Below are 143,616 nucleotides of genomic sequence, written 5' to 3' on the forward strand. Positions count from 1 at the left end.
GCACGTGCCCTTGCGGGTGGAGCATGACTCTTCAAGGGTTGTTCTGTTGATAGTGGAAAGATGAAACTGGGTAGAACAGACTATGTCGCAGAACGGAAAAGTGAAGGAACGACACAGACAGCTAAGGGACCGCGCGGGTGCCAGGTGCGTCACGTAAGGCACGTGCCCTTGCGGGTGGAGCATGACTCCTCAAGGGTTGTTCTGTTGATAGTGGAAAGATGAAACTGGGTAGAACAGACTATGTCGCAGAACGGAAAAGTGAAGGAACGACACAGACAGCTAAGGGACCGCGCGGGTGCCAGGTGCGTCACGTAAGGCACGTGCCCTTGCGGGTGGAGCATGACTCTTCAAGGGTTGTTCTGTTGATAGTGGAAAGATGAAACTGGGTAGAACAGACTATGTCGCAGAACGGAAAAGTGAAGGAACGACACAGACAGCTAAGGGACCGCGCGGGTGCCAGGTGCGTCACGTAAGGCACGTGCCCTTGCGGGTGGAGCATGACTCTTCAAGGGTTGTTCTGTTGATAGTGGAAAGATGAAACTGGGTAGAACAGACTATGTCGCAGAACGGAAAAGTGAAGGAACGACACAGACAGCTAAGGGACCGCGCGGGTGCCAGGTGCGTCACGTAAGGCACGTGCCCTTGCGGGTGGAGCATGACTCCTCAAGAGTTGTTCTGTTGATAGTGGAAAGATGAAACTGGGTAGAACAGACTATGTCGCAGAACGGAAAAGTGAAGGAACGACACAGACAGCTAAGGGACCGCGCGGGTGCCAGGTGCGTCACGTAAGGCACGTGCCCTTGCGGGTGGAGCATGACTCCTCAAGGGTTGTTCTGTTGATAGTGGAAAGATGAAACTGGGTAGAACAGACTATGTCGCAGAACGGAAAAGTGAAGGAACGACACAGACAGCTAAGGGACCGCGCGGGTGCCAGGTGCGTCACGTAAGGCACGTGCCCTTGCGGGTGGAGCATGACTCCTCAAGGGTTGTTCTGTTGATAGTGGAAAGATGAAACTGGGTAGAACAGACTATGTCGCAGAAGGGAAAAGTGAAGGAACGACACAGACAGCTAAGGGATCGCGCGGGTGCCAGGTGCGTCACGTAAGGCACGTGCCCTTGCGGGTGGAGCATGACTCTTCAAGGGTTGTTCTGTTGATAGTGGAAAGATGAAACTGGGTAGAACAGACTATGTCGCAGAACGGAAAAGTGAAGGAACGACACAGACAGCTAAGGGACCGCGCGGGTGCCAGGTGCGTCACGTAAGGCACGTGCCCTTGCGGGTGGAGCATGACTCTTCAAGGGTTGTTCTGTTGATAGTGGAAAGATGAAACTGGGTAGAACAGACTATGTCGCAGAACGGAAAAGTGAAGGAACGACACAGACAGCTAAGGGACCGCGCGGGTGCCAGGTGCGTCACGTAAGGCACGTGCCCTTGCGGGTGGAGCATGACTCTTCAAGGGTTGTTCTGTTGATAGTGGAAAGATGAAACTGGGTAGAACAGACTATGTCGCAGAACGGAAAAGTGAAGGAACGACACAGACAGCTAAGGGACCGCGCGGGTGCCAGGTGCGTCACGTAAGGCACGTGCCCTTGCGGGTGGAGCATGACTCTTCAAGGGTTGTTCTGTTGATAGTGGAAAGATGAAACTGGGTAGAACAGACTATGTCGCAGAACGGAAAAGTGAAGGAACGACACAGACAGCTAAGGGACCGCGCGGGTGCCAGGTGCGTCACGTAAGGCACGTGCCCTTGCGGGTGGAGCATGACTCTTCAAGGGTTGTTCTGTTGATAGTGGAAAGATGAAACTGGGTAGAACAGACTATGTCGCAGAACGGAAAAGTGAAGGAACGACACAGACAGCTAAGGGACCGCGCGGGTGCCAGCCGCGTCACGTAAGGTACGTGCCCTTGTGGGTTGTACATGACTTTTCAAGTGTTGTTCTGTTGTTAGTAGAAAGACGAAAGTGGGTAGGTAGGACTATGTCGCGAAACTGAAAAGTGAAGAAACGACACAGACAGCTAAGGGACCGCGCGGGTGCCAGGTGCGTCACGTAAGGCACGTGCCCTTGCGGGTGGAGCATGACTCCTCAAGAGTTGTTCTGTTGATAGTGGAAAGATGAAACTGGGTAGAACAGACTATGTCGCAGAACGGAAAAGTGAAGGAACGACACAGACAGCTAAGGGACCGCGCGGGTGCCAGGTGCGTCACGTAAGGCACGTGCCCTTGCGGGTGGAGCATGACTCCTCAAGAGTTGTTCTGTTGATAGTGGAAAGATGAAACTGGGTAGAACAGACTATGTCGCAGAACGGAAAAGTGAAGGAACGACACAGACAGCTAAGGGACCGCGCGGGTGCCAGGTGCGTCACGTAAGGCACGTGCCCTTGCGGGTGGAGCATGACTCTTCAAGGGTTGTTCTGTTGATAGTGGAAAGATGAAACTGGGTAGAACAGACTATGTCGCAGAACGGAAAAGTGAAGGAACGACACAGACAGCTAAGGGACCGCGCGGGTGCCAGGTGCGTCACGTAAGGCACGTGCCCTTGCGGGTGGAGCATGACTCCTCAAGGGTTGTTCTGTTGATAGTGGAAAGATGAAACTGGGTAGAACAGACTATGTCGCAGAACGGAAAAGTGAAGGAACGACACAGACAGCTAAGGGACCGCGCGGGTGCCAGGTGCGTCACGTAAGGCACGTGCCCTTGCGGGTGGAGCATGACTCTTCAAGGGTTGTTCTGTTGATAGTGGAAAGATGAAACTGGGTAGAACAGACTATGTCGCAGAACGGAAAAGTGAAGGAACGACACAGACAGCTAAGGGACCGCGCGGGTGCCAGCCGCGTCACGTAAGGTACGTGCCCTTGTGGGTTGTACATGACTTTTCAAGTGTTGTTCTGTTGTTAGTAGAAAGACGAAAGTGGGTAGGTAGGACTATGTCGCGAAACTGAAAAGTGAAGAAACGACACAGACAGCTAAGGGACCGCGCGGTTGCCAGGTGCGTCACGTAAGGCACGTGCCCTTGCGGGTGGAGCATGACTCTTCAAGGGTTGTTCTGTTGATAGTGGAAAGATGAAACTGGGTAGAACAGACTATGTCGCAGAACGGAAAAGTGAAGGAACGACACAGACAGCTAAGGGACCGCGCGGGTGCCAGCCGCGTCACGTAAGGTACGTGCCCTTGTGGGTTGTACATGACTTTTCAAGTGTTGTTCTGTTGTTAGTAGAAAGACGAAAGTGGGTAGGTAGGACTATGTCGCGAAACTGAAAAGTGAAGAAACGACACAGACAGCTAAGGGACCGCGCGGGTGCCAGGTGCGTCACGTAAGGCACGTGCCCTTGCGGGTGGAGCATGACTCTTCAAGGGTTGTTCTGTTGATAGTGGAAAGATGAAACTGGGTAGAACAGACTATGTCGCAGAACGGAAAAGTGAAGGAACGACACAGACAGCTAAGGGACCGCGCGGGTGCCAGGTGCGTCACGTAAGGCACGTGGCCTTGCGGGTGGAGCATGACTCTTCAAGGGTTGTTCTGTTGATAGTGGAAAGATGAAACTGGGTAGAACAGACTATGTCGCAGAACGGAAAAGTGAAGGAACGACACAGACAGCTAAGGGACCGCGCGGGTGCCAGCCGCGTCACGTAAGGTACGTGCCCTTGTGGGTTGTACATGACTTTTCAAGTGTTGTTCTGTTGTTAGTAGAAAGACGAAAGTGGGTAGGTAGGACTATGTCGCGAAACTGAAAAGTGAAGAAACGACACAGACAGCTAAGGGACCGCGCGGGTGCCAGGTGCGTCACGTAAGGCACGTGCCCTTGCGGGTGGAGCATGACTCTTCAAGGGTTGTTCTGTTGATAGTGGAAAGATGAAACTGGGTAGAACAGACTATGTCGCAGAACGGAAAAGTGAAGGAACGACACAGACAGCTAAGGGACCGCGCGGGTGCCAGGTGCGTCACGTAAGGCACGTGCCCTTGCGGGTGGAGCATGACTCTTCAAGGGTTGTTCTGTTGATAGTGGAAAGATGAAACTGGGTAGAACAGACTATGTCGCAGAACGGAAAAGTGAAGGAACGACACAGACAGCTAAGGGACCGCGCGGGTGCCAGGTGCGTCACGTAAGGCACGTGGCCTTGCGGGTGGAGCATGACTCTTCAAGGGTTGTTCTGTTGATAGTGGAAAGATGAAACTGGGTAGAAAAGACTATGTCGCAGAACGGAAAAGTGAAGGAACGACACAGACAGCTAAGGGACCGCGCGGGTGCCAGGTGCGTCACGTAAGGCACGTGGCCTTGCGGGTGGAGCATGACTCTTCAAGGGTTGTTCTGTTGATAGTGGAAAGATGAAACTGGGTAGAACAGACTATGTCGCAGAACGGAAAAGTGAAGGAACGACACAGACAGCTAAGGGACCGCGCGGGTGCCAGGTGCGTCACGTAAGGCACGTGGCCTTGCGGGTGGAGCATGACTCTTCAAGGGTTGTTCTGTTGATAGTGGAAAGATGAAACTGGGTAGAACAGACTATGTCGCAGAACGGAAAAGTGAAGGAACGACACAGACAGCTAAGGGACCGCGCGGGTGCCAGGTGCGTCACGTAAGGCACGTGGCCTTGCGGGTGGAGCATGACTCTTCAAGGGTTGTTCTGTTGATAGTGGAAAGATGAAACTGGGTAGAAAAGACTATGTCGCAGAACGGAAAAGTGAAGGAACGACACAGACAGCTAAGGGACCGCGCGGGTGCCAGGTGTGTCACGTAAGGCACGTGGCCTTGCGGGTGGAGCATGACTCTTCAAGGGTTGTTCTGTTGATAGTGGAAAGATGAAACTGGGTAGAACAGACTATGTCGCAGAACGGAAAAGTGAAGGAACGACACAGACAGCTAAGGGACCGCGCGGGTGCCAGGTGCGTCACGTAAGGCACGTGGCCTTGCGGGTGGAGCATGACTCTTCAAGGGTTGTTCTGTTGATAGTGGAAAGATGAAACTGGGTAGAACAGACTATGTCGCAGAACGGAAAAGTGAAGGAACGACACAGACAGCTAAGGGACCGCGCGGGTGCCAGGTGCGTCACGTAAGGCACGTGCCCTTGCGGGTGGAGCATGACTCTTCAAGGGTTGTTCTGTTGATAGTGGAAAGATGAAACTGGGTAGAACAGACTATGTCGCAGAACGGAAAAGTGAAGGAACGACACAGACAGCTAAGGGACCGCGCGGGTGCCAGGTGCGTCACGTAAGGCACGTGGCCTTGCGGGTGGAGCATGACTCTTCAAGAGTTGTTCTGTTGATAGTGGAAAGATGAAACTGGGTAGAACAGACTATGTCGCAGAACGGAAAAGTGAAGGAACGACACAGACAGCTAAGGGACCGCGCGGGTGCCAGGTGCGTCACGTAAGGCACGTGCCCTTGCGGGTGGAGCATGACTCTTCAAGGGTTGTTCTGTTGATAGTGGAAAGATGAAACTGGGTAGAACAGACTATGTCGCAGAACGGAAAAGTGAAGGAACGACACAGACAGCTAAGGGACCGCGCGGGTGCCAGGTGCGTCACGTAAGGCACGTGCCCTTGCGGGTGGAGCATGACTCTTCAAGGGTTGTTCTGTTGATAGTGGAAAGATGAAACTGGGTAGAACAGACTATGTCGCAGAACGGAAAAGTGAAGGAACGACACAGACAGCTAAGGGACCGCGCGGGTGCCAGGTGCGTCACGTAAGGCACGTGCCCTTGCGGGTGGAGCATGACTCTTCAAGGGTTGTTCTGTTGATAGTGGAAAGATGAAACTGGGTAGAACAGACTATGTCGCAGAACGGAAAAGTGAAGGAACGACACAGACAGCTAAGGGACCGCGCGGGTGCCAGGTGCGTCACGTAAGGCACGTGCCCTTGCGGGTGGAGCATGACTCTTCAAGGGTTGTTCTGTTGATAGTGGAAAGATGAAACTGGGTAGAACAGACTATGTCGCAGAACGGAAAAGTGAAGGAACGACACAGACAGCTAAGGGACCGCGCGGGTGCCAGGTGCGTCACGTAAGGCACGTGCCCTTGCGGGTGGAGCATGACTCTTCAAGGGTTGTTCTGTTGATAGTGGAAAGATGAAACTGGGTAGAACAGACTATGTCGCAGAACGGAAAAGTGAAGGAACGACACAGACAGCTAAGGGACCGCGCGGGTGCCAGCCGCGTCACGTAAGGTACGTGCCCTTGTGGGTTGTACATGACTTTTCAAGTGTTGTTCTGTTGTTAGTAGAAAGACGAAAGTGGGTAGGTAGGACTATGTCGCGAAACTGAAAAGTGAAGAAACGACACAGACAGCTAAGGGACCGCGCGGGTGCCAGGTGCGTCACGTAAGGCACGTGCCCTTGCGGGTGGAGCATGACTCTTCAAGGGTTGTTCTGTTGATAGTGGAAAGATGAAACTGGGTAGAACAGACTATGTCGCAGAACGGAAAAGTGAAGGAACGACACAGACAGCTAAGGGACCGCGCGGGTGCCAGGTGCGTCACGTAAGGCACGTGCCCTTGCGGGTGGAGCATGACTCTTCAAGGGTTGTTCTGTTGATAGTGGAAAGATGAAACTGGGTAGAACAGACTATGTCGCAGAACGGAAAAGTGAAGGAACGACACAGACAGCTAAGGGACCGCGCGGGTGCCAAGTGCGTCACGTAAGGCACGTGCCCTTGCGGGTGGAGCATGACTCTTCAAGGGTTGTTCTGTTGATAGTGGAAAGATGAAACTGGGTAGAACAGACTATGTCGCAGAACGGAAAAGTGAAGGAACGACACAGACAGCTAAGGGACCGCGCGGGTGCCAGGTGCGTCACGTAAGGCACGTGCCCTTGCGGGTGGAGCATGACTCTTCAAGGGTTGTTCTGTTGATAGTGGAAAGATGAAACTGGGTAGAACAGACTATGTCGCAGAACGGAAAAGTGAAGGAACGACACAGACAGCTAAGGGACCGCGCGGGTGCCAGGTGCGTCACGTAAGGCACGTGCCCTTGCGGGTGGAGCATGACTCTTCAAGGGTTGTTCTGTTGATAGTGGAAAGATGAAACTGGGTAGAACAGACTATGTCGCAGAACGGAAAAGTGAAGGAACGACACAGACAGCTAAGGGACCGCGCGGGTGCCAGGTGCGTCACGTAAGGCACGTGCCCTTGCGGGTGGAGCATGACTCTTCAAGGGTTGTTCTGTTGATAGTGGAAAGATGAAACTGGGTAGAACAGACTATGTCGCAGAACGGAAAAGTGAAGGAACGACACAGACAGCTAAGGGACCGCGCGGGTGCCAGGTGCGTCACGTAAGGCACGTGCCCTTGCGGGTGGAGCATGACTCTTCAAGGGTTGTTCTGTTGATAGTGGAAAGATGAAACTGGGTAGAACAGACTATGTCGCAGAACGGAAAAGTGAAGGAACGACACAGACAGCTAAGGGACCGCGCGGGTGCCAGCCGCGTCACGTAAGGTACGTGCCCTTGTGGGTTGTACATGACTTTTCAAGTGTTGTTCTGTTGTTAGTAGAAAGACGAAAGTGGGTAGGTAGGACTATGTCGCGAAACTGAAAAGTGAAGAAACGACACAGACAGCTAAGGGACCGCGCGGGTGCCAGGTGCGTCACGTAAGGCACGTGCCCTTGCGGGTGGAGCATGACTCTTCAAGGGTTGTTCTGTTGATAGTGGAAAGATGAAACTGGGTAGAACAGACTATGTCGCAGAACGGAAAAGTGAAGGAACGACACAGACAGCTAAGGGACCGCGCGGGTGCCAGGTGCGTCACGTAAGGCACGTGCCCTTGCGGGTGGAGCATGACTCTTCAAGGGTTGTTCTGTTGATAGTGGAAAGATGAAACTGGGTAGAACAGACTATGTCGCAGAACGGAAAAGTGAAGGAACGACACAGACAGCTAAGGGACCGCGCGGGTGCCAGGTGCGTCACGTAAGGCACGTGCCCTTGCGGGTGGAGCATGACTCTTCAAGGGTTGTTCTGTTGATAGTGGAAAGATGAAACTGGGTAGAACAGACTATGTCGCAGAACGGAAAAGTGAAGGAACGACACAGACAGCTAAGGGACCGCGCGGGTGCCAGGTGCGTCACGTAAGGCACGTGCCCTTGCGGGTGGAGCATGACTCTTCAAGGGTTGTTCTGTTGATAGTGGAAAGATGAAACTGGGTAGAACAGACTATGTCGCAGAACGGAAAAGTGAAGGAACGACACAGACAGCTAAGGGACCGCGCGGGTGCCAGGTGCGTCACGTAAGGCACGTGCCCTTGCGGGTGGAGCATGACTCTTCAAGGGTTGTTCTGTTGATAGTGGAAAGATGAAACTGGGTAGAACAGACTATGTCGCAGAACTGAAAAGTGAAGGAACGACACAGACAGCTAAGGGACCGCGCGGGTGCCAGGTGCGTCACGTAAGGCACGTGCCCTTGCGGGTGGAGCATGACTCTTCAAGGGTTGTTCTGTTGATAGTGGAAAGATGAAACTGGGTAGAACAGACTATGTCGCAGAACGGAAAAGTGAAGGAACGACACAGACAGCTAAGGGACCGCGCGGGTGCCAGGTGCGTCACGTAAGGCACGTGCCCTTGCGGGTGGAGCATGACTCTTCAAGGGTTGTTCTGTTGATAGTGGAAAGATGAAACTGGGTAGAACAGACTATGTCGCAGAACGGAAAAGTGAAGGAACGACACAGACAGCTAAGGGACCGCGCGGGTGCCAGGTGCGTCACGTAAGGCACGTGCCCTTGCGGGTGGAGCATGACTCTTCAAGGGTTGTTCTGTTGATAGTGGAAAGATGAAACTGGGTAGAACAGACTATGTCGCAGAACGGAAAAGTGAAGGAACGACACAGACAGCTAAGGGACCGCGCGGGTGCCAGGTGCGTCACGTAAGGCACGTGCCCTTGCGGGTGGAGCATGACTCTTCAAGGGTTGTTCTGTTGATAGTGGAAAGATGAAACTGGGTAGAACAGACTATGTCGCAGAACGGAAAAGTGAAGGAACGACACAGACAGCTAAGGGACCGCGCGGGTGCCAGGTGCGTCACGTAAGGCACGTGCCCTTGCGGGTGGAGCATGACTCTTCAAGGGTTGTTCTGTTGATAGTGGAAAGATGAAACTGGGTAGAACAGACTATGTCGCAGAACGGAAAAGTGAAGGAACGACACAGACAGCTAAGGGACCGCGCGGGTGCCAGGTGCGTCACGTAAGGCACGTGCCCTTGCGGGTGGAGCATGACTCTTCAAGGGTTGTTCTGTTGATAGTGGAAAGATGAAACTGGGTAGAACAGACTATGTCGCAGAACGGAAAAGTGAAGGAACGACACAGACAGCTAAGGGACTGCGCGGGTGCCAGGTGCGTCACGTAAGGCACGTGCCCTTGCGGGTGGAGCATGACTCTTCAAGTGTTGTTCTGTTGTTAGTAGAAAGACGAAAGTGGGTAGGTAGGACTATGTCGCGAAACTGAAAAGTGAAGAAACGACACAGACAGCTAAGGGACCGCGCGGGTGCCAGGTGCGTCACGTAAGGCACGTGCCCTTGCGGGTGGAGCATGACTCTTCAAGGGTTGTTCTGTTGATAGTGGAAAGATGAAACTGGGTAGAACAGACTATGTCGCAGAACGGAAAAGTGAAGGAACGACACAGACAGCTAAGGGACTGCGCGGGTGCCAGGTGCGTCACGTAAGGTACGTGCCCTTGTGGGTTGTACATGACTTTTCAAGTGTTGTTCTGTTGTTAGTAGAAAGACGAAAGTGGGTAGGTAGGACTATGTCGCGAAACTGAAAAGTGAAGAAACGACACAGACAGCTAAGGGACCGCGCGGGTGCCAGGTGCGTCACGCAAGGCACGTGCCCTTGCGGGTGGAGCATGACTCTTCAAGGGTTGTTCTGTTGATAGTGGAAAGATGAAACTGGGTAGAACAGACTATGTCGCAGAACGGAAAAGTGAAGGAACGACACAGACAGCTAAGGGACCGCGCGGGTGCCAGGTGCGTCACGTAAGGCACGTGCCCTTGTGGGTTGTACATGACTTTTCAAGTGTTGTTCTGTTGTTAGTAGAAAGACGAAAGTGGGTAGGTAGGACTATGTCGCGAAACTGAAAAGTGAAGAAACGACACAGACAGCTAAGGGACCGCGCGGGTGCCAGGTGCGTCACGCAAGGCACGTGCCCTTGCGGGTGGAGCATGACTCTTCAAGGGTTGTTCTGTTGATAGTGGAAAGATGAAACTGGGTAGAACAGACTATGTCGCAGAACGGAAAAGTGAAGGAACGACACAGACAGCTAAGGGACCGCGCGGGTGCCAGGTGCGTCACGTAAGGCACGTGCCCTTGTGGGTTGTACATGACTTTTCAAGTGTTGTTCTGTTGTTAGTAGAAAGACGAAAGTGGGTAGGTAGGACTATGTCGCGAAACTGAAAAGTGAAGAAACGACACAGACAGCTAAGGGACCGCGCGGGTGCCAGGTGCGTCACGCAAGGCACGTGCCCTTGCGGGTGGAGCATGACTCTTCAAGGGTTGTTCTGTTGATAGTGGAAAGATGAAACTGGGTAGAACAGACTATGTCGCAGAACGGAAAAGTGAAGGAACGACACAGACAGCTAAGGGACCGCGCGGGTGCCAGGTGCGTCACGTAAGGCACGTGCCCTTGTGGGTTGTACATGACTTTTCAAGTGTTGTTCTGTTGTTAGTAGAAAGACGAAAGTGGGTAGGTAGGACTATGTCGCGAAACTGAAAAGTGAAGAAACGACACAGACAGCTAAGGGACCGCGCGGGTGCCAGGTGCGTCACGCAAGGCACGTGCCCTTGCGGGTGGAGCATGACTCTTCAAGGGTTGTTCTGTTGATAGTGGAAAGATGAAACTGGGTAGAACAGACTATGTCGCAGAACGGAAAAGTGAAGGAACGACACAGACAGCTAAGGGACCGCGCGGGTGCCAGGTGCGTCACGTAAGGCACGTGCCCTTGTGGGTTGTACATGACTTTTCAAGTGTTGTTCTGTTGTTAGTAGAAAGACGAAAGTGGGTAGGTAGGACTATGTCGCGAAACTGAAAAGTGAAGAAACGACACAGACAGCTAAGGGACCGCGCGGGTGCCAGGTGCGTCACGCAAGGCACGTGCCCTTGCGGGTGGAGCATGACTCTTCAAGGGTTGTTCTGTTGATAGTGGAAAGATGAAACTGGGTAGAACAGACTATGTCGCAGAACGGAAAAGTGAAGGAACGACACAGACAGCTAAGGGACCGCGCGGGTGCCAGCCGCGTCACGTAAGGTACGTGCCCTTGTGGGTTGTACATGACTTTTCAAGTGTTGTTCTGTTGTTAGTAGAAAGACGAAAGTGGGTAGGTAGGACTATGTCGCGAAACTGAAAAGTGAAGAAACGACACAGACAGCTAAGGGACCGCGCGGGTGCCAGGTGCGTCACGCAAGGCACGTGCCCTTGCGGGTGGAGCATGACTCTTCAAGGGTTGTTCTGTTGATAGTGGAAAGATGAAACTGGGTAGAACAGACTATGTCGCAGAACGGAAAAGTGAAGGAACGACACAGACAGCTAAGGGACCGCGCGGGTGCCAGGTGCGTCACGTAAGGCACGTGCCCTTGTGGGTTGTACATGACTTTTCAAGTGTTGTTCTGTTGTTAGTAGAAAGACGAAAGTGGGTAGGTAGGACTATGTCGCGAAACTGAAAAGTGAAGAAACGACACAGACAGCTAAGGGACCGCGCGGGTGCCAGGTGCGTCACGCAAGGCACGTGCCCTTGCGGGTGGAGCATGACTCTTCAAGGGTTGTTCTGTTGATAGTGGAAAGATGAAACTGGGTAGAACAGACTATGTCGCAGAACGGAAAAGTGAAGAAACGACACAGACAGCTAAGGGACCGCGCGGGTGCCAGGTGCGTCACGCAAGGCACGTGCCCTTGCGGGTGGAGCATGACTCTTCAAGGGTTGTTCTGTTGATAGTGGAAAGATGAAACTGGGTAGAACAGACTATGTCGCAGAACGGAAAAGTGAAGAAACGACACAGACAGCTAAGGGACCGCGCGGGTGCCAGGTGCGTCACGCAAGGCACGTGCCCTTGCGGGTGGAGCATGACTCTTCAAGGGTTGTTCTGTTGATAGTGGAAAGATGAAACTGGGTAGAACAGACTATGTCGCAGAACGGAAAAGTGAAGGAACGACACAGACAGCTAAGGGACCGCGCGGGTGCCAGGTGCGTCACGTAAGGCACGTGCCCTTGTGGGTTGTACATGACTTTTCAAGTGTTGTTCTGTTGTTAGTAGAAAGACGAAAGTGGGTAGGTAGGACTATGTCGCGAAACTGAAAAGTGAAGAAACGACACAGACAGCTAAGGGACCGCGCGGGTGCCAGGTGCGTCACGCAAGGCACGTGCCCTTGCGGGTGGAGCATGACTCTTCAAGGGTTGTTCTGTTGATAGTGGAAAGATGAAACTGGGTAGAACAGACTATGTCGCAGAACGGAAAAGTGAAGGAACGACACAGACAGCTAAGGGACCGCGCGGGTGCCAGGTGCGTCACGTAAGGCACGTGCCCTTGTGGGTTGTACATGACTTTTCAAGTGTTGTTCTGTTGTTAGTAGAAAGACGAAAGTGGGTAGGTAGGACTATGTCGCGAAACTGAAAAGTGAAGAAACGACACAGACAGCTAAGGGACCGCGCGGGTGCCAGGTGCGTCACGCAAGGCACGTGCCCTTGCGGGTGGAGCATGACTCTTCAAGGGTTGTTCTGTTGATAGTGGAAAGATGAAACTGGGTAGAACAGACTATGTCGCAGAACGGAAAAGTGAAGAAACGACACAGACAGCTAAGGGACCGCGCGGGTGCCAGGTGCGTCACGCAAGGCACGTGCCCTTGCGGGTGGAGCATGACTCTTCAAGGGTTGTTCTGTTGATAGTGGAAAGATGAAACTGGGTAGAACAGACTATGTCGCAGAACGGAAAAGTGAAGAAACGACACAGACAGCTAAGGGACCGCGCGGGTGCCAGGTGCGTCACGCAAGGCACGTGCCCTTGCGGGTGGAGCATGACTCTTCAAGGGTTGTTCTGTTGATAGTGGAAAGATGAAACTGGGTAGAACAGACTATGTCGCAGAACGGAAAAGTGAAGAAACGACACAGACAGCTAAGGGACCGCGCGGGTGCCAGGTGCGTCACGCAAGGCACGTGCCCTTGCGGGTGGAGCATGACTCTTCAAGGGTTGTTCTGTTGATAGTGGAAAGATGAAACTGGGTAGAACAGACTATGTCGCAGAACGGAAAAGTGAAGGAACGACACAGACAGCTAAGGGACCGCGCGGGTGCCAGGTGCGTCACGTAAGGCACGTGCCCTTGTGGGTTGTACATGACTTTTCAAGTGTTGTTCTGTTGTTAGTAGAAAGACGAAAGTGGGTAGGTAGGACTATGTCGCGAAACTGAAAAGTGAAGAAACGACACAGACAGCTAAGGGACCGCGCGGGTGCCAGGTGCGTCACGCAAGGCACGTGCCCTTGCGGGTGGAGCATGACTCTTCAAGGGTTGTTCTGTTGATAGTGGAAAGATGAAACTGGGTAGAACAGACTATGTCGCAGAACGGAAAAGTGAAGGAACGACACAGACAGCTAAGGGACCGCGCGGGTGCCAGGTGCGTCACGTAAGGCACGTGCCCTTGTGGGTTGTACATGACTTTTCAAGTGTTGTTCTGTTGTTAGTAGAAAGACGAAAGTGGGTAGGTAGGACTATGTCGCGAAACTGAAAAGTGAAGAAACGACACAGACAGCTAAGGGACCGCGCGGGTGCCAGGTGCGTCACGCAAGGCACGTGCCCTTGCGGGTGGAGCATGACTCTTCAAGGGTTGTTCTGTTGATAGTGGAAAGATGAAACTGGGTAGAACAGACTATGTCGCAGAACGGAAAAGTGAAGAAACGACACAGACAGCTAAGGGACCGCGCGGGTGCCAGGTGCGTCACGCAAGGCACGTGCCCTTGCGGGTGGAGCATGACTCTTCAAGGGTTGTTCTGTTGATAGTGGAAAGATGAAACTGGGTAGAACAGACTATGTCGCAGAACGGAAAAGTGAAGAAACGACACAGACAGCTAAGGGACCGCGCGGGTGCCAGGTGCGTCACGTAAGGCACGTGCCCTTGTGGGTTGTACATGACTTTTCAAGTGTTGTTCTGTTGTTAGTAGAAAGACGAAAGTGGGTAGGTAGGACTATGTCGCGAAACTGAAAAGTGAAGAAACGACACAGACAGCTAAGGGACCGCGCGGGTGCCAGGTGCGTCACGCAAGGCACGTGCCCTTGCGGGTGGAGCATGACTCTTCAAGGGTTGTTCTGTTGATAGTGGAAAGATGAAACTGGGTAGAACAGACTATGTCGCAGAACGGAAAAGTGAAGAAACGACACAGACAGCTAAGGGACCGCGCGGGTGCCAGGTGCGTCACGCAAGGCACGTGCCCTTGCGGGTGGAGCATGACTCTTCAAGGGTTGTTCTGTTGATAGTGGAAAGATGAAACTGGGTAGAACAGACTATGTCGCAGAACGGAAAAGTGAAGAAACGACACAGACAGCTAAGGGACCGCGCGGGTGCCAGGTGCGTCACGCAAGGCACGTGCCCTTGCGGGTGGAGCATGACTCTTCAAGGGTTGTTCTGTTGATAGTGGAAAGATGAAACTGGGTAGAACAGACTATGTCGCAGAACGGAAAAGTGAAGGAACGACACAGACAGCTAAGGGACCGCGCGGGTGCCAGGTGCGTCACGTAAGGCACGTGCCCTTGTGGGTTGTACATGACTTTTCAAGTGTTGTTCTGTTGTTAGTAGAAAGACGAAAGTGGGTAGGTAGGACTATGTCGCGAAACTGAAAAGTGAAGAAACGACACAGACAGCTAAGGGACCGCGCGGGTGCCAGGTGCGTCACGCAAGGCACGTGCCCTTGCGGGTGGAGCATGACTCTTCAAGGGTTGTTCTGTTGATAGTGGAAAGATGAAACTGGGTAGAACAGACTATGTCGCAGAACGGAAAAGTGAAGGAACGACACAGACAGCTAAGGGACCGCGCGGGTGCCAGGTGCGTCACGTAAGGCACGTGCCCTTGTGGGTTGTACATGACTTTTCAAGTGTTGTTCTGTTGTTAGTAGAAAGACGAAAGTGGGTAGGTAGGACTATGTCGCGAAACTGAAAAGTGAAGAAACGACACAGACAGCTAAGGGACCGCGCGGGTGCCAGGTGCGTCACGCAAGGCACGTGCCCTTGCGGGTGGAGCATGACTCTTCAAGGGTTGTTCTGTTGATAGTGGAAAGATGAAACTGGGTAGAACAGACTATGTCGCAGAACGGAAAAGTGAAGGAACGACACAGACAGCTAAGGGACCGCGCGGGTGCCAGGTGCGTCACGTAAGGCACGTGCCCTTGTGGGTTGTACATGACTTTTCAAGTGTTGTTCTGTTGTTAGTAGAAAGACGAAAGTGGGTAGGTAGGACTATGTCGCGAAACTGAAAAGTGAAGAAACGACACAGACAGCTAAGGGACCGCGCGGGTGCCAGGTGCGTCACGCAAGGCACGTGCCCTTGCGGGTGGAGCATGACTCTTCAAGGGTTGTTCTGTTGATAGTGGAAAGATGAAACTGGGTAGAACAGACTATGTCGCAGAACGGAAAAGTGAAGGAACGACACAGACAGCTAAGGGACCGCGCGGGTGCCAGGTGCGTCACGTAAGGCACGTGCCCTTGTGGGTTGTACATGACTTTTCAAGTGTTGTTCTGTTGTTAGTAGAAAGACGAAAGTGGGTAGGTAGGACTATGTCGCGAAACTGAAAAGTGAAGAAACGACACAGACAGCTAAGGGACCGCGCGGGTGCCAGGTGCGTCACGCAAGGCACGTGCCCTTGCGGGTGGAGCATGACTCTTCAAGGGTTGTTCTGTTGATAGTGGAAAGATGAAACTGGGTAGAACAGACTATGTCGCAGAACGGAAAAGTGAAGGAACGACACAGACAGCTAAGGGACCGCGCGGGTGCCAGGTGCGTCACGTAAGGCACGTGCCCTTGTGGGTTGTACATGACTTTTCAAGTGTTGTTCTGTTGTTAGTAGAAAGACGAAAGTGGGTAGGTAGGACTATGTCGCGAAACTGAAAAGTGAAGAAACGACACAGACAGCTAAGGGACCGCGCGGGTGCCAGGTGCGTCACGCAAGGCACGTGCCCTTGCGGGTGGAGCATGACTCTTCAAGGGTTGTTCTGTTGATAGTGGAAAGATGAAACTGGGTAGAACAGACTATGTCGCAGAACGGAAAAGTGAAGGAACGACACAGACAGCTAAGGGACCGCGCGGGTGCCAGGTGCGTCACGTAAGGCACGTGCCCTTGTGGGTTGTACATGACTTTTCAAGTGTTGTTCTGTTGTTAGTAGAAAGACGAAAGTGGGTAGGTAGGACTATGTCGCGAAACTGAAAAGTGAAGAAACGACACAGACAGCTAAGGGACCGCGCGGGTGCCAGGTGCGTCACGCAAGGCACGTGCCCTTGCGGGTGGAGCATGACTCTTCAAGGGTTGTTCTGTTGATAGTGGAAAGATGAAACTGGGTAGAACAGACTATGTCGCAGAACGGAAAAGTGAAGGAACGACACAGACAGCTAAGGGACCGCGCGGGTGCCAGGTGCGTCACGTAAGGCACGTGCCCTTGTGGGTTGTACATGACTTTTCAAGTGTTGTTCTGTTGTTAGTAGAAAGACGAAAGTGGGTAGGTAGGACTATGTCGCGAAACTGAAAAGTGAAGAAACGACACAGACAGCTAAGGGACCGCGCGGGTGCCAGGTGCGTCACGCAAGGCACGTGCCCTTGCGGGTGGAGCATGACTCTTCAAGGGTTGTTCTGTTGATAGTGGAAAGATGAAACTGGGTAGAACAGACTATGTCGCAGAACGGAAAAGTGAAGGAACGACACAGACAGCTAAGGGACCGCGCGGGTGCCAGGTGCGTCACGTAAGGCACGTGCCCTTGTGGGTTGTACATGACTTTTCAAGTGTTGTTCTGTTGTTAGTAGAAAGACGAAAGTGGGTAGGTAGGACTATGTCGCGAAACTGAAAAGTGAAGAAACGACACAGACAGCTAAGGGACCGCGCGGGTGCCAGGTGCGTCACGCAAGGCACGTGCCCTTGCGGGTGGAGCATGACTCTTCAAGGGTTGTTCTGTTGATAGTGGAAAGATGAAACTGGGTAGAACAGACTATGTCGCAGAACGGAAAAGTGAAGGAACGACACAGACAGCTAAGGGACCGCGCGGGTGCCAGGTGCGTCACGTAAGGCACGTGCCCTTGTGGGTTGTACATGACTTTTCAAGTGTTGTTCTGTTGTTAGTAGAAAGACGAAAGTGGGTAGGTAGGACTATGTCGCGAAACTGAAAAGTGAAGAAACGACACAGACAGCTAAGGGACCGCGCGGGTGCCAGGTGCGTCACGCAAGGCACGTGCCCTTGCGGGTGGAGCATGACTCTTCAAGGGTTGTTCTGTTGATAGTGGAAAGATGAAACTGGGTAGAACAGACTATGTCGCAGAACGGAAAAGTGAAGAAACGACACAGACAGCTAAGGGACCGCGCGGGTGCCAGGTGCGTCACGCAAGGCACGTGCCCTTGCGGGTGGAGCATGACTCTTCAAGGGTTGTTCTGTTGATAGTGGAAAGATGAAACTGGGTAGAACAGACTATGTCGCAGAACGGAAAAGTGAAGGAACGACACAGACAGCTAAGGGACCGCGCGGGTGCCAGGTGCGTCACGTAAGGCACGTGCCCTTGTGGGTTGTACATGACTTTTCAAGTGTTGTTCTGTTGTTAGTAGAAAGACGAAAGTGGGTAGGTAGGACTATGTCGCGAAACTGAAAAGTGAAGAAACGACACAGACAGCTAAGGGACCGCGCGGGTGCCAGGTGCGTCACGCAAGGCACGTGCCCTTGCGGGTGGAGCATGACTCTTCAAGGGTTGTTCTGTTGATAGTGGAAAGATGAAACTGGGTAGAACAGACTATGTCGCAGAACGGAAAAGTGAAGGAACGACACAGACAGCTAAGGGACCGCGCGGGTGCCAGGTGCGTCACGTAAGGCACGTGCCCTTGTGGGTTGTACATGACTTTTCAAGTGTTGTTCTGTTGTTAGTAGAAAGACGAAAGTGGGTAGGTAGGACTATGTCGCGAAACTGAAAAGTGAAGAAACGACACAGACAGCTAAGGGACCGCGCGGGTGCCAGGTGCGTCACGCAAGGCACGTGCCCTTGCGGGTGGAGCATGACTCTTCAAGGGTTGTTCTGTTGATAGTGGAAAGATGAAACTGGGTAGAACAGACTATGTCGCAGAACGGAAAAGTGAAGGAACGACACAGACAGCTAAGGGACCGCGCGGGTGCCAGCCGCGTCACGTAAGGTACGTGCCCTTGTGGGTTGTACATGACTTTTCAAGTGTTGTTCTGTTGTTAGTAGAAAGACGAAAGTGGGTAGGTAGGACTATGTCGCGAAACTGAAAAGTGAAGAAACGACACAGACAGCTAAGGGACCGCGCGGGTGCCAGGTGCGTCACGCAAGGCACGTGCCCTTGCGGGTGGAGCATGACTCTTCAAGGGTTGTTCTGTTGATAGTGGAAAGATGAAACTGGGTAGAACAGACTATGTCGCAGAACGGAAAAGTGAAGGAACGACACAGACAGCTAAGGGACCGCGCGGGTGCCAGGTGCGTCACGTAAGGCACGTGCCCTTGCGGGTGGAGCATGACTCTTCAAGGGTTGTTCTGTTGATAGTGGAAAGATGAAACTGGGTAGAACAGACTATGTCGCAGAACGGAAAAGTGAAGGAACGACACAGACAGCTAAGGGACTGCGCGGGTGCCAGGTGCGTCACGTAAGGTACGTGCCCTTGTGGGTTGTACATGACTTTTCAAGTGTTGTTCTGTTGTTAGTAGAAAGACGAAAGTGGGTAGGTAGGACTATGTCGCGAAACTGAAAAGTGAAGAAACGACACAGACAGCTAAGGGACCGCGCGGGTGCCAGGTGCGTCACGCAAGGCACGTGCCCTTGCGGGTGGAGCATGACTCTTCAAGGGTTGTTCTGTTGATAGTGGAAAGATGAAACTGGGTAGAACAGACTATGTCGCAGAACGGAAAAGTGAAGGAACGACACAGACAGCTAAGGGACCGCGCGGGTGCCAGCCGCGTCACGTAAGGTACGTGCCCTTGTGGGTTGTACATGACTTTTCAAGTGTTGTTCTGTTGTTAGTAGAAAGACGAAAGTGGGTAGGTAGGACTATGTCGCGAAACTGAAAAGTGAAGAAACGACACAGACAGCTAAGGGACCGCGCGGGTGCCAGGTGCGTCACGCAAGGCACGTGCCCTTGCGGGTGGAGCATGACTCTTCAAGGGTTGTTCTGTTGATAGTGGAAAGATGAAACTGGGTAGAACAGACTATGTCGCAGAACGGAAAAGTGAAGGAACGACACAGACAGCTAAGGGACCGCGCGGGTGCCAGCCGCGTCACGTAAGGTACGTGCCCTTGTGGGTTGTACATGACTTTTCAAGTGTTGTTCTGTTGTTAGTAGAAAGACGAAAGTGGGTAGGTAGGACTATGTCGCGAAACTGAAAAGTGAAGAAACGACACAGACAGCTAAGGGACCGCGCGGGTGCCAGGTGCGTCACGCAAGGCACGTGCCCTTGCGGGTGGAGCATGACTCTTCAAGGGTTGTTCTGTTGATAGTGGAAAGATGAAACTGGGTAGAACAGACTATGTCGCAGAACGGAAAAGTGAAGGAACGACACAGACAGCTAAGGGACCGCGCGGGTGCCAGGTGCGTCACGTAAGGCACGTGCCCTTGTGGGTTGTACATGACTTTTCAAGTGTTGTTCTGTTGTTAGTAGAAAGACGAAAGTGGGTAGGTAGGACTATGTCGCGAAACTGAAAAGTGAAGAAACGACACAGACAGCTAAGGGACCGCGCGGGTGCCAGGTGCGTCACGCAAGGCACGTGCCCTTGCGGGTGGAGCATGACTCTTCAAGGGTTGTTCTGTTGATAGTGGAAAGATGAAACTGGGTAGAACAGACTATGTCGCAGAACGGAAAAGTGAAGGAACGACACAGACAGCTAAGGGACTGCGCGGGTGCCAGGTGCGTCACGTAAGGTACGTGCCCTTGTGGGTTGTACATGACTTTTCAAGTGTTGTTCTGTTGTTAGTAGAAAGACGAAAGTGGGTAGGTAGGACTATGTCGCGAAACTGAAAAGTGAAGAAACGACACAGACAGCTAAGGGACCGCGCGGGTGCCAGGTGCGTCACGCAAGGCACGTGCCCTTGCGGGTGGAGCATGACTCTTCAAGGGTTGTTCTGTTGATAGTGGAAAGATGAAACTGGGTAGAACAGACTATGTCGCAGAACGGAAAAGTGAAGGAACGACACAGACAGCTAAGGGACCGCGCGGGTGCCAGGTGCGTCACGTAAGGCACGTGCCCTTGTGGGTTGTACATGACTTTTCAAGTGTTGTTCTGTTGTTAGTAGAAAGACGAAAGTGGGTAGGTAGGACTATGTCGCGAAACTGAAAAGTGAAGAAACGACACAGACAGCTAAGGGACCGCGCGGGTGCCAGGTGCGTCACGCAAGGCACGTGCCCTTGCGGGTGGAGCATGACTCTTCAAGGGTTGTTCTGTTGATAGTGGAAAGATGAAACTGGGTAGAACAGACTATGTCGCAGAACGGAAAAGTGAAGGAACGACACAGACAGCTAAGGGACTGCGCGGGTGCCAGGTGCGTCACGTAAGGTACGTGCCCTTGTGGGTTGTACATGACTTTTCAAGTGTTGTTCTGTTGTTAGTAGAAAGACGAAAGTGGGTAGGTAGGACTATGTCGCGAAACTGAAAAGTGAAGAAACGACACAGACAGCTAAGGGACCGCGCGGGTGCCAGGTGCGTCACGCAAGGCACGTGCCCTTGCGGGTGGAGCATGACTCTTCAAGGGTTGTTCTGTTGATAGTGGAAAGATGAAACTGGGTAGAACAGACTATGTCGCAGAACGGAAAAGTGAAGGAACGACACAGACAGCTAAGGGACCGCGCGGGTGCCAGGTGCGTCACGTAAGGCACGTGCCCTTGTGGGTTGTACATGACTTTTCAAGTGTTGTTCTGTTGTTAGTAGAAAGACGAAAGTGGGTAGGTAGGACTATGTCGCGAAACTGAAAAGTGAAGAAACGACACAGACAGCTAAGGGACCGCGCGGGTGCCAGGTGCGTCACGCAAGGCACGTGCCCTTGCGGGTGGAGCATGACTCTTCAAGGGTTGTTCTGTTGATAGTGGAAAGATGAAACTGGGTAGAACAGACTATGTCGCAGAACGGAAAAGTGAAGGAACGACACAGACAGCTAAGGGACTGCGCGGGTGCCAGGTGCGTCACGTAAGGTACGTGCCCTTGTGGGTTGTACATGACTTTTCAAGTGTTGTTCTGTTGTTAGTAGAAAGACGAAAGTGGGTAGGTAGGACTATGTCGCGAAACTGAAAAGTGAAGAAACGACACAGACAGCTAAGGGACCGCGCGGGTGCCAGGTGCGTCACGCAAGGCACGTGCCCTTGCGGGTGGAGCATGACTCTTCAAGGGTTGTTCTGTTGATAGTGGAAAGATGAAACTGGGTAGAACAGACTATGTCGCAGAACGGAAAAGTGAAGGAACGACACAGACAGCTAAGGGACCGCGCGGGTGCCAGGTGCGTCACGTAAGGCACGTGCCCTTGTGGGTTGTACATGACTTTTCAAGTGTTGTTCTGTTGTTAGTAGAAAGACGAAAGTGGGTAGGTAGGACTATGTCGCGAAACTGAAAAGTGAAGAAACGACACAGACAGCTAAGGGACCGCGCGGGTGCCAGGTGCGTCACGCAAGGCACGTGCCCTTGCGGGTGGAGCATGACTCTTCAAGGGTTGTTCTGTTGATAGTGGAAAGATGAAACTGGGTAGAACAGACTATGTCGCAGAACGGAAAAGTGAAGGAACGACACAGACAGCTAAGGGACTGCGCGGGTGCCAGGTGCGTCACGTAAGGTACGTGCCCTTGTGGGTTGTACATGACTTTTCAAGTGTTGTTCTGTTGTTAGTAGAAAGACGAAAGTGGGTAGGTAGGACTATGTCGCGAAACTGAAAAGTGAAGAAACGACACAGACAGCTAAGGGACCGCGCGGGTGCCAGGTGCGTCACGCAAGGCACGTGCCCTTGCGGGTGGAGCATGACTCTTCAAGGGTTGTTCTGTTGATAGTGGAAAGATGAAACTGGGTAGAACAGACTATGTCGCAGAACGGAAAAGTGAAGGAACGACACAGACAGCTAAGGGACTGCGCGGGTGCCAGGTGCGTCACGTAAGGCACGTGCCCTTGTGGGTTGTACATGACTTTTCAAGTGTTGTTCTGTTGTTAGTAGAAAGACGAAAGTGGGTAGGTAGGACTATGTCGCGAAACTGAAAAGTGAAGAAACGACACAGACAGCTAAGGGACCGCGCGGGTGCCAGGTGCGTCACGCAAGGCACGTGCCCTTGCGGGTGGAGCATGACTCTTCAAGGGTTGTTCTGTTGATAGTGGAAAGATGAAACTGGGTAGAACAGACTATGTCGCAGAACGGAAAAGTGAAGGAACGACACAGACAGCTAAGGGACCGCGCGGGTGCCAGGTGCGTCACGTAAGGCACGTGCCCTTGTGGGTTGTACATGACTTTTCAAGTGTTGTTCTGTTGTTAGTAGAAAGACGAAAGTGGGTAGGTAGGACTATGTCGCGAAACTGAAAAGTGAAGAAACGACACAGACAGCTAAGGGACCGCGCGGGTGCCAGGTGCGTCACGCAAGGCACGTGCCCTTGCGGGTGGAGCATGACTCTTCAAGGGTTGTTCTGTTGATAGTGGAAAGATGAAACTGGGTAGAACAGACTATGTCGCAGAACGGAAAAGTGAAGGAACGACACAGACAGCTAAGGGACTGCGCGGGTGCCAGGTGCGTCACGTAAGGTACGTGCCCTTGTGGGTTGTACATGACTTTTCAAGTGTTGTTCTGTTGTTAGTAGAAAGACGAAAGTGGGTAGGTAGGACTATGTCGCGAAACTGAAAAGTGAAGAAACGACACAGACAGCTAAGGGACCGCGCGGGTGCCAGGTGCGTCACGCAAGGCACGTGCCCTTGCGGGTGGAGCATGACTCTTCAAGGGTTGTTCTGTTGATAGTGGAAAGATGAAACTTAATAGAACAGACTATGTCGCAGAACGGAAAAGTGAAGGAACGACACAGACAGCTAAGGGACTGCGCGGGTGCCAGGTGCGTCACGTAAGGTACGTGCCCTTGTGGGTTGTACATGACTTTTCAAGTGTTGTTCTGTTGTTAGTAGAAAGACGAAAGTGGGTAGGTAGGACTATGTCGCGAAACTGAAAAGTGAAGAAACGACACAGACAGCTAAGGGACCGCGCGGGTGCCAGGTGCGTCACGCAAGGCACGTGCCCTTGCGGGTGGAGCATGACTCTTCAAGGGTTGTTCTGTTGATAGTGGAAAGATGAAACTGGGTAGAACAGACTATGTCGCAGAACGGAAAAGTGAAGGAACGACACAGACAGCTAAGGGACCGCGCGGGTGCCAGGTGCGTCACGTAAGGCACGTGCCCTTGTGGGTTGTACATGACTTTTCAAGTGTTGTTCTGTTGTTAGTAGAAAGACGAAAGTGGGTAGGTAGGACTATGTCGCGAAACTGAAAAGTGAAGAAACGACACAGACAGCTAAGGGACCGCGCGGGTGCCAGGTGCGTCACGCAAGGCACGTGCCCTTGCGGGTGGAGCATGACTCTTCAAGGGTTGTTCTGTTGATAGTGGAAAGATGAAACTGGGTAGAACAGACTATGTCGCAGAACGGAAAAGTGAAGGAACGACACAGACAGCTAAGGGACTGCGCGGGTGCCAGGTGCGTCACGTAAGGTACGTGCCCTTGTGGGTTGTACATGACTTTTCAAGTGTTGTTCTGTTGTTAGTAGAAAGACGAAAGTGGGTAGGTAGGACTATGTCGCGAAACTGAAAAGTGAAGAAACGACACAGACAGCTAAGGGACCGCGCGGGTGCCAGGTGCGTCACGCAAGGCACGTGCCCTTGCGGGTGGAGCATGACTCTTCAAGGGTTGTTCTGTTGATAGTGGAAAGATGAAACTGGGTAGAACAGACTATGTCGCAGAACGGAAAAGTGAAGGAACGACACAGACAGCTAAGGGACCGCGCGGGTGCCAGGTGCGTCACGTAAGGCACGTGCCCTTGTGGGTTGTACATGACTTTTCAAGTGTTGTTCTGTTGTTAGTAGAAAGACGAAAGTGGGTAGGTAGGACTATGTCGCGAAACTGAAAAGTGAAGAAACGACACAGACAGCTAAGGGACCGCGCGGGTGCCAGGTGCGTCACGCAAGGCACGTGCCCTTGCGGGTGGAGCATGACTCTTCAAGGGTTGTTCTGTTGATAGTGGAAAGATGAAACTGGGTAGAACAGACTATGTCGCAGAACGGAAAAGTGAAGGAACGACACAGACAGCTAAGGGACCGCGCGGGTGCCAGGTGCGTCACGTAAGGCACGTGCCCTTGTGGGTTGTACATGACTTTTCAAGTGTTGTTCTGTTGTTAGTAGAAAGACGAAAGTGGGTAGGTAGGACTATGTCGCGAAACTGAAAAGTGAAGAAACGACACAGACAGCTAAGGGACCGCGCGGGTGCCAGGTGCGTCACGCAAGGCACGTGCCCTTGCGGGTGGAGCATGACTCTTCAAGGGTTGTTCTGTTGATAGTGGAAAGATGAAACTGGGTAGAACAGACTATGTCGCAGAACGGAAAAGTGAAGGAACGACACAGACAGCTAAGGGACCGCGCGGGTGCCAGGTGCGTCACGTAAGGCACGTGCCCTTGCGGGTGGAGCATGACTCTTCAAGGGTTGTTCTGTTGATAGTGGAAAGATGAAACTGGGTAGAACAGACTATGTCGCAGAACGGAAAAGTGAAGGAACGACACAGACAGCTAAGGGACCGCGCGGGTGCCAGCCGCGTCACGTAAGGTACGTGCCCTTGTGGGTTGTACATGACTTTTCAAGTGTTGTTCTGTTGTTAGTAGAAAGACGAAAGTGGGTAGGTAGGACTATGTCGCGAAACTGAAAAGTGAAGAAACGACACAGACAGCTAAGGGACCGCGCGGGTGCCAGGTGCGTCACGCAAGGCACGTGCCCTTGCGGGTGGAGCATGACTCTTCAAGGGTTGTTCTGTTGATAGTGGAAAGATGAAACTGGGTAGAACAGACTATGTCGCAGAACGGAAAAGTGAAGGAACGACACAGACAGCTAAGGGACCGCGCGGGTGCCAGGTGCGTCACGTAAGGCACGTGCCCTTGTGGGTTGTACATGACTTTTCAAGTGTTGTTCTGTTGTTAGTAGAAAGACGAAAGTGGGTAGGTAGGACTATGTCGCGAAACTGAAAAGTGAAGAAACGACACAGACAGCTAAGGGACCGCGCGGGTGCCAGGTGCGTCACGCAAGGCACGTGCCCTTGCGGGTGGAGCATGACTCTTCAAGGGTTGTTCTGTTGATAGTGGAAAGATGAAACTGGGTAGAACAGACTATGTCGCAGAACGGAAAAGTGAAGGAACGACACATCCAGCTAAGGGACCGCGCGGGTGCCAGGTGCGTCACGTAAGGCACGTGCCCTTGTGGGTTGTACATGACTTTTCAAGTGTTGTTCTGTTGTTAGTAGAAAGACGAAAGTGGGTAGGTAGGACTATGTCGCGAAACTGAAAAGTGAAGAAACGACACAGACAGCTAAGGGACCGCGCGGGTGCCAGGTGCGTCACGCAAGGCACGTGCCCTTGCGGGTGGAGCATGACTCTTCAAGGGTTGTTCTGTTGATAGTGGAAAGATGAAACTGGGTAGAACAGACTATGTCGCAGAACGGAAAAGTGAAGGAACGACACAGACAGCTAAGGGACCGCGCGGGTGCCAGGTGCGTCACGTAAGGCACGTGCCCTTGTGGGTTGTACATGACTTTTCAAGTGTTGTTCTGTTGTTAGTAGAAAGACGAAAGTGGGTAGGTAGGACTATGTCGCGAAACTGAAAAGTGAAGAAACGACACAGACAGCTAAGGGACCGCGCGGGTGCCAGGTGCGTCACGCAAGGCACGTGCCCTTGCGGGTGGAGCATGACTCTTCAAGGGTTGTTCTGTTGATAGTGGAAAGATGAAACTGGGTAGAACAGACTATGTCGCAGAACGGAAAAGTGAAGGAACGACACAGACAGCTAAGGGACCGCGCGGGTGCCAGGTGCGTCACGTAAGGCACGTGCCCTTGTGGGTTGTACATGACTTTTCAAGTGTTGTTCTGTTGTTAGTAGAAAGACGAAAGTGGGTAGGTAGGACTATGACGCGAAACTGAAAAGTGAAGAAACGACACAGACAGCTAAGGGACCGCGCGGGTGCCAGGTGCGTCACGCAAGGCACGTGCCCTTGCGGGTGGAGCATGACTCTTCAAGGGTTGTTCTGTTGATAGTGGAAAGATGAAACTGGGTAGAACAGACTATGTCGCAGAACGGAAAAGTGAAGGAACGACACAGACAGCTAAGGGACCGCGCGGGTGCCAGGTGCGTCACGTAAGGCACGTGCCCTTGTGGGTTGTACATGACTTTTCAAGTGTTGTTCTGTTGTTAGTAGAAAGACGAAAGTGGGTAGGTAGGACTATGTCGCGAAACTGAAAAGTGAAGAAACGACACAGACAGCTAAGGGACCGCGCGGGTGCCAGGTGCGTCACGCAAGGCACGTGCCCTTGCGGGTGGAGCATGACTCTTCAAGGGTTGTTCTGTTGATAGTGGAAAGATGAAACTGGGTAGAACAGACTATGTCGCAGAACGGAAAAGTGAAGGAACGACACAGACAGCTAAGGGACTGCGCGGGTGCCAGGTGCGTCACGTAAGGTACGTGCCCTTGTGGGTTGTACATGACTTTTCAAGTGTTGTTCTGTTGTTAGTAGAAAGACGAAAGTGGGTAGGTAGGACTATGTCGCGAAACTGAAAAGTGAAGAAACGACACAGACAGCTAAGGGACCGCGCGGGTGCCAGGTGCGTCACGCAAGGCACGTGCCCTTGCGGGTGGAGCATGACTCTTCAAGGGTTGTTCTGTTGATAGTGGAAAGATGAAACTGGGTAGAACAGACTATGTCGCAGAACGGAAAAGTGAAGGAACGACACAGACAGCTAAGGGACCGCGCGGGTGCCAGGTGCGTCACGTAAGGCACGTGCCCTTGTGGGTTGTACATGACTTTTCAAGTGTTGTTCTGTTGTTAGTAGAAAGACGAAAGTGGGTAGGTAGGACTATGTCGCGAAACTGAAAAGTGAAGAAACGACACAGACAGCTAAGGGACCGCGCGGGTGCCAGGTGCGTCACGCAAGGCACGTGCCCTTGCGGGTGGAGCATGACTCTTCAAGGGTTGTTCTGTTGATAGTGGAAAGATGAAACTGGGTAGAACAGACTATGTCGCAGAACGGAAAAGTGAAGGAACGACACAGACAGCTAAGGGACCGCGCGGGTGCCAGGTGCGTCACGTAAGGCACGTGCCCTTGTGGGTTGTACATGACTTTTCAAGTGTTGTTCTGTTGTTAGTAGAAAGACGAAAGTGGGTAGGTAGGACTATGTCGCGAAACTGAAAAGTGAAGAAACGACACAGACAGCTAAGGGACCGCGCGGGTGCCAGGTGCGTCACGCAAGGCACGTGCCCTTGCGGGTGGAGCATGACTCTTCAAGGGTTGTTCTGTTGATAGTGGAAAGATGAAACTGGGTAGAACAGACTATGTCGCAGAACGGAAAAGTGAAGGAACGACACAGACAGCTAAGGGACCGCGCGGGTGCCAGGTGCGTCACGTAAGGCACGTGCCCTTGTGGGTTGTACATGACTTTTCAAGTGTTGTTCTGTTGTTAGTAGAAAGACGAAAGTGGGTAGGTAGGACTATGTCGCGAAACTGAAAAGTGAAGAAACGACACAGACAGCTAAGGGACCGCGCGGGTGCCAGGTGCGTCACGTAAGGCACGTGCCCTTGCGGGTGGAGCATGACTCTTCAAGGGTTGTTCTGTTGATAGTGGAAAGATGAAACTGGGTAGAACAGACTATGTCGCAGAACGGAAAAGTGAAGGAACGACACAGACAGCTAAGGGACCGCGCGGGTGCCAGCCGCGTCACGTAAGGTACGTGCCCTTGTGGGTTGTACATGACTTTTCAAGTGTTGTTCTGTTGTTAGTAGAAAGACGAAAGTGGGTAGGTAGGACTATGTCGCGAAACTGAAAAGTGAAGAAACGACACAGACAGCTAAGGGACCGCGCGGGTGCCAGGTGCGTCACGCAAGGCACGTGCCCTTGCGGGTGGAGCATGACTCTTCAAGGGTTGTTCTGTTGATAGTGGAAAGATGAAACTGGGTAGAACAGACTATGTCGCAGAACGGAAAAGTGAAGGAACGACACAGACAGCTAAGGGACCGCGCGGGTGCCAGGTGCGTCACGTAAGGCACGTGCCCTTGTGGGTTGTACATGACTTTTCAAGTGTTGTTCTGTTGTTAGTAGAAAGACGAAAGTGGGTAGGTAGGACTATGTCGCGAAACTGAAAAGTGAAGAAACGACACAGACAGCTAAGGGACCGCGCGGGTGCCAGGTGCGTCACGTAAGGCACGTGCCCTTGCGGGTGGAGCATGACTCTTCAAGGGTTGTTCTGTTGATAGTGGAAAGATGAAACTGGGTAGAACAGACTATGTCGCAGAACGGAAAAGTGAAGGAACGACACAGACAGCTAAGGGACCGCGCGGGTGCCAGGTGCGTCACGTAAGGCACGTGCCCTTGCGGGTGGAGCATGACTCTTCAAGGGTTGTTCTGTTGATAGTGGATAGATGAAACTGGGTAGAACAGACTATGTCGCAGAACGGAAAAGTGAAGGAACGACACAGACAGCTAAGGGACCGCGCGGGTGCCAGGTGCGTCACGTAAGGCACGTGCCCTTGCGGGTGGAGCATGACTCTTCAAGGGTTGTTCTGTTGATAGTGGAAAGATGAAACTGGGTAGAACAGACTATGTCGCAGAACGGAAAAGTGAAGGAACGACACAGACAGCTAAGGGACCGCGCGGGTGCCAGGTGCGTCACGTAAGGCACGTGCCCTTGCGGGTGGAGCATGACTCTTCAAGGGTTGTTCTGTTGATAGTGGAAAGATGAAACTGGGTAGAACAGACTATGTCGCAGAACGGAAAAGTGAAGGAACGACACAGACAGCTAAGGGACCGCGCGGGTGCCAGGTGCGTCACGTAAGGCACGTGCCCTTGTGGGTTGTACATGACTTTTCAAGTGTTGTTCTGTTGTTAGTAGAAAGACGAAAGTGGGTAGGTAGGACTATGTCGCGAAACTGAAAAGTGAAGAAACGACACAGACAGCTAAGGGACCGCGCGGGTGCCAGGTGCGTCACGCAAGGCACGTGCCCTTGCGGGTGGAGCATGACTCTTCAAGGGTTGTTCTGTTGATAGTGGAAAGATGAAACTGGGTAGAACAGACTATGTCGCAGAACGGAAAAGTGAAGGAACGACACAGACAGCTAAGGGACCGCGCGGGTGCCAGCCGCGTCACGTAAGGTACGTGCCCTTGTGGGTTGTACATGACTTTTCAAGTGTTGTTCTGTTGTTAGTAGAAAGACGAAAGTGGGTAGGTAGGACTATGTCGCGAAACTGAAAAGTGAAGAAACGACACAGACAGCTAAGGGACCGCGCGGGTGCCAGGTGCGTCACGTAAGGCACGTGCCCTTGCGGGTGGAGCATGACTCTTCAAGGGTTGTTCTGTTGATAGTGGAAAGATGAAACTGGGTAGAACAGACTATGTCGCAGAACGGAAAAGTGAAGGAACGACACAGACAGCTAAGGGACCGCGCGGGTGCCAGGTGCGTCACGTAAGGCACGTGCCCTTGCGGGTGGAGCATGACTCTTCAAGGGTTGTTCTGTTGATAGTGGAAAGATGAAACTGGGTAGAACAGACTATGTCGCAGAACGGAAAAGTGAAGAAACGACACAGACAGCTAAGGGACCGCGCGGGTGCCAGCCGCGTCACGTAAGGTACGTGCCCTTGTGGGTTGTACATGACTTTTCAAGTGTTGTTCTGTTGTTAGTAGAAAGACGAAAGTGGGTAGGTAGGACTATGTCGCGAAACTGAAAAGTGAAGAAACGACACAGACAGCTAAGGTACCGCGCGGGTGCCAGGTGCGTCACGTAAGGCACGTGCCCTTGCGGGTGGAGCATGACTCTTCAAGGGTTGTTCTGTTGATAGTGGAAAGATGAAACTGGGTAGAACAGACTATGTCGCAGAACGGAAAAGTGAAGGAACGACACAGACAGCTAAGGGACCGCGCGGGTGCCAGCCGCGTCACGTAAGGTACGTGCCCTTGTGGGTTGTACATGACTTTTCAAGTGTTGTTCTGTTGTTAGTAGAAAGACGAAAGTGGGTAGGTAGGACTATGTCGCGAAACTGAAAAGTGAAGAAACGACACAGACAGCTAAGGGACCGCGCGGGTGCCAGGTGCGTCACGTAAGGCACGTGCCCTTGCGGGTGGAGCATGACTCTTCAAGGGTTGTTCTGTTGATAGTGGAAAGATGAAACTGGGTAGAACAGACTATGTCGCAGAACGGAAAAGTGAAGGAACGACACAGACAGCTAAGGGACCGCGCGGGTGCCAGGTGCGTCACGTAAGGCACGTGCCCTTGCGGGTGGAGCATGACTCTTCAAGGGTTGTTCTGTTGATAGTGGAAAGATGAAACTGGGTAGAACAGACTATGTCGCAGAACGGAAAAGTGAAGAAACGACACAGACAGCTAAGGGAGCGCGCGGGTGCCAGGTGCGTCACGCAAGGCACGTGCCCTTGCGGGTGGAGCATGACTCTTCAAGGGTTGTTCTGTTGATAGTGGAAAGATGAAACTGGGTAGAACAGACTATGTCGCAGAACGGAAAAGTGAAGGAACGACACAGACAGCTAAGGGACCGCGCGGGTGCCAGGTGCGTCACGTAAGGCACGTGCCCTTGCGGGTGGAGCATGACTCTTCAAGGGTTGTTCTGTTGATAGTGGAAAGATGAAACTGGGTAGAACAGACTATGTCGCAGAACGGAAAAGTGAAGGAACGACACAGACAGCTAAGGGACCGCGCGGGTGCCAGGTGCGTCACGTAAGGCACGTGCCCTTGCGGGTGGAGCATGACTCTTCAAGGGTTGTTCTGTTGATAGTGGAAAGATGAAACTGGGTAGAACAGACTATGTCGCAGAACGGAAAAGTGAAGGAACGACACAGACAGCTAAGGGACCGCGCGGGTGCCAGGTGCGTCACGTAAGGCACGTGCCCTTGCGGGTGGAGCATGACTCTTCAAGGGTTGTTCTGTTGATAGTGGAAAGATGAAACTGGGTAGAACAGACTATGTCGCAGAACGGAAAAGTGAAGGAACGACACAGACAGCTAAGGGACCGCGCGGGTGCCAGGTGCGTCACGTAAGGCACGTGCCCTTGTGGGTTGTACATGACTTTTCAAGTGTTGTTCTGTTGTTAGTAGAAAGACGAAAGTGGGTAGGTAGGACTATGTCGCGAAACTGAAAAGTGAAGAAACGACACAGACAGCTAAGGGACCGCGCGGGTGCCAGGTGCGTCACGCAAGGCACGTGCCCTTGCGGGTGGAGCATGACTCTTCAAGGGTTGTTCTGTTGATAGTGGAAAGATGAAACTGGGTAGAACAGACTATGTCGCAGAACGGAAAAGTGAAGGAACGACACAGACAGCTAAGGGACCGCGCGGGTGCCAGCCGCGTCACGTAAGGTACGTGCCCTTGTGGGTTGTACATGACTTTTCAAGTGTTGTTCTGTTGTTAGTAGAAAGACGAAAGTGGGTAGGTAGGACTATGTCGCGAAACTGAAAAGTGAAGAAACGACACAGACAGCTAAGGGACCGCGCGGGTGCCAGGTGCGTCACGTAAGGCACGTGCCCTTGCGGGTGGAGCATGACTCTTCAAGGGTTGTTCTGTTGATAGTGGAAAGATGAAACTGGGTAGAACAGACTATGTCGCAGAACGGAAAAGTGAAGGAACGACACAGACAGCTAAGGGACCGCGCGGGTGCCAGGTGCGTCACGTAAGGCACGTGCCCTTGCGGGTGGAGCATGACTCTTCAAGGGTTGTTCCGTTGATAGTGGAAAGATGAAACTGGGTAGAACAGACTATGTCGCAGAACGGAAAAGTGAAGGAACGACACAGACAGATAAGGGACCGCGCGGGTGCCAGCCGCGTCACGTAAGGTACGTGCCCTTGTGGGTTGTACATGACTTTTCAAGTGTTGTTCTGTTGTTAGTAGAAAGACGAAAGTGGGTAGGTAGGACTATGTCGCGAAACTGAAAAGTGAAGAAACGACACAGACAGCTAAGGGACCGCGCGGGTGCCAGGTGCGTCACGTAAGGCACGTGCCCTTGCGGGTGGAGCATGACTCTTCAAGGGTTGTTCTGTTGATAGTGGAAAGATGAAACTGGGTAGAACAGACTATGTCGCAGAACGGAAAAGTGAAGGAACGACACAGACAGGTAAGGGACCGCGCGGGTGCCAGCCGCGTCACGTAAGGTACGTGCCCTTGTGGGTTGTACATGACTTTTCAAGTGTTGTTCTGTTGTTAGTAGAAAGACGAAAGTGGGTAGGTAGGACTATGTCGCGAAACTGAAAAGTGAAGAAACGACACAGACAGCTAAGGGACCGCGCGGGTGCCAGGTGCGTCACGTAAGGCACGTGCCCTTGCGGGTGGAGCATGACTCTTCAAGGGTTGTTCTGTTGATAGTGGAAAGATGAAACTGGGTAGAACAGACTATGTCGCAGAACGGAAAAGTGAAGAAACGACACAGACAGGTAAGGGACCGCGCGGGTGCCAGCCGCGTCACGTAAGGTACGTGCCCTTGTGGGTTGTACATGACTTTTCAAGTGTTGTTCTGTTGTTAGTAGAAAGACGAAAGTGGGTAGGTAGGACTATGTCGCGAAACTGAAAAGTGAAGAAACGACACAGACAGCTAAGGGACCGCGCGGGTGCCAGGTGCGTCACGTAAGGCACGTGCCCTTGCGGGTGGAGCATGACTCTTCAAGGGTTGTTCTGTTGATAGTGGAAAGATGAAACTGGGTAGAACAGACTATGTCGCAGAACGGAAAAGTGAAGGAACGACACAGACAGGTAAGGGACCGCGCGGGTGCCAGCCGCGTCACGTAAGGTACGTGCCCTTGTGGGTTGTACATGACTTTTCAAGTGTTGTTCTGTTGTTAGTAGAAAGACGAAAGTGGGTAGGTAGGACTATGTCGCGAAACTGAAAAGTGAAGAAACGACACAGACAGCTAAGGGACCGCGCGGGTGCCAGGTGCGTCACGTAAGGCACGTGCCCTTGCGGGTGGAGCATGACTCTTCAAGGGTTGTTCTGTTGATAGTGGAAAGATGAAACTGGGTAGAACAGACTATGTCGCAGAACGGAAAAGTGAAGAAACGACACAGACAGATAAGGGACCGCGCGGGTGCCAGCCGCGTCACGTAAGGTACGTGCCCTTGTGGGTTGTACATGACTTTTCAAGTGTTGTTCTGTTGTTAGTAGAAAGACGAAAGTGGGTAGGTAGGACTATGTCGCGAAACTGAAAAGTGAAGAAACGACACAGACAGCTAAGGAACCGCGCGGGTGCCAGGTGCGTCACGTAAGGCACGTGCCCTTGCGGGTGGAGCATGACTCTTCAAGGGTTGTTCTGTTGATAGTGGAAAGATGAAACTGGGTAGAACAGACTATGTCGCAGAACGGAAAAGTGAAGAAACGACACAGACAGCTAAGGGACCGCGCGGGTGCCAGCCGCGTCACGTAAGGTACGTGCCCTTGTGGGTTGTACATGACTTTTCAAGTGTTGTTCTGTTGTTAGTAGAAAGACGAAAGTGGGTAGGTAGGACTATGTCGCGAAACTGAAAAGTGAAGAAACGACACAGACAGCTAAGGAACCGCGCGGGTGCCAGGTGCGTCACGTAAGGCACGTGCCCTTGCGGGTGGAGCATGACTCTTCAAGGGTTGTTCTGTTGATAGTGGAAAGATGAAACTGGGTAGAACAGACTATGTCGCAGAACGGAAAAGTGAAGGAACGACACAGACAGCTAAGGGACCGCGCGGGTGCCAGCCGCGTCACGTAAGGTACGTGCCCTTGTGGGTTGTACATGACTTTTCAAGTGTTGTTCTGTTGTTAGTAGAAAGACGAAAGTGGGTAGGTAGGACTATGTCGCGAAACTGAAAAGTGAAGAAACGACACAGACAGCTAAGGGACCGCGCGGGTGCCAGGTGCGTCACGTAAGGCACGTGCCCTTGCGGGTGGAGCATGACTCTTCAAGGGTTGTTCTGTTGATAGTGGAAAGATGAAAGTGGGTAGAACAGACTTTGTCGCAGAACGGAAAAGTGAAGGAACGACACAGACAGCTAAGGGACCGCGCGGGTGCCAGCCGCGTCACGTAAGGTACGTGCCCTTGCGGGTTGTACATGACTCTTGAAGTGTTGTTCTGTTGATAGTAGAAAGACGAAAGTGGGTAGAACAGACTATGTCGCGAAACTGAAAAGTGAAGAAACTACACAGACAGCTAAGGGACCGCGCGGGTGCCAGCCGCGTCTCGTAAGGTACGTGCCCTTGTGGGTTGTACATGACTTTTCAAGTGTTGTTCTGTTGTTAGTAGAAAGACGAAAGTGGGTAGGTAGGACTATGTCGCGAAACTGAAAAGTGAAGAAACGACACAGACAGCTAAGGGACCGCGCGGGTGCCAGGTGCGTCACGTAAGGCACGTGCCCTTGCGGGTGGAGCATGACTCTTCAAGGGTTGTTCTGTTGATAGTGGAAAGATGAAACTGGGTAGAACAGACTATGTCGCAGAACGGAAAAGTGAAGGAACGACACAGACAGCTAAGGGACCGCGCGGGTGCCAGCCGCGTCACGTAAGGTACGTGCCCTTGCGGGTTGTACATGACTCTTGAAGTGTTGTTCTGTTGATAGTAGAAAGACGAAAGTGGGTAGAACAGACTATGTCGCGAAACTGAAAAGTGAAGAAACTACACAGACAGCTAAGGGACCGCGCGGGTGCCAGGTGCGTCACGTAAGGCACGTGCCCTTGCGGGTGGAGCATGACTCTTCAAGGGTTGTTCTGTTGATAGTGGAAAGATGAAACTGGGTAGAACAGACTATGTCGCAGAACGGAAAAGTGAAGGAACGACACAGACAGCTAAGGGACCGCGCGGGTGCCAGCCGCGTCACGTAAGGTACTTGCCCTTGCGGGTTGTACATGACTCTTGATGTGTTGTTCTGTTGATAGTAGAAAGACGAAAGTGGGTAGAACAGACTATGTCGCGAAACTGAAAAGTGAAGAAACTACACAGACAGCTAAGGGACCGCGCGGGTGCCAGCCGCGTCTCGTAAGGTACGTGCCCTTGTGGGTTGTACATGACTTTTCAAGTGTTGTTCTGTTGTTAGTAGAAAGACGAAAGTGGGTAGGTGGGACTATGTCGCGAAACTGAAAAGTGAAGAAACGACACAGACAGCTAAGGGACCGCGCGGGTGCCAGGTGCGTCACGTAAGGCACGTGCCCTTGCGGGTGGAGCATGACTCTTCAAGGGTTGTTCTGTTGATAGTGGAAAGATGAAACTGGGTAGAACAGACTATGTCGCAGAACGGAAAAGTGAAGGAACGACACAGACAGCTAAGGGACCGCGCGGGTGCCAGCCGCGTCACGTAAGGTACGTGCCCTTGCGGGTGGAGCATGACTCTTCAAGGGTTGTTCTGTTGATAGTGGAAAGATGAAACTGGGTAGAACAGACTATGTCGCAGAACGGAAAAGTGAAGAAACGACACAGACAGCTAAGGGACCGCGCGGGTGCCAGCCGCGTCACGTAAGGTACGTGCCCTTGTGGGTTGTACATGACTTTTCAAGTGTTGTTCTGTTGTTAGTAGAAAGACGAAAGTGGGTAGGTAGGACTATGTCGCGAAACTGAAAAGTGAAGAAACGACACAGACAGCTAAGGGACCGCGCGGGTGCCAGGTGCGTCACGTAAGGTACGTGCCCTTGCGGGTGGAGCATGACTCTTCAAGGGTTGTTCTGTTGATAGTGGAAAGATGAAACTGGGTAGAACAGACTATGTCGCAGAACGGAAAAGTGAAGGAACGACACAGACAGCTAAGGGACCGCGCGGGTGCCAGCCGCGTCACGTAAGGTACGTGCCCTTGCGGGTTGTACATGACTCTTGAAGTGTTGTTCTGTTGATAGTAGAAAGACGAAAGTGGGTAGAACAGACTATGTCGCGAAACTGAAAAGTGAAGAAACTACACAGACAGCTAAGGGACCGCGCGGGTGCCAGGTGCGTCACGTAAGGCACGTGCCCTTGCGGGTGGAGCATGACTCTTCAAGGGTTGTTCTGTTGATAGTGGAAAGATGAAACTGGGTAGAACAGACTATGTCGCAGAACGGAAAAGTGAAGGAACGACACAGACAGCTAAGGGACCGCGCGGGTGCCAGCCGCGTCACGTAAGGTACGTGCCCTTGCGGGTTGTACATGACTCTTGATGTGTTGTTCTGTTGATAGTAGAAAGACGAAAGTGGGTAGAACAGACTATGTCGCGAAACTGAAAAGTGAAGAAACTACACAGACAGCTAAGGGACCGCGCGGGTGCCAGCCGCGTCTCGTAAGGTACGTGCCCTTGTGGGTTGTACATGACTTTTCAAGTGTTGTTCTGTTGTTAGTAGAAAGACGAAAGTGGGTAGGTAGGACTATGTCGCGAAACTGAAAAGTGAAGAAACGACACAGACAGCTAAGGGACCGCGCGGGTGCCAGGTGCGTCACGTAAGGCACGTGCCCTTGCGGGTGGAGCATGACTCTTCAAGGGATGTTCTGTTGATAGTGGAAAGATGAAACTGGGTAGAACAGACTATGTCGCAGAACGGAAAAGTGAAGGAACGACACAGACAGCTAAGGGACCGCGCGGGTGCCAGCCGCGTCACGTAAGGTACGTGCCCTTGCGGGTTGTACATGACTCTTGAAGTGTTGTTCTGTTGATAGTAGAAAGACGAAAGTGGGTAGAACACACTATGTCGCGAAACTGAAAAGTGAAGAAACTACACAGACAGCTAAGGGACCGCGCGGGTGCCAGGTGCGTCACGTAAGGCACGTACCCTTGCGGGTGGAGCATGACTCTTCAAGGGTTGTTCTGTTGATAGTGGAAAGATGAAACTGGGTAGAACAGACTATGTCGCAGAACGGAAAAGTGAAGGAACGACACAGACAGCTAAGGGACCGCGCGGGTGCCAGCCGCGTCACGTAAGGTACGTGCCCTTGCGGGTTGTACATGACTCTTGATGTGTTGTTCTGTTGATAGTAGAAAGACGAAAGTGGGTAGAACAGACTATGTCGCGAAACTGAAAAGTGAAGAAACTACACAGACAGCTAAGGGACCGCGCGGGTGCCAGCCGCGTCTCGTAAGGTACGTGCCCTTGTGGGTTGTACATGACTTTTCAAGTGTTGTTCTGTTGTTAGTAGAAAGACGAAAGTGGGTAGGTAGGACTATGTCGCGAAACTGAAAAGTGAAGAAACGACACAGACAGCTAAGGGACCGCGAGGGTGCCAGGTGCGTCACGTAAGGCACGTGCCCTTGCGGGTGGAGCATGACTCTTCAAGGGTTGTTCTGTTGATAGTGGAAAGATGAAACTGGGTAGAACAGACTATGTCGCAGAACGGAAAAGTGAAGGAACGACACAGACAGCTAAGGGACCGCGCGGGTGCCAGCCGCGTCACGTAAGGTACGTGCCCTTGCGGGTTGTACATGACTCTTGATGTGTTGTTCTGTTGATAGTAAAAGACGAAAGTGGGTAGAACAGACTATGTCGCGAAACTGAAAAGTGAAGAAACGACACAGACAGCTAAGGGACCGCGCGGGTGCCAGGTGCGTCACGTAAGGCACGTGCCCTTGCGGGTGGAGCATGACTCTTCAAGGGTTGTTCTGTTGATAGTGGAAAGATGAAACTGGGTAGAACAGACTATGTCGCAGAACGGAAAAGTGAAGGAACGACACAGACAGCTAAGGGACCGCGCGGGTGCCAGCCGCGTCACGTAAGGTACGTGCCCTTGCGGGTTGTACATGACTCTTGATGTGTTGTTCTGTTGATAGTAGAAAGACGAAAGTGGGTAGAACAGACTATGTCGCGAAACTGAAAAGTGAAGAAACTACACAGACAGCTAAGGGACCGCGCGGGTGCCAGCCGCGTCTCGTAAGGTACGTGCCCTTGCGGGTGGAGCATGACTCTTCAAGGGTTGTTCTGTTGATAGTGGAAAGATGAAACTGGGTAGAACAGACTATGTCGCAGAACGGAAAAGTGAAGGAACGACACAGACAGCTAAGGGACCGCGCGGGTGCCAGCCGCGTCACGTAAGGTACGTGCCCTTGCGGGTTGTACATGACTCTTGATGTGTTGTTCTGTTGATAGTAGAAAGACGAAAGTGGGTAGAACAGACTATGTCGCGAAACTGAAAAGTGAGGAAACGACACAGACAGCTAAGGGACCGCGCGGGTGCCAGGTGCGTCACGTAAGGCACGTGCCCTTGCGGGTGGAGCATGACTCTTCAAGGGTTGTTCTGTTGATAGTGGAAAGATGAAACTGGGTAGAACAGACTATGTCGCAGAACGGAAAAGTGAAGGAACGACACAGACAGCTAAGGGACCGCGCGGGTGCCAGCCGCGTCACGTAAGGTACGTGCCCTTGCGGGTTGTACATGACTCTTGATGTGTTGTTCTGTTGATAGTAGAAAGACGAAAGTGGGTAGAACAGACTATGTCGCGAAACTGAAAAGTGAAGAAACTACACAGACAGCTAAGGGACCGCGCGGGTGCCAGCCGCGTCTCGTAAGGTACGTGCCCTTGTGGGTAGTACATGACTTTTCAAGTGTTGTTCTGTTGTTAGTAGAAAGACGAAAGTGGGTAGGTAGGACTATGTCGCGAAACTGAAAAGTGAAGAAACGACACAGACAGCTAAGGGACCGCGCGGGTGCCAGGTGCGTCACGTAAGGCTCGTGCCCTTGCGGGTGGTGCATGACTCTTCAAGGGTTGTTCTGTTGATAGTGGAAAGATGAAACTGGGTAGAACAGACTATGTCGCAGAACGGAAAAGTGAAGGAACGACACAGACAGCTAAGGGACCGCGCGGGTGCCAGCCGCGTCACGTAAGGTACGTGCCCTTGCGGGTTGTACATGACTCTTGATGTGTTGTTCTGTTGATAGTAGAAAGACGAAAGTGGGTAGAACAGACTATGTCGCGAAACTGAAAAGTGAAGAAACGACACAGACAGCTAAGGGACCGCGCGGGTGCCAGGTGCGTCACGTAAGGCACGTGCCCTTGCGGGTGGAGCATGACTCTTCAAGGGTTGTTCTGTTGATAGTGGAAAGATGAAACTGGGTAGAACAGACTATGTCGCAGAACGGAACAGTGAAGGAACGACACAGACAGCTAAGGGACCGCGCGGGTGCCAGCCGCGTCACGTAAGGTACGTGCCCTTGCGGGTTGTACATGACTCTTGATGTGTTGTTCTGTTGATAGTAGAAAGACGAAAGTGGGTAGAACAGACTATGTCGCGAAACTGAAAAGTGAAGAAACGACACAGACAGCTAAGGGACCGCGCGGGTGCCAGGTGCGTCACGTAAGGCACGTGCCCTTGCGGGTGGAGCATGACTCTTCAAGGGTTGTTCTGTTGATAGTGGAAAGATGAAACTGGGTAGAACAGACTATGTCGCAGAACGGAAAAGTGAAGGAACGACACAGACAGCTAAGGGACCGCGCGGGTGCCAGCCGCGTCTCGTAAGGTACGTGCCCTTGCGGGTTGTACATGACTCTTGATGTGTTGTTCTGTTGATAGTAGAAAGACGAAAGTGGGTAGTACAGACTATGTCGCGAAACTGAAAAGTGAAGAAACGACACAGACAGCTAAGGGACCGCGCGGGTGCCAGGTGCGTCACGTAAGGCACGTGCCCTTGTGGGTTGTACATGACTTTTCAAGTGTTGTTCTGTTGTTAGTAGAAAGACGAAAGTGGGTAGGTAGGACTATGTCGCGAAACTGAAAAGTGAAGAAACGACACAGACAGCTAAGGGACCGCGCGGGTGCCAGGTGCGTCACGCAAGGCACGTGCCCTTGCGGGTGGAGCATGACTCTTCAAGGGTTGTTCTGTTGATAGTGGAAAGATGAAACTGGGTAGAACAGACTATGTCGCAGAACGGAAAAGTGAAGAAACGACACAGACAGCTAAGGGACCGCGCGGGTGCCAGGTGCGTCACGCAAGGCACGTGCCCTTGCGGGTGGAGCATGACTCTTCAAGGGTTGTTCTGTTGATAGTGGAAAGATGAAACTGGGTAGAACAGACTATGTCGCAGAACGGAAAAGTGAAGAAACGACACAGACAGCTAAGGGACCGCGCGGGTGCCAGGAGCGTCACGCAAGGCACGTGCCCTTGCGGGTGGAGCATGACTCTTCAAGGGTTGTTCTGTTGATAGTGGAAAGATGAAACTGGGTAGAACAGACTATGTCGCAGAACGGAAAAGTGAAGAAACGACACAGACAGCTAAGGGACCGCGCGGGTGCCAGGTGCGTCACGCAAGGCACGTGCCCTTGCGGGTGGAGCATGACTCTTCAAGGGTTGTTCTGTTGATAGTGGAAAGATGAAACTGGGTAGAACAGACTATGTCGCGAAACTGAAAAGTGAAGAAACGACACAGACAGCTAAGGGACCGCGCGGGTGCCAGGTGCGTCACGTAAGGCACGTGCCCTTGCGGGTGGAGCATGACTCTTCAAGGGTTGTTCTGTTGATAGTGGAAAGATGAAACTGGGTAGAACAGACTATGTCGCAGAACGGAAAAGTGAAGGAACGACACAGACAGCTAAGGGACCGCGCGGGTGCCAGCCGCGTCACGTAAGGTACGTGCCCTTGCGGGTGGAGCATGACTCTTCAAGGGTTGTTCTGTTGATAGTGGAAAGATGAAACTGGGTAGAACAGACTATGTCGCAGAACGGAAAAGTGAAGGAACGACACAGACAGCTAAGGGACCGCGCGGGTGCCAGCCGCGTCACGTAAGGTACGTGCCCTTGCGGGTTGTACATGACTCATGATGTGTTGTTCTGTTGATAGTAGAAACACGAAAGTGGGTAGAACAGACTATGTCGCGAAACTGAAAAGTGAAGAAACGACACAGACAGCTAAGGGACCGCGCGGGTGCCAGGTGCGTCACGTAAGGCACGTGCCCTTGCGGGTTGTACATGACTCTTCAAGGGTTGTTCTGTTGATAGTGGAAAGATGAAACTGGGTAGAACAGACTATGTCGCAGAACGGAAAAGTGAAGGAACGACACAGACAGCTAAGGGACCGCGCGGGTGCCAGCCGCGTCACGTAAGGTACGTGCCCTTGCGGGTGGAGCATGGCTCTTCAAGGGTTGTTCTGTTGATAGTGGAAAGATGAAACTGGGTAGAACAGACTATGTCGCAGAACGGAAAAGTGAAGGAACGACACAGACAGCTAAGGGACCGCGCGGGTGCCAGCCGCGTCACGTAAGGTACGTGCCCTTGCGGGTTGTACATGACTCTTGATGTGTTGTTCTGTTGATAGTAGAAAGACGAAAGTGGGTAGAACAGACTATGTCGCGAAACTGAAAAGTGAAGAAACGACACAGACAGCTAAGGGACCGCGCGGGTGCCAGGTGCGTCACGTAAGGTACGTGCCCTTGCGGGTGGAGCATGACTCTTCAAGGGTTGTTCTGTTGATAGTGGAAAGATGAAACTGGGTAGAACAGACTATGTCGCAGAACGGAAAAGTGAAGGAACGACACAGACAGCTAAGGGACCGCGCGGGTGCCAGCCGCGTCACGTAAGGTACGTGCCCTTGCGGGTGGAGCATGACTCTTCAAGGGTTGTTCTGTTGATAGTGGAAAGATGAAACTGGGTAGAACAGACTATGTCGCAGAACGGAAAAGTGAAGGAACGACACAGACAGCTAAGGGACCGCGCGGGTGCCAGCCGCGTCACGTAAGGTACGTGCCCTTGCGGGTTGTACATGACTCTTGATGTGTTGTTCTGTTGATAGTAGAAAGACGAAAGTGGGTAGAACAGACTATGTCGCGAAACTGAAAAGTGAAGAAACGACACAGACAGCTAAGGGACCGCGCGGGTGCCAGGTGCGTCACGTAAGGCACGTGCCCTTGCGGGTGGAGCATGACTCTTCAAGGGTTGTTCTGTTGATAGTGGAAAGATGAAACTGGGTAGAACAGACTATGTCGCAGAACGGAAAAGTGAAGGAACGACACAGACAGCTAAGGGACCGCGCGGGTGCCAGCCGCGTCACGTAAGGTACGTGCCCTTGCGGGTGGAGCATGACTCTTCAAGGGTTGTTCTGTTGATAGTGGAAAGATGAAACTGGGTAGAACAGACTATGTCGCAGAACGGAAAAGTGAAGGAACGACACAGACAGCTAAGGGACCGCGCGGGTGCCAGCCGCGTCACGTAAGGTACGTGCCCTTGCGGGTTGTACATGACTCTTGATGTGTTGTTCTGTTGATAGTAGAAAGACGAAAGTGGGTAGAACAGACTATGTCGCGAAACTGAAAAGTGAAGAAACGACACAGACAGCTAAGGGACCGCGCGGGTGCCAGGTGCGTCACGTAAGGCACGTGCCCTTGCGGGTGGAGCATGACTCTTCAAGGGTTGTTCTGTTGATAGTGGAAAGATGAAACTGGGTAGAACAGACTATGTCGCAGAACGGAAAAGTGAAGAAACGACACAGACAGCTAAGGGACCGCGCGGGTGCCAGGTGCGTCACGTAAGGTACGTGCCCTTGCGGGTTGTACATGACTCTTGATGTGTTGTTCTGTTGATAGTAGAAAGACGAAAGTGGGTAGAACAGACTATGTCGCGAAACTGAAAAGTGAAGAAACGACACAGACAGCTAAGGGACCGCGCGGGTGCCAGGTGCGTCACGTAAGGCACGTGCCCTTGCGGGTGGAGCATGACTCTTCAAGGGTTGTTCTGTTGATAGTGGAAAGATGAAACTGGGTAGAACAGACTATGTCGCAGAACGGAAAAGTGAAGAAACGACACAGACAGCTAAGGGACCGCGCGGGTGCCAGCCGCGTCACGTAAGGTACGTGCCCTTGCGGGTTGTACATGACTTTTCAAGTGTTGTTCTGTTGTTAGTAGAAAGACGAAAGTGGGTAGAACAGACTATGTCGCGAAACTGAAAAGTGAAGAAACGACACAGACAGCTAAGGGACCGCGCGGGTGCCAGGTGCGTCACGTAAGGCACGTGCCCTTGCGGGTGGAGCATGACTCTTCAAGGGTTGTTCTGTTGATAGTGGAAAGATGAAACTGGGTAGAACAGACTATGTCGCAGAACGGAAAAGTGAAGAAACGACACAGACAGCTAAGGGACCGCGCGGGTGCCAGGTGCGTCACGTAAGGTACGTGCCCTTGCGGGTTGTACATGACTCTTGATGTGTTGTTCTGTTGATAGTAGAAAGACGAAAGTGGGTAGAACAGACTATGTCGCGAAACTGAAAAGTGAAGAAACGACACAGACAGCTAAGGGACCGCGCGGGTGCCAGGTGCGTCACGTAAGGCACGTGCCCTTGCGGGTGGAGCATGACTCTTCAAGGGTTGTTCTGTTGATAGTGGAAAGATGAAACTGGGTAGAACAGACTATGTCGCAGAACGGAAAAGTGAAGAAACGACACAGACAGCTAAGGGACCGCGCGGGTGCCAGCCGCGTCACGTAAGGTACGTGCCCTTGCGGGTTGTACATGACTCTTGATGTGTTGTTCTGTTGATAGTAGAAAGACGAAAGTGGGTAGAACAGACTATGTCGCGAAACTGAAAAGTGAAGAAACGACACAGACAGCTAAGGGACCGCGCGGGTGCCAGGTGCGTCACGTAAGGCACGTGCCCTTGCGGGTGGAGCATGACTCTTCAAGGGTTGTTCTGTTGATAGTGGAAAGATGAAACTGGGTAGAACAGACTATGTCGCAGAACGGAAAAGTGAAGAAACGACACAGACAGCTAAGGGACCGCGCGGGTGCCAGCCGCGTCACGTAAGGTACGTGCCCTTGCGGGTTGTACATGACTCTTGATGTGTTGTTCTGTTGATAGTAGAAAGACGAAAGTGGGTAGAACAGACTATGTCGCGAAACTGAAAAGTGAAGAAACGACACAGACAGCTAAGGGACCGCGCGGGTGCCAGGTGCGTCACGTAAGGCACGTGCCCTTGCGGGTGGAGCATGACTCTTCAAGGGTTGTTCTGTTGATAGTGGAAAGATGAAACTGGGTAGAACAGACTATGTCGCAGAACGGAAAAGTGAAGGAACGACACAGACAGCTAAGGGACCGCGCGGGTGCCAGCCGCGTCACGTAAGGTACGTGCCCTTGCGGGTTGTACATGACTCTTGATGTGTTGTTCTGTTGATAGTAGAAAGACGAAAGTGGGTAGAACAGACTATGTCGCGAAACTGAAAAGTGAAGAAACGACACAGACAGCTAAGGGACCGCGCGGGTGCCAGGTGCGTCACGTAAGGCACGTGCCCTTGCGGGTGGAGCATGACTCTTCAAGGGTTGTTGTGTTGATAGTGGAAAGATGAAACTGGGTAGAACAGACTATGTCGCAGAACGGAAAAGTGAAGGAACGACACAGACAGCTAAGGGACCGCGCGGGTGCCAGCCGAGTCACGTAAGGTACGTGCCCTTGCGGGTTGTACATGACTCTTGATGTGTTGTTCTGTTGATAGTAGAAAGACGAAAGTGGGTAGAACAGACTATGTCGCGAAACTGAAAAGTGAAGAAACGACACAGACAGCTAAGGGACCGCGCGGGTGCCAGGTGCGTCACGTAAGGCACGTGCCCTTGCGGGTGGAGCATGACTCTTCAAGGGTTGTTCTGTTGATAGTGGAAAGATGAAACTGGGTAGAACAGACTATGTCGCAGAACGGAAAAGTGAAGGAACGACACAGACAGCTAAGGGACCGCGCGGGTGCCAGCCGCGTCACGTAAGGTACGTGCCCTTGCGGGTTGTACATGACTCTTGATGTGTTGTTCTGTTGATAGTAGAAAGACGAAAGTGGGTAGAACAGACTATGTCGCGAAACTGAAAAGTGAAGAAACGACACAGACAGCTAAGGGACCGCTGGTGCCAGCCGCGTCACGTAAGGCACGTGCCCTTGCGGGTGGAGCATGACTCTTCAAGGGTTGTTCTGTTGATAGTGGAAAGATGAAACTGGGTAGAACAGACTATGTCGCAGAACGGAAAAGTGAAGGAACGACACAGACAGCTAAGGGACCGCGCGGGTGCCAGCCGCGTCACGTAAGGTACGTGCCCTTGCGGGTTGTACATGACTCTTGATGTGTTGTTCTGTTGATAGTAGAAAGACGAAAGTGGGTAGAACAGACTATGTCGCGAAACTGAAAAGTGAAGAAACGACACAGACAGCTAAGGGACCGCGCGGGTGCCAGGTGCGTCACGTAAGGCACGTGCCCTTGCGGGTGGAGCATGACTCTTCAAGGGTTGTTCTGTTGATAGTGGAAAGATGAAACTGGGTAGAACAGACTATGTCGCAGAACGGAAAAGTGAAGGAACGACACAGACAGCTAAGGGACCGCGCGGGTGCCAGCCGCGTCACGTAAGGTACGTGCCCTTGCGGGTTGTACATGACTCTTGATGTGTTGTTCTGTTGATAGTAGAAAGACGAAAGTGGGTAGAACAGACTATGTCGCGAAACTGAAAAGTGAAGAAACGACACAGACAGCTAAGGGACCGCGCGGGTGCCAGGTGCGTCACGTAAGGCACGTGCCCTTGCGGGTGGAGCATGACTCTTCAAGGGTTGTTCTGTTGATAGTGGAAAGATGAAACTGGGTAGAACAGACTATGTCGCAGAACGGAAAAGTGAAGGAACGACACAGACAGCTAAGGGACCGCGCGGGTGCCAGCCGCGTCACGTAAGGTACGTGCCCTTGCGGGTTGTACATGACTCTTGATGTGTTGTTCTGTTGATAGTAGAAAGACGAAAGTGGGTAGAACAGACTATGTCGCGAAACTGAAAAGTGAAGAAACTACACAGACAGCTAAGGGACCGCGCGGGTGCCAGCCGCGTCTCGTAAGGTACGTGCCCTTGTGGGTTGTACATGACTTTTCAAGTGTTGTTCTGTTGTTAGTAGAAAGACGAAAGTGGGTAGGTAGGACTATGTCGCGAAACTGAAAAGTGAAGAAACGACACAGACAGCTAAGGGACCGCGAGGGTGCCAGGTGCGTCACGTAAGGCACGTGCCCTTGCGGGTGGAGCATGACTCTTCAAGGGTTGTTCTGTTGATAGTGGAAAGATGAAACTGGGTAGAACAGACTATGTCGCAGAACGGAAAAGTGAAGGAACGACACAGACAGCTAAGGGACCGCGCGGGTGCCAGCCGCGTCACGTAAGGTACGTGCCCTTGCGGGTTGTACATGACTCTTGATGTGTTGTTCTGTTGATAGTAAAAGACGAAAGTGGGTAGAACAGACTATGTCGCGAAACTGAAAAGTGAAGAAACGACACAGACAGCTAAGGGACCGCGCGGGTGCCAGGTGCGTCACGTAAGGCACGTGCCCTTGCGGGTGGAGCATGACTCTTCAAGGGTTGTTCTGTTGATAGTGGAAAGATGAAACTGGGTAGAACAGACTATGTCGCAGAACGGAAAAGTGAAGGAACGACACAGACAGCTAAGGGACCGCGCGGGTGCCAGCCGCGTCACGTAAGGTACGTGCCCTTGCGGGTTGTACATGACTCTTGATGTGTTGTTCTGTTGATAGTAGAAAGACGAAAGTGGGTAGAACAGACTATGTCGCGAAACTGAAAAGTGAAGAAACTACACAGACAGCTAAGGGACCGCGCGGGTGCCAGCCGCGTCTCGTAAGGTACGTGCCCTTGCGGGTGGAGCATGACTCTTCAAGGGTTGTTCTGTTGATAGTGGAAAGATGAAACTGGGTAGAACAGACTATGTCGCAGAACGGAAAAGTGAAGGAACGACACAGACAGCTAAGGGACCGCGCGGGTGCCAGCCGCGTCACGTAAGGTACGTGCCCTTGCGGGTTGTACATGACTCTTGATGTGTTGTTCTGTTGATAGTAGAAAGACGAAAGTGGGTAGAACAGACTATGTCGCGAAACTGAAAAGTGAGGAAACGACACAGACAGCTAAGGGACCGCGCGGGTGCCAGGTGCGTCACGTAAGGCACGTGCCCTTGCGGGTGGAGCATGACTCTTCAAGGGTTGTTCTGTTGATAGTGGAAAGATGAAACTGGGTAGAACAGACTATGTCGCAGAACGGAAAAGTGAAGGAACGACACAGACAGCTAAGGGACCGCGCGGGTGCCAGCCGCGTCACGTAAGGTACGTGCCCTTGCGGGTTGTACATGACTCTTGATGTGTTGTTCTGTTGATAGTAGAAAGACGAAAGTGGGTAGAACAGACTATGTCGCGAAACTGAAAAGTGAAGAAACTACACAGACAGCTAAGGGACCGCGCGGGTGCCAGCCGCGTCTCGTAAGGTACGTGCCCTTGTGGGTAGTACATGACTTTTCAAGTGTTGTTCTGTTGTTAGTAGAAAGACGAAAGTGGGTAGGTAGGACTATGTCGCGAAACTGAAAAGTGAAGAAACGACACAGACAGCTAAGGGACCGCGCGGGTGCCAGGTGCGTCACGTAAGGCTCGTGCCCTTGCGGGTGGTGCATGACTCTTCAAGGGTTGTTCTGTTGATAGTGGAAAGATGAAACTGGGTAGAACAGACTATGTCGCAGAACGGAAAAGTGAAGGAACGACACAGACAGCTAAGGGACCGCGCGGGTGCCAGCCGCGTCACGTAAGGTACGTGCCCTTGCGGGTTGTACATGACTCTTGATGTGTTGTTCTGTTGATAGTAGAAAGACGAAAGTGGGTAGAACAGACTATGTCGCGAAACTGAAAAGTGAAGAAACGACACAGACAGCTAAGGGACCGCGCGGGTGCCAGGTGCGTCACGTAAGGCACGTGCCCTTGCGGGTGGAGCATGACTCTTCAAGGGTTGTTCTGTTGATAGTGGAAAGATGAAACTGGGTAGAACAGACTATGTCGCAGAACGGAACAGTGAAGGAACGACACAGACAGCTAAGGGACCGCGCGGGTGCCAGCCGCGTCACGTAAGGTACGTGCCCTTGCGGGTTGTACATGACTCTTGATGTGTTGTTCTGTTGATAGTAGAAAGACGAAAGTGGGTAGAACAGACTATGTCGCGAAACTGAAAAGTGAAGAAACGACACAGACAGCTAAGGGACCGCGCGGGTGCCAGGTGCGTCACGTAAGGCACGTGCCCTTGCGGGTGGAGCATGACTCTTCAAGGGTTGTTCTGTTGATAGTGGAAAGATGAAACTGGGTAGAACAGACTATGTCGCAGAACGGAAAAGTGAAGGAACGACACAGACAGCTAAGGGACCGCGCGGGTGCCAGCCGCGTCTCGTAAGGTACGTGCCCTTGCGGGTTGTACATGACTCTTGATGTGTTGTTCTGTTGATAGTAGAAAGACGAAAGTGGGTAGTACAGACTATGTCGCGAAACTGAAAAGTGAAGAAACGACACAGACAGCTAAGGGACCGCGCGGGTGCCAGGTGCGTCACGTAAGGCACGTGCCCTTGCGGGTGGAGCATGACTCTTCAAGGGTTGTTCTGTTGATAGTGGAAAGATGAAACTGGGTAGAACAGACTATGTCGCAGAACGGAAAAGTGAAGGAACGACACAGACAGCTAAGGGACCGCGCGGGTGCCAGCCGCGTCACGTAAGGTACGTGCCCTTGCGGGTGGAGCATGACTCTTCAAGGGTTGTTCTGTTGATAGTGGAAAGATGAAACTGGGTAGAACAGACTATGTCGCAGAACGGAAAAGTGAAGGAACGACACAGACAGCTAAGGGACCGCGCGGGTGCCAGCCGCGTCACGTAAGGTACGTGCCCTTGCGGGTTGTACATGACTCATGATGTGTTGTTCTGTTGATAGTAGAAACACGAAAGTGGGTAGAACAGACTATGTCGCGAAACTGAAAAGTGAAGAAACGACACAGACAGCTAAGGGACCGCGCGGGTGCCAGGTGCGTCACGTAAGGCACGTGCCCTTGCGGGTTGTACATGACTCTTCAAGGGTTGTTCTGTTGATAGTGGAAAGATGAAACTGGGTAGAACAGACTATGTCGCAGAACGGAAAAGTGAAGGAACGACACAGACAGCTAAGGGACCGCGCGGGTGCCAGCCGCGTCACGTAAGGTACGTGCCCTTGCGGGTGGAGCATGGCTCTTCAAGGGTTGTTCTGTTGATAGTGGAAAGATGAAACTGGGTAGAACAGACTATGTCGCAGAACGGAAAAGTGAAGGAACGACACAGACAGCTAAGGGACCGCGCGGGTGCCAGCCGCGTCACGTAAGGTACGTGCCCTTGCGGGTTGTACATGACTCTTGATGTGTTGTTCTGTTGATAGTAGAAAGACGAAAGTGGGTAGAACAGACTATGTCGCGAAACTGAAAAGTGAAGAAACGACACAGACAGCTAAGGGACCGCGCGGGTGCCAGGTGCGTCACGTAAGGTACGTGCCCTTGCGGGTGGAGCATGACTCTTCAAGGGTTGTTCTGTTGATAGTGGAAAGATGAAACTGGGTAGAACAGACTATGTCGCAGAACGGAAAAGTGAAGGAACGACACAGACAGCTAAGGGACCGCGCGGGTGCCAGCCGCGTCACGTAAGGTACGTGCCCTTGCGGGTGGAGCATGACTCTTCAAGGGTTGTTCTGTTGATAGTGGAAAGATGAAACTGGGTAGAACAGACTATGTCGCAGAACGGAAAAGTGAAGGAACGACACAGACAGCTAAGGGACCGCGCGGGTGCCAGCCGCGTCACGTAAGGTACGTGCCCTTGCGGGTTGTACATGACTCTTGATGTGTTGTTCTGTTGATAGTAGAAAGACGAAAGTGGGTAGAACAGACTATGTCGCGAAACTGAAAAGTGAAGAAACGACACAGACAGCTAAGGGACCGCGCGGGTGCCAGGTGCGTCACGTAAGGTACGTGCCCTTGCGGGTGGAGCATGACTCTTCAAGGGTTGTTCTGTTGATAGTGGAAAGATGAAACTGGGTAGAACAGACTATGTCGCAGAACGGAAAAGTGAAGGAACGACACAGACAGCTAAGGGACCGCGCGGGTGCCAGCCGCGTCACGTAAGGTACGTGCCCTTGCGGGTGGAGCATGACTCTTCAAGGGTTGTTCTGTTGATAGTGGAAAGATGAAACTGGGTAGAACAGACTATGTCGCAGAACGGAAAAGTGAAGGAACGACACAGACAGCTAAGGGACCGCGCGGGTGCCAGCCGCGTCACGTAAGGTACGTGCCCTTGCGGGTTGTACATGACTCTTGATGTGTTGTTCTGTTGATAGTAGAAAGACGAAAGTGGGTAGAACAGACTATGTCGCGAAACTGAAAAGTGAAGAAACGACACAGACAGCTAAGGGACCGCGCGGGTGCCAGGTGCGTCACGTAAGGCACGTGCCCTTGCGGGTGGAGCATGACTCTTCAAGGGTTGTTCTGTTGATAGTGGAAAGATGAAACTGGGTAGAACAGACTATGTCGCAGAACGGAAAAGTGAAGGAACGACACAGACAGCTAAGGGACCGCGCGGGTGCCAGCCGCGTCACGTAAGGTACGTGCCCTTGCGGGTGGAGCATGACTTTTCAAGGGTTGTTCTGTTGATAGTGGAAAGATGAAACTGGGTAGAACAGACTATGTCGCAGAACGGAAAAGTGAAGGAACGACACAGACAGCTAAGGGACCGCGCGGGTGCCAGCCGCGTCACGTAAGGTACGTGCCCTTGCGGGTTGTACATGACTCTTGATGTGTTGTTCTGTTGATAGTAGAAAGACGAAAGTGGGTAGAACAGACTATGTCGCGAAACTGAAAAGTGAAGAAACGACACAGACAGCTAAGGGACCGCGCGGGTGCCAGGTGCGTCACGTAAGGCACGTGCCCTTGCGGGTGGAGCATGACTCTTCAAGGGTTGTTCTGTTGATAGTGGAAAGATGAAACTGGGTAGAACAGACTATGTCGCAGAACGGAAAAGTGAAGAAACGACACAGACAGCTAAGGGACCGCGCGGGTGCCAGGTGCGTCACGTAAGGTACGTGCCCTTGCGGGTTGTACATGACTCTTGATGTGTTGTTCTGTTGATAGTAGAAAGACGAAAGTGGGTAGAACAGACTATGTCGCGAAACTGAAAAGTGAAGAAACGACACAGACAGCTAAGGGACCGCGCGGGTGCCAGGTGCGTCACGTAAGGCACGTGCCCTTGCGGGTGGAGCATGACTCTTCAAGGGTTGTTCTGTTGATAGTGGAAAGATGAAACTGGGTAGAACAGACTATGTCGCAGAACGGAAAAGTGAAGAAACGACACAGACAGCTAAGGGACCGCGCGGGTGCCAGCCGCGTCACGTAAGGTACGTGCCCTTGCGGGTTGTACATGACTTTTCAAGTGTTGTTCTGTTGTTAGTAGAAAGACGAAAGTGGGTAGAACAGACTATGTCGCGAAACTGAAAAGTGAAGAAACGACACAGACAGCTAAGGGACCGCGCGGGTGCCAGGTGCGTCACGTAAGGCACGTGCCCTTGCGGGTGGAGCATGACTCTTCAAGGGTTGTTCTGTTGATAGTGGAAAGATGAAACTGGGTAGAACAGACTATGTCGCAGAACGGAAAAGTGAAGAAACGACACAGACAGCTAAGGGACCGCGCGGGTGCCAGGTGCGTCACGTAAGGTACGTGCCCTTGCGGGTTGTACATGACTCTTGATGTGTTGTTCTGTTGATAGTAGAAAGACGAAAGTGGGTAGAACAGACTATGTCGCGAAACTGAAAAGTGAAGAAACGACACAGACAGCTAAGGGACCGCGCGGGTGCCAGGTGCGTCACGTAAGGCACGTGCCCTTGCGGGTGGAGCATGACTCTTCAAGGGTTGTTCTGTTGATAGTGGAAAGATGAAACTGGGTAGAACAGACTATGTCGCAGAACGGAAAAGTGAAGAAACGACACAGACAGCTAAGGGACCGCGCGGGTGCCAGCCGCGTCACGTAAGGTACGTGCCCTTGCGGGTTGTACATGACTCTTGATGTGTTGTTCTGTTGATAGTAGAAAGACGAAAGTGGGTAGAACAGACTATGTCGCGAAACTGAAAAGTGAAGAAACGACACAGACAGCTAAGGGACCGCGCGGGTGCCAGGTGCGTCACGTAAGGCACGTGCCCTTGCGGGTGGAGCATGACTCTTCAAGGGTTGTTCTGTTGATAGTGGAAAGATGAAACTGGGTAGAACAGACTATGTCGCAGAACGGAAAAGTGAAGAAACGACACAGACAGCTAAGGGACCGCGCGGGTGCCAGCCGCGTCACGTAAGGTACGTGCCCTTGCGGGTTGTACATGACTCTTGATGTGTTGTTCTGTTGATAGTAGAAAGACGAAAGTGGGTAGAACAGACTATGTCGCGAAACTGAAAAGTGAAGAAACGACACAGACAGCTAAGGGACCGCGCGGGTGCCAGGTGCGTCACGTAAGGCACGTGCCCTTGCGGGTGGAGCATGACTCTTCAAGGGTTGTTCTGTTGATAGTGGAAAGATGAAACTGGGTAGAACAGACTATGTCGCAGAACGGAAAAGTGAAGGAACGACACAGACAGCTAAGGGACCGCGCGGGTGCCAGCCGCGTCACGTAAGGTACGTGCCCTTGCGGGTTGTACATGACTCTTGATGTGTTGTTCTGTTGATAGTAGAAAGACGAAAGTGGGTAGAACAGACTATGTCGCGAAACTGAAAAGTGAAGAAACGACACAGACAGCTAAGGGACCGCGCGGGTGCCAGGTGCGTCACGTAAGGCACGTGCCCTTGCGGGTGGAGCATGACTCTTCAAGGGTTGTTGTGTTGATAGTGGAAAGATGAAACTGGGTAGAACAGACTATGTCGCAGAACGGAAAAGTGAAGGAACGACACAGACAGCTAAGGGACCGCGCGGGTGCCAGCCGAGTCACGTAAGGTACGTGCCCTTGCGGGTTGTACATGACTCTTGATGTGTTGTTCTGTTGATAGTAGAAAGACGAAAGTGGGTAGAACAGACTATGTCGCGAAACTGAAAAGTGAAGAAACGACACAGACAGCTAAGGGACCGCGCGGGTGCCAGGTGCGTCACGTAAGGCACGTGCCCTTGCGGGTGGAGCATGACTCTTCAAGGGTTGTTCTGTTGATAGTGGAAAGATGAAACTGGGTAGAACAGACTATGTCGCAGAACGGAAAAGTGAAGGAACGACACAGACAGCTAAGGGACCGCGCGGGTGCCAGCCGCGTCACGTAAGGTACGTGCCCTTGCGGGTTGTACATGACTCTTGATGTGTTGTTCTGTTGATAGTAGAAAGACGAAAGTGGGTAGAACAGACTATGTCGCGAAACTGAAAAGTGAAGAAACGACACAGACAGCTAAGGGACCGCTGGTGCCAGCCGCGTCACGTAAGGCACGTGCCCTTGCGGGTGGAGCATGACTCTTCAAGGGTTGTTCTGTTGATAGTGGAAAGATGAAACTGGGTAGAACAGACTATGTCGCAGAACGGAAAAGTGAAGGAACGACACAGACAGCTAAGGGACCGCGCGGGTGCCAGCCGCGTCACGTAAGGTACGTGCCCTTGCGGGTTGTACATGACTCTTGATGTGTTGTTCTGTTGATAGTAGAAAGACGAAAGTGGGTAGAACAGACTATGTCGCGAAACTGAAAAGTGAAGAAACGACACAGACAGCTAAGGGACCGCGCGGGTGCCAGGTGCGTCACGTAAGGCACGTGCCCTTGCGGGTGGAGCATGACTCTTCAAGGGTTGTTCTGTTGATAGTGGAAAGATGAAACTGGGTAGAACAGACTATGTCGCAGAACGGAAAAGTGAAGGAACGACACAGACAGCTAAGGGACCGCGCGGGTGCCAGCCGCGTCACGTAAGGTACGTGCCCTTGCGGGTTGTACATGACTCTTGATGTGTTGTTCTGTTGATAGTAGAAAGACGAAAGTGGGTAGAACAGACTATGTCGCGAAACTGAAAAGTGAAGAAACGACACAGACAGCTAAGGGACCGCGCGGGTGCCAGGTGCGTCACGTAAGGCACGTGCCCTTGCGGGTGGAGCATGACTCTTCAAGGGTTGTTCTGTTGATAGTGGAAAGATGAAACTGGGTAGAACAGACTATGTCGCAGAACGGAAAAGTGAAGGAACGACACAGACAGCTAAGGGACCGCGCGGGTGCCAGGTGCGTCACGTAAGGTACGTGCCCTTGCGGGTTGTACATGACTCTTGATGTGTTGTTCTGTTGATAGTAGAAAGACGAAAGTGGGTAGAACAGACTATGTCGCGAAACTGAAAAGTGAAGAAACGACACAGACAGCTAAGGGACCGCTGGTGCCAGCCGCGTCACGTAAGGCACGTGCCCTTGCGGGTGGAGCATGACTCTTCAAGGGTTGTTCTGTTGATAGTGGAAAGATGAAACTGGGTAGAACAGACTATGTCGCAGAACGGAAAAGTGAAGGAACGACACAGACAGCTAAGGGACCGCGCGGGTGCCAGCCGCGTCACGTAAGGTACGTGCCCTTGCGGGTTGTACATGACTCTTGATGTGTTGTTCTGTTGATAGTAGAAAGACGAAAGTGGGTAGAACAGACTATGTCGCGAAACTGAAAAGTGAAGAAACGACACAGACAGCTAAGGGACCGCGCGGGTGCCAGGTGCGTCACGTAAGGCACGTGCCCTTGCGGGTGGAGCATGACTCTTCAAGGGTTGTTCTGTTGATAGTGGAAAGATGAAACTGGGTAGAACAGACTATGTCGCAGAACGGAAAAGTGAAGGAACGACACAGACAGCTAAGGGACCGCGCGGGTGCCAGCCGCGTCACGTAAGGTACGTGCCCTTGCGGGTTGTACATGACTCTTGATGTGTTGTTCTGTTGATAGTAGAAAGACGAAAGTGGGTAGAACAGACTATGTCGCGAAACTGAAAAGTGAAGAAACGACACAGACAGCTAAGGGACCGCGCGGGTGCCAGGTGCGTCACGTAAGGCACGTGCCCTTGCGGGTGGAGCATGACTCTTCAAGGGTTGTTCTGTTGATAGTGGAAAGATGAAACTGGGTAGAACAGACTATGTCGCAGAACGGAAAAGTGAAGGAACGACACAGACAGCTAAGGGACCGCGCGGGTGCCAGCCGCGTCACGTAAGGTACGTGCCCTTGCGGGTTGTACATGACTCTTGATGTGTTGTTCTGTTGATAGTAGAAAGACGAAAGTGGGTAGAACAGACTATGTCGCGAAACTGAAAAGTGAAGAAACTACACAGACAGCTAAGGGACCGCGCGGGTGCCAGGTGCGTCACGTAAGGCACGTGCCCTTGCGGGTGGAGCATGACTCTTCAAGGGTTGTTCTGTTGATAGTGGAAAGATGAAACTGGGTAGAACAGACTATGTCGCAGAACGGAAAAGTGAAGGAACGACACAGACAGCTAAGGGACCGCGCGGGTGCCAGCCGCGTCACGTAAGGTACGTGCCCTTGCGGGTTGTACATGACTCTTGATGTGTTGTTCTGTTGATAGTAGAAAGACGAAAGTGGGTAGAACAGACTATGTCGCGAAACTGAAAAGTGAAGAAACGACACAGACAGCTAAGGGACCGCGCGGGTGCCAGGTGCGTCACGTAAGGCACGTGCCCTTGCGGGTGGAGCATGACTCTTCAAGGGTTGTTCTGTTGATAGTGGAAAGATGAAACTGGGTAGAACAGACTATGTCGCAGAACGGAAAAGTGAAGGAACGACACAGACAGCTAAGGGACCGCGCGGGTGCCAGCCGCGTCACGTAAGGTACGTGCCCTTGCGGGTTGTACATGACTCTTGATGTGTTGTTCTGTTGATAGTAGAAAGACGAAAGTGGGTAGAACAGACTATGTCGCGAAACTGAAAAGTGAAGAAACGACACAGACAGCTAAGGGACCGCGCGGGTGCCAGGTGCGTCACGTAAGGCACGTGCCCTTGCGGGTGGAGCATGACTCTTCAAGGGTTGTTCTGTTGATAGTGGAAAGATGAAACTGGGTAGAACAGACTATGTCGCAGAACGGAAAAGTGAAGGAACGACACAGACAGCTAAGGGACCGCGCGGGTGCCAGCCGCGTCACGTAAGGTACGTGCCCTTGCGGGTTGTACATGACTCTTGATGTGTTGTTCTGTTGATAGTAGAAAGACGAAAGTGGGTAGAACAGACTATGTCGCGAAACTGAAAAGTGAAGAAACGACACAGACAGCTAAGGGACCGCGCGGGTGCCAGCCGCGTCACGTAAGGTACGTGCCCTTGCGGGTTGTACATGACTCTTGATGTGTTGTTCTGTTGATAGTAGAAAGACGAAAGTGGGTAGAACAGACTATGTCGCGAAACTGAAAAGTGAAGAAACGACACAGACAGCTAAGGGACCGCGCGGGTGCCAGGTGCGTCACGTAAGGCACGTGCCCTTGCGGGTGGAGCATGACTCTTCAAGGGTTGTTCTGTTGATAGTGGAAAGATGAAACTGGGTAGAACAGACTATGTCGCAGAACGGAAAAGTGAAGGAACGACACAGACAGCTAAGGGACCGCGCGGGTGCCAGCGGCGTCACGTAAGGTACGTGCCCTTGCGGGTTGTACATGACTCTTGATGTGTTGTTCTGTTGATAGTAGAAAGACGAAAGTGGGTAGAACAGACTATGTCGCGAAACTGAAAAGTGAAGAAACTACACAGACAGCTAAGGGACCGCGCGGGTGCCAGCCGCGTCTCGTAAGGTACGTGCCCTTGTGGGTTGTACATGACTTTTCAAGTGTTGTTCTGTTGTTAGTAGAAAGACGAAAGTGGGTAGGTAGGACTATGTCGCGAAACTGAAAAGTGAAGAAACGACACAGACAGCTAAGGGACCGCGCGGGTGCCAGGTGCGTCACGTAAGGCACGTGCCCTTGCGGGTGGAGCATGACTCTTCAAGGGTTGTTCTGTTGATAGTGGAAAGATGAAACTGGGTAGAACAGACTATGTCGCAGAACGGAAAAGTGAAGGAACGACACAGACAGCTAAGGGACCGCGCGGGTGCCAGCCGCGTCACGTAAGGTACGTGCCCTTGCGGGTTGTACATGACTCTTGATGTGTTGTTCTGTTGATAGTAGAAAGACGAAAGTGGGTAGAACAGACTATGTCGCGAAACTGAAAAGTGAAGAAACGACACAGACAGCTAAGGGACCGCGCGGGTGCCAGGTGCGTCACGTAAGGCACGTGCCCTTGCGGGTGGAGCATGACTCTTCAAGGGTTGTTCTGTTGATAGTGGAAAGATGAAACTGGGTAGAACAGACTATGTCGCAGAACGGAAAAGTGAAGGAACGACACAGACAGCTAAGGGACCGCGCGGGTGCCAGCCGCGTCACGTAAGGTACGTGCCCTTGCGGGTTGTACATGACTCTTGATGTGTTGTTCTGTTGATAGTAGAAAGACGAAAGTGGGTAGAACAGACTATGTCGCGAAACTGAAAAGTGAAGAAACGACACAGACAGCTAAGGGACCGCGCGGGTGCCAGGTGCGTCACGTAAGGCACGTGCCCTTGCGGGTGGAGCATGACTCTTCAAGGGTTGTTCTGTTGATAGTGGAAAGATGAAACTGGGTAGAACAGACTATGTTGCAGAACGGAAAAGTGAAGGAACGACACAGACAGCTAAGGGACCGCGCGGGTGCCAGCCGCGTCACGTAAGGTACGTGCCCTTGCGGGTTGTACATGACTCTTGATGTGTTGTTCTGTTGATAGTAGAAAGACGAAAGTGGGTAGAACAGACTATGTCGCGAAACTGAAAAGTGAAGAAACGACACAGACAGCTAAGGGACCGCGCGGGTGCCAGGTGCGTCACGTAAGGCACGTGCCCTTGCGGGTGGAGCATGACTCTTCAAGGGTTGTTCTGTTGATAGTGGAAAGATGAAAGTGGGTAGAACAGACTATGTCGCAGAACGGAAAAGTGAAGGAACGACACAGACAGCTAAGGGACCGCGCGGGTGCCAGCCGCGTCACGTAAGGTACGTGCCCTTGCGGGTTGTACATGGCTCTTGATGTGTTGTTCTGTTGATAGTAGAAAGACGAAAGTGGGTAGAACAGACTATGTCGCGAAACTGAAAAGTGAAGAAACGACACAGACAGCTAAGGGACCGCGCGGGTGCCAGGTGCGTCACGTAAGGTACGTGCCCTTGTGGGTTGTACATGACTCTTGATGTGTTGTTCTGTTGATAGTAGAAAGACGAAAGTGGGTAGGTAGGACTATGTCGCGAAACTGAAAAGTGAAGAAACGACACAGACAGCTAAGGGACCGCGCGGGTGCCAGGTGCGTCACGTAAGGCACGTGCCCTTGCGGGTGGAGCATGACTCTTCAAGGGTTGTTCTGTTGATAGTGGAAAGATGAAACTGGGTAGAGCAGACTATGTCGCAGAACGGAAAAGTGAAGGAACGACACAGACAGCTAAGGGACCGCGCGGGTGCCAGCCGCGTCACGTAAGGTACGTGCCCTTGCGGGTTGTACATGACTCTTGAAGTGTTGTTCTGTTGATACTAGAAAGACGAATGTGGGTAGAACAGACTATGTCGCGAAACTGAAAAGTGAAGAAACGACACAGACAGCTAAGGGACCGCGCGGGTGCCAGCCGCGTCACGTAAGGTACGTGCCCTTGCGGGTTGTACATGACTTTTCAAGTGTTGTTCTGTTGTTAGTAGAAAGACGAAAGTGGGTAGGTAGGACTATGTCGCGAAACTGAAAAGTGAAGAAACGACACAGACAGCTAAGGGACCGCGCGGGTGCCAGGTGCGTCACGTAAGGCACGTGCCCTTGCGGGTGGAGCATGACTCTTCAAGGGTTGTTCTGTTGATAGTGGAAAGATGAAACTGGGTAGAACAGACTATGTCGCAGAACGGAAAAGTGAAGGAACGACACAGACAGCTAAGGGACCGCGCGGGTGCCAGCCGCGTCACGTAAGGTACGTGCCCTTGCGGGTTGTACATGACTCTTGAAGTGTTGTTCTGTTGATACTAGAAAGACGAATGTGGGTAGAACAGACTATGTCGCGAAACTGAAAAGTGAAGAAACGACACAGACAGCTAAGGGACCGCGCGGGTGCCAGCCGCGTCACGTAAGGTACGTGCCCTTGCGGGTTGTACATGACTTTTCAAGTGTTGTTCTGTTGTTAGTAGAAAGACGAAAGTGGGTAGGTAGGACTATGTCGCGAAACTGAAAAGTGAAGAAACGACACAGACAGCTAAGGGACCGCGCGGGTGCCAGGTGCGTCACGTAAGGCACGTGCCCTTGCGGGTGGAGCATGACTCTTCAAGGGTTGTTCTGTTGATAGTGGAAAGATGAAACTGGGTAGAACAGACTATGTCGCAGAACGGAAAAGTGAAGGAACGACACAGACAGCTAAGGGACCGCGCGGGTGCCAGCCGCGTCACGTAAGGTACGTGCCCTTGCGGGTTGTACATGGCTCTTGATGTGTTGTTCTGTTGATAGTAGAAAGACGAAAGTGGGTAGAACAGACTATGTCGCGAAACTGAAAAGTGAAGAAACGACACAGACAGCTAAGGGACCGCGCGGGTGCCAGGTGCGTCACGTAAGGTACGTGCCCTTGTGGGTTGTACATGACTTTTCAAGTGTTGTTCTGTTGTTAGTAGAAAGACGAAAGTGGGTAGGTAGGACTATGTCGCGAAACTGAAAAGTGAAGAAACGACACAGACAGCTAAGGGACCGCGCGGGTGCCAGGTGCGTCACGTAAGGCACGTGCCCTTGAGGGTTGTACATGACTCTTGATGTGTTGTTCTGTTGATAGTAGAAAGACGAAAGTGGGTAGGTAGGACTATGTCGCGAAACTGAAAAGTGAAGAAACGACACAGACAGCTAAGGGACCGCGCGGGTGCCAGGTGCGTCACGTAAGGCACGTGCCCTTGCGGGTGGAGCATGACTCTTCAAGGGTTGTTCTGTTGATAGTGGAAAGATGAAACTGGGTAGAGCAGACTATGTCGCAGAACGGAAAAGTGAAGGAACGACACAGACAGCTAAGGGACCGCGCGGGTGCCAGCCGCGTCACGTAAGGTACGTGCCCTTGCGGGTTGTACATGACTCTTGAAGTGTTGTTCTGTTGATACTAGAAAGACGAATGTGGGTAGAACAGACTATGTCGCGAAACTGAAAAGTGAAGAAACGACACAGACAGCTAAGGGACCGCGCGGGTGCCAGCCGCGTCACGTAAGGTACGTGCCCTTGCGGGTTGTACATGACTTTTCAAGTGTTGTTCTGTTGTTAGTAGAAAGACGAAAGTGGGTAGGTAGGACTATGTCGCGAAACTGAAAAGTGAAGAAACGACACAGACAGCTAAGGGACCGCGCGGGTGCCAGGTGCGTCACGTAAGGCACGTGCCCTTGCGGGTGGAGCATGACTCTTCAAGGGTTGTTCTGTTGATAGTGGAAAGATGAAACTGGGTAGAACAGACTATGTCGCAGAACGGAAAAGTGAAGGAACGACACAGACAGCTAAGGGACCGCGCGGGTGCCAGCCGCGTCACGTAAGGTACGTGCCCTTGCGGGTTGTACATGACTCTTGAAGTGTTGTTCTGTTGATACTAGAAAGACGAATGTGGGTAGAACAGACTATGTCGCGAAACTGAAAAGTGAAGAAACGACACAGACAGCTAAGGGACCGCGCGGGTGCCAGCCGCGTCACGTAAGGTACGTGCCCTTGCGGGTTGTACATGACTTTTCAAGTGTTGTTCTGTTGTTAGTAGAAAGACGAAAGTGGGTAGGTAGGACTATGTCGCGAAACTGAAAAGTGAAGAAACGACACAGACAGCTAAGGGACCGCGCGGGTGCCAGGTGCGTCACGTAAGGCACGTGCCCTTGCGGGTGGAGCATGACTCTTCAAGGGTTGTTCTGTTGATAGTGGAAAGATGAAACTGGGTAGAACAGACTATGTCGCAGAACGGAAAAGTGAAGGAACGACACAGACAGCTAAGGGACCGCGCGGGTGCCAGCCGCGTCACGTAAGGTACGTGCCCTTGCGGGTTGTACATGACTCTTGAAGTGTTGTTCTGTTGATACTAGAAAGACGAATGTGGGTAGAACAGACTATGTCGCGAAACTGAAAAGTGAAGAAACGACACAGACAGCTAAGGGACCGCGCGGGTGCCAGCCGCGTCACGTAAGGTACGTGCCCTTGCGGGTTGTACATGACTTTTCAAGTGTTGTTCTGTTGTTAGTAGAAAGACGAAAGTGGGTAGGTAGGACTATGTCGCGAAACTGAAAAGTGAAGAAACGACACAGACAGCTAAGGGACCGCGCGGGTGCCAGGTGCGTCACGTAAGGCACGTGCCCTTGAGGGTTGTACATGACTCTTGATGTGTTGTTCTGTTGATAGTAGAAAGACGAAAGTGGGTAGGTAGGACTATGTCGCGAAACTGAAAAGTGAAGAAACGACACAGACAGCTAAGGGACCGCGCGGGTGCCAGGTGCGTCACGTAAGGCACGTGCCCTTGCGGGTGGAGCATGACTCTTCAAGGGTTGTTCTGTTGATAGTGGAAAGATGAAACTGGGTAGAGCAGACTATGTCGCAGAACGGAAAAGTGAAGGAACGACACAGACAGCTAAGGGACCGCGCGGGTGCCAGCCGCGTCACGTAAGGTACGTGCCCTTGCGGGTTGTACATGACTCTTGAAGTGTTGTTCTGTTGATACTAGAAAGACGAATGTGGGTAGAACAGACTATGTCGCGAAACTGAAAAGTGAAGAAACGACACAGACAGCTAAGGGACCGCGCGGGTGCCAGCCGCGTCACGTAAGGTACGTGCCCTTGCGGGTTGTACATGACTTTTCAAGTGTTGTTCTGTTGTTAGTAGAAAGACGAAAGTGGGTAGGTAGGACTATGTCGCGAAACTGAAAAGTGAAGAAACGACACAGACAGCTAAGGGACCGCGCGGGTGCCAGGTGCGTCACGTAAGGCACGTGCCCTTGCGGGTGGAGCATGACTCTTCAAGGGTTGTTCTGTTGATAGTGGAAAGATGAAACTGGGTAGAACAGACTATGTCGCAGAACGGAAAAGTGAAGGAACGACACAGACAGCTAAGGGACCGCGCGGGTGCCAGCCGCGTCACGTAAGGTACGTGCCCTTGCGGGTTGTACATGACTCTTGAAGTGTTGTTCTGTTGATACTAGAAAGACGAATGTGGGTAGAACAGACTATGTCGCGAAACTGAAAAGTGAAGAAACGACACAGACAGCTAAGGGACCGCGCGGGTGCCAGCCGCGTCACGTAAGGTACGTGCCCTTGCGGGTTGTACATGACTTTTCAAGTGTTGTTCTGTTGTTAGTAGAAAGACGAAAGTGGGTAGGTAGGACTATGTCGCGAAACTGAAAAGTGAAGAAACGACACAGACAGCTAAGGGACCGCGCGGGTGCCAGGTGCGTCACGTAAGGCACGTGCCCTTGCGGGTGGAGCATGACTCTTCAAGGGTTGTTCTGTTGATAGTGGAAAGATGAAACTGGGTAGAACAGACTATGTCGCAGAACGGAAAAGTGAAGGAACGACACAGACAGCTAAGGGACCGCGCGGGTGCCAGCCGCGTCACGTAAGGTACGTGCCCTTGCGGGTTGTACATGACTCTTGAAGTGTTGTTCTGTTGATACTAGAAAGACGAATGTGGGTAGAACAGACTATGTCGCGAAACTGAAAAGTGAAGAAACGACACAGACAGCTAAGGGACCGCGCGGGTGCCAGCCGCGTCACGTAAGGTACGTGCCCTTGCGGGTTGTACATGACTTTTCAAGTGTTGTTCTGTTGTTAGTAGAAAGACGAAAGTGGGTAGGTAGGACTATGTCGCGAAACTGAAAAGTGAAGAAACGACACAGACAGCTAAGGGACCGCGCGGGTGCCAGGTGCGTCACGTAAGGCACGTGCCCTTGAGGGTTGTACATGACTCTTGATGTGTTGTTCTGTTGATAGTAGAAAGACGAAAGTGGGTAGGTAGGACTATGTCGCGAAACTGAAAAGTGAAGAAACGACACAGACAGCTAAGGGACCGCGCGGGTGCCAGGTGCGTCACGTAAGGCACGTGCCCTTGCGGGTGGAGCATGACTCTTCAAGGGTTGTTCTGTTGATAGTGGAAAGATGAAACTGGGTAGAGCAGACTATGTCGCAGAACGGAAAAGTGAAGGAACGACACAGACAGCTAAGGGACCGCGCGGGTGCCAGCCGCGTCACGTAAGGTACGTGCCCTTGCGGGTTGTACATGACTCTTGAAGTGTTGTTCTGTTGATACTAGAAAGACGAATGTGGGTAGAACAGACTATGTCGCGAAACTGAAAAGTGAAGAAACGACACAGACAGCTAAGGGACCGCGCGGGTGCCAGCCGCGTCACGTAAGGTACGTGCCCTTGCGGGTTGTACATGACTCTTGAAGTGTTGTTCTGTTGATAGTAGAAAGACGAATGTGGGTAGAACAGACTATGTCGCGAAACTGAAAAGTGAAGAAACGACACAGACAGCTAAGGGACCGCGCAGGTGCCAGCCGCGTCACGTAAGGTACGTGCCCTTGTGGGTTGTACATGACTCTTCAAGTGTTGTTCTGTTGATAGTAGAAAGACGAAAGTGGGTAGAATGGACTATGTCGCGAAACTGAAAAGTGAAGAAACGACACAGACAGCTAAGGGACTGCGCGGGTGCCAGCCGCGTCACGTAAGGCAAGTGCCCTTGCGGGTGGAGCATGACTCTTCAAGGGTTGTTCTGTTGATAGTGGAAAGATGAAACTGGGTAGAACAGACTATGTCGCAGAACGGAAAAGTGAAGGAACGACACAGACAGCTAAGGGACCGCGCGGGTGCCAGCCGCGTCACGTAAGGTACGTGCCCTTGCGGGTTGTACATGACTCTTGATGTGTTGTTCTGTTGATAGTAGAAAGACGAAAGTGGGTAGAACAGACTATGTCGCGAAACTGAAAAGTGAAGAAACGACACAGACAGCTAAGGGACCGCGCGGGTGCCAGGTGCGTCACGTAAGGCACGTGCCCTTGCGGGTGGAGCATGACTCTTCAAGGGTTGTTCTGTTGATAGTGGAAAGATGAAACTGGGTAGAACAGACTATGTCGCAGAACGGAAAAGTGAAGGAACGACACAGACAGCTAAGGGACCGCGCGGGTGCCAGCCGCGTCACGTAAGGTACGTGCCCTTGCGGGTTGTACATGACTCTTGATGTGTTGTTCTGTTGATAGTAGAAAGACGAAAGTGGGTAGAACAGACTATGTCGCGAAACTGAAAAGTGAAGCAACGACACAGACAGCTAAGGGACCGCGCGGGTGCCAGCCGCGTCTCGTAAGGCACGTGCCCTTGCGGGTGGAGCATGACTCTTCAAGGGTTGTTCTGTTGATAGTGGAAAGATGAAACTGGGTAGAACAGACTATGTCGCAGAACGGAAAAGTGAAGGAACGACACAGACAGCTAAGGGACCGCGCGGGTGCCAGCCGCGTCACGTAAGGTACGTGCCCTTGCGGGTTGTACATGACTCTTGATGTGTTGTTCTGTTGATAGTAGAAAGACGAAAGTGGGTAGAACAGACTATGTCGCGAAACTGAAAAGTGAAGAAACGACACAGACAGCTAAGGGACCGCGCGGGTGCCAGCCGCGTCTCGTAAGGCACGTGCCCTTGTGGGTGGAGCATGACTCTTCAAGGGTTGTTCTGTTGATAGTGGAAAGATGAAACTGGGTAGAACAGACTATGTCGCAGAACGGAAAAGTGAAGGAACGACACAGACAGCTAAGGGACCGCGCGGGTGCCAGCCGCGTCACGTAAGGTACGTGCCCTTGCGGGTTGTACATGACTCTTGATGTGTTGTTCTGTTGATAGTAGAAAGACGAAAGTGGGTAGAACAGACTATGTCGCGAAACTGAAAAGTGAAGAAACGACACAGACAGCTAAGGGACCGCGCGGGTGCCAGCCGCGTCTCGTAAGGCACGTGCCCTTGCGGGTGGAGCATGACTCTTCAAGGGTTGTTCTGTTGATAGTGGAAAGATGAAACTGGGTAGAACAGACTATGTCGCAGAACGGAAAAGTGAAGGAACGACACAGACAGCTAAGGGACCGCGCGGGTGCCAGCCGCGTCACGTAAGGTACGTGCCCTTGCGGGTTGTACATGACTCTTGATGTGTTGTTCTGTTGATAGTAGAAAGACGAAAGTGGGTAGAACAGACTATGTCGCGAAACTGAAAAGTGAAGAAACGACACAGACAGCTAAGGGACCGCGCGGGTGCCAGCCGCGTCTCGTAAGGCACGTGCCCTTGCGGGTGGAGCATGACTCTTCAAGGGTTGTTCTGTTGATAGTGGAAAGATGAAACTGGGTAGAACAGACTATGTCGCAGAACGGAAAAGTGAAGGAACGACACAGACAGCTAAGGGACCGCGCGGGTGCCAGCCGCGTCACGTAAGGTACGTGCCCTTGCGGGTTGTACATGACTCTTGATGTGTTGTTCTGTTGATAGTAGAAAGACGAAAGTGGGTAGAACAGACTATGTCGCGAAACTGAAAAGTGAAGAAACGACACAGACAGCTAAGGGACCGCGCGGGTGCCAGCCGCGTCTCATAAGGCACGTGCCCTTGCGGGTGGAGCATGACTCTTCAAGGGTTGTTCTGTTGATAGTGGAAAGATGAAACTGGGTAGAACAGACTATGTCGCAGAACGGAAAAGTGAAGGAACGACACAGACAGCTAAGGGACCGCGCGGGTGCCAGCCGCGTCACGTAAGGTACGTGCCCTTGCGGGTTGTACATGACTCTTGATGTGTTGTTCTGTTGATAGTAGAAAGACGAAAGTGGGTAGAACAGACTATGTCGCGAAACTGAAAAGTGAAGAAACTACACAGACAGCTAAGGGACCGCGCGGGTGCCAGCCGCGTCTCGTAAGGTACGTGCCCTTGTGGGTTGTACATGACTTTTCAAGTGTTGTTCTGTTGTTAGTAGAAAGACGAAAGTGGGTAGGTAGGACTATGTCGCGAAACTGAAAAGTGAAGAAACGACACAGACAGCTAAGGGACCGCGCGGGTGCCAGTTGCGTCACGTAAGGCACGTGCCCTTGCGGGTGGAGCATGACTCTTCAAGGGTTGTTCTGTTGATAGTGGAAAGATGAAACTGGGTAGAGCAGACTATGTCGCAGAACGGAAAAGTGAAGGAACGACACAGACAGCTAAGGGACCGCGCGGGTGCCAGCCGCGTCACGTAAGGTACGTGCCCTTGCGGGTTGTACATGACTCTTGAAGTGTTGTTCTGTTGATACTAGAAAGACGAATGTGGGTAGAACAGACTATGTCGCGAAACTGAAAAGTGAAGAAACGACACAGACAGCTAAGGGACCGCGCGGGTGCCAGCCGCGTCACGTAAGGTACGTGCCCTTGCGGGTTGTACATGACTCTTGAAGTGTTGTTCTGTTGATAGTAGAAAGACGAATGTGGGTAGAACAGACTATGTCGCGAAACTGAAAAGTGAAGAAACGACACAGACAGCTAAGGGACCGCGCAGGTGCCAGCCGCGTCACGTAAGGTACGTGCCCTTGCGGGTTGTACATGACTCTTCAAGTGTTGTTCTGTTGATAGTAGAAAGACGAAAGTGGGTAGAATGGACTATGTCGCGAAACTGAAAAGTGAAGAAACGACACAGACAGCTAAGGGACTGCGCGGGTGCCAGCCGCGTCACGTAAGGCAAGTGCCCTTGCGGGTGGAGCATGACTCTTCAAGGGATGTTCTGTTGATAGTGGAAAGATGAAAGTGGGTAGAACAGACTATGTCGCAGAACGGAAAAGTGAAGGAACGACACAGACAGCTAAGGGACCGCGCGGGTGCCAGCCGCGTCACGTAAGGCACGTGCCCTTGCGGGTGGAGCATGACTCTTCAAGGGTTGTTCTGTTGATAGTGGAAAGATGAAAGTGGGTAGAAGAGACTATGTCGCGGAACGGAAAAGTGAAGAAACGACACAGAGTGCTAAGGGACCGCGCGGGTGCCAGCCGTGTCACGTAAGGTACGTGCCCTTGCGGGTTGTACATGACTCTTGAAGTGTTGTTCTGTTGATAGTAGAAAGACGAATGTGGGTAGAACAGACTATGTCGCGAAACTGAAAAGTGAAGAAACGACACAGACAGCTAAGGGACCGCGCAGGTGCCAGCCGCGTCACGTAAGGTACGTGCCCTTGCGGGTTGTACATGACTCTTCAAGTGTTGTTCTGTTGATAGTAGAAAGGCGAAAGTGGGTAGAATGGACTATGTCGCGAAACTGAAAAGTGAAGAAACGACACAGACAGCTAAGGGACTGCGCGGGTGCCAGCCGCGTCACGTAAGGCAAGTGCCCTTGCGGGTGGACAATGACTCTTCAAGGGTTGTTCTGTTGATAGTGGAAAGATGAAAGTGGGAAGAACAGACTATGTCGCAGAACGGAAAAGTGAAGGAACGACACAGACAGCTATGGGACAGCGCGGGTGCCAGCCGCGTCACGTAAGGTACGTGCCCTTGCGGGTTGTACATGACTCTTCAAGTGTTGTTCTGTTGATAGTAGAAAGACGAAAGTGGGTAGGATCGACTATGTCGCGAAACTGAAAGGTGAAGAAACGACACAGACAGCTAAGGGACCGCGCGGGTTCCAGCCGCGTCACGTAAGGCACATGCCCTTTCGGGTGGAGCATGACTCTTCAAGGGTTGTTCTGTTGATAGTGGAAAGATGACAGTGGGTAGAACAGACTATGTCGCGGAACGGAAAAGTGAAGAAACGACACAGACAGCTAAGGACCGCGCGGTTGCCAGCCGCGTCACGTAAGGTACGTGCTCTTGCGGGTTGTAAATGACTCTCCAAGTGTTGTTCTGTTGATAGTAGAAAGACGAAAGTGGGTAGGATGGACTATGTCGCGAAACTGAAAAGTGAAGAAACGACACAGACAGTTAAGGGACCGCGCGGGTGCCAGCCGCGTCACGTAAGGCACGTGCTCTTGCGGGTGGAGCATGACTCTTCAAGGCTTGTTCTGTTGATAGTGGAAAAATGAAAGTGGGTAGAACAGGCTATGTCGCAGAACGGAAAAGTGAAGAAATGACACAGTCAGCTAAGGGACCGCGCGGGTGCCAGCCGAGTCACGGAAGGTACGTGCTCTTGCGGGTGGAGCATGACTCTTCAAGGGTTGTTCTGTTGATAGTGGAAAGATGAAAGTGGGTAGAACAGGCTATGTCGCAGAACGGAAAAGTCAAGGAACGACACAGACAGCTGAGGGACCGCGCGGGTGCCAGCCGCGTCACTTAAGGTACATGCCCTTGCGGGTTGTACATGACTCTTCAAGTGTTGTTCTGTTGATAGTAGAAAGACGAAAGTGGGTAGGATGGACTATGTTGCGAAACTGAAAAGTGAAGAAACGACACAGACAGCTAAGGGACCGTGCGGGTGCCAGCCGAGTCACGGAAGGTACGTGCTCTTGCGGGTTGTAAATGACTCTCCAAGTGTTGTTCTGTTGATAGTAGAAAGACGAAAGTGGGTAGGATGGACTATGTCGCGAAACTGAAAAGTGAAGAAACGACACAGACAGCTAAGGGACCGTGCGGGTGCCAGCCGCGTCACGTAAGGCACGTGCCCTTGCGGGTGGAGCATGACTCTTCAAGGGTTGTTCTGTTGATAGTGGAAAGATGAAAGTGGGTAGAACAGGCTATGTCGCAGAACGGAAAAGTCAAGGAACGACACAGACAGCTGAGGGACCGCGCGGGTGCCAGCCGCGTCACTTAAGGTACATGCCCTTGCGGGTTGTACATGACTCTTCAAGTGTTGTTCTGTTGATAGTAGAAAGACGAAAGTGGGTAGGATGGACTATGTTGCGAAACTGAAAAGTGAAGAAACGACACAGACAGCTAAGGGACCGCGCGGGTGCCAGCTGGGTCACGTAAGGCACGTGCCCTTGCGGGTGGTGCATGACTCTTCAAGGGTTGTTCTGTTGATAGTGGAAAGATGAAAGTGGGTAGAACAGACTATGTCACGGAACGGAAAAGTGAAGAAACGACACAGACAGCTAAGGGACAGCGCGGGTGCCAGCGGCGTCACGTAAGGTACGTGCCCTTGCGGGTTGTACATGACTCTTCAAGTGTTGTTCTGTTGATAGTAGAAAGACGAAAGTGGGTAGGATGGACTATGTCACGAAACTGAAAAGTGAAGAAACGGCACAGACAGCTAAGGGACCGCGCGGGTGCCAGCCGCGTCTCGTAAGGCACGTGCCCTTGCGGGTGGAGCATGGCTCTTCAAGGGTTTTCTGTTGATACTGGAAAGATGAAAGTGGGTAGAACAGACTATGTCGCGGAACGGAAAAGTGAAGAAACGACACAGCCAGCTAAGGGACAGCGCGGTTGCCAGCCGCGTCACGTAAGGTACGTGCCCTTGCGGGTTGTACATGACTCTTCAAGTGTTGTTCTGTTGATAGTAGAAAAACGAAAGTGGGTAGGATGGACTATGTCGCGAAACTGAAAAGTGAAGAAACGGCACAGACAGCTAAGGGACCGCGCGGGTGCCAGCCGCGTCTCGTAAGGCACGTGCCCTTGCGGGTGGAACATGGCACTTCAAGGGTTGTTCTGTTGATAGTGGAAAGATGAAAGTGGGTAGAACAGACTATGTCGCGGAACGGAAAAGTGAAGAAACGACACAGCCAGCTAAGGGACCGCGCGGTTGCCAGCCGCGTCACGTAAGGTACGTGCCCTTGCGGGTTGTACATGACTCTTCAAGTGTTGTTCTGTTGATAGTAGAAAAACGAAAGTGGGTAGGATGGACTATGTCGCGAAACTGAAAAGTGAAGAAACGACACAGACAGCTAAGGGACCGCGCGGATGCCAGCGCGTCACGTAAGGTACGTGCCCTTGCGGGTGGAGCATGACTCTTCAAGGGTTGTTCTGTTGATAGTGGAAAGATGGAAGTGGGTAGAACAGACTATGTCGCGGAACGGAAAAGTGAAGGAACGACACAGACAGCTAAGGGACCGCGCGGGTTCCAGCCGCGTCACGTAAGGTACGTGCCCTTGCGGGTTGTACATGACTCTTGAAGTGTTGTTCTGTTGATAGTAGAAAGACGAAAGTGGGTAGGATGCTCTATGTCGCGAAACTGAAAAGTGAAGAAACGACACAGACAGCTAAGGGACCGCGCGGGTGCCAGCCGCGTCACGTAAGGCACGTGCCCTTGCGGGTGGAGCATGACTCTTCAAGGGTTGTTCTGTTGATAGTGGAAATATGAAAGTGGGTAGAACAGACTATGTCGCGGAACGGAAAAGAGAAGGAACGACACAGACAGCTAAGGGACCGCGCTGGTGCCAGCCATGTCACGTAAAGCACGTGCCCTTGCGGGTTGTACATGACTCTTCAAGTGTTGTTCTGTTGATGGTAGAAAGACGAAAGTGGGTAGGATGGACTATGTCGCGAAACTGAAAAGTGAAGAAACGAAACAGACAGCTAAGGGACCGCGCGGGTGCCAGCCGCGTCACGTAAGGTACGTGCCCTTGCGGGTTGTACATGACTCTTCAAGTGTTGTTCTGTTGATAGTAGAAAGACGAAAGTGGGTAGGATGGACTATGTCGCGAAACTGGAAAGTGAAGAAACGACACAGACAGCTAAGGGACCGCGCGGGTGCCAGCCGCGTCACGTAACGCACGTGCCCTTGCGGGTGGGGCATGACTCTTCAAGGGTTGTTCTGTTGATATTTGAAAGATGAAAGTGGGTAGAACAGACTATGTCGCGGAACGGAAAAGTGAAGGAACGACACAGACAGCTAAGGGACCGCGCGGGTGCCAGCCGCGTCACGTAAGGTACGTGCCCTTGCGGGTTGTACATGACTCTTCAAGTGTTGTTCTGTTGATAGTAGAAAGACGAAAGTGGGTAGGATGGACTATGTCGCGAAACTGAAAAGTGAAGAGACGACACAGACAGCTAAGGGACCGCGCGGGTGCCAGCCGCGTCACGTAAGGCACGTGCCCTTGCGGGTGGAGCATGACTCTTCAAGGGTTGTTCTGTTGTTAGTGGAAAGATGAAAGTGGGTAGAACAGACTATGTCGCGGAACGGAAAAGTGAAGAAACGACCAGGCTGTGAAGGGACCGCGCGGGTGCCAGCCGCGCCACGAAAGGCACGTGCCCTTGCGGGTGGAGCATGACTCTTCAAGGGTTGTTCTGTTGATAGTGGAAAGATGAAAGTGGGTAGAACAGACTATGTCGCAGAACGGAAAAGTGAAGGAACGACACAGACAGCTAAGGGACCGCGCGGGTGTTAGCCGCGTCACGTAAGGCACGTGCCCTTGTGGGTGGAGCATGACTCTTCAAAGGTTGTTCTGTTGATAGTGGAAAGATGAAAGTGGGTAGAACAGACTATGTCGCGAAACTGAAAAGTGAAGAGACGACACAGACAGCTAAGGGACCGCGCGGGTGCCAGCCGCGTCACGTAAGGCACGTGCCCTTGCGGGTGGAGCATGACTCTTCAAGGGTTGTTCTGTTGATAGTGGAAAGATGAAAGTGGGTAGAAGAGACTATGTCGCGGAACGGAAAAGTGAAGAAGCGACACAGACAGCTAATCGACAGCGCGGGTGCCAGCCGCGTCACGTAAGGCACGTGCCCTTGCGGGTGGAGCATGACTCTTCAAGGGTTGTTCTGTTGATAGTGGAAAGATCAAAGCGGTTAGAAGAGACTATGTCGCGGAACGGAAAAGTGAAGAAACGACACAGACAGCTAAGGGACCGCGCGGGTGCCAGCCGCGTCACGTAAGGCACCTGCCCTTGCGGGTGGAGCATGACTCTTCAAGGGTTGTTCTGTTGATAGTCGAAATATGAAGGTGGGTAGAACAGACTATGTCGCGGAACGGAAAAGTGAAGAAACGACACAGACAGCTAAGGGACCGCACGGGTGCCAGCCGCGTCTCGTAAGGCACGTGCCTTGCGGGTGGAGCATGACTCATCAAGGGTTGTTCTGTTGATAGTGGAAAGATGAAAGTGGGTAGAAGAGACTATGTCGCGGAACGGAAAACTGAAGTAACGACAGAGACAGCTAAGGGACCGCGCTGGTGCCAGCTGCGTCACGTAAGGCACGTGCCTTGCGGGTGGAGCATGACTCTTCAAGTGTTGTTCTGTTGATAGTGGAAAGATGAAAGTGGGTAGAACAGACTATGTCGCGGAACGGAAAAGTGAAGAAACGACACAGACAGCTAAGGGACCGCGCAAGTGCCAGCCGCGTCACGAATGGTACGTGCCCTTGCGGGTTGTACATGACTCTTCAAGTGTTGTTCTGTTGATAGTAGGAAGACGAAAGTGGGTAGGATGGACTATGTCGCGAAACTGAAAAGTGAAGAAACGACACAGACAGCTAAGGGACCGCGCGGGTGCCAGCCGCGTCACGTAAGGCACGTGCCCTTGCGGGTGGTGCATGACTCTTCAAGGGTTGTTCTGTTGATAGTGGAAAGATGAAAGTGGGTAGAACAGACTATGTCGCGGAACGGAAAAGTGAAGAAACGACACAGACAGCTAAGGGACCGTGCGGGTGCCAGCTGCGTCACGTAAGGTACGTGCCATTGCAGGTTGTACATGACTCTTCAAGTGTTGTTCTGTTGAAATTAGAAAGACGAAAGTGGGTAGGATGGACTATGTCGCGAAACTGAAAAGTGAAGAAACGACACAGACAGCTAAGGGACCGCGCGGGTGCCAGCCGCGACACGTAAGGCACGTGCCCTTGCGGGTGAAGCATGACTCGTCAAGGGTTGTTCTGTTGATAGTGGAAAGATGAAAGTGGGTAGAACAGACTATTTCACGGAACGGAAAAGTGAAGGAACGACACAGACAGCTAAGGGACCGCGTGGGTGCCAGCCGCGTCACGTAAGGCACGTGCCCTTGCGGGTGGAGCATAACTCTTCAAGGGTTGTTCTGTGTATAGTGGAAAGATGAAAGTGGGTAGAACAGACTATGTCGCGGAACGGAAAAGTGAAGAAACGACACAGACTGCTAAGGGACCGCGCGGGTGCCAGCCGCATCACGTAAGGCACGTGCCCTTGCGGCTGGAGCATGACTCTTCAAGGGTTGTTTTGTTGATAGTGGAAAGATGAAAGTGGGTAGAACAGACTATGTCGTGGAACGGAAAAGTGAAGAAACGACACAGACAGCTAAGGGACCGCGCGGGTGCCAGCCGCGTCACGTAAGGTACGTGCCCTTGCGGGTTGTACATGACTCTTCAAGTGTTGTTCTGTTGATAGTAGAAAGATGAAAGTGGGTAGGACGGACTATGTCGCGGAACGGAAAAGTGAAGAAACGACACAGACAGCTAAGGGACCGCGCGGGTGCCAACCGCGTCACGTAAGGTACGTGCCCTTGCGGGTTGTACATGACTCTTCAAGTGTTGTTCTGTTGATAGTAGAAAGACGAAAGTGGGTAGGATGGACTATGTCGCGAAACTGAAAAGTGAAGAAACGACACAGACAGCTAAGGGACCGCGTGGGTGCCAGCCGCGTCACGTAAGGCACGTGCCCTTGTGGGTGGAGCATGACTCTTCAAGGGTTGCTCTGTTGATAGTGGAAAGATGAAAGTGGGTAGAACAGACTATGTCGCGGAACGGAAAAGTGAAGAAACGACACAGACAGCTAAGGGACCACGCGGGTGCCAGCCGCGTCACGCATGGTACGTGCCCTTGCGGGTTGTACATGACTCTTCAAGTGTTGTTCTGTTGATAGTAGAAAGACGAAAGTGGGTAGAACAGACTATGTCGCGGAACGGAAAAGTGAAGAAACGACACAGGCAGCTAAGGGACCGCGCGGGTTCCAGCAGCGTCACGTAAGGCACGTGCCCTTGCGGGTGGAGCATGACTCTTCAAGGGTTGTTCTGTTGACAGTGGAAAGATGAAAGTGGGTAGAACAGACTATGTCGCGGAACAGAAAAGTGAAGAAACGACACAGACAGCTAAGGGATAGCGCGGGTGCCAGCCGCGTCACGTATGGTATGTGCCCTTGCGGGTTGTACATGACTCTTCAAGGGTTGTTCTGTTGATAGTGGAAAGATGAAAGTGGGTAGAACAGACTATGTCGCGGAACGGAAAAGTGAAGAAACGACACAGACAGCTAAGGGACCGCGTGGGTGCCAGCCGCGTCACGTAAGGCACGTGCCCTTGCGGGTGGAGCATGTCTCTTCAAGGGTAGTTCTGTTGATAGTAGAAAGACGAAAGTGGGTAAAATGTACTATGTCGCGGAACGGAAAAGTGAAGAAACGACACAGACAGCTAAGGGACCGCGCGGGTGCCAGCCGCGTCACGTAAGGTACGTGCCCTTGCGGGTTGTACATGACTCTTCAAGTGTTGTTCTGTTGATAGTAGAAAGATGAAAGTGGGTAAGACGGACTATGTCGCGGAACGGAAAAGTGAAGAAACGACACAGACAGCTAAGGGACCACGCGGGTGCCAACCGCGTGACGTAAGGTACGTGCCCTTGCGAGTTGTAAATGACTCTTCAAGTGTTGTTCTGTTGATAGTAGAAAGACGAAAGTGGGTAGGATGGACTATGTCGCGAAACTGAAAAGTGAAGAAACGACACAGACAGCTAAGGGACCGCGTGGGTGTCAGCCGCGTCACGTAAGGCACGTGCCCTTGCGGGTGGAGCATGACTCTTCAAGGGTTGCACTGTTGATAGTGGAAAGATGAAAGTGGGTAGAACAGACTATGTCGCGGAACGGAAAAGTGAAGAAACGACACAGACGGCTAAGTGACCGCGCGGGTGCCAGCCACGTCACGTATGGTACGTGCCCTTGCGGGTTGTACATGACTCTTCAAGTGTTGTTCCGTTGATAGTAGAAAGACGAAAGTGGGTAGAACAGACTATGTCGCGGAACGGAAAAGTGAAGAAACGACCAGGCTGTGAAGGGACCGCGCGGGTGCCAGCCGCGCCACGAAAGGCACGTGCCCTTGCGGGTGGAGCATGACTCTTCAAGGGTTGTTCTGTTGATAGTGGAAAGATGAAAGTGGGTAGAACAGACTATGTCGCAGAACGGAAAAGTGAAGGAACGACACAGACAGCTAAGGGACCGCGCGGGTGTTAGCCGCGTCACGTAAGGCACGTGCCCTTGCGGGTGGAGCATGACTCTTCAAGGGTTGTTCTGTTGATAGTGGAAAGATGAAAGTGGGTAGAAGAGACTATGTCGCGGAACAGAAAAGTGAAGAAGCGACACAGACAGCTAATCGACCGCGCGGGTGCCAGCCGCGTCACGTAAGGCACGTGCCCTTGCGGGTGGAGCATGACTCTTCAAGGGTTGTTCTGTTGATAGTGGAAAGATGAAAGCGGTTAGAAGAGACTATGTCGCGGAACGGAAAAGTGAAGAAACGACACAGACAGCTAAGGGACCGCGCGGGTGCCAGCCGCGTCACGTAAGGCACGTGCCCTTGCGGGTGGAGCATGACTCTTCAAGGGTTGTTCTGTTGATAGTGGAAAGATGAAAGTAGGTAGAACAGACTATGTCGCGGAACGGAAAAGTGAAGAAACGACACAGACAGCTAAGGGACCGCGCGGGTGCCAGCCGCGTCTCGTAAGGCACGTGCCCTTGCGGGTGGAGCATGACTCTTCAAGGGTTGTTCTGTTGATAGTGGAAAGATGAAAGTGGGTAGAAGAGACTATGTCGCGGAACGGAAAAGTGAAGTAACGACACAGACAGCTAAGGGACCGCGCGGGTGCCAGCTGCGTCACGTAAGGCACGTGCCCTTGCGGGTGGAGCATGACTCTTCAAGTGTTGTTCTGTTGATAGTGGAAAGATGAAAGTGGGTAGAACAGACTATGTCGCGGAACGGAAAAGTGAAGAAACGACACAGACAGCTAAGGGACCGCGCAAGTGCCAGCCGCGTCACGTAAGGCACGTGCCCTTGCGGGTTGTACGAGACTCTTCAAGTGTTGTTCTGTTGATAGTAGGAAGACGAAAGTGGGTAGGATGGACTATGTCGCGAAACTGAAAAGTGAAGAAACGACACAGACAGCTAAGGGACCGCGCGGGTGCCAGCCGCGTCACGTAAGGCACGTGCCCTTGCGGGTGGAGCATGACTCTTCAAGGGTTGTTCTGTTGATAGTGGAAAGATGAAAGTGGGTAGAACAGACTATGTCGCGGAACGGAAAAGTGAAGAAACGACACAGACAGCTAAGGGAACGTGCGGGTGCCAGCTGCGTCACGTAAGGTACGTGCCATTGCGAGTTCTACATGACTCTTCAAGTGTTGTTCTGTTGAAATTAGAAAGACGAAAGTGGGTAGGATGGACTATGTCGCGAAACTGAAAAGTGAAGAAACGACACAGACAGCTAAGGGACCGCGCGGGTGCCAGCCGCGACACGTAAGGTACGTGCCCTTGCGGGTGAAGCATGACTCGTCAAGGGTTGTTCTGTTGATAGTGGAAAGATGAAAGTGGGTAGAACAGACTATGTCACGGAACGGAAAAGTGAAGAAACGACACAGACAGCTAAGGGACCGCGCGGGTGCCAGCCGCGTCACGTAAGGCACGTGCCCTTGCGGGTTGTACATGACTCTTCAAGTGTTGTTCTGTTGATAGTAGGAAGACGAAAGTGGGTAGGATGGACTATGTCGCGAAACTGAAAAGTGAAGAAACGACACAGACAGCTAAGGGACCGCGCGGGTGCCAGCCGCGTCACGTAAGGCACGTGCCCTTGCGGGTGGAGCATGACTCTTCAAGGGTTGTTCTGTTGATAGTGGAAAGATGAAAGTGGGTAGAACAGACTATGTCGCGGAACGGAAAAGTGAAGAAACGACACAGACAGCTAAGGGACCGCGCGGGTGCCAGCCGCATCACGTAAGGCACGTGCCCTTGCGGGTGGAGCATGACTCTTCAAGGGTTGTTTTGTTGATAGTGGAAAGATGAAAGTGGGTAGAACAGACTATGTCGTGGAACGGAAAAGTGAAGAAACGACACAGACAGCTAAGGGACTGCGCGGGTGCCAGCCGCGTCACGTAAGGTACGTGCCCTTGCGGGTTGTACATGACTCTTCAAGTGTTGTTCTGTTGATAGTAGAAAGATGAAAGTGTGTAGGACGGACTATGTCGCGGAACGGAAAAGTGAAGAAACGACACAGACAGCTAAGGGACCGCGCGGGTGCCAACCGCGTCACGTAAGGTACGTGCCCTTGCGGGTTGTACATGACTCTTCAAGTGTTGTTCTGTTGATAGTAGAAAGACGAAAGTGGGTAGGATGGACTATGTCGCGAAACTGAAAAGTGAAGAAACGACACAGACAGCTAAGGGACCGCGTGGGTGCCAGCCGCGTCACGTAAGGCACGTGCCCTTGTGGGTGGAGCATGACTCTTCAAGGGTTGCTCTGTTGATAGTGGAAAGATGAAAGTGGGTAGAACTGACTATGTCGCGGAACGGAAAAGTGAAGAAACGACACAGACAGCTAAGGGACCGCGCGGGTGCCAGCCGCGTCACGTATGGTACGTGCCCTTGCGGGTTGTACATGACTCTTCAAGTGTTGTTCTGTTGATAGTAGAAAGACGAAAGTGGGTAGAACAGACTATGTCGCGGAACGGAAAAGTGAAGAAACGACACAGACAGCTAAGGGACCGCGCGGGTGCCAGCAGCGTCACGTAAGGCACGTGCCCTTGCGGGTGGAGCATGACTCTTCAAGGGTTGTTCTGTTGACAGTGGAAAGATGAAAGTGGGTAGAACAGACTATGTCGCGGAACAGAAAAGTGAAGAAACGACACAGACAGCTAAGGGATAGCGCGGGTGCCAGCCGCGTCACGTATGGTATGTGCCCTTGCGGGTTGTACATGACTCTTCAAGGGTTGTTCTGTTGATAGTGGAAAGATGAAAGTGGGTAGAACAGACTATGTCGCGGAACGGAAAAGTGAAGAAACGACACAGACAGCTAAGGGACCGCGTGGGTGCCAGCCGCGTCACGTAAGGCACGTGCCCTTGCGGGTGGAGCATGCCTCTTCAAGGGTAGTTCTGTTGATAGTAGAAAGACGAAAGTGGGTAAAATGTACTATGTCGCGGAACGGAAAAGTGAAGAAACGACACAGACAGCTAAGGGACCGCGCGGGTGCCAGCCGCGTCACGTAAGGTACGTGCCCTTGCGGGTTGTACATGACTCTTCAAGTGTTGTTCTGTTGATAGTAGAAAGATGAAAGTGGGTAAGACGGACTATGTCGCGGAACGGAAAAGTGAAGAAACGACACAGACAGCTAAGGGACCACGCGGGTGCCAACCGCGTCACGTAAGGTACGTGCCCTTGCGAGTTGTACATGACTCTTCAAGTGTTGTTCTGTTGATAGTAGAAAGACGAAAGTGGGTAGGATGGACTATGTCGCGAAACTGAAAAGTGAAGAAACGACACAGACAGCTAAGGGACCACGCGGGTGCCAGCCGCATCACGTAAGGCACGTGCCCTTGCGGGTGGAGCATGACTCTTCAAGGGTAGTTCGATTGATAGTAGAAAGACGAAAGTGGATAGGATGGACTATGTCGCGAAACTGAAAAGTGAAGAAACGACACAGACAGCTAAGGGACCGCGCGGGTGCCAGTGGCGTCACGTAAGGCACGTGCCCTTGCGGGTGGAGCATGACTCTTCAAGGGTTGTTCTGTTGATTGTGGAAAGATGAAAGTGGGTAGAACAGACTATGTCGCGGAACGGAAAAGTGAAGAAACGACACAGACAGCTAAGGGATCGCGCGGGTGCCAGCAGCGTCACGTAAGGCACGTGCCCTTGCGGGTGGAGCATGACTCTTCAAGGGTTGTTCTGTTGATAGTGGAAAGATGAAAGTGGGTAGAACAGACTATGTCACGGTACGGAAAAGTGAAGAAACGACACGGACAGCTAAGGGACCGCGCGGGTGCCAGTCGCGTCACGTAAGGCACGTGCCCTTGCGGGTGGAGCATGTCTCTTCAAGGGTAGTTCTGTTGATAGTAGAAAGACGAAAGTGTTTCGGATGGACTATGTCGCGAAACTGAAAAGTGAAGAAACGACACAGACAGCCAAGAGACCGCGCGGGTGCCAGCCGCGTCACGTAAGGTACGTGCCCTTGCGGGTTGTACATGACTCTTCGAGGGTAGTTCTATTGATAGTAGAAAGACGAAAGTGGGTAGGATGGACTATGTCGCGAAACTGAAAAGTGAAGAAACGACACAGACAGCTAAGGGACCGCGCGGGTGCCAGCCGCGTCACGTAAGGCACGTGCCCTTGCGGGTGGAGCATGACTCTTCAAGGGTTGTTCTGTTGATAGTGGAAAGATGAAAGTGGGTAGAACAGACCATGTCGCGGAACGGAAAAGTGAAGAAACGACACAGACAGCTAAGGGACCACGCGGGTGCCAGCCGCATCACGTAAGGCACGTGCCCTTGCGGGTGGAGCATGACTCTTCAAGGGTAGTTCGATTGATAGTAGAAAGACGAAAGTGGATAGGATGGACTATGTCGCGAAACTGAAAAGTGAAGAAACGACACAGACAGCTAAGGGACCGCGCGGGTGCCAGTGGCGTCACGTAAGGCACATGCCCTTGCGGGTGGAGCATGACTCTTCAAGGGTTGTTCTGTTGATTATGGAAAGATGAAAGTGGGTAGAACAGACTATGTCGCGGAACGGAAAAGTGAAGAAACGACACAGACAGCTAAGGGACCGCGCGGGTGCCAGCCGCGTCACGTAAGGTACGTGCCCTTGCGGGTTGTACATGACTCCTCAATTGTAGTTCTGTTGATAGTAGAAAGACGAAAGTGGGTAGGATGGACTATGTCGCGTAAATGAAAAGTGAAGAAACGACATAGACAGGTAAGGGACCGCGCGGTTGCCAGCCGCGTCACGTAAGGCAGGTGCCCTTGCGGGTGGAGCATGACTCTTCAAGGGTTGTTCTGTTGATAGTGGAAAGATGAAAGTGGGTAGAACAGACTATGTCGCGGAACGGAAATGTGAAGAAACGACACAGACAGATAAGGGACCGTGCGGGTGCCAGCCGCGTCACGTAAGGTACGTGCCCTTGCGGGTTGTACATGACTCTTCAAGTGTTGTTCTGTTGATAGTAGAAAGACGAAAGTGGGTAGGATGGACTATGTCGCGAAACTGAAAAGTGAAGAAACGACACAGACAGCTAAGGGACCGCGCGGGTGCCAGCCGCGTCACGTAAGGCACGTGCCCTTGCGGGTGGAGCATGACTCTTCAAGGGTTGTTCTGTTGATAGTGGAAAGATGATAGTGAGTAGAACAGACTATGTCGCGGAACAGAAAAGTGAGGAAACGACACAGACAGCTACGGGACTGCGCGGGTGCCAGCCGCGTCACGTATGGCACGTGCCCTTGCGGGTGGAGCATGACCCTTCAAGGGTTGTTCTGTTGATAGTGGAAAGATGAAAGTGGGTAGAACAGACTATGTCGCGGAACACAAAAGTGGAGAAACGACATAGACAGCTACGGGACCGCGCGGGTGCCAGCCGCGTCACGTATGGCACGTGCCCTTGCGGTTTGTACATGACTCTTCAAGGGTAGTTCTGTTGATAGTAGAAAGACGAAGTGGGTAGGATGGACTATGTCGCGAAACTGAAAAGTGAAGAAACGACACAGACAGCTAAGGGACCGCGCGGGTGCCAGCCGCGTCACGTAAGGCACGTGCCCTTGCGGGTGGAGCATGACTCTTCAAGGGTTGTTCTGTTGATGGTGGAAAGATGAAAGTGGGTAGAACAGACCATGTCGCGGAACGGAAAAGTGAAGAAACGACACAGACAGCTAAGGGACCGCGCGGGTGCCAGCCGCATCACGTAAGGCACGTGCCCTTGCGGGTGGAGCATGACTCTTCAAGGGTAGTTCGATTGATAGTAGAAAGACGAAAGTGGGTAGGATGGACTATGTCGCGAAACTGAAGAGTGAAGAAACGACACAGACAGCTAAGGGACCGCGCGGGTGCCAGCCGCGTCACGTTGTTACGTGCCCTTGCGGGTTGTACATGACTCTTCAAGTGTTGTTCTGTTAATAGTAGAAAGACGAAAGTGGGTAGGATGGACTATGTCGCGAAACTGAAAAGTGAAGAAACGACACAGACATCTAAGGGACCGCGCGGGTGCCAGCCGCGTCACGTAAGGCACGTGCCCTTGCGGGTGGAGCATGACTCTTCAAGGGTTGTTCTGTTGATAGTAGAAAGATGAAAGTGGGTAGAACAGACTATGTCGCGGAACGGAAAAGTGAAGAAACGACACAGACAGCTAAGGGACCGCGCGGGTGCCAGCCGCGTCACGTAAGGCACGTGCCCTTGCGTGTGGAGCATGACTCTTCAAGGGTTGTTCTGTTGATAGTGGAAAGATGAAAGTGGGTAGAACAGACTATGTCGCGGGACAGAAAAGTGAAGAAACGACACGGACAGCTACGGGACCGCGCGGGTGCCAGCCGCGTCACGTAAGGCACGTGCCCTTGCGTGTGGAGCATGACTCTTCAAGGGTTGTTCTGTTGATAGTGGAAAGATGAAAGTGGGTAGAACAGACTATGTCGCGGAACGGAAAAGTGAAGAAACGTCACAGACAGCTAAGGGACCGCGCGGGTGCCAGCCGCGTCACGTAAGGCACGTGCCCTTGCGTGTGGAGCATGACTCTTCAAGGGTTGTTCTGTTGATAGTGGAAAGATGAAAGTGGGTAGAACAGACTATGTCGCGGAACGGAAAAGTGAAGAAACGACACAGACAGCTAAGGGACCGCGCGGGTGCCAGCCGCGTCACGTATGGCACGTGCCCTTGCGTATGGAGCATGACTCTTCAAGGGTTGTTCTGTTGATAGTGGAAAGATGAAAGTGGGTAGAACAGACTATGTCGCGAAACGGAAAAGTGAAGAAACGACACAGACAGCTAAGGGACCGCGCGGGTGCCAGCCGCGTCACGTAAGGTACGTGCCCTTGCGGGTTGTACATGACTCTTCAAGGGTAGTTCTGTTGATAGTGGAAAGATGAAAGTGGGTAGAACAGACTATGTCGCGAAACGGAAAAGTGAAGAAACGGCACAGACAGCTAAGGGACCGCGCGGGTACCAGCCGCGTCACGTAAGGCACGTGCCCTTGCGGGTGGAGCATGACTCTTCAAGGGTTGTTCTGTTGATAGTGGAAAGATGAAAGTGGGTAGAAGAGACTATGTCGCGGAACGGAAAAGTGAAGAAACGACACAGACAGCTAAGGGACCGCGCGGGTGCCAGCCGCTTCACGTAAGGCATGTGCCCTTGCGGGTGGAGCATGACTCTTCAAGGGTTGTTCTGTTGATAGTGGAAAGATGAAAGTGGGTAGAACAGACTATGTCGCGGAACGGAAAAGTGAAGAAACGTCACAGACAGCTAAGGGACCGCGCGGGTGCCAGCCGCGTCACGTAAGGCACGTGCCCTTGTGGGTGGAGCATGGCTCTTCAAGGGTACATCTGTTGATAGTGGAAAGATGAAAGTGGGTAGAACAGACTATGTCGCGAAACAGAAAAGTGAAGAAACGACACAGACAGCTGAGGGGCCACGCAGGTGCCAGCCGCGTCACGTAAGGCACGTGCCCTTGTGGGTGGATCATGACTCTTCAAGGGTTGTTCTGTTGATAGTGGAAAGATGAAAGTGGGTAGAACAGACTATGTCGCTGAACGGAAAAGTGAAGAAACGACACAGACAGCTAAGGGACCGCGCGGGTGCCAGCCGCGTCTCACGTAAGGTACGTGCCCTTGCGGGTTGTACATGACTCTTCAAGTGTTGTTCTGTTGATAGTAGAAAGACGAAAGTGGGTAGGATGGACTATGTCGCGAAACTGAAAAGTGAAGGAACGACACAGACAGCTAAGGGACCGCGCGGATGCCAGCCGCGTCACGTAAGGTACGTGGCCTTGCGGGTGGAGCATGACTCTTCAAGGGTTGTTCTGTTGATTGTGGAATGATGAAAATGGGTAGAACAGACTATGTCGCGGAACGGAAAAGTGAAGGAACGACACAGAGAGCTAAGGGACTTCGCGGGTGCCAGCCGCGTCACGAACGGTACCTGCCCTTGCGGGTTGTACATGACTCTTCAAGTGTTGTTCTGTTGATAGTAGAAAGACGAAAGTGGGTATAATGGACTATGTCGCGAAACTGAAAAGTGAAGAAACGACACAGACAGCTAAGGGACCGCGCGGGTGCCAGCCGCGTCACGAAAGGCACGTGCCCTTGTGTGTGGATCATGACTCTTCAAGGGTTGTTCTGTTGATAGTGGAAAGATGAAAGTGGTTAGAACAGACTATGTCGCGGAACGGAAAAGTGAAGAAACGACACAGACAGCTAAGGGACCGCGCGGGTGCCAGCCGCGTCACGTAAGGTACGTGCCCTTGCGGGTTGTACATGACTCTTCAAGTGTTGATCTGTTGATAGTAGAAAGACGAAAGTGCTTAGGATGGACTATGTCGCGAAACTGAAAAGTGAAGAAACGACACAGACCGCTAAGGGACCGCGCGGGTGCCAGCCGCGTCACGTAAGGCACGTGCCCTTGCGGGTGGAGCATGACTCTTCAAGGGTTGTTCTGTTGATAGTGGAAAGATGAAAGTGGGTAGAACAGACTATGTCGCGGAACGGAAAAGTGAAGGAACGACACAGACAGCTAAGTGACCGCGCGGGTGCCAGCCGCGTCACGTAAGGTACGTGCTTTTGCGGGTTGTACATGACTCTTCAAGTGTTGTTCTGTTGATAGTAGAAAGACGAAAGTGGGTAGGATGGACTATGTCGCGAAACTCGAAAGTGAAGAAACGACACAGACTGCTAAGGGACCGCGCTTGTGCCAGCCTCGTCACGTAAGGTACGTACCCTTGCGGGTGGAGCATGACTCTTCAAGGGTTGTTCTGTTGATTGTGGAAAGATGAAAGTGGGTAGAACAGACTATGTCGCGTAACGGAAAAGTGAAGAAACGACACAGACAGCTAAGGGACCGCGCGGGTGCCAGCCGCGTCACGTAAGGCACGTGCCCTTGCGGGTGGAGCATGACTCTTCAAGGGTTGTTCTGTTGATAGTGGAAAGATGAAAGTGGGTAGAACAGACCATGTCGCGGAACGGAAAAGTGAAGAAACGACACAGACAGCTAAGGGACCATGCGGGTGCCAGCCGCATCACGTAAGGCACGTGCCCTTGCGGGTGGAGCATGACTCTTCAAGGGTAGTTCGATTGCTAGTAGAAAGACGAAAGTGGATAGGATGGACTATGTCGCGAAACTGAAAAGTGAAGAAACGACACAGACAGCTAAGGGACCGCGCGGGTGCCAGTGGCGTCACGTAAGGCACGTGCCCTTGCGGGTGGAGCATGACTCTTCAAGGGTTGTTCTGTTGATTGTGGAAAGATGAAAGTGGGTAGAACAGACTATGTCGCGGAACGGAAAAGTGAAGAAACGACACAGACAGCTAAGGGACCGCGCGGGTGCCAGCCGCGTCACGTAAGGTACGTGCCCTTGCGGGTTGTACATGACTCCTCAATTGTAGTTCTGTTGATAGTAGAAAGACGAAAGTGGGTAGGATGGACTATGTCGCGTAAATGAAAAGTGAAGAAACGACATAGACAGGTAAGGGACCGCGCGGTTGCCAGCCGCGTCACGTAAGGCACGTGCCCTTGCGGGTGGAGCATGACTCTTCAAGGGTTGTTCTGTTGATAGTGGAAAGATGAAAGTGGGTAGAACAGACTATGTCGCGGAACGGAAATGTGAAGAAACGACACAGACAGATAAGGGACCGTGCGGGTGCCAGCCGCGTCACGTAAGGTACGTGCCCTTGCGGGTTGTACATGACTCTTCAAGTGTTGTTCTGTTGATAGTAGAAAGACGAAAGTGGGTAGGATGGACTATGTCGCGAAACTGAAAAGTGAAGAAACGACACAGACAGCTAAGGGACCGCGCGGGTGCCAGCCGCGTCACGTAAGGCACGTGCCCTTGCGGGTGGAGCATGACTCTTCAAGGGTTGTTCTGTTGATAGTGGAAAGATGAAAGTGAGTAGAACAGACTATGTCGCGGAACAGAAAAGTGAGGAAACGACACAGACAGCTACGGGACTGCGCGGGTGCCAGCCGCGTCACGTATGGCACGTGCCCTTGCGGTTTGTACATGACTCTTCAAGGGTAGTTCTGTTGATAGTAGAAAGACGAAGTGGGTAGGATGGACTATGTCGCGAAACTGAAAAGTGAAGAAACGACACAGACAGCTAAGGGACCGCGCGGGTGCCAGCCGCGTCACGTAAGGCACGTGCCCTTGCGGGTGGAGCATGACTCTTCAAGGATTGTTCTGTTGATAGTGGAAAGATGAAAGTGGGTAGAACAGACTATGTCGCGGAACGGAAATGTGAAGAAACGACACAGACAGATAAGGGACCGTGCGGGTGCCAGCCGCGTCACGTAAGGTACGTGCCCTTGCGGGTTGTACATGACTCTTCAAGTGTTGTTCTGTTGATAGTAGAAAGACGAAAGTGGGTAGGATGGACTATGTCGCGAAACTGAAAAGTGAAGAAACGACACAGACAGCTAAGGGACCGCGCGGGTGCCAGCCGCGTCACGTAAGGCACGTGCCCTTGCGGGTGGAGCATGACTCTTCAAGGGTTGTTCTGTTGATAGTGGAAAGATGAAAGTGGGTAGAACAGACTATGTCGCGGAACAGAAAAGTGGAGAAACGACATAGACAGCTACGGGACCGCGCGGGGGCCAGCCGCGTCACGTATGGCACGTGCCCTTGCGGTTTGTACATGACTCTTCAAGGGTAGTTCTGTTGATAGTAGAAAGACGAAGTGGGTAGGATGGACTATGTCGCGAAACTGAAAAGTGAAGAAACGACACAGACAGCTAAGGGACCGCGCGGGTGCCAGCCGCGTCACGTAAGGCACGTGCCCTTGCGGGTGGAGCATGACTCTTCAAGGGTTGTTCTGTTGATGGTGGAAAGATGAAAGTGGGTAGAACAGACCATGTCGCGGAACGGAAAAGTGAAGAAACGACACAGACAGCTAAGGGACCGCGCGGGTGCCAGCCGCATCACGTAAGGCACGTGCCCTTGCGGGTGGAGCATGACTCTTCAAGGGTAGTTCGATTGATAGTAGAAAGACGAAAGTGGGTAGGATGGACTATGTCGCGAAACTGAAGAGTGAAGAAACGACACAGACAGCTAAGGGACCGCGCGGGTGCCAGCCGCGTCACGTTGTTACGTGCCCTTGCGGGTTGTACATGAGTCTTCAAGTGTTGTTCTGTTGATAGTAGAAAGACGAAAGTGGGTAGGATGGACTATGTCGCGAAACTGAAAAGTGAAGAAACGACACAGACATCTAAGGGACCGCGTGGGTGCCAGCCGCGTCACGTAAGGCACGTGCCCTTGCGGGTGGAGCATGACTCTTCAAGGGTTGTTCTGTTGATAGTAGAAAGATGAAAGTGGGTAGAACAGACTATGTCGCGGAACGGAAAAGTGAAGAAACGACACAGACAGCTAAGGGACCGCGCGGGTGCCAGCCGCGTCACGTAAGGCACGTGCCCTTGCGTGTGGAGCATGACTCTTCAAGGGTTGTTTTGTTGATAGTGGAAAGATGAAAGTGGGTAGAACAGACTATGTCGCGGAACAGAAAAGTGAAGAAACGACACGGACAGCTACGGGACCGCGCGGGTGCCAGCCGCGTCACGTAAGGCACGTGCCCTTGCGTGTGGAGCATGACTCTTCAAGGGTTGTTCTGTTGATAGTGGAAAGATGAAAGTGGGTAGAACAGACTATGTCGCGGAACGGAAAAGTGAAGAAACGACACAGACAGCTAAGGGACCGCGCGGGTGCCAGCCGCGTCACGTAAGGCACGTGCCCTTGCGTGTGGAGCATGACTCTTCAAGGGTTGTTCTGTTGATAGTGGAAAGATGAAAGTGGGTAGAACAGACTATGTCGCGGAACGGAAAAGTGAAGAAACGACACAGACAGCTAAGGGACCGCGCGGGTGCCAGCCGCGTCACGTATGGCACGTGCCCTTGCGTATGGAGCATGACTCTTCAAGGGTTGTTCTGTTGATAGTGGAAAGATGAAAGTGGGTAGAACAGACTATGTCGCGAAACGGAAAAGTGAAGAAACGACACAGACAGCTAAGGGACCGCGCGGGTGCCAGCCGCGTCACGTAAGGTACGTGCCCTTGCGGGTTGTACATGACTCTTCAAGGGTAGTTCTGTTGATAGTGGAAAGATGAAAGTGGGTAGAACAGACTATGTCGTGAAACGGAAAAGTGAAGAAACGGCACAGACAGCTAAGGGACCGCGCGGGTACCAGCCGCGTCACGTAAGGCACGTGCCCTTGCGGGTGGAGCATGACTCTTCAAGGGTTGTTCTGTTGATAGTGGAAAGATGAAAGTGGGTAGAACAGACTATGTCGCGGAACGGAAAAGTGAAGAAACGACACAGACAGCTAAGGGACCGCGCGGGTGCCAGCCGCGTCACGTAAGGCATGTGCCCTTGCGGGTGGAGCATGACTCTTCAAGGGTTGTTCTGTTGATAGTGGAAAGATGAAAGTGGGTAGAACAGACTATGTCGCGGAACGGAAAAGTGAAGAAACGTCACAGACAGCTAAGGGACCGCGCGGGTGCCAGCCGCGTCACGTAAGGCACGTGCCCTTGTGGGTGGAGCATGGCTCTTCAAGGGTACATCTGTTGATAGTGGAAAGATGAAAGTGGGTAGAACAGACTATGTCGCGAAACAGAAAAGTGAAGAAACGACACAAACAGCTGAGGGGCCACGCAGGTGCCAGCCGCGTCACGTAAGGCACGTGCCCTTGTGGGTGGATCATGACTCTTCAAGGGTTGTTCTGTTGATAGTGGAAAGATGAAAGAGGGTAGAACAGACTATGTCGCGGAACGGAAAAGTGAAGAAACGACACAAACAGCTAAGGGACCGCGCGGGTGCCAGCCGCGTCTCACGTAAGGTACGTGCCCTTGCGGGTTGTACATGACTCTTCAAGTGTTGTTCTGTTGATAGTAGAAAGACGAAAGTGGGTAGGATGGACTATGTCGCGAAACTGAAAAGTGAAGGAACGACACAGACAGCTAAGGGACCGCGCGGATGCCAGCCGCGTCACGTAAGGTACGTGGCCTTGCGGGTGGAGCATGACTCTTCAAGGGTTGTTCTGTTGATTGTGGAAAGATGAAAGTGGGTAGAACAGACTATGTCGCGGAACGGAAAAGTGAAGGAACGACACAGAGAGCTAAGGGACTTCGCGGGTGCCAGCCGCGTCACGAACGGTACCTGCCCTTGCGGGTTGTACATGACTCTTCAAGTGTTGTTCTGTTGATAGTAGAAAGACGAAAGTGGGTATGATGGACTATGTCGCGAAACTGAAAAGTGAAGAAACGACACAGACAGCTAAGGGACCGCGCGGGTGCCAGCCGCGTCACGAAAGGCACGTGCCCTTGTGTGTGGATCATGACTCTTCAAGGGTTGTTCTGTTGATAGTGGAAAGATGAAAGTGGTTAGAACAGACTATGTCGCGGAACGGAAAAGTGAAGAAACGACACAGACAGCTAAGGGACCGCGCGGGTGCCAGCCGCGTCACGTAAGGTACGTGCCCTTGCGGGTTGTACATGACTCTTCAAGTGTTGATCTGTTGATAGTAGAAAGACGAAAGTGCTTAGGATGGACTATGTCGCGAAACTGAAAAGTGAAGAAACGACACAGACCGCTAAGGGACCGCGCGGGTGCCAGCCGCGTCACGTAAGGCACGTGCCCTTGCGGGTGGAGCATGACTCTTCAAGGGTTGTTCTGTTGATAGTGGAAAGATGAAAGTGGGTAGAACAGACTATGTCGCGGAACGGAAAAGTGAAGGAACGACACAGACAGCTAAGTGACCGCGCGGGTGCCAGCCGCGTCACGTAAGGTACGTGCTTTTGCGGGTTGTACATGACTCTTCAAGTGTTGTTCTGTTGATAGTAGAAAGACGAAAGTGGGTAGGATGGACTATGTCGCGAAACTCGAAAGTGAAGAAACGACACAGACTGCTAAGGGACCGCGCTTGTCCCAGCCTCGTCACGTAAGGTACGTGCCCTTGCGGGTTGTACATGACTCTTCAAGTGTTGTTCTGCTGATAGTAGAAAGACCAAAGTGGGTAGGATGGACTATGTCGCGTAACTGAAAAGTGAAGAAACGACACAGACAGCTAAGGGACCTCGAGGGTGCCAGCCGCGTCACGTAAGGCACGTGCCCTTGCGGGTGGAGCATGACTCTTCAAGGGTTGTTCTGTTGATAGTGGAAAGATGAAAGTGGGTAGAAAAGACTATGTCGCAGAACGGAAATGTGAAGGAACGACACAGACAGCTAAGGTACCGCGCGGGTGCCAGCCGCGTCACGTAAGGTACGTGCCCTTGCGGGTTGTACATGACTCTTCAAGTGTTGTTCTGTTAATAGTAGAAAGACGAAAGTGGGTATGATGGACTATGTCGCGGAACGGAAAAGTGAAGAAACGACACAGACAGCCAAGGGACCGCGCGGGTGCCAGCCGCGTCATGTAAGGTACGTGCCCTTGCGGGTTGTACATGACTCTAGAAGTGTTGTTCTGTTAATAGTAGAAAGACGAAAGTGGGTAGGATGGACTATGTCGCGAAACTGAAAAGTGAAGAAACGACACAGGCAGCTAAGGGACCGCGCTGTTGCCAGCCGCGTCACGTAAGGCACATGCCGTTGCGGGTGGAGCATGACTCTTCAAGGGTTGTTCTGTTGATAGTGGAAAGATGAAAGTGGGTAGAACAGACTATGTCGCGGAACGGAAAAGTGAAGGAACGACACAGACAGCTAAGTGACCGCGCGGGTGCCAGCCGCGTCACGTAAGGTACGTGCTTTTGCGGGTTGTACATGACTCTTCAAGTGTTGTTCTGTTGATAGTAGAAAGACGAAAGTAGGTAGGATGGACTATGTCGCGAAACTGGAAAGTGAAGAAACGACACAGACAGCTAAGGGACCGCGAGGGTGCCAGCCGCGTCACGTAAGGCACGTGCCCTTGCGGGTGGAGCATGACTCTTCAAGGGTTGTTCTGTTGATAGTGGAAAGATGAAAGTGGGTAGAACAGACTATGTCGCGGAACGGAAAAGTGAAGAAACGACACAGACAGCCAAGGGACCGCGCGGGTGCCAGCCGCGTCACGTAAGGTACGTGCCCTTGCGGGTAGTACATGACTCTTCAAGTGTTGTTCTGCTGATAGTAGAAAGACCAAAGTGGGTAGGATGGACTATGTCGCGAAACTGAAAAGTGAAGAAACGACACAGATAGCTAAGGGACCGCGAGGGTGCCAGCCGCGTCACGTAAGGCTCGTGCCCTTGCGGGTGGAGCATGACTCTTCAAGGGTTGTTCTGTTGATAGTGGAAAGATGAAACTGGGTAGAACAGACTACGTCGCGGAACGGAAAAGTGAAGAAACGACACATACAGCCAAGGGACCGCGCGGGTGCCAGCCGCGTCACGTAAGGTACGTGCCCTTGCGGGTTGTACATGACTCTTCAAGTGTTGTTCTGTTGATAGTAGAAAGACGAAAGTGGGTAGAACAGACTATGTCGCGAAACTGAAAAGTGAAGGAACGACACAGACAGCTAAGGGACCGCGCGGGTGCCAGCCGCGCCACGTAAGGCACGTGCCCTTGCGGGTGGAGCATGACTCTTCAAGGGTTGTTCTGTTGATAGTAAAAAGATGAAAGTGGGTAGAACAGACTATGTCGCGGAACGGAAAAGTGAAGAAACGACACAGCCAGCTAAGGGTGCGCGCGGTTGCCAGCCGCGTCACGTAAGGTACGTGCCTTTGCGGGTTGTACATGACTCTTCAAGTGTTGTTCTGTTGATAGTAGAAAGACGAAAGTGGGTAGGATGGACTATGTCGCGAAACTGAAAAGTGAAGTAACGACACAGACAGCTAAGGGACTGCGCGGGTGCCAGCCGCGTCAGGTAAGGTACGTGCCCTTGCGGGTTGTACATGACTCTTCAAGTGTTGTTCTGTTGATAGTAGAAAGGCGAAAGTGGGTAGGATGGACTATGTCGCGAAACTGGAAAGTGAAGAAACGACACAGACAGCTGAGGGACCGCGCGGGCGCCAGCCGCGTCAGGTAAGGTACGTGCCCTTGGGGGTTGTACAGGACTCTTCAAGTGTTGTTCTGTTGATAGTAGAAAGACGAAAATGGGTAGGATTGACTATGTCGCGAATCTGGAAAGTGAAGAAACGACACAGACAGCTAAGGGACCGCGCGGGTGCCAGCCGCGTCACGTAAGGCACGTGCCCTTGCGGGTGGAGCATGACTCTTCAAAGGTTGTTCTGTTGATAGTGGAAACATGAAAGTGGGTAGAACAGACTATGTCGCAGAACGGAAAAGTGAAGGAACGACACAGACAGCTAAGGGACCGCGCGGGTGCCAGCCGCGTCACGTAAGGCACGTGCCCTTGCGGGTTGTACATGACTCTTCAAGTGTTCTTCTGTTGATAGTAGAAAGACGAAAGTGGGTAGGATGGACTATGTCGCGAAACTGAAAAGTGAAGAAACGACACAGACAGCTAAGGGACCGCGCGGGTGCCAGCCGCATCACGTAAGGCACGTGCCCTTGCGGGTGGAGCATGACTCTTCAAGGGTTGTTCTGTTGATAGTGGAAAGATGAAAGTGGGTAGAACAGACTACGTCGCGGAACAGAAAAGTGAAGAAACGACACAGACAGCTAAGGGACCGCGCGGGTGCCAGCCGCGTCACGTAAGGTATGTGCCCTTGCGGGTTGTACATGACTCTTGAAGTGTTGTTCTGTTGATAGTAGAGAGACGAATGTGGGCAGAACAGACTATGTCGCGAAACTGAAAAGTGAAGAAACGACACAGACAGCTAAGGGACCGCGCTGGTGCCAGCCGCGTCACGTAAGGCACGTGCCCTTGCGGGTTGTACATGACTCTCCAAGTGTTGTTCTGTTGATAGTAGAAAGACGAAAGTGGGTAGGATGGACTATGTCGCAAAACTGAAAAGTGAAGAAACGACACAGACAGCAAAGGGACCGCGAGGGTGCCAGCCGCGTCACGTAAGGCACGTGCCCTTGCGGGTTGTACATGACTCTTCAAGTGTTGTTCTGTTGACAGTAGAAAGACGAAAGTGGGTAGGATGGAATATGTCGCGAAACTGGAAAGTGAAGAAACGACACAGACAGCTATGGGACCGCGCGGGTGCCAGCCGCGTCACGTAAGGTACGTGCCCTTGCGGGTTGTACATGACTCTTCAAGTGTGGTTCTGTTGATAGTAGAAAGACGAAAGTGGGTAGGATGGACTATGTCGCGAAACTGCAAAGTGAAGAAACGACACAGACAGCTAAGGGACCGCGCGGGTGCCAGCCGCGTCAGGTAAGGTACGTGCCCTTGGGGGTTGTACATGACTCTTCAAGTGTTGTTCTGTTGATAGTAGAAAGACGAAAATGGGTAGGATGGACTATGTCGCGAATCTGGAAAGTGAAGAAACGACACAGACAGCTAAGGGACCGCGCGGGTGCCAGCCGCGTCACGTAAGGCACGTGCCCTTGCGGGTGGAGCATGACTCTTCAAGGGTTGTTCTGTTGATAGTGGAAAGATGAAAGTGGGTAGAACAGACTATGGTGCAGAACGGAAAAGTGAAGGAACGACACAGACAGCTAAGGGACCGCGCGCGTGCCAGCCGCGTCACGTAAGGCACGTGCCCTTGCGGGTTATACATGACTCTTCAAGTGTTGTTCTTTTGATAGTAGAAAGACGAAAGTGGGTGGAACAGACTATGTCGCGAAACTGAAAAGTGAAGAAACGACACAGACAGCTAAGGGACCGCGCAGGTGCCAGCCGCGTCACGTAAGGTACGTGCCCTTGCGGGTTGTACATGACTCTCCAAGTGTTGTTCTGTTGATAGTAGAAAGACGAAAGTGGGTAGGATGGACTATGTCGCGAAACTGAAAAGTGAAGAAACGACACAGACAGTTAAGGGACCGCGCAGGTGCCAGCCGCGTCACGTAAGGTACGTGCCCTTGCGGGTTGTACATGACTCTCCAAGTGTTGTTCTGTTGATAGTAGAAAGACGAAAGTGGGTAGGATGGACTATGTCGCAAAACTGAAAAGTGAAGAAACGACACAGACAGCAAAGGGACCGCGCGGGTGCCAGCCGCGTCACGTAAGGCACGTGCCCTTGTGGGTTGTACATGACTCTTCAAGTGTTGTTCTGTTGATAGTAGAAAGACGAAAGTGGGTAGGATGGAATATGTCGCAAAACTGGAAAGTGAAGAAACGACACAGACAGCTATGGGACCGCGCGAGTGCCAGCCGCGTCACGTAAGGCACGTGCCCTTGCGGGTGGAGCATGACTCTTCAAGGGTTGTACTGTTGATAGTGGAAAGATGGAAGTGGGTAGAACAGACTATGTCGCAGAACGGAAAAGTGAAGGAACGACACAGACAGCTAAGGGACCGCGCGGGTGCCAGCCGCGTCACGTAAGGCACGTGCCCTTGCGGGTTGTACATGACTCTTCAAGTGTTGTTCTGTTGATAGTAGAAAGACGAAAGGGGGTAGGATGGACTATGTCGCGAATCTGGAAAGTGAAGAAACGACACAGACAGCTAAGGGACCGCGCAGGTGCCAGCCGCGTCACGTAAGGTACGTGCCCTTGAGGGTTGTACATGACTCTCCAAGTGTTGTTCTGTTGATAGTAGAAAGACGAAAGTGGGTAGGATGGACTATGTCGCAAAACTGAAAAGTGAAGAAACGACACAGACAGCAAAGGGACCGCGCGTGTGCCAGCCGCGTCACGTAAGGCACGTGCCCTTGCGGGTTGTACATGACTCTTCAAGTGTTGTTCTGTTGATAGTAGAAAGACGAAAGTGGGTAGGATGGAATATGTCGCGAAACTGGAAAGAGAAGAAACGACACAGACAGCTATGGGACCGCGCGGGTGCCAGCCGCGTCACGTAAGGTACGTGCCCTTGCGGGTTGTACATGACTCTTCAAGTGTTGTTCTGTTGATAGTAGAAAGACGAAAGTGGGTAGGATGGACTATGTCGCGAAACTGAAAAGTGAAGAAACGACACAGACAGCTAAGGGACCGCGCGGGTGCCAGCCGCGTCACGTAAGGCACGTGCCCTTGCGGCTGGAGCATGACTCTTCAAGGGTTGTTCTGTTGATAGTGGAAAGATGAATGTGGGTAGAACAGAGTATGTCGCGGAACGGAAAAGTGAAGGAACGACACAGACAGCTAAGGGACCGCGCGGGTGCCAGCCGTGTCACGTAAGGTACGTGCCCTTGCGGGTTGTACATGACTCTTCAAGTGTTGTTCTGTTGATAGTAGAAAGGCGAAAGTGGGTAGGATGGACTATGTCGCGAAACTGAAAAGTGAAGAAACAACACAGACAGCTAAGGGACCGCGCGGGTGCCAGCCGCGTCACGTAAGGTACGTGCCCTTGCGGGTTGTACATGACTCTTCAAGTGTTGTTCAGTTTGATAGTAGAAAGACGAAAGTGGATAGGATGGACTATGTCGCGAAACTGAAAAGTGAAGAAACGACACAGACAGCTAAGGGACCGCGTGGGTGCCAGCCGCGTCACGTAAGGCACGTGCCCTTGCGGGTGGAGCATGACTCTTCAAGGGTTGTTCTGTTGATAGTGGAAAGATGAAAGTGGGTAGAACAGACTATGTCGCAGAACGGAAAAGTGAATGAACGACACAGACAGCTAAGGGACCGCGCGGGTGCCAGCCGCGTCACGTAAGGTACGTGCCCTTGCGGGTTGTACATGACTCTTCAAGTGTTGTTCTCTTGATAGTAGGAAGACGAAAGTGGGTAGGATGGACTATGTCGCGAAACTGAAAAGTGAAGAAACGACACAGACAGCTAAGGGAGCGCGCGGGTGCCAGCCGCGTCACGTAAGGCTCGTGCCCTTGCGGGTGGAGCATGACTCTTCAAGGGTTGTTCTGTCGATAGTGGAAAGATGAAAGTGGGTAGAACAGACTATGTTGCGGAACAGAAAAGTGAAGAAACGACACAGACAGCTAAGGGACCGCGCGGGCGCCAGCCGCGTCACGTAAGGTACGTGCCCTTGCGGGTTGTACATGACTCTTCAAGTGTTGTTCAGTTTGATAGAAGAAAGACGAAAGTGGATAGGATGGACTATGTCGCGAAACTGAAAAGTGAAGAAACGACACAGACAGCTAAGGGACCGCGCGGGTGCCAGCCGCGTCACGTAAGGCACGTGCCCTTGCGGGTGGAGCATGACTCTTCAAGGGTTGTTCTGTCGATAGTGGAAAGATGAAAGTGGGTAGAACAGACTATGTCGCGGAACAGAAAAGTGAAGAAACGACACAGACAGCTAAGGGACCGCGCGGGTGCCAGCCGCGTCACGTAAGGTACGTGCCCTTGCGGGTTGTACATGACTCTTCAAGTGTTGTTCTCTTGATAGTAGGAAGACGAAAGTGGGTAGGATGGACTATGTCGCGAAACTGAAAAGTGAAAAAACGACACAGACAGCTAAGGGACCGCGCGGGTGCCAGCCGCGTCACGTAAGGCACGTGCCCTTGCGGGTGGAGCATGACTGTTCAAGGGTTGTTCTGTCGATAGTGGAAAGATGAAAGTGGGTAGAACAGACTATATCGCGGAACAGGAAAGTGAAGAAACGACACAGACAGCTAAGGGACCGCGCGGGTGCCAGCCACGTCACGTAAGGTACGTGCCCTTGCGGGTTGTACATGACTCTTCAAGTGTTGTTCTGTTGATAGTAGAAAGACGAAAGTGGGTAGGATGGACTATGTCGCGAAACTGAAAAGTGAAGAAACGACACAGACAGCTAAGGGACCTCGCGGGTGCCATCCGCGTCACGTAAGGCACGTGCCCTTGCGGCTGGAGCATGACTCTTCAAGGGTTGCTCTGTCGATAGTGGAAAGATGAAAGTGGGTAGAACAGACTATGTCGCCGAACAGAAAAGTGAAGAAACGACACAGACAGCTAAGGGACCGCGCGGGTGCCAGCCGCGTCACGTAAGGTACGTGCCCTTGCGGGTTGTACATGACTCTTCAAGTGTTGTTCTGTTGATAGTAGAAAGACGAAAGTGGGTAGGATGGACTATGTCGCGAAACTGAAAAGTGAAGAAACGACACAGACAGCTAAGGGACCGCGCGGGTGCCAGCCGCGTCACGTAAGGCACGTGCCCTTGCGGCTGGAGCATGACTCTTCAAGGGTTGTTCTGTCGATAGTGGAAAGATGAAAGTGGGTAGAACAGACTAGTTCGCGGAACAGAAAAGTGAAGAAACGACACAGACAGCTAAGGGACCGCGAGGGTGCCAGCCGCGTCACGTAAGGTACGTGTCCTTGCGGGTTGTACATGACTCTTCAAGTGTTGTTCTGTTGATAGTAGAAAGACGAAAGTGGGTAGGATGGACTATGTCGCGAAACTGAAAAGTGAAGAAACGACACAGACAGCTAAGGGACCGCGCGGGTGCCATCCGCGTCACGTAAGGCACGTGCCCTTGCGGCTGGAGCATGACTCTTCAAGGGTTGCTCTGTCGATAGTGGAAAGATGAAAGTGGGTAGAACAGACTATGTCGCGGAACAGAAAAGTGAAGAAACGACACAGACAGCTAAGGGACCGCGCGGGTGCCAGCCGCGTCACGTAAGGCACGTGCCCTTGCGGGTGGAGCATGACTGTTCAAGGGTTGTTCTGTCGATAGTGGAAAGATGAAAGTGGGTAGAACAGACTATATCGCGGAACAGGAAAGTGAAGAAACGACACAGACAGCTAAGGGACCGCGCGGGTGCCAGCCACGTCACGTAAGGTACGTGCCCTTGCGGGTTGTACATGACTCTTCAAGTGTTGTTCTGTTGATAGTAGAAAGACGAAAGTGGGTAGGATGGACTATGTCGCGAAACTGAAAAGTGAAGAAACGACACAGACAGCTAAGGGACCTCGCGGGTGCCATCCGCGTCACGTAAGGCACGTGCCCTTGCGGCTGGAGCATGACTCTTCAAGGGTTGCTCTGTCGATAGTGGAAAGATGAAAGTGGGTAGAACAGACTATGTCGCGGAACAGAAAAGTGAAGAAACGACACAGACAGCTAAGGGACCGCGCGGGTGCCAGCCGCGTCACGTAAGGTACGTGCCCTTGCGGGTTGTACATGACTCTTCAAGTGTTGTTCTGTTGATAGTAGAAAGACGAAAGTGGGTAGGATGGACTATGTCGCGAAACTGAAAAGTGAAGAAACGACACAGACAGCTAAGGGACCGCGCGGGTGCCAGCCGCGTCACGTAAGGCACGTGCCCTTGCGGCTGGAGCATGACTCTTCAAGGGTTGTTCTGTCGATAGTGGAAAGATGAAAGTGGGTAGAACAGACTAGTTCGCGGAACAGAAAAGTGAAGAAACGACACAGACAGCTAAGGGACCGCGAGGGTGCCAGCCGCGTCACGTAAGGTACGTGTCCTTGCGGGTTGTACATGACTCTTCAAGTGTTGTTCTGTTGATAGTAGAAAGACGAAAGTGGGTAGGATGGACTATGTCGCGAAACTGAAAAGTGAAGAAACGACACAGACAGCTAAGGGACCGCGCGGGTGCCAGCCGCGTCACGTAAGGTACGTGCCCTTGCGGGTTGTACATGACTCTTCAAGTGTTGTTCTCTTGATAGTAGGAAGACGAAAGTGGGTAGGATGGACTATGTCGCGAAACTGAAAAGTGAAGAAACGACACAGACAGCTAAGGGACCGCGCGGGTGCCAGCCGCGTCACGTAAGGCACGTGCCCTTGCGGGTTATACATGACTCTTCAAGTGTTGTTCTGTTGATAGTAGAAAGACGAAAGTGGGTAGGATGGACTATGTCGCGAAACTGAAAAGTGCAGAAACGACACAGACAGCTAAGGGACCGCGCGGGTGCCAGCCGCGTCACGTAAGGCACGTGCCCTTGCGGGTGGAGCATGACTCTTCAAGGGTTGTTCTATTGATAGTGGAAAGATGAAAGTGGGTAGAACAGACTACGTCGCGGAACAGAAAAGTGAAGAAACGACACAGACAGCTAAGGGACCGCGCGGGTGCCAGCCGCGTCACGTAAGGTATGTGCCCTTGCGGGTTGTACATGACTCTTGAAGTGTTGTTCTGTTGATAGTAGAAAGACGAAAGTGGGTAGAACAGACTATGTCGCGAAACTGAAAAGTGAAGAAACGACACAGACAGCTAAGGGACCGCGCAGGTGCCAGCCGCGTCACGTAAGGTACGTGCCCTTGCGGGTTGTACATGACTCTCCAAGTGTTGTTCTGTTGATAGTAGAAAGACGAAAGTGGGTAGGATGGACTATGTCGCGAAACTGAAAAGTGAAGAAACGACACAGACAGCTAAGGGACCGCGCGGGTGCCAGCCGCGTCACGTAAGGCACGTGCCCTTGCGGGTGGAGCATGACTCTTCAAGGGTTGCTCTGTCGATAGTGGAAAGATGAAAGTGGGTAGAACAGACTATGTCGCGGAACAGAAAAGTGAAGAAACGACACAGACAGCTAAGGGACCGCGCGGGTGCCAGCCGCGTCACGTAAGGCACGTGCCCTTGCGGGTGGAGCATGACTGTTCAAGGGTTGTTCTGTCGATAGTGGAAAGATGAAAGTGGGTAGAACAGACTATATCGCGGAACAGGAAAGTGAAGAAACGACACAGACAGCTAAGGGACCGCGCGGGTGCCAGCCACGTCACGTAAGGTACGTGCCCTTGCGGGTTGTACATGACTCTTCAAGTGTTGTTCTGTTGATAGTAGAAAGACGAAAGTGGGTAGGATGGACTATGTCGCGAAACTGAAAAGTGAAGAAACGACACAGACAGCTAAGGGACCTCGCGGGTGCCATCCGCGTCACGTAAGGCACGTGCCCTTGCGGCTGGAGCATGACTCTTCAAGGGTTGCTCTGTCGATAGTGGAAAGATGAAAGTGGGTAGAACAGACTATGTCGCGGAACAGAAAAGTGAAGAAACGACACAGACAGCTAAGGGACCGCGCGGGTGCCAGCCGCGTCACGTAAGGTACGTGCCCTTGCGGGTTGTACATGACTCTTCAAGTGTTGTTCTGTTGATAGTAGAAAGACGAAAGTGGGTAGGATGGACTATGTCGCGAAACTGAAAAGTGAAGAAACGACACAGACAGCTAAGGGACCGCGCGGGTGCCAGCCGCGTCACGTAAGGCACGTGCCCTTGCGGCTGGAGCATGACTCTTCAAGGGTTGTTCTGTCGATAGTGGAAAGATGAAAGTGGGTAGAACAGACTAGTTCGCGGAACAGAAAAGTGAAGAAACGACACAGACAGCTAAGGGACCGCGAGGGTGCCAGCCGCGTCACGTAAGGTACGTGTCCTTGCGGGTTGTACATGACTCTTCAAGTGTTGTTCTGTTGATAGTAGAAAGACGAAAGTGGGTAGGATGGACTATGTCGCGAAACTGAAAAGTGAAGAAACGACACAGACAGCTAAGGGACCGCGCGGGTGCCAGCCGCGTCACGTAAGGTACGTGCCCTTGCGGGTTGTACATGACTCTTCAAGTGTTGTTCTCTTGATAGTAGGAAGACGAAAGTGGGTAGGATGGACTATGTCGCGAAACTGAAAAGTGAAGAAACGACACAGACAGCTAAGGGACCGCGCGGGTGCCAGCCGCGTCACGTAAGGCACGTGCCCTTGCGGGTTATACATGACTCTTCAAGTGTTGTTCTGTTGATAGTATAAAGACGAAAGTGGGTAGGATGGACTATGTCGCGAAACTGAAAAGTGCAGAAACGACACAGACAGCTAAGGGACCGCGCGGGTGCCAGCCGCGTCACGTAAGGCACGTGCCCTTGCGGGTGGAGCATGACTCTTCAAGGGTTGTTCTATTGATAGTGGAAAGATGAAAGTGGGTAGAACAGACTACGTCGCGGAACAGAAAAGTGAAGAAACGACACAGACAGCTAAGGGACCGCGCGGGTGCCAGCCGCGTCACGTAAGGTATGTGCCCTTGCGGGTTGTACATGACTCTTGAAGTGTTGTTCTGTTGATAGTAGAAAGACGAAAGTGGGTAGAACAGACTATGTCGCGAAACTGAAAAGTGAAGAAACGACACAGACAGCTAAGGGACCGCGCAGGTGCCAGCCGCGTCACGTAAGGTACGTGCCCTTGCGGGTTGTACATGACTCTCCAAGTGTTGTTCTGTTGATAGTAGAAAGACGAAAGTGGGTAGGATGGACTATGTCGCGAAACTGAAAAGTGAAGAAACGACACAGACAGCTAAGGGACCGCGCGGGTGCCAGCCGCGTCACGTAAGGCACGTGCCCTTGCGGGTGGAGCATGACTCTTCAAGGGTTGTTCTGTTGATAGTGGAAAGATGAAAGTGGGTAGAACAGACTACGTCGCGGAACAGAAAAGTGAAGAAACGACACAGACAGCTAAGGGACCGCGCGGGTGCCAGCCGCGTCACGTAAGGTATGTGCCCTTGCGGGTTGTACATGACTCTTGAAGTGTTGTTCTGTTGATAGTAGAAAGACGAAAGTGGGTAGAACAGACTATGTCGCGAAACTGAAAAGTGAAGAAACGACACAGACAGCTAAGGGACCGCGCAGGTGCCAGCCGCGTCACGTAAGGTACGTGCCCATGCGGGTTGTACATGACTCTCCAAGTGTTGTTCTGGTGATAGTAGAAAGACGAAAGTGGGTAGGATGGACTATGTCGCAAAACTGAAAAGTGAAGAAACGACACAGACAGCAAAGGGACCGCGCGGGTGCCAGCCGCGTCACGTAAGGCACGTGCCCTTGCGGGTTGTACATGACTCTTGAAGTGTTGTTCTGTTGATAGTAGAAAGACGAAAGTGGGTAGAACAGACTATGTCGCGAAACTGAAAAGTGAAGAAACGACACAGACAGCTAAGGGACCGCGCAGGTGCCAGCCGCGTCACGTAAGGTACGTGCCCTTGCGGGTTGTACATGACTCTTCAAGTGTTGTTCTGTTGATAGTAGAAAGACGAAAGTGGGTAGGATGGACTATGTCGCGAAACTGAAAAGTGAAGAAACGACACAGACAGCTAAGGGACCGCGCGGGTGCCAGCCGCGTCAGGTAAGGTACGTGCCCTTGGGGGTTGTACATGACTCTTCAAGTGTTGTTCTGTTGACAGTAGAAAGACGAAAATGGGTAGGATGGACTATGTCGCGAATCTGGAAAGTGAAGAAACGACACAGACAGCTAAGGGACCGCGCGGGTGACAGCCGCGTCACGTAAGGCACGTGCCCTTGCGGGTTGTACATGACTCTTCAAGTGTTGTTCTGTGGATAGTAGAAAGACGAAAGTGGGTAGGATGGACTATGTCGCGAAACTGAAAAGTGAAGAAACGACACAGACAGCTAAGGGACCGCGCGGGTGCCAGCCGCGTCACGTAAGGCACGTGCCCTTGCCGGTGGAGCATGACTCTTCAAGGGTTGTTCTGTCGATAATGGAAAGATGAAATTGGGTAGAACAGACTACGTCGCGGAACAGAAAAGTGAAGAAACGACACAGACAGCTAAGGGACCGCGCGGGTGCCAGCCGCGTCACGTAAGGTATGTGCCCTTGCGGGTTGTACATGACTCTTGAAGTGTTGTTCTGTTGATAGTAGAAAGACGAAAGTGGGTAGAACAGACTATGTCGCGAAACTGAAAAGTTAAGAAACGACACAGACAGCTAAGGGACCGCGCAGGTGCCAGCCGCGTCACGTAAGGTACGTGCCCTTGAGGGTTGTACATGACTCTTCAAGTGTTGTTCTGTTGATTGTAGAAAGACGAAAGTGGGTAGGATGGAATATGTCGCAAAACTGAAAAGTGAAGAAACGACACAGACAGCAAAGGGACCGCGCGGGTGCCAGCCGCGTCACGTAAGGCACGTGCCCTTGCCGGTTGTACATGACTCTTCAAGTGTTGTTCTGTTGATAGTAGAAAGACGAAAGTGGGTAGGATGGAATATGTCGCGAAACTGGAAAGAGAAGAAGCGACACAGACAGCTATGGGACCGCGCGGGTGCCAGCCGCGTCACGTAAGGTACGTGCCCTTGCGGGTTGTACATGACTCTTCAAGTGTTGTTCTGTTGATAGTAGAAAGACGAAAGTGGGTAGGATGGACTATGTCGCAAAACTGAAAAGTGAAGAAACGACACAGACAGCAAAGGGACCGCGCGGGTGCCAGCCGCGTCACGTAAGGCACGTGCCCTTGCGGGTTGTACATGACTCTTCAAGTGTTGTTCTGTTGATAGTAGAAAGACGAAAGTGGGTAGGATGGAATATGTCGCGAAACCGGAAAGAGAAGAAACGACACAGACAGCTATGGGACCGCGCGGGTGCCAGCCGCGTCACGTAAGGTACGTGCCCTTGCGGGTTGTACATGACTCTTCAAGTGTTGTTCTGTTGATAGTAGAAAGACGAAAGTGGGTAGGATGGACTATGTCGCGAAACTGAAAAGTGAAGAAACGACACAGACAGCTAAGGGACCGCGCGGGTGCCAGCCGCGTCACGTATGGCACGTGCCCTTGCGGCTTGAGCATGACTCTTCAAGGGTTGTTCTGTTGATAGTGGAAAGATGAATGTGGGTAGAACAGAGTATGTCGCGGAACGGAAAAGTGAAGGAACTACACAGACAGCTAAGGGACCGCGCGGGTGCCAGCCGCGTCACGTAAGGTACGTGCCCTTGCGGGTTGTACATGACTCTTCAAGTGTTGTTCTGTTGATAGTAGAAAGGCGAAAGTGGGTAGGATGGACTATGTCGCGAAACTGAAAAGTGAAGAAACGACACAGACAGCTAAGGGACCGCGCGGGTGCCAGCCGCGTCACGTAAGGTACGTGCCCTTGCGGGTTGTACATGACTCTTCAAGTGTTGTTCAGTTTGATAGTAGAAAGACGAAAGTGGATAGGATGGACTATGTCGCGAAACTGAAAAGTGAAGAAACGACACAGACAGCTAAGGGACCGCGTGGGTGCCAGCCGCGTCACGTAAGGCACGTGCCCTTGCGGGTGGAGCATGACTCTTCACGGGTTGTTCTGTTGATAGTGGAAAGATGAAAGTGGGTAGAACAGACTATGTCGCAGAACGGAAAAGTGAAGGAACGACACAGACAGCTAAGGGACCGCGCGGGTGCCAGCCGCGTCACGTAAGGTACGTGCCCTTGCGGGTTGTACATGACTCTTCAAGTGTTGTTCTCTTGATAGTAGGAAGACGAAAGTGGGTAGGATGGACTATGTCGCGAAACTGAAAAGTGAAGAAACGACACAGACAGCTAAAGGAGCGCGCTGGTGCCAGCCGCGTCACGTAAGGCACGTGCCCTTGCGGGTGGAGCATGACTCTTAGAGGGTTGTTCTGTCGATAGTGGAAAGATGAAAGTGGGTAGAACAGACTATGTCGCGGAACAGAAAAGTGAAGAAACGACACAGACAGCTAAGGGACTGCGCGGGCGCCAGCCGCGTCACGTAAGGTACGTGCCCTTGCGGGTTGTACATGACTCTTCAAGTGTTGTTCAGTTTGATAGTAGAAAGACGAAAGTGGATAGGATGGACTATGTCGCGAAACTGAAAAGTGAAGAAACGACACAGACAGCTAAGGGACCGCGCGGGTGCCAGCCGCGTCACGTAAGGCACGTGCCCTTGCGGCTGGAGCATGACTCTTCAAGGGTTGTTCTGTCGATAGTGGAAAGATGAAAGTGGGTAGAACAGACTATGTCGCGGAACAGAAAAGTGAAGAAACGACACAGACAGCTAAGGGACCGCGCGGGTGCCAGCCGCGTCACGTAAGGTACGTGCCCTTGCGGGTTGTACATGACTCTTCAAGTGTTGTTCTCTTGATAGTAGGAAGACGAAAGTGGGTAGGATGGACTATGTCGCGAAACTGAAAAGTGAAGAAACGACACAGACAGCTAAGGGACCGCGCGGGTGCCAGCCGCGTCACGTAAGGCACGTGCCCTTGCGGGTGGAGCATGACTGTTCAAGGGTTGTTCTGTCGATAGTGGAAAGATGAAAGTGGGTAGAACAGACTATTATGCGGAACAGAAAAGTGAAGAAACGACACAGACAGCTAAGGGACCGCGCGGGTGCCAGCCGCGTCACGTAAGGTACGTGCCCTTGCGGGTTGTACATGACTCTTCAATTGTTGTTCTGTTGATAGTAGAAAGACGAAAGTGGGTAGGATGGACTATGTCGCGAAACTGAAAAGTGAAGAAACGACACAGACAGCTAAGGGACCTCGCGGGTGCCAGCCGCGTCACGTAAGGCACGTGCCCTTGCGGCTGGAGCATGACTCTTCAAGGGTTGCTCTGTCGATAGTGGAAAGATGAAAGTGGGTAGAACAGACTATGTCGCGGAACAGAAAAGTGAAGAAACGACACAGACAGCTAAGGGACCGCGCGGGTGCCAGCCGCGTCACGTAAGGTACGTGCCCTTGCGGGTTGTACATGACTCTTCAAGTGTTGTTCTGTTGATAGTAGAAAGACGAAAGTGGGTAGGATGGACTATGTCGCGAAACTGAAAAGTGAAGAAACGACACAGACAGCTAAGGGACCGCGCGGGTGCCAGCCGCGTCACGTAAGGCACGTGCCCTTGCGGCTGGAGCATGACTCTTCAAGGGTTGTTCTGTCGATAGTGGAAAGATGAAAGTGGGTAGAACAGACTATGTCGCGGAACAGAAAAGTGAAGAAACGACACAGACAGCTAAGGGACCGCGAGGGTGCCAGCCGCGTCACGTAAGGTACGTGCCCTTGCGGGTTGTACATGACTCTTCAAGTGTTGTTCTGTTGATAGTAGAAAGACGAAAGTGGGTATGATGGACTATGTCGCGAAACTGAAAAGTGAAGAAACGACACAGACAGCTAAGGGACCGCGCGGGTGCCAGCCGCGTCACGTAAGGTACGTGCCCTTGCGGGTTGTACATGACTCTTCAAGTGTTGTTCTCTTGATAGTAGGAAGACGAAAGTGGGTAGGATGGACTATGTCGCGAAACTGAAAAGTGAAGAAACGACACAGACAGCTATGGGACCGCGCGGGTGCCAGCCGCGTCACGTAAGGCACGTGCCCTTGCGGGTGGAGCATGACTCTTCAAGGGTTGTTCTGTCGATAGTGGAAAGATGAAAGTGGGTAGAACAGACTATGTCGCGGAACAGAAAAGTGAAGAAACGACACAGACAGCTAAGGGACCGCGAGGGTGCCAGCCGCGTCACGTAAGGTACGTGCCCTTGCGGGTTGTACATGACTCTTCAAGTGTTGTTCAGTTTGATAGTAGAAAGACGAAAGTGGATAGGATGGACTATGTTGCGAAACTGAAAAGTGAAGGAACGACACAGACAGCTAAGGGACCGCGCGGGTGCCAGCCGCGTCACGTAAGGTACGTGCCCTTGCGGGTTGTACATGATTCTTCAAGTGTTGTTCTCTTGATAGTAGGAAGACGAAAGTGGGTAGGATGGACTATGTCGCGAAACTGAAAAGTGAAGAAACGACACAGACAGCTAAGGGACCGCGCGGGTGCCAGCCGCGTCACGTAAGGCACGTGCCCTTGCGGGTGGAGCATGACTCTTCAAGGGTTGTTCTGTCGATAGTGGAAAGATGAAAGTGGGTAGAACAGACTATGTCGCGGAACAGAAAAGTGAAGAAACGACACAGACAGCTAAGGGACCGCGCGGGTGCCAGCCGCGTCACGTAAGGTAAGTGCCCTTGCGGGTTGTACATGACTCTTCAAGTGTTGTTCTGTTGATAGTAGAAAGACGAAAGTGGGTAGGATGGACTATGTCGCGAAACTGTAAAGTGAAGAAACGACACAGACAGCTAAGGGACCGCGCGGGTGCCAGCCGCGTCACGTAAGGCACGTGCCCTTGCGGCTGGAGCATGACTCTTCAAGGGTTGTTCTGTTCATAGTGGAAAGATGAATATGGGTAGAACAGAGTATGTCGCGGAACGGAAATGTGAAGGAACGACACAGACACCTAAGGGACCGCGCGGGTGACAGCCGCGTCACGTAAGGTACGTGCCCTTGCGGGTTGTACATGACTCTTCAAGTGTTGTTCTGTTGATAGTAGAAAGACGAAAGTGGGTAGGATGGACTATGTCGCGAAACTGAAAAGTGAAGAAACGACACAGACAGCTAAGGGATTGCGCGGGTGCCAGCCACGTCACGTAAGGTACGTGCCCTTGCGGGTTGTACATGACTCTTCAAGTGTTGTTCAGTTTGATAGTAGAAAGACGAAAGTGGATAGGATGGACTATGTCGCGAAACTGAAAAGTGAAGAAACGACACAGACAGCTAAGGGACCGCGTGGGTGCCAGCCGCGTCACATAAGGCACGTGCCCTTGCGGGTGGAGCATGACTCTTCAAGGGTTGTTCTGTTGATAGTGGAAAGATGAAAGTGGGTAGAACAGACTATGTCGCAGAACGGAAAAGTGAAGGAACGACACAGACAGCTAAGGGACCGCGCGGGTGCAAGCCGCGTCACGTAAGGTACGTGCCCTTGAGGGTTGTACATGACTCTTCAAGTGTTGTTCTCTTGATAGTAGAAAGACGAAAGTGGGTAGGATGGACTATGTCGCGAAACTGAAAAGTGAAGAAACGACACAGACAGCTATGGGACCGCGCGGGTGCCAGCCACGTCACGTAAGGCACGTGCCCTTGCGGGTGGAGCATGACTCTTCAAGGGTTGTTCTGTCGATAGTGGAAAGATGAAAGTGGGTAGAACAGACTATGTCGCGGAACAGAAAAGTGAAGAAACGACACAGACAGCTAAGGGACCGGGCGGGTGCCAGCCGAGTCACGTAAGGTACGTGCCCTTTTGGGTTGTACATGACTCTTCAAGTGTTGTTCAGTTTGATAGTAGAAAGACGAAAGTGGATAGGATGGACTATGTTGCGAAACTGAAAAGTGAAGAAACGACACAGACAGCTAAGGGACCGCGCGGGTGCCAGCCGCGTCACGTAAGGTACGTGCCCTTGCGGGTTGTACATGACTCTTCAAGTGTTGTTCAGTTTGATAGTAGAAAGACGAAAGTGGGTAGGATGGACTATGTCGCGAAACTGAAAAGTGAAGAAACGACACAGACAGCTAAGGGACCTCGCGGGTGCCAGCCGCGTCACGTAAGGCACGTGCCCTTGCGGCTGGAGCATGACTCTTCAAGGGTTGCTCTGTCGATAGTGGAAAGATGAAAGTGGGTAGAACAGACTATGTCGCGGAACAGAAAAGTGAAGAAACGACACAGACAGCTAAGGGACCGCGCGGGTGCCAGCCGCGTCACGTAAGGTACGTGCCCTTGCGGGTTGTACATGACTCTTCAAGTGTTGTTCTGTTGATAGTAGAAAGACGAAAGTGGGTAGGATGGACTATGTCGCGAAACTGAAAAGTGAAGAAACGACACAGACAGCTAAGGGACCGCGCGGGTGCCAGCCGCGTCACGTAAGGCACGTGCCCTTGCGGCTGGAGCATGACTCTTCAAGGGTTGTTCTGTCGATAGTGGAAAGATGAAAGTGGGTAGAACAGACTATGTCGCTGAACAGAAAAGTGAAGAAACGACACAGACAGCTAAGGGACCGCGAGGGTGCCAGCCGCGTCACGTAAGGTACGTGCCCTTGCGGGTTGTACATGACTCTTCAAGTGTTGTTCTGTTGATAGTAGAAAGACGAAAGTGGGTAGGATGGACTATGTCGCGAAACTGAAAAGTGAAGAAACGACACAGACAGCTAAGGGACCGCGCGGGTGCCAGCCGCGTCACGTAAGGTACGTGCCCTTGCGGGTTGTACATGACTCTTCAAGTGTTGTTCTCTTGATAGTAGGAAGACGAAAGTGGGTAGGATGGACTATGTCGCGAAACTGAAAAGTGAAGAAACGACACAGACAGCTAAGGGACCGCGCGGGTGCCAGCCGCGTCACGTAAGGCACGTGCCCTTGCGGGTGGAGCATGACTCTTCAAGGGTTGTTCTGTCGATAGTGGAAAGATGAAAGTGGGTAGAACAGACTATGTCGCGGAACAGAAAAGTGAAGAAACGACACAGACAGCTAAGGGACCGCGCGGGTGCCAGCCGCGTCACGTAAGGTACGTGCCCTTGCGGGTTGTACATGACTCTTCAAGTGTTGTTCAGTTTGATAGTAGAAAGACGAAAGTGGATAGGATGGACTATGTTGCGAAACTGAAAAGTGAAGGAACGACACAGACAGCTAAGGGACCGCGCGGGTGCCAGCCGCGTCACGTAAGGTACGTGCCCTTGCGGGTTGTACATGACTCTTCAAGTGTTGTTCTCTTGATAGTAGGAAAACGAAAGTGGGTAGGATGGACTATGTCGCGAAACTGAAAAGTGAAGAAACGACACAGACAGCTAAGGGACCGCGCGGGTGCCAGCCGCGTCACGTAAGGCACGTGCCCTTGCGGGTGGAGCATGACTCTTCAAGGGTTGTTCTGTCGATAGTGGAAAGATGAAAGTGGGTAGAACAGACTATGTCGCGGAACAGAAAAGTGAAGAAACGACACAGACAGCTAAGGGACCGCGCGGTTGCCAGCCGCGTCACGTAAGGTAAGTGCCCTTGCGGGTTGTACATGACTCTTCAAGTGTTGTTCTGTTGATAGTAGGAAGACGAAAGTGGGTAGGATGGACTATGTCGCGAAACTGAAAAGTGAAGAAACGACACAGACAGCTAAGGGACCGCGCGGGTGCCAGCCGCGTCACGTAAGGCACGTGCCCTTGCGGCTGGAGCATGACTCTTCAAGGGTTGTTCTGTTCATAGTGGAAAGATGAATGTGGGTAGAACAGAGTATGTCGCGGAACGGAAATGTGAAGGAACGACACAGACAGCTAAGGGACCGCGCGGGTGACAGCCGCGTCACGTAAGGTACGTGCCCTTGCGGGTTGTACATGACTCTTCAAGTGTTGTTCTGTTGATAGTAGAAAGACGAAAGTGGGTAGGATGGACTATGTCGCGAAACTGAAAAGTGAAGAAACGACACAGACAGCTAAGGGATTGCGCGGGTGCCAGCCACGTCACGTAAGGTACGTGCCCTTGCGGGTTGTACATGACTCTTCAAGTGTTGTTCAGTTTGATAGTAGAAAGACGAAAGTGGATAGGATGGACTATGTCGCGAAACTGAAAAGTGAAGAAACGACACAGACAGCTAAGGGACCGCGTGGGTGCCAGCCGCGTCACATAAGGCACGTGCCCTTGCGGGTGGAGCATGACTCTTCAAGGGTTGTTCTGTTGATAGTGGAAAGATGAAAGTGGGTAGAACAGACTATGTCGCAGAACGGAAAAGTGAAGGAACGACACAGACAGCTAAGGGACCGCGCGGGTGCCAGCCGCGTCACGTAAGGTACGTGCCCTTGCGGGTGGTACATGACTCTTCAAGTGTTGTTCTCTTGATAGTAGAAAGACGAAAGTGGGTAGGATGGACTATGTCGCGAAACTGAAAAGTGAAGAAACGACACAGACAGCTATGGGACCGCGCGGGTGCCAGCCGCGTCACGTAAGGCACGTGCCCTTGCGGGTGGAGCATGACTCTTCAAGGGTTGTTCTGTCGATAGTGGAAAGATGAAAGTGGGTAGAACAGACTATGTCGCGGAACAGAAAAGTGAAGAAACGACACAGACAGCTAAGGGACCGCGCGGGTGCCAGCCGCGTCACGTAAGGTACGTGCCCTTGCGGGTTGTACATGACTCTTCAAGTGTTGTTCAGTTTGATAGTAGAAAGACGAAAGTGGATAGGATGGACTATGTTGCGAAACTGAAAAGTGAAGGAACGACACAGACAGCTAAGGGACCGCGCGGGTGCCAGCCGCGTCACGTAAGGTACGTGCCCTTGCGGGTTGTACATGACTCTTCAAGTGTTGTTCTCTTGATAGTAGGAAGACGAAAGTGGGTAGGATGGACTATGTCGCGAAACTGAAAAGTGAAGAAACGACACAGACAGCTAAGGGACCGCGCGGGTGCCAGCCGCGTCACGTAAGGCACGTGCCCTTGCGGGTGGAGCATGACTCTTCAAGGGTTGTTCTGTCGATAGTGGAAAGATGAAAGTGGGTAGAACAGACTATGTCTCGGAACGGAAATGTGAAGGAACGACACAGACAGCTAAGGGACCGCGCGGGTGACAGCCGCGTCACGTAAGGTACGTGCCCTTGCGGGTTGTACATGACTCTTCAAGTGTTGTTCTGTTGATAGTAGAAAGACGAAAGTGGGTAGGATGGACTATGTCGCGAAACTGAAAAGTGAAGACACGACACAGACAGCTAAGGGATTGCGCGGGTGCCAGCCACGTCACGTAAGGTACGTGCCCTTGCGGGTTGTACATGACTCTTCAAGTGTTGTTCAGTTTGATAGTAGAAAGACGAAAGTGGATAGGATGGACTATGTCGCGAAACTGAAAAGTGAAGAAACGACACAGACAGCTAAGGGACCGCGTGGGTGCCAGCCGCGTCACATAAGGCACGTGCCCTTGCGGGTGGAGCATGACTCTTCAAGGGTTGTTCTGTTGATAGTGGAAAGATGAAAGTGGGTAGAACAGACTATGTCGCAGAACGGAAAAGTGAAGGAACGACACAGACAGCTAAGGGACCGCGCGGGTGCCAGCCGCGTCACGTAAGGTACGTGCCCTTGCGGGTGGTACATGACTCTTCAAGTGTTGTTCTCTTGATAGTAGAAAGACGAAAGTGGGTAGGATGGACTATGTCGCGAAACTGAAAAGTGAAGAAACGACACAGACAGCTATGGGACCGCGCGGGTGCCAGCCGCGTCACGTAAGGCACGTGCCCTTGCGGGTGGAGCATGACTCTTCAAGGGTTGTTCTGTCGATAGTGGAAAGATGAAAGTGGGTAGAACAGACTATGTCGCGGAACAGAAAAGTGAAGAAACGACACAGACAGCTAAGGGACCGCGCGGGTGCCAGCCGCGTCACGTAAGGTACGTGCCCTTGCGGGTTGTACATGACTCTTCAAGTGTTGTTCAGTTTGATAGTAGAAAGACGAAAGTGGATAGGATGGACTATGTTGCGAAACTGAAAAGTGAAGGAACGACACAGACAGCTAAGGGACCGCGCGGGTGCCAGCCGCGTCACGTAAGGTACGTGCCCTTGCGGGTTGTACATGACTCTTCAAGTGTTGTTCTCTTGATAGTAGGAAGACGAAAGTGGGTAGGATGGACTATGTCGCGAAACTGAAAAGTGAAGAAACGACACAGACAGCTAAGGGACCGCGCGGGTGCCAGCCGCGTCACGTAAGGCACGTGCCCTTGCGGGTGGAGCATGACTCTTCAAGGGTTGTTCTGTCGATAGTGGAAAGATGAAAGTGGGTAGAACAGACTATGTCTCGGAACGGAAATGTGAAGGAACGACACAGACAGCTAAGGGACCGCGCGGGTGACAGCCGCGTCACGTAAGGTACGTGCCCTTGCGGGTTGTACATGACTCTTCAAGTGTTGTTCTGTTGATAGTAGAAAGACGAAAGTGGGTAGGATGGACTATGTCGCGAAACTGAAAAGTGAAGACACGACACAGACAGCTAAGGGATTGCGCGGGTGCCAGCCACGTCACGTAAGGTACGTGCCCTTGCGGGTTGTACATGACTCTTCAAGTGTTGTTCAGTTTGATAGTAGAAAGACGAAAGTGGATAGGATGGACTATGTCGCGAAACTGAAAAGTGAAGAAACGACACAGACAGCTAAGGGACCGCGTGGGTGCCAGCCGCGTCACATAAGGCACGTGCCCTTGCGGGTGGAGCATGACTCTTCAAGGGTTGTTCTGTTGATAGTGGAAAGATGAAAGTGGGTAGAACAGACTATGTCGCAGAACGGAAAAGTGAAGGAACGACACAGACATCTAAGGGACCGCGCGGGTGCCAGCCGCGTCACGTAAGGTACGTGCCCTTGCGGGTTGTACATGACTCTTCAAGTGTTGTTCTGTTGATAGTAGAAAGGCGAAAGTGGGTAGGATGGACTATGTCGCGAAACTGAAAAGTGAAAAAACGACACAGGCAGCTAAGGGACCACGCGGGTGCCAGCCGCGTCACGTAAGGCACGTGCCCTTGCGGGTGGAGCATGACTCTTCAAGGGTTGTTCTGTCGATAGTGGAAAGATGAAAGTGGGTAGAACAGACTATGTCGCGGAACAGAAAAGTGAAGAAACGACACAGACAGCTAAGGGACCGCGCGGGCGCCAGCCGCGTCACGTAAGGTATGTGCCCTTGCGGGTTGTACATGACTCTTGAGGTGTTGTTCTGTTGATAGTAGAAAGACGAATGTGGGTAGAACAGACTATGTCGCGAAACTGAAAAGTGAAGAAACGACACATACAGCTAAGGGACCGCGCAGGTGCCAGCCGCGTCACGTAAGGTTCGTGCCCTTGCGGGTTGTACATGACTCTTCAAGTGTTGTTCTGTTGATAGTAGAAAGACGAAAGTGGGTAGGATGGACTATGTCGCGAAACTGAAAAGTGAAGAAACGACACAGACAGCTAAGGGACCGCGCGGGTGCCAGCCGCGTCACGTAAGGCACGTGCCCTTGCGGGTTGTACATGACTCTTCAAGTGTTGTTCTGTTGATAGTAGAAAGACGAAAGTGGGTAGGATGGAATATGTCGCGAAACTGGAAAGTGAAGAAACGACACAGACAGCCATGGGACCGCGCGGGTGCCAGCCGTGTCACGTAAGGTACGTGCCCTTGCGGGTTGTACATGACTCTTCAAGTGTTGTTCTGTTGATAGTAGAAAGACGAAAGTGGGTAGGATGGACTATGTCGCGAAACTGAAAAGTGAAGAAACGACACAGACAGCTAAGGGACCGCGCGGGTGCCAGCCGCGTCACGTAAGGCACGTGCCCTTGCGGCTGGAGCATGACTCTTCAAGGGTTGTTCTGTCGATAGTGGAAAGATGAAAGTGGGTAGAACAGACTATGTCACGTAACAGAAAAGTGAAGAAACGACACAGACAGCTAAGGGACCGCGCGGGTGCCAGCCGCGTCACGTAAGGCACGTGCCGTTGCGGCTGGAGCATGACTCTTCAAGGGTTGTTCTGTTCATAGTGGAAAGATGAATGTGGGTAGAACAGAGTATGTCGCGGAACGGAAAAGTGAAGGAACGACAAAGACAGCTAAGGGACCGCGCGGGTGCCAGCCGCGTCACGTAAGGTACGTGCCCTTGCGGGTTGTACATGACTCTTCAAGTGTTGTTCTGTTGATAGTAGAAAGACTAAAGTGGGTAGGATGGACTATGTCGCGAAACTGAAAAGTGAAGAAACGACACAGACAGCTAAGGGACCGCGCGGGTGCCAGCCGCGTCACGTAAGGTACGTGCCCTTGCGGGTTGTACATGACTCTTCAAGTGTTGTTCAGTTTGATAGTAGAAAGACGAAAGTGGATAGGATGGACTATGTCGCGAAACTGAAAAGTGAAGAAACGACACAGACAGCTAAGGGACCCCGTGGGTGCCAGCCGCGTCACGTAAGGCACGTGCCCTTGCGGGTGGAGCATGACTCATCAAGGGTTTTCTGTTGATAGTGGAAAGATGAAAGTGGGTAGAACAGACTATGTCGCAGAACGGAAAAGTGAAGGAACGACACAGACAGCTAAGGGACCGCGCGGGTGCCAGCCGCGTCACGTAAGGTACGTGCCCTTGCGGGTTGTACATGACTCTTCAAGTGTTGTTCTGTTGATAGTAGAAAGACGAAAGTGGGTAGGATGGACTATGTCGCGAAACTGAAAAGTGAAGAAACGACACAGACAGCTAAGGGACCGCGCGGGTGCCAGCCGCGTCACGTAAGGCACGTGCCCTTGCGGCTGGAGCATGACTCTTCAAGGGTTGTTCTGTCGATAGTGGAAAGATGAAAGTGGGTAGAACAGACTATGTCGCTGAACAGAAAAGTGAAGAAACGACACAGACAGCTAAGGGACCGCGAGGGTGCCAGCCGCGTCACGTAAGGTACGTGCCCTTGCGGGTTGTACATGACTCTTCAAGTGTTGTTCTGTTGATAGTAGAAAGACGAAAGTGGGTAGGATGGACTATGTCGCGAAACTGAAAAGTGAAGAAACGACACAGACAGCTAAGGGACCGCGCGGGTGCCAGCCGCGTCACGTAAGGTACGTGCCCTTGCGGGTTGTACATGACTCTTCAAGTGTTGTTCTCTTGATAGTAGGAAGACGAAAGTGGGTAGGATGGACTATGTCGCGAAACTGAAAAGTGAAGAAACGACACAGACAGCTAAGGGACCGCGCGGGTGCCAGCCGCGTCACGTAAGGCACGTGCCCTTGCGGGTGGAGCATGACTCTTCAAGGGTTGTTCTGTCGATAGTGGAAAGATGAAAGTGGGTAGAACAGACTATGTCGCGGAACAGAAAAGTGAAGAAACGACACAGACAGCTAAGGGACCGCGCATGCCAGCCGCGTCACGTAAGGTACGTGCCCTTGCGGGTTGTACATGACTCTTCAAGTGTTGTTCAGTTTGATAGTAGAAAGACGAAAGTGGATAGGATGGACTATGTTGCGAAACTGAAAAGTGAAGGAACGACACAGACAGCTAAGGGACCGCGCGGGTGCCAGCCGCGTCACGTAAGGTACGTGCCCTTGCGGGTTGTACATGACTCTTCAAGTGTTGTTCTCTTGATAGTAGGAAGACGAAAGTGGGTAGGATGGACTATGTCGCGAAACTGAAAAGTGAAGAAACGACACAGACAGCTAAGGGACCGCGCGGGTGCCAGCCGCGTCACGTAAGGCACGTGCCCTTGCGGGTGGAGCATGACTCTTCAAGGGTTGTTCTGTCGATAGTGGAAAGATGAAAGTGCGTAGAACAGACTATGTCGCGGAACAGAAAAGTGAAGAAACGACACAGACAGCTAAGGGACCGCGCGGTTGCCAGCCGCGTCACGTAAGGTAAGTGCCCTTGCGGGTTGTACATGACTCTTCAAGTGTTGTTCTGTTGATAGTAGAAAGACGAAAGTGGGTAGGATGGACTATGTCGCGAAACTGTAAAGTGAAGAAACGACACAGACAGCTAAGGGACCGCGCGGGTGCCAGCCGCGTCACGTAAGGCACGTGCCCTTGCGGCTGGAGCATGACTCTTCAAGGGTTGTTCTGTTCATAGTGGAAAGATGAATGTGGGTAGAACAGAGTATGTCGCGGAACGGAAATGTGAAGGAACGACACAGACAGCTAAGGGACCGCGCGGGTGACAGCCGCGTCACGTAAGGTACGTGCCCTTGCGGGTTGTACATGACTCTTCAAGTGTTGTTCTGTTGATAGTAGAAAGACGAAAGTGGGTAGGATGGACTATGTCGCGAAACTGAAAAGTGAAGAAACGACACAGACAGCTAAGGGACCGCGCGGGTGCCAGCCGCGTCACGTAAGGTACGTGCCCTTGCGGGTTGTACATGACTCTTCAAGTGTTGTTCTCTTGATAGTAGGAAGACGAAAGTGGGTAGGATGGACTATGTCGCGAAACTGAAAAGTGAAGAAACGACACAGACAGCTAAGGGACCGCGCGGGTGCCAGCCGCGTCACGTAAGGCACGTGCCCTTGCGGGTGGAGCATGACTCTTCAAGGGTTGTTCTGTCGATAGTGGAAAGATGAAAGTGGGTAGAACAGACTATGTCGCGGAACAGAAAAGTGAAGAAACGACACAGACAGCTAAGGGACCGCGCATGCCAGCCGCGTCACGTAAGGTACGTGCCCTTGCGGGTTGTACATGACTCTTCAAGTGTTGTTCAGTTTGATAGTAGAAAGACGAAAGTGGATAGGATGGACTATGTTGCGAAACTGAAAAGTGAAGGAACGACACAGACAGCTAAGGGACCGCGCGGGTGCCAGCCGCGTCACGTAAGGTACGTGCCCTTGCGGGTTGTACATGACTCTTCAAGTGTTGTTCTCTTGATAGTAGGAAGACGAAAGTGGGTAGGATGGACTATGTCGCGAAACTGAAAAGTGAAGAAACGACACAGACAGCTAAGGGACCGCGCGGGTGCCAGCCGCGTCACGTAAGGCACGTGCCCTTGCGGGTGGAGCATGACTCTTCAAGGGTTGTTCTGTCGATAGTGGAAAGATGAAAGTGCGTAGAACAGACTATGTCGCGGAACAGAAAAGTGAAGAAACGACACAGACAGCTAAGGGACCGCGCGGTTGCCAGCCGCGTCACGTAAGGTAAGTGCCCTTGCGGGTTGTACATGACTCTTCAAGTGTTGTTCTGTTGATAGTAGAAAGACGAAAGTGGGTAGGATGGACTATGTCGCGAAACTGTAAAGTGAAGAAACGACACAGACAGCTAAGGGACCGCGCGGGTGCCAGCCGCGTCACGTAAGGCACGTGCCCTTGCGGCTGGAGCATGACTCTTCAAGGGTTGTTCTGTTCATAGTGGAAAGATGAATGTGGGTAGAACAGAGTATGTCGCGGAACGGAAATGTGAAGGAACGACACAGACAGCTAAGGGACCGCGCGGGTGACAGCCGCGTCACGTAAGGTACGTGCCCTTGCGGGTTGTACATGACTCTTCAAGTGTTGTTCTGTTGATAGTAGAAAGACGAAAGTGGGTAGGATGGACTATGTCGCGAAACTGAAAAGTGAAGAAACGACACAGACAGCTAAGGGATTGCGCGGGTGCCAGCCACGTCACGTAAGGTACGTGCCCTTGCGGGTTGTACATGACTCTTCAAGTGTTGTTCAGTTTGATAGTAGAAAGACGAAAGTGGATAGGATGGACTATGTCGCGAAACTGAAAAGTGAAGAAACGACACAGACAGCTAAGGGACCGCGTGGGTGCCAGCCGCGTCACATAAGGCACGTGCCCTTGCGGGTGGAGCATGACTCTTCAAGGGTTGTTCTGTTGATAGTGGAAAGGTGAAAGTGGGTAGAACAGACTATGTCGCAGAACGGAAAAGTGAAGGAACGACACAGACAGCTAAGGGACCGCGCGGGTGCCAGCCGCGTCACGTAAGGTACGTGCCCTTGCGGGTTGTACATGACTCTTCAAGTGTTGTTCTGTTGATAGTAGAAAGACGAAAGTGGGTAGGATGGACTATGTCGCGAAACTGAAAAGTGAAGAAACGACACAGACAGCTATGGGACCGCGCGGGTGCCAGCCGCGTCACGTAAGGCACGTGCCCTTGCGGGTGGAGCATGACTCTTCAAGGGTTGTTCTGTCGATAGTGGAAAGATGAAAGTGGGTAGAACAGACTATGTCGCGGAACAGAAAAGTGAAGAAACGACACAGACAGCTAAGGGACCGCGCGGGTGCCAGCCGCGTCACGTAAGGTACGTGCCCTTGCGGGTTGTACATGACTCTTCAAGTGTTGTTCAGTTTGATAGTAGAAAGACGAAAGTGGATAGGATGGACTATGTTGCGAAACTGAAAAGTGAAGGAACGACACAGACAGCTAAGGGACCGCGCGGGTGCCAGCCGCGTCACGTAAGGTACGTGCCCTTGCGGGTTGTACATGACTCTTCAAGTGTTGTTCTCTTGATAGTAGGAAGACGAAAGTGGGTAGGATGGACTATGTCGCGAAACTGAAAAGTGAAGAAACGACACAGACAGCTAAGGGACCGCGCGGGTGCCAGCCGCGTCACGTAAGGCACGTGCCCTTGCGGGTGGAGCATGACTCTTCAAGGGTTGTTCTGTCGATAGTGGAAAGATGAAAGTGGGTAGAACAGACTATGTCTCGGAACGGAAATGTGAAGGAACGACACAGACAGCTAAGGGACCGCGCGGGTGACAGCCGCGTCACGTAAGGTACGTGCCCTTGCGGGTTGTACATGACTCTTCAAGTGTTGTTCTGTTGATAGTAGAAAGACGAAAGTGGGTAGGATGGACTATGTCGCGAAACTGAAAAGTGAAGAAACGACACAGGCAGCTAAGGGACCACGCGGGTGCCAGCCGCGTCACGTAAGGCACGTGCCCTTGCGGGTGGAGCATGACTCTTCAAGGGTTGTTCTGTCGATAGTGGAAAGATGAAAGTGGGTAGAACAGACTATGTCGCGGAACAGAAAAGTGAAGAAACGACACAGACAGCTAAGGGACCGCGCGGGCGCCAGCCGCGTCACGTAAGGTATGTGCCCTTGCGGGTTGTACATGACTCTTGAAGTGTTGTTCTGTTGATAGTAGAAAGACGAATGTGGGTAGAACAGACTATGTCGCGAAACTGAAAAGTGAAGAAACGACACATACAGCTAAGGGACCGCGCAGGTGCCAGCCGCGTCACGTAAGGTTCGTGCCCTTGCGGGTTGTACATGACTCTTCAAGTGTTGTTCTGTTGATAGTAGAAAGACGAAAGTGGGTAGGATGGACTATGTCGCGAAACTGAAAAGTGAAGAAACGACACAGACAGCTAAGGGACCGCGCGGGTGCCAGCCGCGTCACGTAAGGCACGTGCCCTTGCGGGTTGTACATGACTCTTCAAGTGTTGTTCTGTTGATAGTAGAAAGACGAAAGTGGGTAGGATGGAATATGTCGCGAAACTGGAAAGTGAAGAAACGACACAGACAGCTATGGGACCGCGCGGGTGCCAGCCGTGTCACGTAAGGTACGTGCCCTTGCGGGTTGTACATGACTCTTCAAGTGTTGTTCTGTTGATAGTAGAAAGACGAAAGTGGGTAGGATGGACTATGTCGCGAAACTGAAAAGTGAAGAAACGACACAGACAGCTAAGGGACCGCGCGGGTGCCAGCCGCGTCACGTAAGGCACGTGCCCTTGCGGCTGGAGCATGACTCTTCAAGGGTTGTTCTGTCGATAGTGGAAAGATGAAAGTGGGTAGAACAGACTATGTCGCGTAACAGAAAAGTGAAGAAACGACACAGACAGCTAAGGGACCGCGCGGGTGCCAGCCGCGTCACGTAAGGCACGTGCCGTTGCGGCTGGAGCATGACTCTTCAAGGGTTGTTCTGTTCATAGTGGAAAGATGAATGTGGGTAGAACAGAGTATGTCGCGGAACGGAAAAGTGAAGGAACGACACAGACAGCTAAGGGACCGCGCGGGTGCCAGCCGCGTCACGTAAGGTACGTGCCCTTGCGGGTTGTACATGACTCTTCAAGTGTTGTTCTGTTGATAGTAGAAAGACTAAAGTGGGTAGGATGGACTATGTCGCGAAACTGAAAAGTGAAGAAACGACACAGACAGCTAAGGGACCGCGCGGGTGCCAGCCGCGTCACGTAAGGTACGTGCCCTTGCGGGTTGTACATGACTCTTCAAGTGTTGTTCAGTTTGATAGTAGAAAGACGAAAGTGGATAGGATGGACTATGTCGCGAAACTGAAAAGTGAAGAAACGACACAGACAGCTAAGGGACCCCGTGGGTGCCAGCCGCGTCACGTAAGGCACGTGCCCTTGCGGGTGGAGCATGACTCATCAAGGGTTTTCTGTTGATAGTGGAAAGATGAAAGTGGGTAGAACAGACTATGTCGCAGAACGGAAAAGTGAAGGAACGACACAGACAGCTAAGGGACCGCGCGGGTGCCAGCCGCGTCACGTAAGGTACGTGCCCTTGCGGGTTGTACATGACTCTTCAAGTGTTGTTCTGTTGATAGTAGAAAGACGAAAGTGGGTAGGATGGACTATGTCGCGAAACTGAAAAGTGAAGAAACGACACAGACAGCTAAGGGACCGCGCGGGTGCCAGCCGCGTCACGTAAGGCATGTGCCCTTGCGGGTGGAGCATGACTCTTCAAGGGTTGTTCTGTCGATAGTGGAAAGATGAAAGTGAGTAGAACAGACTATGTCGCGGAACAGAAAAGTGAAGAAACGACACAGACAGCTAAGGGACCGCGCGGGCGCCAGCCGCGTCACGTAAGGTATGTGCCCTTGCGGGTTGTACATGACTCTTGAAGTGTTGTTCTGTTGATAGTAGAAAGACGAAAGTGGGTAGAACAGACTATGTCGCGAAACTGGAAAGTGAAGAAACGACACATTCAGCTAAGGGACCGCGCAGGTGCCAGCCGCGTCACGTAAGTTACGTGCCCTTGCGGGTTGTACATGACTCTTCAAGTGTTGTTCTGTTGATAGTAGAAAGACGAAAGTGGGTAGGATGGACTATGTCGCGAAACTGAAAAGTGAAGGAACGACACAGACAGCTAAGGGACCGCGCGGGTGCCAGCCGCGTCACGTAAGGCACGTGCCCTTGCGGGTTGTACATGACTCTTCAAGTGTTGTTCTGTTGATAGTAGAAAGACGAAAGTGGGTAGGATGGAATATGTCGCGAAACTGGAAAGTGAAGAAACGACACAGACAGCTATGGGACCGCGCGGGTGCCAGCCGCGTCACGTAAGGTACGTGCCCTTGCGGGTTGTACATGACTCTTCAAGTGTTGTTCTGTTGATAGTAGAAAGACGAAAGTGGGTAGGATGGACTATGTCGGGAAACTGAAAAGTGAAGAAACGACACAGACAGCTAAGGGACCGCGCGGGTGCCAGCCGCGTCACGTAAGGCACGTGCCCTTGCGGCTGGAGCATGACTCTTCAAGGGTTGTTCTGTCGATAGTGGAAAGATGAAAGTGGGTAGAACAGACTATGTCGCGTAACAGAAAAGTGAAGAAACCACACAGACAGCTAAGGGACCGCGCGGGTGCCAGCCGCGTCACGTAAGGTATGAGCCCTTGCGGGTTGTACATGACTCTTGAAATGTTGTTCTGTTGATAGTAGAAAGACGAAAGTGGGTAGAACAGACTATGTCGCGAAACTGAAAAGTGAAGAAACGACACAGACCGCTAAGGGACCGCGCAGGTGCCAGCCGCGTCACATAAGGTACGTGCCCTTGCGGGTTGTAGATGACTCTTCAAGTGTTGTTCTGTTGATAGTAGAAAGACGAAAGTGGGTAGGATGGACTATGTCGCGAAACTGAAAAGTGAAGGAACGACAGAGACAGCTAAGGGGCCGCGCGGGTGCCAGCCGCGTCACGTAAGGTACGTGCCCTTGCGGGTTGTACATGACTCTTCAAGTGTTGTTCTGTTGATAGTAGAAAGACGAAAGTGGGTAGGATGGAATATGTCGCGAAACTGGAAAGTGAAGAAACGACACAGACAGCTAAGGGACCGTGCGGGTGCCAGCCGCGTCACGTACGGTACGTGCCCTTGCGGGTGGAGCATGACTCTTCAAGTGTTGTTCAGTTTGATAGTAGAAAGACGAAAGTGGGTAGGATGGACTATGTCGCGAAACTGAAAAGTGAAGAAAAGACACAGACAGCTAAGGGACCGCGCGGGTGCCAGCCGCGTCACGAAAGGCACGTGCCCTTGTGGGTGGAGCATGACTCTGCAAGGGTTGTTCTGTTGATAGTGGAAAGATGAAAGTGGGTAGAACAAACTATGTCGCAGAACGGAAAAGTGAAGGAACGACACAGACAGCTAAGGGACCGCGCGGGTGCCAGCCGCGTCACGTAAGGTACGTGCCCTTGCGGGTTGTACTTGACTCTTCAAGTGTTGTTCAGTTTGATAGTAGAAAGACGAAAGTGGGTAGGATGGACTATGTCGCGAAACTGAAAAGTGAAGAAACGACACAGACAGCTAAGGGACCGCGCGGGTGCCAGCCGCGTCACGTAAGGCACGTGCCCTTGTGGGTGGAGCATGACTCTTCAAGGGTTGTTCTGTTGATAGTAGAAAGACGAAAGTGGGTAGGATGGAATATGTCGCGAAACTGGAAAGTGAAGAAACGACACAGACAGCTAAGGGACCGCGCGGGTGCCAGCCGCGTCACGTAAGGCACGTGCCCTTGCGGGTTGTACATGACTCTTCAAGTGTTGTTCTGTTGATAGTAGAAAGACGAAAGTGGGTAGGATGGAATATGTCGCGAAACTGGAAAGTGAAGAAACGACACAGACAGCTATGGGACCGCGCGGGTGCCAGCCGTGTCACGTAAGGTACGTGCCCTTGCGGGTTGTACATGACTCTTCAAGTGTTGTTCTGTTGATAGTAGAAAGACGAAAGTGGGTAGGATGGACTATGTCGCGAAACTGAAAAGTGAAGAAACGACACAGACAGCTAAGGGACCGCGCGGGTGCCAGCCGCGTCACGTAAGGCACGTGCCCTTGCGGCTGGAGCATGACTCTTCAAGGGTTGTTCTGTCGATAGTGGAAAGATGAAAGTGGGTAGAACAGACTATGTCGCGTAACAGAAAAGTGAAGAAACGACACAGACAGCTAAGGGACCGCGCGGGTGCCAGCCGCGTCACGTAAGGCACGTGCCGTTGCGGCTGGAGCATGACTCTTCAAGGGTTGTTCTGTTCATAGTGGAAAGATGAATGTGGGTAGAACAGAGTATGTCGCGGAACGGAAAAGTGAAGGAACGACACAGACAGCTAAGGGACCGCGCGGGTGCCAGCCGCGTCACGTAAGGTACGTGCCCTTGCGGGTTGTACATGACTCTTCAAGTGTTGTTCTGTTGATAGTAGAAAGACTAAAGTGGGTAGGATGGACTATGTCGCGAAACTGAAAAGTGAAGAAACGACACAGACAGCTAAGGGACCGCGTGGGTGCCAGCCGCGTCACGTAAGGTACGTGCCCTTGCGGGTTGTACATGACTCTTCAAGTGTTGTTCAGTTTGATAGTAGAAAGACGAAAGTGGATAGGATGGACTATGTCGCGAAACTGAAAAGTGAAGAAACGACACAGACAGCTAAGGGACCCCGTGGGTGCCAGCCGCGTCACGTAAGGCACGTGCCCTTGCGGGTGGAGCATGGCTCATCAAGGGTTTTCTGTTGATAGTGGAAAGATGAAAGTGGGTAGAACAGACTATGTCGCAGAACGGAAAAGTGAAGGAACGACACAGACAGCTAAGGGACCGCGCGGGTGCCAGCCGCGTCACGTAAGGTACGTGCCCTTGCGGGTTGTACATGACTCTTCAAGTGTTGTTCTGTTGATAGTAGAAAGACGAAAGTGGGTAGGATGGACTATGTCGCGAAACTGAAAAGTGAAGAAACGACACAGACAGCTAAGGGACCGCGCGGGTGCCAGCCGCGTCACGTAAGGCATGTGCCCTTGCGGGTGGAGCATGACTCTTCAAGGGTTGTTCTGTCGATAGTGGAAAGATGAAAGTGAGTAGAACAGACTATGTCGCGGAACAGAAAAGTGAAGAAACGACACAGACAGCTAAGGGACCGCGCGGGCGCCAGCCGCGTCACGTAAGGTATGTGCCCTTGCGGGTTGTACATGACTCTTGAAGTGTTGTTCTGTTGATAGTAGAAAGACGAAAGTGGGTAGAACAGACTATGTCGCGAAACTGGAAAGTGAAGAAACGACACATTCAGCTAAGGGACCGCGCAGGTGCCAGCCGCGTCACGTAAGTTACGTGAGCTTGCGGGTTGTACATAACTCTTCAAGTGTTGTTCTGTTGATAGTAGAAAGACGAAAGTGGGTAGGATGGACTATGTCGCGAAACTGAAAAGTGAAGGAACGACACAGACAGCTAAGGGACCGCGCGGGTGCCAGGCGCGTCACGTAAGGCACGTGCCCTTGCGGGTTGTACATGACTCTTCAAGTGTTGTTCTGTTGATAGTAGAAAGACGAAAGTGGGTAGGATGGAATATGTCGCGAAACTGGAAAGTGAAGAAACGACACAGACAGCTATGGGACCGCGCGGGTGCCAGCCGCGTCACGTAAGGTACGTGCCCTTGCGGGTTGTACATGACTCTTCAAGTGTTGTTCTGTTGATAGTAGAAAGACGAAAGTGGGTAGGATGGACTATGTCGCGAAACTGAAAAGTGAAGAAACGACACAGACAGCTAAGGGACCGCGCGGGTGCCAGCCGCGTCACGTAAGGCACGTGCCCTTGCGGCTGGAGCATGACTCTTCAAGGGTTGTTCTGTTGATAGTGGAAAGATGAAAGTGGGTAGAACAGACTATGTCGCGTAACAGAAAAGTGAAGAAACCACACAGACAGCTAAGGGACCGCGCGGGTGCCAGCCGCGTCACGTAAGGTATGAGCCCTTGCGGGTTGTACATGACTCTTGAAATGTTGTTCTGTTGATAGTAGAAAGACGAAAGTGGGTAGAACAGACTATGTCGCGAAACTGAAAAGTGAAGAAACGCCACAGACCGCTAAGGGACCGCGCAGGTGCCAGCCGCGTCACATAAGGTACGTGCCCTTGCGGGTTGTAGATGACTCTTCAAGTGTTGTTCTGTTGATAGTAGAAAGACGAAAGTGGGTAGGATGGACTATGTCGCGAAACTGAAAAGTGAAGGAACGACAGAGACAGCTAAGGGGCCGCGCGGGTGCCAGCCGCGTCACGTAAGGTACGTGCCCTTGCGGGTTGTACATGACTCTTCAAGTGTTGTTCTGTTGATAGTAGAAAGACGAAAGTGGGTAGGATGGAATATGTCGCGAAACTGGAAAGTGAAGAAACGACACAGACAGCTAAGGGACCGTGCGGGTGCCAGCCGCGTCACGTACGGTACGTGCCCTTGCGGGTGGAGCATGACTCTTCAAGTGTTGTTCAGTTTGATAGTAGAAAGACGAAAGTGGGTAGGATGGACTATGTCGCGAAACTGAAAAGTGAAGAAAAGACACAGACAGCTAAGGGACCGCGCGGGTGCCAGCCGCGTCACGAAAGGCACGTGCCCTTGTGGGTGCAGCATGACTCTGCAAGGGTTGTTCTGTTGATAGTGGAAAGATGAAAGTGGGTAGAACAAACTATGTCGCAGAACGGAAAAGTGAAGGAACGACACAGACAGCTAAGGGACCGCGCGGGTGCCAGCCGCGTCACGTAAGGTACGTGCCCTTGCGGGTTGTACTTGACTCTTCAAGTGTTGTTCAGTTTGATAGTAGAAAGACGAAAGTGGGTAGGATGGACTATGTCGCGAAACTGAAAAGTGAAGAAACGACACAGACAGCTAAGGGACCGCGCGGGTGCCAGCCGCGTCACGTAAGGCACGTGCCCTTGTGGGTGGAGCATGACTCTTCAAGGGTTGTTCTGTTGATAGTAGAAAGACGAAAGTGGGTAGGATGGAATATGTCGCGAAACTGGAAAGTGAAGAAACGACACAGACAGCTAAGGGACCGCGCGGGTGCCAGCCGCATCACGTAAGGTACGTGCCCTTGCGGGTTGTACATGACTCTTGAAGTGTTGTTCTGTTGATAGTAGAAAGACGAAAGTGGGTAGAACAGACTATGTCGCGTAACAGAAAAGTGAAGAAATGACACAGACAGCTAAGGGACCGCGCGGGTGCCAGCCGCGTCACGTAAGGTACGTGCCCTTGCGGGTTGTACATGACTCTTCAAGTGTTGTTCTGTTGATAGTAGAAAGACGAAAGTGGGTAGGATGGAATATGTCGCGAAACTGGAAAGTGAAGAAACGACACAGACAGCTATGGGACCGCGCGGGTGCCAGCCGCGTCACGTAAGGTACGTGCCCTTGCGGGTTGTACATGACTCTTCAAGTGTTGTTCTGTTGATAGTAGAAAGACGAAAGTGGGTAGGATGGACTATGTCGCGAAACTGAAAAGTGAAGAAACGACACAGACAGCTAAGGGACCGCGCGGGTGCCAGCCGCGTCACGTAAGGCACGTGCCCTTGTGGGTGGAGCATGAGTCTTCAACGGTTGTTCTGTCGATAGTGGAAAGATGAAAGTGGGTAGAACAGACTATGTCGCGTAACAGAAAAGTGAAGAAACCACACAGACAGCTAAGGGACCGCGCGGGTGCCAGCCGCGTCACGTAAGGCACGTGCCCTTGTGGGTGGAGCATGACTCTTCAAGGGTTGTTCTGTTGATAGTAGAAAGACGAAAGTGGGTAGGATGGAATATGTCGCGAAACTGGAAAGTGAAGAAACGACACAGACAGCTAAGGGACCGCGCGGGTGCCAGCCGCATCACGTAAGGTACGTGCACTTGCGGGTTGTACATGACTCTTGAAGTGTTGTTCTGTTGATAGTAGAAAGACGAAAGTGGGTAGAACAGACTATGTCGCGTAACAGAAAAGTGAAGAAATGACACAGACAGCTAAGGGACCGCGCGGGTGCCAGCCGCGTCACGTAAGGCACGTGCCCTTGTGGGTGGAGCATGACTCTTCAAGTGTTGTTCTGTTGATAGTAGAAAGACGAAAGTGGGTAGGATGGAATATGTCGCGAAACTGGAAAGTGAAGAAACGACACAGACAGCTATGGGACCGCGCGGGTGCCAGCCGCGTCACGTAAGGTACGTGCCCTTGCGGGTTGTACATGACTCTTCAAGTGTTGTTCTGTTGATAGTAGAAAGACGAAAGTGGGTAGGATGGACTATGTCGCGAAACTGAAAAGTGAAGAAACGACACAGACAGCTAAGGGACCGCGCGGGTGCCAGCCGCGTCACGTAAGGCACGTGCCCTTGCGGCTGGAGCATGACTCTTCAAGGGTTGTTCTGTCGATAGTGGAAAGATGAAAGTGGGTAGAACAGACTATGTCGCGTAACAGAAAAGTGAAGAAACCACACAGACAGCTAAGGGACCGCGCGGGTGCCAGCCACGTCACGTAAGGTATGTGCCCGTGCGGGTTGTACATGACTCTTGAAATGTTGTTCTGTTGATAGTAGAAAGACGAAAGTGGGTAGAACAGACTATGTCGCGAAACTGAAAAGTGAAGAAACGACACAGACCGCTAAGGGACCGCGCAGGTGCCAGCCGCGTCACATAAGGTACGTGCCCTTGCGGGTTGTAGATGACTCTTCAAGTGTTGTTCTGTTGATAGTAGAAAGACGAAAGTGGGTAGGATGGACTATGTCGCGAAACTGAAAAGTGAAGGAACGACAGAGACAGCTAAGGGACCGCGCAGGTGCCAACCGCGTCACATAAGGTACGTGCCCTTGCGGGTTGTACATGACTCTTCAAGTGTTGTTCTGTTGATAGTAGAAAGACGAAAGTGGGTAGGATGGAATATGTCGCGAAACTGGAAAGTGAAGAAACGACACAGACAGCTAAAGGACCGTGCGGGTGCCAGCCGCGTCACGTACGGTACGTACCCTTGCGGGTGGAGCATGACTCTTCAAGTGTTGTTCAGTTTGATAGTAGAAAGACGAAAGTGGGTAGGATGGACTATGTCGCGAAACTGAAAAGTGAAGAAAAGACACAGACAGCTAAGGGACCGCGCGGGTGCCAGCCGCGTCACGAAAGGCACGTGCCCTTGTGGGTGGAGCATGACTCTGCAAGGGTTGTTCTGTTGATAGTGGAAAGATGAAAGTGGGTAGAACAAAGTATGTCGCAGAACGGAAAAGTGAAGGAACGACACAGACAGCTAAGGGACCGCGCGGGTGCCAGCCGCGTCACGTAAGGTACGTGCCCTTGCGGGTTGTACTTGACTCTTCAAGTGTTGTTCAGTTTGATAGTAGAAAGACGAAAGTGGGTAGGATGGACTATGTCGCGAAACTGAAAAGTGAAGAAACGACACAGACAGCTAAGGGACCGCGCGGGTGCCAGCCGCGTCACGTAAGGCACGTGCCCTTGTGGGTGGAGCATGACTCTTCAAGGGTTGTTCTGTTGATAGTAGAAAGACGAAAGTGGGTAGGATGGAATATGTCGCGAAACTGGAAAGTGAAGAAACGACACAGACAGCTAAGGGACCGCGCGGGTGCCAGCCGCATCACGTAAGGTACGTGCCCTTGCGGGTTGTACATGACTCTTGAAGTGTTGTTCTGTTGATAGTAGAAAGACGAAAGTGGGTAGAACAGACTATGTCACGTAACAGAAAAGTGAAGAAATGACACAGACAGCTAAGGGACCGCGCGGGTGCCAGCCGCGTCACGTAAGGTATGTGCCCTTGCGGGTTGTACATGACTCTTGAAATGTTGTTCTGTTGATAGTAGAAAGACGAATGTGGGTAGAACAGACTATGTCGCGAAACTGAAAAGTGAAGAAACGACACAGACCGCTAAGGGACCGCGCAGGTGCCAGCCGCGTCACATAAGGTACGTGCCCTTGCGGGTTGTACATGACTCTTCAAGTGTTGTTCTGTTGATAGTAGAAAGACGAAAGTGGGTAGGATGGACTATGTCGCGAAACTGAAAAGTGAAGAAACGACACAGACAGCTAAGGGACCGCGCGGGTGCCAGCTGTGTCACGTAAGGCACGTGCCCTTGCGGGTTGTACATGACTGTTCAAGTGTTGTTCTGTTGATAGTAGAAAGACGAAAGTGGGTAGGATGGAATATGTCGCGAAACTGGAAAGTGAAGAAGCGACACAGACAGCTAAGGGACCGCGCGGGTGCCAGCCGCGTCACGTAAGGTACGTGCCCTTGCGGGTTGTTCATGACTCTTCAAGTGTTGTTCAGTTTGATAGTAGAAAGACGAAAGTGGGTAGGATGGACTATGTCGCGAAACTGAAAAGTGAAGAAACGACACAGACAGCTAAGGGACCGCGCGGGTGCCAGCCGCGTCACGTAAGGCACGTGCCCTTGTGGGTGGAGCATGAGTCTTCAAGGGTTGTTCTGTTGATAGTAGAAAGACGAAAGTGGGTAGGATGTAATATGTCGCGAAACTGGAAAGTGAAGAAACGACACAGACAGCTAAGGGACCGCGCGGGTGCCAGCCGCATCACGTAAGGTACGTGCCCTTGCGGGTTGTACATGACTCTTGAAGTGTTGTTCTGTTGATAGTAGAAAGACGAAAGTGGGTAGAACAGACTATGTCACGTAACAGAAAAGTGAAGAAATGACACAGACAGCTAAGGGACCGCGCGGGTGCCAGCCGCGTCACGTAAGGTATGTGCCCTTGCGGGTTGTACATGACTCTTGAAATGTTGTTCTGTTGATAGTAGAAAGACGAATGTGGGTAGAACAGACTATGTCGCGAAACTGAAAAGTGAAGGAACGACACAGACCGCTAAGGGACCGCGCAGGTGCCAGCCGCGTCACATAAGGTACGTGCCCTTGCGGGTTGTACATGACTCTTCAAGTGTTGTTCTGTTGATAGTAGAAAGACGAAAGTGGGTAGGATGGACTATGTCGCGAAACTGAAAAGTGAAGAAACGACACAGACAGCTAAGGGACCGCGCGGGTGCCAGCTGTGTCACGTAAGGCACGTGCCCTTGCGGGTTGTACATGACTCTTCAAGTGTTGTTCTGTTGATAGTAGAAAGACGAAAGTGGGTAGGATGGAATATGTCGCGAAACTGGAAAGTGAAGAAGCGACACAGACAGCTAAGGGACCGCGCGGGTGCCAGCCGCGTCACGTAAGGTACGTGCCCTTGCGGGTTGTTCATGACTCTTCAAGCGTTGTTCAGTTTGATAGTAGAAAGACGAAAGTGGGTAGGATGGACTATGTCGCGAAACTGAAAAGTGAAGAAACGACACAGACAGCTAAGGGACCGCGCGGGTGCCAGCCGCGTCACGTAAGGCACGTGCCCTTGTGGGTGGAGCATGAGTCTTCAAGGGTTGTTCTGTTGATAGTAGAAAGACGAAAGTGGGTAGGATGGAATATGTCGCGAAACTGAAAGGTGAAGAAACGACACAGACAGCTAAGGGACCGCGCGGGTGCCAGCCGCGTCACGTAAGGCACGTGCCCTTGTGGGTGGAGCATGACTCTTCAAGGGTTGTTCTGTTGATAGTAGAAAGACGAAAGTGGGTAGGATGGAATATGTCGCGAAACTGGAAAGTGAAGAAACGACACAGACAGCTAAGGGACCGCGCGGGTGCCAGCCGCGTCACGTAAGGTACGTGCCCTTGCGGGTTGTACATGACTCTTCAAGTGTTGTTCTGTTGATAGTAGAAAGACGAAAGTGGGTAGGATGGAATATGTCGCGAAACTGGAAAGTGAAGAAACGACACAGACAGCTATGGGACCGCGCGGGTGCCAGCCGCGTCACGTAAGGTACGTGCCCTTGCGGGTTGTACATGACTCTTCAAGTGTTGTTCTGTTGATAGTAGAAAGACGAAAGTGGGTAGGATGGACTATGTCGCGAAACTGAAAAGTGAAGAAACGACACAGACAGCTAAGGGACCGCGCGGGTGCCAGCCGCGTCACGTAAGGCACGTGCCCTTGTGGGTGGAGCATGAGTCTTCAAGGGTTGTTCTGTCGATAGTGGAAAGATGAAAGTGGGTAGAACAGACTATGTCGCGTAACAGAAAAGTGAAGAAACCACACAGACAGCTAAGGGACCGCGCGGGTGCCAGCCGCGTCACGTAAGGTATGTGCCCTTGCGGGTTGTACATGACTCTTGAAATGTTGTTCTGTTGATAGTAGAAAGACGAAAGTGGGTAGAACAGACTATGTCACGTAACAGAAAAGTGAAGAAACGACACAGACAGCTAAGGGACCGCGCGGGTGCCAGCCGCGTCACGTAAGGCACGTGCCCTTGTGGGTGGAGCATGACTCTTCAAGGGTTGTTCTGTTGATAGTAGAAAGACGAAAGTGGGTAGGATGGAATATGTCGCGAAACTGGAAAGTGAAGAAACGACACAGACAGCTAAGGGACCGCGCGGGTGCCAGCCGCATCACGTAAGGTACGTGCCCTTGCGGGTTGTACATGACTCTTGAAGTGTTGTTCTGTTGATAGTAGAAAGACGAAAGTGGGTAGAACAGACTATGTCGCGTAACAGAAAAGTGAAGAAATGACACAGACAGCTAAGGGACCGCGCGGGTGCCAGCCGCGTCACGTAAGGCACGTGCCCTTGTGGGTGGAGCATGACTCTTCAAGTGTTGTTCTGTTGATAGTAGAAAGACGAAAGTGGGTAGGATGGAATATGTCGCGAAACTGGAAAGTGAAGAAACGACACAGACAGCTATGGGACCGCGCGGGTGCCAGCCGCGTCACGTAAGGTACGTGCCCTTGCGGGTTGTACATGACTCTTCAAGTGTTGTTCTGTTGATAGTAGAAAGACGAAAGTGGGTAGGATGGACTATGTCGCGAAACTGAAAAGTGAAGAAACGACACAGACAGCTAAGGGACCGCGCGGGTGCCAGCCGCGTCACGTAAGGCACGTGCCCTTGCGGCTGGAGCATGACTCTTCAAGGGTTGTTCTGTCGATAGTGGAAAGATGAAAGTGGGTAGAACAGACTATGTCGCGTAACAGAAAAGTGAAGAAACCACACAGACAGCTAAGGGACCGCGCGGGTGCCAGCCGCGTCACGTAAGGTATGTGCCCTTGCGGGTTGTACATGACTCTTGAAATGTTGTTCTGTTGATAGTAGAAAGACGAAAGTGGGTAGAACAGACTATGTCGCGAAACTGAAAAGTGATGAAACGACACAGACCGCTAAGGGACCGCGCAGGTGCCAGCCGCGTCACATAAGGTACGTGCCCTTGCGGGTTGTAGATGACTCTTCAAGTGTTGTTCTGTTGACAGTACAAAGACGAAAGTGGGTAGGATGGACTATGTCGCGAAACTGAAAAGTGAAGGAACGACAGAGACAGCTAAGGGACCGCGCAGGTGCCAACCGCGTCACATAAGGTACGTGCCCTTGCGGGTTGTACATGACTCTTCAAGTGTTGTTCTGTTGATAGTAGAAAGACGAAAGTGGGTAGGATGGAATATGTCGCGAAACTGGAAAGTGAAGAAACGACACAGACAGCTAAGGGACCGTGCGGGTGCCAGCCGCGTCACGTACGGTACGTGCCCTTGCGGGTGGAGCATGACTCTTCAAGTGTTGTTCAGTTTGATAGTAGAAAGACGAAAGTGGGTAGGATGGACTATGTCGCGAAACTGAAAAGTGAAGAAAAGACACAGACAGCTAAGGGACCGCGCGGGTGCCAGCCGCGTCACGAAAGGCACGTGCCCTTGTGGGTGGAGCATGACTCTGCAAGGGTTGTTCTGTTGATAGTGGAAAGATGAAAGTGGGTAGAACAAACTATGTCGCAGAACGGAAAAGTGAAGGAACGACACAGACAGCTAAGGGACCGCGCGGGTGCCAGCCGCGTCACGTAAGGCACGTGCCCTTGTGGGTGGAGCATGACTCTTCAAGGGTTGTTCTGTTGATAGTAGAAAGACGAAAGTGGGTAGGATGGAATATGTCGCGAAACTGGAAAGTGAAGAAACGACACAGACAGCTAAGGGACCGCGCGGGCGCCAGCCGCATCACGTAAGGTACGTGCCCTTGCGGGTTGTACATGACTCTTGAAGTGTTGTTCTGTTGATAGTAGAAAGACGAAAGTGGGTAGAACAGACTATGTCGCGAAACTGAAAAGTGAAGAAACGACACAGACCGCTAAGGGACCGCGCAGGTGCCAGCCGCGTCACATAAGGTACGTGCCCTTGCGGGTTGTACATGACTCTTCAAGTGTTGTTCTGTTGATAGTAGAAAGACGAAAGTGGGTAGGATGGACTATGTCGCGAAACTGAAAAGTGAAGAAACGACACAGACAGCTAAGGGACCGCGCGGGTGCCAGCTGTGTCACGTAAGGCACGTGCCCTTGCGGGTTGTACATGACTCTTCAAGTGTTGTTCTGTTGATAGTAGAAAGACGAAAGTGGGTAGGATGGAATATGTCGCGAAACTGGAAAGTGAAGAAGCGACACAGACAGCTAAGGGACCGCGCGGGTGCCAGCCGCGTCACGTAAGGTACGTGCCCTTGCGGGTTGTTCATGACTCTTCAAGTGTTGTTCAGTTTGATAGTAGAAAGACGAAAGTTGGTAGGATGGACTATGTCGCGAAACTGAAAAGTGAAGAAACGACACAGACAGCTAAGGGACCGCGCGGGTGCCAGCCGCGTCACGTAAGGCACGTGCCCTTGTGGGTGGAGCATGAGTCTTCAAGGGTTGTTCTGTTGATAGTAGAAAGACGAAAGTGGGTAGGATGGAATATGTCGCGAAACTGGAAAGTGAAGAAACGACACAGACAGCTAAGGGACCGCGCGGGTGCCAGCCGCGTCACGTAAGGCACGTGCCCTTGTGGGTGGAGCATGACTCTTCAAGGGTTGTTCTGTTGATAGTAGAAAGACGAAAGTGGGTAGGATGGAATATGTCGCGAAACTGGAAAGTGAAGAAACGACACAGACAGCTAAGGGACCGCGCGGGTGCCAGCCGCGTCACGTAAGGCACGTGCCCTTGTGGGTGGAGCATGACTCTTCAAGGGTTGTTCTGTTGATAGTAGAAAGACGAAAGTGGGTAGGATGGAATATGTCGCGAAACTGAAAAGTGAAGAAACGACACAGACAGCTAAGGGACCGCGCGGGTGCCAGCCGCGTCACGTAAGGCACGTGCCCTTGTGGGTGGAGCATGACTCTTCAAGGGTTGTTCTGTTGATAGTAGAAAGACGAAAGTGGGTAGGATGGAATATGTCGCGAAACTGGAAAGTGAAGAAACGACACAGACAGCTAAGGGACCGCGCGGGTGCCAGCCGCGTCACGTAAGGCACGTGCCCTTGTGGGTGGAGCATGAGTCTTCAAGGGTTGTTCTGTTGATAGTAGAAAGACGAAAGTGGGTAGGATGGAATATGTCGCGAAACTGAAAGGTGAAGAAACGACACAGACAGCTAAGGGACCGCGCGGGTGCCAGCCGCGTCACGTAAGGCACGTGCCCTTGTGGGTGGAGTATGACTCTTCAAGGGTTGTTCTGTTGATAGTAGAAAGACGAAAGTGGGTAGGATGGAATATGTCGCGAAACTGGAAAGTGAAGAAACGACACAGACAGCTAAGGGACCGCGCGGGTGCCAGCCGCGTCACGTAAGTTACGTGCCCTTGCGGGTTGTACATGACTCTTGAAGTGTTGTTCTGTTGATAGTAGAAAGACGAAAGTGGGTAGAACAGACTATGTCGCGAAACTGAAAAGTGAAGAAACGACACAGACCGCTAAGGGACCGCGCAGGTGCCAGCCGCGTCACATAAGGTACGTGCCCTTGCGGGTTGCACATGACTCTTCAAGTGTTGTTCTGTTGATAGTAGATAGACGAAAGTGGGTAGGATGGAATATGTCGCGAAACTGGAAAGTGAAGAAACGACACAGACAGCTAAGGGACCGCGCGTGTGCCAGCCGCGTCACGTAAGGTACGTGCCCTTGCGGGTTGTACATGACTCTTCAAGTGTTGTTCAGTTTGATAGTAGAAAGACGAAAGTGGGTAGGATGTGGTATGCAGATAGAATAGCTAAGTCTCAGGATAAAATTAAAACCATATGGTCAGTCGTAAAGGAAGTGGCTGGTCTGCAGAGACAGGTCGAGGATATAGAATCAGTGCGTAGTGGGGATGTCCGTGTTGCTGATAAGTCGCATATATGTACAGTACTTAATAATCACTTTCTGAATATAGCAGGTGAACTAAATAGAAACCTAGTCCCAACAGGGAATCATATAGCGCTCTTAGAAAAAAGTGTTCCGAGACTGTTACCTGAAATTCTCCTCCATGATACTGACAAGAGGGAGATTGAGTTAATAATTAAATCACTAAAGACCAAGAACTCTCATGGATATGACGGGGTATCTAGCAGAATACTAAAGTATTGTTCCACGTATATTAGCTCAGTACTTAGCCATATCTGTAACTTTTCCTTTAGCAGTGGTCGGTTTCCTGACCGATTAAAGTACTCGGTAGTGAAGCCACTTTATAAAAAGGGAGACAGGGATAATGTTGACAATTATAGACCTATTTCTATGCCATCGGTGTTTGCTAAAGTTATCGAGAGGCTTGTATATACAAGGTTACTGCAGCATTTAAATTCACATAATTTGCTGTCAAATGTACAGTTTGGTTTTAGAAATGGCTTAACAACTGAAAATGCTATATTCTCTTTTCTCTGTGAGGTTTTGGATGGATTAAATAAAAGGTTGAGAACGTTAGGTGTTTTCTTTGATTTAACGAAGGCTTTTGACTGTGTTGACCACAAAATATTACTGCAGAAGTTGGAACATTATGGAGTAAGGGGAGTAGCTTACAATTGGTTCGCCTCCTACTTTAAGAACAGAAAGCAGAAGGTAATCCTCCGCAATATTGAGAGTGGTAATGATGTTCAGTCCCAATGGGGCACTGTTAAATGGGGCGTTCCCCAAGGGTCGGTGCTGGGGCCACTGCTGTTCCTTATTTATGTAAATGATATGCCTTCTAGTATTACAGGTGATTCAAAAATATTTCTGTTTGCTGATGACACCACCTTGGTAGTGAAGGATCTTGTGTGTAATATTGAAACATTATCAAATAATGTAGTTCATGAAGTAAGTTCGTGGCTTGTGGAAAATAATTTGATGCTAAATCACAGTAAGACTGAGTTTTTACAGTTTCTAACCCACAATTCAACAAGAACTGACATTTTAATCAGACAGAATGGGCATGTTATAAGCGAGACGGAACAGTTCAAGTTCCTAGGCGTACGGATAGATAGTAAGCTGTTGTGGAAAGCCCATGTTCAGGATCTTGTTCAGAAACTAAATGCCGCTTTATTTACCATTAGAACAGTATCTGAAATAAGTGACATTTCAACACGAAAAGTAGTATACTTCGCATATTTTCATACGCTTATGTCATATGGTATTATTTTTTGGGGTAATTCTTCTGATTCAAAAAGGGTATTTTTGGCTCAAAAACGGGCTGTTCGAGCTATGTATGGTGTAAGTTCGAAAACCTCTTGTCGACCCCTATTCAATAGTCTGGGAATTTTGACATTGCCCTCACAGTATGTATTTTCTTTAATGTCGTTTGTTGTTAGCAATATTAGCTTATTCCCAAGAGTTAGCAGCTTTCACTCAGTTAATACTAGGCAGAAATCAAATCTGCATGTGGAATGCACTTCCTTGACTCTTGTGCAGAAAGGAGTGCAGTATTCTGCTGCATCCATTTTCAATAAGCTACCACAAGAACTCAAAATTCTTAGCAGTAGCCCAAACACTTTTAAGTCTAAACTGAAGAGTTTCCTCATGGCTCACTCCTTCTATTCTGTCGAGGAGCTCCTGGAAGAGATAAAAAAATTAAGCAAATTCCAGTGTTACATTCTTGATTTTCTTTATTTAAACTAACGACTTGTTTCATTTTATGTGTTTCTACAATCGTGTTATAATTTCATGTATTGACTCGTTCCATGACCATGGAGACTTCTCCTAAATGTGGTCCCACGGAACAATAAATAAAAAAATAAAAAATAAAAAATGGACTATGTCGCGAAACTGAAAAGTGAAGAAACGACACAGACAGCTAAGGGACCGCGCGGGTGCCAGCCGCGTCGCGTAAGGCACGTGCCCTTGTGGGTGGAGCATGAGTCTTCAAGGGTTGTTCTGTTGATAGTAGAAAGACGAAAGTGGGTAGGATGGAATATGTCGCGAAACTGAAAAGTGAAGAAACGACACAGACAGCTAAGGGACCGCGCGGGTGCCAGCCGCGTCACGTAAGGCACGTGCCCTTGCGGGTTGTACATGACTCTTCAAGTGTTGTTCTGTTGATAGTAGAAAGACGAAAGTGGGTAGGATGGACTATGTCGCGAAACTGAAAAGTGAAAAAACGACACAGACAGCTAAGGGACCGCGCGGGTGCCAGCCGCGTCACGTAAGGCACGTGCCCTTGCGGGTGGAGCATGACTCTTCAAGGGTTGTTCTGTCGATAGTGGAAAGATGAAAGTGGGTAGAACAGACTATGTCGCGGAACAGAAAAGTGAAGAAACGACACAGACAGCTAAGGGACCGCGCGGGTGCCAGCCGCGTCACGTAGGGTATGTGCCCTTGCGGGTTGTACATGACTCTTGAAATGTTGTTCTGTTGATAGTAGAAAGACGAAAGTGGGTAGAACAGACTATGTCGCGAAACTGAAAAGTGAAGAAACGACACAGACCGCTAAGGGACCGCGCAGGTGCCAGCCGCGTCACATAAGGTACGTGCCCTTGCGGGTTGTACATGACTCTTCAGGGGTTGTTCTGTTGATAGTAGAAAGACGAAAGTGGGTAGGATGGACTATGTCGCGAAACTGAAAAGTGAAGAAACGACACAGACAGCTAAGGGACCGCGCGGGTGCCAGCCGCGTCACGTAAGGTATGTGCCCTTGCGGGTTGTACATGAATCTTGAAGTGTTGTTCTGTTGATAGTAGAAAGACGAAAGTGGGTAGGATGGAATATGTCGCGAAACTGAAAAGTGAAGAAACGACACAGACAGCTAAGGGACCGCGCGGGTGCCAGCCGCGTCACGTAAGGCACGTGCCCTTGCGGGTTGTACATGACTCTTCAAGTGTTGTTCTGTTGATAGTAGAAAGACGAAAGTGGGTAGGATGGACTATGTCGCGAAACTGAAAAGTGAAGAAACGACACAGACCGCTAAGGGACCGCGCAGGTGCCAGCCGCGTCACATAAGGTACGTGCCCTTGCGGGTTGTACATGACTCTTCAAGTGTTGTTCTGTTGATAGTAGAAAGACGAAAGTGGGTAGGATGGACTATGTCGCGAAACTGAAAAGTGAAGAAACGACAGAGACAGCTAAGGGACCGCGCGGGTGCCAGCCGCGTCACGTAAGGCACGTGCCCTTGCGGGTTGTACATGACTCTTCAAGTGTTGTTCTGTTGATAGTAGAAAGACGAAAGTGGGTAGGATGGAATATGTCGCGAAACTGGAAAGTGAAGAAACGACACAGACAGCTAAGGGACCGCGCGGGTGCCAGCCGCGTCACGTAATGTACGTGCCCTTGCGGGTTGTACATGACTCTTCAAGTGTTGTTCAGTTTGATAGTAGAAAGACGAAAGTGGGTAGGATGGACTATGTCGCGAAACTGAAAAGTGAAGAAACGACACAGACAGCTAAGGGACCGCGCGGGTCCAAGCCGCGTCACGTAAGGCACGTGCCCTTGCGGGTTGTACATGACTCTTCAAGTGTTGTTCTGTTGATAGTAGAAAGACGAAAGTGGGTAGGATGGACTATGTCGCGAAACTGAAAAGTGAAAAAACGACACAGACAGCTAAGGGACCGCGCGGGTGCCAGCCGCGTCACGTAAGGCACGTGCCCTTGCGGGTGGAGCATGACTCTTCAAGGGTTGTTCTGTCGATAGTGGAAAGATGAAAGTGGGTAGAACAGACTATGTCGCGGAACAGAAAAGTGAAGAAACGACACAGACAGCTAAGGGACCGCGCGGGTGCCAGCCGCGTCACGTAAGGTACGTGCCCTTGCGGGTTGTACATAACTCTTGAAGTGTTGTTCTGTTGATAGTAGAAAGACGAAAGTGGGTAGAACAGACTATGTCGCGAAACTGAAAAGTGAAGAAACGACACAGACAGCTAAGGGACCGCGCGGGTGCCAGCCGCGTCACGTAAGGCACGTGCCCTTGTGGGTGGAGCATGACTCTTCAAGGGTTGTTCTGTTGATAGTGGAAAGATGAAAGTGGGTAGAACAAACTATGTCGCAGAACGGAAAAGTGAAGGAACGACACAGACAGCTAAGGGACCGCGCGGGTGCCAGCCGCGTCACGTAAGGTACGTGCCCTTGCGGGTTGTACATGACTCTTCAAGTGTTGTTCTGTTGATAGTAGAAAGACGAAAGTGGGTAGGATGGACTATGTCGCGAAACTGAAAAGTGAAGAAACGACACAGACAGCTCAGGGACCGCGCGGGTGCCAGCCGCGTCACGTAAGGCACGTGCCCTTGCGGGTGGAGCATGAATCTTCAAGGGTTGTTCTGTTGATAGTGGAAAGATGAAAGTGGGTAGAACAGACTATGTCGCGGAACGGAAAAGTGAAGAAACGACACAGACAGCTAAGGGACCGCGCGGGTGCCAGCCGCGTCACGTAAGGTAAGTGCCCTTGCGGGTTGTACATGACTCTTCAAGTGTTGTTCTGTTGATAGTAGAAAGACGAAAGTGGGTAGGATGCACTATGTCGCGAAACTGAAAAGTGAAGAAACGACACAGACAGCTAAGGGACCACGCGGGTGCAAGCCGCGTCACGTAAGGTACGTGCCCTTGCGGGTGGAGCATGACTCTTCAAGGGTTGTTCTGTTGATAGTGGAAAGATGAAAGTGGGTAGAACAGACTATGTCGCGGAACGGAAAAGTGAAGAAACGACACAGACAGCTAAGGGACCGCGCGGGCGCCAGCCGTATCACGTAAGGTACGTGCCTTTGCGGGTGGAGCATGACTCTTCAAGGGTTGTTCTGTTGATAGTGGAAAGATGAAAGTGGGTAGAACAGACTATGTCGCGGAACGGAATAGTGAAGGAACGACACAGTCAGCTAAGGGACCGCGCGGGTGCCAGCCGCGTCACGTAAGGTACGTGCCCTTGCGGGTTGTACATGACTCTTCAAGTGTTGTTCTGTTGATAGTAGAAAGACGAAAGTGGGTAGGATGCACTATGTCGCGAGGCTTAAAAGTGAAGAAACGACACAGACAGCTAAGGGACCGCGCGGGTACCAGCCGCGTCGCGTAAGGTACGTGCCCTTGCGGGTTGTACATGACTCTTAGAGTGTTGTTCTGTTGATAGTAGAAAGACGGAAGTGGGTAGGATGGACTATGTCGCGAAACTGGAAAGTGAAGAAACGACACAGACAGCTAAGGGACCGCGCGGGTGCCAGCCGCGTCACGTAAGGCACGTACCCTTGCGGGTGGAGCATGACTCTTCAAGGGTTGTTCTGTTGATAGTGGAAAGATGAAAGTGGGTAGAACAGACTATGTCGCGGAACGGAAAAGTGAAGGAACGACACAGACAGCTAAGGGACCGCGCGGGTGCCAGCCACGTCACGTAAGGCTTGTGCCCTTGTGGGTGGAGCATGACTCTTCTAGGGTTGTTCTGTTGATAGTGGAAAGATGAAAGTGGGTAGAACAGACTATGTCGCGGAACGGAAAAGTGAAGAAACGACACAGACAGCTAAGGGACCGCGCGGGTGCCAGCCGCGTCACGAAAGGCACGTGCCCTTGCGGGTGGAGCATGACTCTTCAAGGGTTGTTCTGTTGATAGTGGAAAGATGAAAGTGGGTAGAACAGACTATGTCGCAGAACGGAAAAGTGAAGGAATGACACAGATAGCTAAGTGACCGCGCGGGTGCCAGCCGCGTCACGTAAGGCACGTGCCTTTGCGGGTGGAGCATGACTCTTCAAGGGTTGTTCTGTTGATAGTGGAAAGATGAAAGTGGGTAGAACAGACTATGTCGCGGAACGGAATAGTGAAGGAACGACACAGTCAGCTAAGGGACCGCGCGGGTGCCAGCCGCGTCACGTAAGGTACGTGCCCTTGCGGGTTGTACATGACTCTTCAAGTGTTGTTCTGTTGATAGTAGAAAGACGAAAGTGGGTAGGATGCACTATGTCGCGAGACTTAAAAGTGAAGAAACGACACAGACAGCTAAGAGACCGCGCGGGTACCAGCCGCGTCGCGTAAGGTACGTGCCCTTGCGGGTTGTACATGACTCTTAGAGTGTTGTTCTGTTGATAGTAGAAAGACGGAAGTGGGTAGGATGGACTATGTCGCGAAACTGGAAAGTGAAGAAACGACACAGACAGCTAAGGGACCGCGCGGGTGCCAGCCGCGTCACGTAAGGCACGTGCCCTTGCGGGTGGAGCATGATTCTTCAAGGGTTGTTCTGTTGATAGTGGAAAGAGGAAAGTGGGTAGAACAGACTATGTCGCAGAACGGAAAAGTGAAGGAATGACACAGATAGCTAAGTGACCGCGCGGGTGCCAGCCGCGTCACGTAAGGCACGTGCCCTTGCGGGTGGAGCATGATTCTTCAAGGGTTGTTCTGTTGATAGTGGAAAGAGGAAAGTGGGTAGAACAGACTATGTCGCAGAACGGAAAAGTGAAGAAACGACACAGATAGCTAAGTGACCGCGCGGGTGCCAGCCGCGTCACGTAAGGCATGTGCCCTTGCGGGTGGAGCATGACTCTTCAAGGGTTGTTCTGTTGATAGTGGAAAGATGAAAGTGGGTAGAACAGACTATGTCGCAGAACGGAAAAGTGAAGGAATGACACAGATAGCTAAGTGACCGCGCGGGTGCCAGCCGCGTCACGTAAGGCACGTGCCCTTGCGGGTGGAGCATGATTCTTCAAGGGTTGTTCTGTTGATAGTGGAAAGAGGAAAGTGGGTAGAACAGACTATGTCGCAGAACGGAAAAGTGAAGAAACGACACAGATAGCTAAGTGACCGCGCGGGTGCCAGCCACGTCACGTAAGGCACGTGCCCTTGCGGGTGGAGCATGATTCTTCAAGGGTTGTTCTGTTGATAGTGGAAAGAGGAAAGTGGGTAGAACAGACTATGTCGCGGAACGGAAAAGTGAAGGAATGACACAGATAGCTAAGTGACCGCGCGGGTGCCAGCCGCGTCACGTAAGGCACGTGCCCTTGCGGGTGGAGCATGATTCTTCAAGGGTTGTTCTGTTGATAGTGGAAAGAGGAAAGTGGGTAGAACAGACTATGTCGCGGAACGGAAAAGTGAAGGAATGACACAGATAGCTAAGTGACCGCGCGGGTGCCAGCCGCGTCACGTAAGGCACGTGCCCTTGCGGGTGGAGCATGATTCTTCAAGGGTTGTTCTGTTGATAGTGGAAAGAGGAAAGTGGGTAGAACAGACTATGTCGCAGAACGGAAAAGTGAAGGAATGACACAGATAGCTAAGTGACCGCGCGGGTGCCAGCCGCGTCACGTAAGGCACGTGCCCTTGCGGGTGGAGCATGATTCTTCAAGGGTTGTTCTGTTGATAGTGGAAAGAGGAAAGTGGGTAGAACAGACTATGTCGCAGAACGGAAAAGTGAAGAAACGACACAGATAGCTAAGTGACCGCGCGGGTGCCAGCCGCGTCACGTAAGGCATGTGCCCTTGCGGGTGGAGCATGACTCTTCAAGGGTTGTTCTGTTGATAGTGGAAAGATGAAAGTGGGTAGAACAGACTATGTCGCAGAACGGAAAAGTAAAGGAATGACACAGATAGCTAAGTGACCGCGCGGATGCCAGCCGCGTCACGTAAGGCACGTGCCCTTGCGGGTGGAGCATGATTCTTCAAGGGTTGTTCTGTTGATAGTGGAAAGAGGAAAGTGGGTAGAACAGACTATGTCGCAGAACGGAAAAGTGAAGGAATGACACAGATAGCTAAGTGACCGCGCGGGTGCCAGCCGCGTCACGTAAGGCACGTGCCCTTGCGGGTGGAGCATGATTCTTCAAGGGTTGTTCTGTTGATAGTGGAAAGAGGAAAGTGGGTAGAACAGACTATGTCGCAGAACGGAAAAGTGAAGAAACGACACAGATAGCTAAGTGACCGCGCGGGTGCCAGCCGCGTCACGTAAGGCATGTGCCCTTGCGGATGGAGCATGATTCTTCAAGGGTTGTTCTGTTGATAGTGGAAAGAGGAAAGTGGGTAGAACAGACTATGTCGCGGAACGGAAAAGTGAAGGAATGACACAGATAGCTAAGTGACCGCGCGGGTGCCAGCCGCGTCACGTAAGGCACGTGCCCTTGCGGGTGGAGCATGATTCTTCAAGGGTTGTTCTGTTGATAGTGGAAAGAGGAAAGTGGGTAGAACAGACTATGTCGCAGAACGGAAAAGTGAAGGAATGACACAGATAGCTAAGTGACCGCGCGGGTGCCAGCCGCGTAACGTAAGGCACGTGCCCTTGCGGGTATAGCATGATTCTTCAAGGGTTGTTCTGTTGATAGTGGAAAGAGGAAAGTGGGTAGAACAGACTATGTCGCGGAACGGAAAAGTGAAGGAATGACACAGATAGCTAAGTGACCGCGCGGGTGCCAGCCGCGTCACGTAAGGCACGTGCCCTTGCGGGTGGAGCATGATTCTTCAAGGGTTGTTCTGTTGATAGTGGAAAGAGGAAAGTGGGTAGAACAGACTATGTCGCAGAACGGAAAAGTGAAGGAATGACACAGATAGCTAAGAGACCGCGCGGGTGCCAGCCGCGTCACGTAAGGCACGTGCCCTTGCGGGTGGAGCATGATTCTTCAAGGGTTGTTCTGTTGATAGTGGAAAGAGGAAAGTGGGTAGAACAGACTATGTCGCAGAACGGAAAAGTGAAGAAACAACACAGATAGCTAAGTGACCGCGCGGGTGCCAGCCGCGTCACGTAAGGCATGTGCCCTTGCGGGTGGAGCATGACTCTTCAAGGGTTGTTCTGTTGATAGTGGAAAGATGAAAGTGGGTAGAACAGACTATGTCGCAGAACGGAAAAGTGAAGGAATGACACAGATAGCTAAGTGACCGCGCGGGTGCCAGCCGCGTCACGTAAGGCACGTGCCCTTGCGGGTGGAGCATGATTCTTCAAGGGTTGTTCTGTTGATAGTGAAAAGAGGAAAGTGGGTAGAACAGACTATGTCGCAGAACGGAAAAGTGAAGAAACGACACAGACAGCTAAGGGACCGCGCGGGTGCCAGCCACGTCACGTAAGGCTTGTGCCCTTGTGGGTGGAGCATGACTCTTCAAGGGTTGTTCTGTTGATAGTGGAAAGATGAAAGTGGGTAGAACAGACTATGTCGCGGAACGGAAAAGTGAAGAAATTACACAGTCAGCTAAGGGACCGCGCGGGTGCCAGCCGCGTCACGAAAGGCACGTGCCCTTGCGGGTGGAGCATGACTCTTCAAGGGTTGTTCTGTTGATAGTAGAAAGACGAAAGTGGGTAGGATGGACTATGTCGCGAAACTGAAAAGTGAAGAAACGACACAGACAGCTAAGGGACCGCGCGGGTGCCAGCCGCGTCCAGTAAGGCACGTGCCCATGCGGGTTGTACATGACTCTTCAAGTGTTGTTCTGTTGATAGTAGAATGACGAAAGTGGGTAGGATGGAATATGTCGCGAAACTGGAAAGTGAAGAAACGACACAGACAGCTATGGGACCGCGCGGGTGCCAGCCGCGTCACGTAAGGTACGTGCCCTTGAGGGTTGTACATGAC

The sequence above is a fragment of the Schistocerca piceifrons genome, chromosome 5, assembly GCF_021461385.2.
Source record: "Schistocerca piceifrons isolate TAMUIC-IGC-003096 chromosome 5, iqSchPice1.1, whole genome shotgun sequence".
Taxonomy (NCBI): Eukaryota; Metazoa; Arthropoda; class Insecta; order Orthoptera; family Acrididae; genus Schistocerca; species Schistocerca piceifrons.